Below are 144,179 nucleotides of genomic sequence, written 5' to 3'. Positions count from 1 at the left end.
ACCGAGTAAAAAGGGCCTAATCTCAGACACTACATGTCTCGGCCTTAGAAATACAAGATGGCAAAGCAACTATAATTTAATTGAAGCAGAAGAACCGAAGGAAGTGTCGGAAGAAGCTACTGTGGGCTCTACTAATAAATCAAAAGCCTCCCTGAAATATTTAGCCGACTCATTTTTGCACAGGACAGTAGCTCGGGAGAAAATTCTTCCATACACTGATGTAGTCAGATGGGTGGTTGAACAAATTCCAGTTTCAAATAGAACATTTTGCACAGTTGACGGAATAATTTTTGGTTCATTTCAGCCTGATGACTTAAGGAAGATGTATCATTTGCTTGAACCTAAAAAGAAATACAACAAAGCCTTTCTGGAGAAATTCGCAGCGGAAAACGAGACGGAATCAGCCCCAATTAGGCAATGGAGACAAAATCCCGCAAAACACAAACATGAATAATCGGGTAAGTATTCCGTGGATTCCATGTCATCTCCTTACTGTTACGCTGGGGCAATGATGTGTAGGATATGGGAAATGCATGATTTAGTAAAGTTTACTATCGAAATGGTTCCTTTAATGGAAGTGGCTGTTAATAGTTATGTCATGGATTGGGCGAATATATTGTCCGATAAATTAGCCTTTGCAATTCTTGATTTTAGATTCAATTCACGCAAAACCACCAGGACTATTCCCCCTTTCTATTACAGTGCTTATGTTATGGATATGGTTTGTTTTAATTCCGAATACCCGGTACTTGGGTGGAGATGGATGCCACAGGACCCTAAGCCAATCCACATTTATCATCAGATGTTATGGAAGGCACATTATAAAGACCACTTGTATCAAATCTGTAATGGTTTCATGTTGCCTATCTATTATGCCATTTTTGATAAGCCTGCCCCAAGGATTTCCTAGGAGGCAAAGATTGACTTGACTGCTATAGGAAATTGGTTCATGGAAGACAAGTTCACATATGTAAGGGTGTATGGTAGCCTCACAAGACCCCATGTTCTTCCATTGTATGTACCTGATAAGCTATTGGCGCGGGAGTTAGCTTACCAAATAACAACAACAAGAACATCCAAGACTCTTAGGACTTCTAAAAAGCAGTCATGGCCTATATTTCCTTTGAGATGCGGTGTTTATACTCTACATGATTACAAACATACTGAGAAGGAGACAGGAAAAATAAATATGCTCAATCTTGCAACCATCCCTAACAGGCAATTCGATCCACGGAAGGTTGCCTATAATGTGCTTGAACAAGCCAAACTTACAAAGTTCGATCATGAAAAAGATGAATTTGACGACCTATTTTCTTCAGCAGAATCATTGTCTCAGGTCAAAACATTGGCCAAGATGAAATATAATGATGAAGGACTGGTAGAATTCAATAGGCTCAGAGAACAGAGGTTGCAAACTCCGCATCTAGACTTATTGGCTACTACACCAACAGCTAAGTTGAAAAGTGTGCAACAAGAAATGCTTGTTGAGAATGCAACAAGATGATGGAGCTTAGTGGAAAGGAGTCGTCTTCACTAAGTGGGCCCGCAGGCAAATTATGGCGCAAGTTCTATTTTTGGATCCCAACAGGGATGATCACAGTAGGAGTGACCACAGCAGGGATGATCACAACAGGAGTGACCACAGTAGGAGTGATCACAGCAGGAGTGATCAAAGTCTATTTTTAGACTGGTTGTCAAAAATAGAAAAGTCAAATATTATTGTCTCATAATAATATTTGGACTATAAACTTGATCTTATTCTCTTGGAGCACTTCAGTTTGAGCTACAGAGGTGGCACATGCAGCTGTCAGAAGGAAGTACGCTTTCTTTGTGGGTCAGTTGAGTTGTTGCATGCATGACTTCATTTAGAACTCAATCAGTTGAGTTTGGTGGAGTTGATTGTAGAGTTGATGGAGTTGTGTTCAGTTTGACTTGGTTAAACTAGTTGTAATTAGTCTAACTGCAGATAGACTAATGATGAGTTGTTAAACTAATTAGTAATTCATAATGAAACTATAGAATACATCAGTTAACTCAGTTACATGTTAGTGCATGTTCAGTTCAGGAGGGACAGGTGTTAAAGGATCAGATTGCTATCAGTTGTGACTATAGTTGTGCATGATGATTTGCACAATCAAAGGGATTGAGTATGCCAATGAATTGGCCAATACCAATTATTATAGCCTCTGCTCACATCTTTCCCAGTGTGAATGATTCTTTGGAGGTTAAATACGAGTTTGGTAAACCATTCTCATTCATTCTCAGCAGGTATTATGCAATAGAGGTAGGCAAGCAGCGAAGGAGATTTGGACATCAGATCTGAGTTGTATTGTGTGTAACAGGTGGAGATAGTGTTGGATACTTGTGAGAAGTATTGTACTATGTATTGTTACATGTTCTCAATCAATATAATATATAGATAGTTGGGGTTTTCAGCGAGATGCTTTCCCCAGGAAAATACTGTGTTGATATGTGTGATTGATGCTTCTATGTGCGCATGTTATTGTTTCTGCTTCTGTAAATTGATGATCAACGTAGAGGAGGTTATGTATTATGCATGTTTTCCGCAATAGTGTATAATTAGGATAATCTCTGTTGAATAAGTGTCACATTATTCAAAATTTCTACATGGTATCGGAGCCCTTTGATTTCTAGGAAAAGTTCTACAGGATATTAAAGCGAGGATTGAACATCAGATCTACTATTCAGAAAGTGTTTACAATTTATTTCTTCAGGCAGAGTCTGTAATAGGGCCAGGTAGCCTCTGGATTCATCCTTCTTTTGGAAGGTGAGATATCCGGTATATGCCCATACAATCGATCTTTGTACAAGAAATACTTTGTTCTCACGAATTCTAGATCAGAAGCGGTTGAGTTTTGAGCTGGTGGAATTCGAATTTAATTCCAAAGCAAGAGATAAACTCAAAAACATTAAGTATGAGAATGGAGATAGTATGCCCCAGTATCTCACGAAGTTCACCCAATGCCGGGATGAGCTGGGAAGTGTGGGGGTGACTGTTGGATGAGGATGGTGAGTCTAGCACTCCTTGACCTTCCTAAGTGTTGGCATAGCTACCAGGACTCGGTGAATGGAAGGGAGAAATTGCCAGGATGGGAGAGACTTTGGTCGGATTTTGTGCAAGAGGAGATCAGACGGAGCACCAGAGACGGTTCTTCATCCATGCAGGATCAGGAGAACTGTGCCTTAGCGAGTAAGGCGAAGAAGGGGAAGGGGAAGGTTTCTCTTTCCGAATCCAGTTCTTCCAATGATGGGAAGAAGGTTGACAAGGCGAAGGTGATATTTTTTCGTTGTCATGAGTTGGGTCATTATGCTACTAATTGCCTAGAGAAGAATTCCAAGAAGGGATCCGGGGAAGGATTTGAAGGTGAGGCACTTGCTTCACAGTTTGAGTTGGATTTCACACTCTTCGCATGCATGGTTTCATCCATGGTGGAAGTGGTTGGTTTCTTGACAGTGGAGCTTCTTTCCACATGACTGGTGACAAAAGTTTGTTCAGTACTTTGGAGGAGAAAGATCTCCAGATACTCATAGCGATAAGTAATGATGAGAAGTATAGTGTCTCAGGTGTAGGCACGATTATTTTTTAGACGGAGCATGGAGCTCGCCTTACCTTGACCGATGTCAAGTATGTACCAGGACTGAGGAGAAACTTGGTGTCGATCGTGATGTTGGAAGACAGAGGCTATGATGTAGTCTTCAGTAAGGGAAAGGTTTTCCTTAAACACATCATCACTAGACAGGTGAAGCAGATTGGTTCACGGGTCAAGAACCTGTATGCTCTTGAGTTTCAAGATGCATGCAAAGCCTTGAGCAGTGAGGCAACTGATGGAGACTTGGTGGTTGAGAGGGAGGGTATATTACCTCTCAACATGTAGAGCCAGAATAAGTCTCAGACGATTGTGGAGGAGCCACGATTGGTGCAGCAGCTTCAGGAGGTTGTGGAGCAGCCACAACAAGGGAAGCTGAGAGGAGATCGAGTAGACACATCTACTCATGCAGAGACCTCCAGTAGGGGGAAACTTCGAGCCAGGTGGGCTGAGGGATCACATGCAGCCATACCTCCAGGTAGGAGGTGGGGAGATATAGAGTGATCGTCCCAAGGAGGAGGGGCAGGATCCTTGAGGTACCCAACCTCTTGGATGAGACCTTGCTACGAGAGCCCCGATGTGTAGCAGCAGGAATTGACTGATTGGGTAGAGACAGATGCGGATGGAGCGACAGAGAGAGCGACAGTGCAGGGAATTCCAGGACAGCGCATAGCTAGCAGGCTGCAGCGATGCGAGAGGCACAAGTGTTTTGTAGAGTGCTAGGTGGCACAGAGAGGTGTTCAATGGTGCGAGATGCATGGAGATGTTGCAGTAGTGCAGATGTCAGAGAGGGAGCACTTGTCAGCAGCAGATAGAGCTTCAGCATCAGAGGGTGTTTCTAGCCCAACAAGGAGGTCAGTTGGGAGGTGCAGTGTGGATGCAATGCTGGGAGATAGAACCAGCAGCAGCACGGATGCATTCAGAGATCAAAGTGACAGAGGCTAGAGCAATCAGATACTGAAGAGCACAGAGATGAAGAGTCTTCAGTCGACAGAGGCAATAGCAGTCAGATAATTTGATGACAAAGCAAGTGGACCGACCAGATGTGTTACATGGAGAACATTCCAGAGTTACAGGATCGGGTTTGAGAGGAAGCCTTTCTTGTTGAGAGGGAGTGTTGGAAAGTGTGCAACAAGAAATGCTTTTTGAGAATGCAACAAGATGATGGAGCTTAGTGGAAAGGAGTCGCCTTCACTAAGTGGGCCCGTAGGCAAATTATGGTGCAAGTTCTATTTTTGGATCCCAGCAAGGATGATCATAGGAGGAGTGACCACAGCAGGGATGATCACAACAGGAGTGACCACAGCAGGAGTGATCACAGCAGGAGTGACCACAGCAGAAGTGATCACAGCAGGAGTGATCAAAGTCTATTTTTAGACCGGTTGTCAAAAATAGAAAAGTCAAATATTATTGTCTCATAATAATATTTGGACTATAAACTTGATCTTATTCTCTTGGAGCACTTCAGTTTGAGCTACAGAGATGGCACATGCAGCTGTCAGAAGGAAGTACACTTTCTTTGTGGGTCAGTTGAGTTGTTTCATGCATGAATTCATTTAGAACTCAATCAGTTGAGTTTGGTGGAGTTGATTGTAGAGTTGATGGAGTTGTGTTCAGTTTGACTTGGTTAAACTAGTTGTAATTAGTCTAACTGCAGATAGACTAATGATGAGTTGTTAAACTAATTAGTAACTCTTAATGCAACTTTAGAATACATTATTTAACTCAGTTGCATGTCAGTGCATGTTCAGTTCAGGAGGGACAGGTGTTAGAGGATCAGATTGCTATTAGTTGTGACTATAGTTGTGCATGATGATTTGCACAATCAAAGGGATTGAGTATGCCAATGAATTGGCCAATACCAAGTATTATAGCCTCTGCTTACGTCTTTCCCAGTGTGAGTGATTCTTTGGAGGTTAAATACGAGTTTGGTAAACCATTCTCATTCATTCTCAACAGGTATTGTGCAGTAGAGGCAGGCAAGCAGCAGAGGAGATTTGGACATCAGATCTGAGTTGTATTGTGTGTAACAGGTGGAGATAGTGCTGGATACTTGTGAGAAGTATTGTACTATGTATTGTTACATGTTCTCAATCAATATAATATGTAGATAGTTGGGGTTTTAGCGAGATGATTTCCCCGGGAAAATACTGTGTTGATATGTGTGATTGATGCTTCTATGTGCGCATGTTATTGTTTCTGCTTCTGTAAATTGATGATCAATGTAGAGGAGGTTATGTATTATGCATGTTTTCCGCAATAGTGTATAATCGGGATAAACTCTATTGAATAAGTGTCATATTATTCAAAATTTCTACACTTACAAAGTTCGATCATGAAAAAGATGAATTTGACGACCTATTTTCTTCAGCAAAATCATTGTCTCAGGTCAAAACATTGGCCAAGATGAAAAATAATGATGAAGGACTGGTAGAATTCAATAGGCTTAGAGAATAGAGGTTGCAAACTCTGCCTCTGGACTTATTGGCTACTACACCAACAACTAATTCAAGCAAGCCTGAACAGAAAAATATTGACAAATCTCCTGCTACAGAGAAAATTCCTGAAAAAGGAAAAGAACCAAAACAGGAAACAGAGCAGGAGAAAGAGAAGAAGCAGGACAATGAAGCTATTGATCTAGAGGCTCAAATTGATCCCAAACTCCTAAAAGAGTGGCAACAATTTGACTCTATTCTAAGCAATCCCGAGACCTCACAAGTATTCGGCACACCTCAGGTAACAGTCAGTCAAGAAACAACAACAACTACGGTTCCAATTGAAGGGACCAGTGGCCTATCCATCAGCAAAGATGCAGAAATAATTCCTAAAGATCCATCCGATCAGATTGTTTTGCAGATAGAAGACATACCACCATTAGATGTCTTTTACAGTCCCAAACACAGGGCTGTGGTGAAAAGACAGAGGAAAAGGAGGAGACTTGATCAATCTTCCCTTTTACCAGACCAAACAGAGATGGCTAATGTGGTGTGGAAGGAGGAATTTAACCCTTCTGATGACCTTACAAAACTTTCTCAGTATGTTGGAGCTTATTCGGCAGCCACCATGGATAAAGCCTCGGAAGTAAGCAATCTACTTAAGGAAAGAGATCAAACAATTGTTTCATTGCAGTCACAGGTGTCCGAAGCACAGTAAAAAATAGAACAGTTAGAACAACAACTATCGATACAACAGCAGACAAACAATCAATTAAATGAGCAATTGCTCAAAGAGAAGTAGAGGATAGACTTGAGCACAGTACAAAAACAAAAGGAATTGTCCGAAGCATTGGCCAGATTGAAGGCGATGAATGAACAAATGAGCAAGACTAAGGATGAGCAAATCTCTCAACTATCACAAGAAGTAGAAAAGTTCAAGAATCTTCCTCAACTAGCAAAATTCAAAACCGAAGGTCTACAAATCAATAAGGAATTGATTACACAGCTAAAACTGCTATGTCATAACATTTCTCTGGTTGAGCCTCTTTGTGAGATTACTACATCAATAGTTGATATATCAGTCGATGCCATGCAGGATTTAGAACAGGCCGATGAGACCTTAACCAGCTTTCTTGCTTGGCAAGACACCAGTGAAGGACAAGCCACGAATCTTCCCAAAATTCTAGAGTCACACAAAGACATCCTTTTCCTAGAATGGCAGTCACAACTGATGAAAGCGGAGAGAGAAACCTCAAGATGTCGATTATCTACCAGTAATTTAATTGAATTGGTCAATGACACTCTTTATCTATCTAACATGATTTCACAGTGCAATCCAGGTAAATTGACGTCGGCCAAAGCCTTGGAACAAATATGCAATCAAGAATTGGAAAAAAATGGAAGACTAATTGCTAGCATCCAAAGTTTAACTTGGGATGCCTTTTGGTTTTTCTTAATTAAACCATACAGTCAGAGGGCTGCACTCAAATGTTTAACCGATGCCATCAGTTGCATGATTCCCGAGATCCATGATGCCACATATTCAGCCCAACTGCATTCTCATCTAAGCCGCCCTCCAGAATTGCAACCGATGCTTGCTATCTGCCAGCTCAAGCCGAAGGGAGATCATCCGAAACAATGAATCATGCTGCTGACTAAGAACAAGCCAATTTTGAGGAGATATTCATAATATAGTTGTACCAATTAATAGCATTTTTATTTTGTAATTAGTTAGCGTAATTAGTATTTATAGGCCCTTTCATGCATTTAGAAAGGGTCCTCAGTTTTTGTATAAACTCAAATCAGTAAGTCACGCTATTGTGCTTCTAATCTATTTTTTTATGAAGACTGCGCCAGTATTCTGAATTTTAATAAAGAAAGCTTCGATGACATGTGCACTATTGCCTTTTGTGGAAGTGTTTCTAAGTTAGAAGAAGGAATTTGAATGCGATTGATATCAGGAGTGATCCAAATAACATATGGTACTATTATCTATGCTCTTGTGTCATTCTTTTATGTGAATCGGCATTTGTTTAATCTTGCTATCATTGGATATATGTATGTGTTTTAACAGCAATCCTTGTACTTTTCACTATTGGATGTCTAAGGAATGTTATTCTTTCAATCATATTTATGTCTATGATATATATGAGGAATAGTGTAATAATTTTTGTTTGATTGATTTGTTCAACTATTTGAACTTAGTAATTATGATATGAATAAATATCTTTGTTTATCAATAGAGTCATCTATATGCCTGTTTGTGGATGAAGACCATCAAAAGTTACACTAAAAGCAGAAATTTCCCGGGATATGATAGTTGTTTATAATTTTACTTTTAGATTAAATCGTTCATCCATTACCATTAGATATCAGAGAATCAACCACTTATCCATATTATTTACCAATCATTGGGAAACTGGTCCCATTATTTCCAGTCGGAGCCACCACACCAAACGGAAAAGGAGCTGCCTTTAAGGTCCGGACCGGGTGGTTTTCCCCGATGTTTTTGTAGCGATTTTCGAGGCTTCAACATTTTTGGCGCTAGAAGGAGGGCATGAACTGTGAATGGCGAGTAAATCCAAACCTATAACCCATTCTGAGAGTAATTCTCCCTCCACATCACCTCGGGCCTCCCGTTTGCATGCTGGAACTCTAGTGTTCAAACGAGAAGAAGAGGATTCAACTACCACTACTCAAAGCCACCATACTTCGGAACGATTAAGTCCTGAGTCTCCTGAAGTTTAGTCTCTAATCCATAAACTTCAAGGATTTTCGATATCACCACAGAAATCTGAGGTATCTCAAGGCAGTGAGGCTTTGCAATTTAATCTACCTCACACTCTCACCAGACTTCAGAGCGGAAAGCTCGGTATTGAACATACTAAGTTGCCTTTACCTAAAAGGAAAAGGGCAAAAAAGAATACTGAAGGATCTGACAGTGAAACTTTCTCATCATCATCCTCCATCTCATCTTCTCCAGTGCGAAGTCAGCCATCCACTCCTCCATTACATATTGTTGTTCAACAGGGATCGACAACTTCAACATCCCAACCTATTCAATCCTCAATATCAATTCCTTCCCAAACATCTGGAATTTCATCAGCAATATCATCTGCTATTAGTTTTTCAATGGCTCAGAATCCATGGAATAGTCCTGGTGCGGTCACCATGCCTGCACCATTACACCCATTGCCTGATTCTCCTGAAAAATGGTTACCGAAATTTAATCCATATGTTGGAACACAAGCCGAAGAACATATTAATAATTTCATGTTATCAATTAATTCGAAAGGAGTGACAGAGGAAGATGTTGTCGTTAGGCTTTTCCCTTACACCTTACAAGGATCAGCTAGGTCTTGGTATTTTTCCCTACCCTCTAGATCCATTACTAGCTGGAACATTTTCCAAGAACAGTTTCTTACTAAGTATGGCGATGATAGATCTTTAGCAACATTAATTAATGATCTCTCGAATCTTAGGATAGAATCTAAAGAACCTATCAAGGAATTCAACTCGCGATTTAATAAACTACTGAATAAGGTTCCAACCGCCTCTAAACCAAGTGAGCAAATCAGAAGCGAATGGTATATAACATCCCTACCTTCAAATATAGCTATTTTCGTAGACAGGGCTGCAAAACCAACTTTATCTGAAAACATGAAAGAGGTACTTGCTATAGAGAAACACATTATTGCTTTAGAAAAGAAAGCTGCTCTTGAAGATAGGAAATCCAAAAAAGTTTCTTTCAAGGATGATTCAAAGAAGAAAACCCCTAAAGATCCATATGATGTGGAAGGTTTACAAAAAGTCCTCAAGACTATGTCAAATGAAATGGTCGAAATCAAGAAGCAAGTAGCTGAAACTTCAACAAAAAGACCATTTAGAAATTTTAAGAAACCTGAATCAAAACCACCAAATACTATATCCAATGCAGACTCAAACCTTGAAGAGGAAGAAGAAGATGAAGCAGTCTTGTCATCCACAGAACCTAAAGAGGAAGAGACTATTGAATGCCATGGGATGTGGGATTTTATTTTACCCAACTCCGATACAGAAAGTGAACAAGAAGCCTTTCCTGTGACTACCAGAAGTAAAGGTACTCCTGAACCTCTTCAGGCAACTTCGAAGAAAAGAAATGTAGGTACCACTACTAAAGAAAATGTTCCCATAAATAAAGTTGCACCAATACCATCCCAAAATCAGCCATCATCTTCAAATCTACCTTCAACATCTAAGACGTTAGTAGTTACAGATTCTATGGACTACAATATTATCGAAGATATGAAGAAAACTAAGGCAAATATTACCATGTTTGAACTTAGAAAACTCAAGCATCAACATAGATTACTTCTTAAGGAACTAAATGTTGTGCCTTCTTCACCTCTCCCTAATGCTGTATTGTCCAAAGCTGCTAATGATTCAGGCCAACCACCTTCTGGTAGAGTAGAAGCTACTAATGCAGTCTTAATTGAGGATAGATCAAATTCTCATACTCCTCCTTTCCTCTTAACCTATGAGATATATAATAGAAATCTACACAACTGTTTGATTGACTCGTGGGCTTCCTCTAATATAATGCCAGCTTCAGTTTGCTCAAAACTGAACATTGAACCCCAAAAGTCTGCAATTCATATTGTACAGTTGGATAGAACTAAGGTCTAGGTTTTAGGGGAAATCAACTCAGTGACTATTAGGTTATCAGCTGATCCTAGAGTGGTTCAAAGAATTGATATTTTGATTGCTGATATACCTGAATTCTATGGGTTGATTCTAAGTAGAGATTGGTCTGAAAAACTCCATGTTTATATTTCTACCGATTGGTCCCATATGTGGCTACCTTATAAAAGAAAGCCAAATCAAATCAAAATTGATCGAGAGAAACACATGACCCATACTGTTACTGAATTTGAACAAGAAAATCAACCAATAGCATCCAATAACAATATTTTGGGAAATTATTCATCTGAATCATTCATTGGCAGTTTCACTGCCCAAACATCTCATTTCCGAGTTAATAATTTCACATCTCAGATCGAAAACTTCTCACAAACAGATAGGTCAAGATGTGTTAATATTGCTAGGGAAACTATACATAAAATTGTTGATAATTCTTTATTTTGGTCACTATATTTTGACAAGTCTAAATCCAGTGAAGGTGCGGGAGCAGGATGTATTTTAGTTAGTCCTGAGGGAGAGAAAACTATGTTAGCATGCAGATTGGAATTTGAATGCACAAACAATACAGTTGAGTATGAGGCCTTGGTTCAAGGACTTTATAAAGTAATTGGTCTCAAGGTTCAATATTTGAAGGTGTTTGGTGATTCAGAAATTGTTATTAAACAGGTTAGAAATTCAATTCATTGCCTTTCTAGTCATCTCAAACACTATTAGTCTCTGGTTCAGGAACTCATATCTCAATTTTTGGCATTCAACATTTCTCCCATCCCTAGGTCTCAAAATTCAGCTGTAGACCTACTAGCTAATGTGGCCTCCAAACTCCTTCCATCCGAAGATTACAGCCCGGATAGATTTTCAGTAGAGTTAATTTTTAGACCATCAATTCCCGATAATGTCACTAATTGGTGAGTGTTCAATCATGATGAAGACATTTTAAACTTCTTGACTTCTGACAAGTCCTACGATGACCAAATCATTGATGAAAGTGATCATGACCTTCAAATGAAAGAAAGGCAAGAGGAAAACTCAATACCAAAACCAGTGGTCAAGCTTGAAGATCTTTATGATATTAAAGACAGGTTTAAATAGGTGACCAATTTAAAACTCCAGAGTTCCTCTTTAAGATTTGAATTGATAAACCTAGGTACTGAGGAAAACCCTCAAAACATCAATTTGGGACTAGGACTTTCTATAGAAGAAAGAACAACATTCATTAGACTGTTAACAAAGAACAAATATGTCTTCGCTTGGAAATATGATGATTTGAAAACATACGATGCATCAATCATTCAACATACTATTCCAATGTTTTCTGAACAAAAAAAAAATGCAACAGAAGTTAAGGAAGATTCATCCTAACCTAGAGAGTCAAGTAAAGGCTGAATTAAATAAACTCTTGAAGGCTAAGATAATTTTTCCTGTTAAGCATTCAAATTGGGTATCCAACATTGTGCCTGTTAAAAAGAAAAGTGGCGATATCAGGATTTGCATCAATTTCAGAAATCTTAATAAGGCAATCCAAAAGGATAACATCCCTTTACCTACCATGGAGCAAACACTCCATTCGGTAGCTGGTTCTGAACTAATGTCCTTTTTAGACGGTTTTTCAGGATATAACCAAATTCTGGTCCATCCTGATGACAGGCTTAAAACTACCCTCAGAACTAAGTGGGGAACTTATGCTTACCAAAAAATGCCTTTTGGACTTATCAATGTAGGAGCTACGTTTGAGAGAGCAATGGACATAGCATTCAAAGGATTGCTCAATAAATCAGTATTTGTCTATTTAGATGATATTACTGTATTTTCCAAGAAAAGGTCTAATCATTTACATGATTTAAAACAAATCTTTGAACGTTGTACAAGGTCTGGTATATCTCTTAATCCAAAGAAGTCACTTTTTGCTCTTAATCAATGAAAACTTTTAGGCTTTATTGTTTCAAAATATGGTATCTATATTGATCCAGATAGAATTAAAGAGATTTCAGAAATTCCATTCCCTCATAATAAAAAATCCATGCAGTCATTTTTGGGTCAAATTAACTTTGTTAAACGATTTGTTCTAGATTTTTCCCAGATTATTTTACCATTGCAAATGATGATTAAGAAAAATTTGGTGTCTAAATGGGGACCTGTAGAAAAAGAGGCAATTGATTCCATTAAACAATCAATAATTAACGCCCCTGCTTTAAGAAATCCCAATTTTTCAAGTCATTTCATACTATATACCCTTGCATCCGCTTCGTCTTATGCAGCAGTGTTGACTCAAATTAATGATCAAAACTTGGAAGCACCAATTTCGTTTTACAGCTCAAATCTTCAAGGTGCTGAACTAAATTATTTGAAAGTTGAAAAACAAGCCTTCGTTGTGTACAAAGCCATTAAACACTACAGGCCCTTTCTCTTTAAAGCTCACACAAAAGTTATAGTTCCTTTTTCAGCAGTAAGACAATTACTAGTTCAAAGGGAATTAGGATAAAAGAGAGCAAATTGGGTCACAACATTACAAGAATATGACTTAGAAATCAAGCCAGCAAAGATTGTCAAAGGCCAAGGTTTTTGCAAGTTGTTAGCAAGAGCATCCAACTTTCAAGAACCTGAAAGTACAGAGGATATTGAAGAAATCAATCAGATAAGTATCACGGATCCTGAATCACAATATGCAGATATGTTTTTCTATTTAAAAAATGGGTATGCTCCTCCTAATCTCTCATATAAAAACAAACGTGCCATTAGATTGAAAGGAAAAAACTTCATAATGGTAGATGATGTATTGTTTAGGCGAAATTATGATTCAATTTTATTAAGATGCTTAGAAAAACTTAAAGCACGAAAAGTTTTGCGGGAACTACATGATGGACCAGCAGGAGGAAATTTTGGAGCTGACGCAACAGATCACAAAATCATTCACGTTGGGTATTATTGCCCACCTTGTTCAGAGATACTCATGAATATGTAAGGAAATGCCAAAGTTGTCAAACATCTAGTGGAAGACAAAGAAAACCAGCTTTCCCTTTGCAACCAGTCAACCTTGAACAACCTTTTGAGCAATGGGGATTAAACATCATTGGGGAAATCATTCCACATTCATCTAAACAGCATAAGTATATCCTTACTGCCACTGATTACTTTACTAAGTGGGTTGAAGCAATTCCTTTGAAGACAACGAACTCTAAGGCAATTATGGAATTCATAGACCTGTTAGTGTCAGTCTTTCCAGCCTTCCTCCAATGATCAAATATGCTCTTACAAAGTGATTTTGGAGTGTCAAGGTCAAATTTTGTCATTTCAGTGAGTCTTCAAGCAAAATTTGATCACTATGCATTAGGTCTAGGGTTTGCCCAAATGTCAGTCCATGTCATCATTCAGCTGATCCTATCATCATTCATAGGGTTTTCATTATCATGTCAGTGTCGAATGAGTCATTTTACACCTTATTCATGCTTCAGTTGTGCCTAGGTAAGGTCATTTCCCTCTCCTAGGGTTTTGAAAGCTAATTTCTCTTGGACGGTCAAATCATCGGCAAAACTTATATCCTGATGTTCATACACCTTCCCCTATCCTTAAAGTACCTTACCAAATGCTTCCCATCCCTTAGATCCGCCAAATTCCTCATTTTTGCACAAACCCTAGTTTCTAGCTACAACCTGGCAATTTTCTAGGTTTGGCCTGTGTTTTTCCCTTTTGGACCCCTTCCCCTCACTCAACCTCTGATATTCCACTTTCCCCTACTTCCTAACATCCCTCCCCACTCCCAAAAATTTCCCCAAAAATTTAGAAGCCCCCTATCCCCTTCATTTCGCTTCATTTCGACAAACTTCCTTGTTTCACACATCGGGATAAGTTTCACTCAAATGATTTTTCAGAGCAATAAAAGATGAATTTTGGAAAACTAAGAGAGGTTTTTGTCCAAAACATTCCAAGGAAGAAAAACCTCCTTCACTTTTTACACAGGTGTTATGGTTTGAGAGAAATTTCAAGAATACCGTTGCCTCAGGAGAATCAAAGACACCTCTGAAGTGACCTTGGGAAAATCAAGTTTTCTCCTAGCTTGGTTGGCCAAATGATTTTCTTGATGGGTAAAATGATAACTAGACACAAAGATCCTTCCAATTAGATATCATGAGCTCAATTTGGGGTTGAGGAAGGCATTCAAAAGTTGACTGCAACAGCACTCTTCCTTCAGGCAGCCTCATTTGGCACTTTTTGACCAGTCTTGGGAGATTTGATTTTTTACAGGTCAAATCAACTCCAAATTGAAACATTCTAGTTGGGTTAGAAAGTATACTCAAAGAACTTTCCAACGAGCTATCCTGCACCTGATTCTGACACCGGGAAGTGCCTCAAACAGAGCTCTAAAGGGGCACGACCCATCAGGCAGACACAGGTGTTATGGTTTGAGAGAAATTTCAAGAATACCGTTGCCTCAGGAGAATCAAAGACACCTCTGAAGTGACCTTGGGAAAAACAAGTTTTCTCCTAGCTTGGTTGGCCAAATGATTTTCTTGATGGGTAAAATGATAATTAGACACAAAGATCTTTCCAATGAGCTATCATGAGCTCAATTTGGGGTTGAGGAAGGCATTCAAAAGTTGACTGCAACAGCACTCTTCCTTCAGGCAGCCTCATTTGGCACTTTTTGACCAGTCTTGGGAGATTTGATTTTTGACAGGTCAAATAAACTCCAAATTGAAAAATTCTAGTTGGGTTGGAAAGTAGACTCAAAGACCTTTCCAACGAGCTATCCTGCACCTGATTCTGACACCGGGAAGTGCCTCAAACAGAGCTCCAAACGGGCGTGACCCGTCAGGCAGGGGGGCGTGACCTGTCAGGCAGTTTTTTGCCAGATTGCACTGTACAGCCCAGAAAACGCAGATTTGACTCAGTTTGACTTTTTGGGGTTGAAAATGATTATCTTTGATGTAATTTTTGTAACTCTAAGACACTTTTACTCTTGTTTAACACTTCTAGAAGATTCATTCATGTAAAGGGTAAATATTTAATGAATGGATTGGTTTCCTAGCTTATAGAGGCAAGTTGTTTTGACTGCCTAGATTTTAGTGCTCAATTTAGAATTAGTTGAAACAGCTCCTAGAAGGATGAGCTCGACCCCTAGAGGCAAGGGAAGAGGTTGGCTTGCCTATATTATGTATTTTCTTAATCATTTTCAAAGGTTGGAAGGTTGGACTCTTGAGGGAGAAGCTATCATTGTATTATTCACTGTATCTCTGCAATTTTTGGCTAAGGAAGACCAGGGTTTTGCAGTCCTCTTTGGGATTCTTGTGGACTCATGTGTTGACGGTGTGTTTCTCAATGTACTTGTAAGCTTGTTATGTGATTCATTTCCTTTCTTTTACTTCTGCACATTAAACAAATGAAGTGTTAAAGTAAGAATTCATGCCTGCCATGCTCTGCTTTTAAGTTTGTTTAATTTCAATGTTTTCTACTGTCTAAAGAGAATTCAAAGTGATTGTTTGCTCTCTTTAGCTCCTCACCTTTCATTCCTGACCATCCACCTCAATCAAAAGCATCAATACTGTCTCCTACCTCACCCCAAAGAACCCCCTGCAGAAACTGTGTCCAATCCCCGCACCCAAAATTGCCATCCCCTCAATCTGCCACCAAAAACCCAAAAAACCCAAAATCAAACTCTTTGATCAGTTTACTAGCCTAATATCAGTGTTACCTTATTGGTCATCTCATCTATTGAAGATTTTATCGAGATAGACCGGAGAGAGCCTTCTCCTGCCCCGTAGGGCTAGCTACGAGGCTAAATGGTTTGATGTTGCCTTGAGGTTTACCTTTCTCAGCCTGAGGTGAAATTTCAAGCGCTAACAAGACCAATTCATTATTACCAGGTTTGGTGTCCCAAACGCTCTTATTTTTTATAATGCATCTTATTTCTCTGGAAATTCTATGTTTGAGTTCGCTATCAAAAGGGGATTTAAATTGAGGTATTCCGCAAATTACTACCCTCAGGGTAATGGTTTAGCAGAATCCACCAATAAAAACCTTATTAGAATTATTAAACGAATTATTGAGCAGAATCATAAAAACTGGCATAAATCTTTGATATTTGCACTATAGGCTGATAGAATAACACAAAAAACCTCCATAGGCACTTCTCCATTTAATCTAGTGTATGGAAAGGAAGCAGTCATACCAGAAAATTTAGTACTTCCATCTCTAGCTTTAGTGCAGTTTATTGAAGAAAGTCCCTCATCTTCTATTCAACTAAGACATGATCAAATTTTAAAATTAGAAGAAGAAAGGGAAAAGGCCAGGATTATACATGCAAAACATCAGAAAATTATCAAATCATCTTTTGATACAACTTCAACTAGTTCAAAGCAATTACAAGTTGGTGATCTAGTTTTGAAATGGGACAAAGCCCATGAGGATAAAGGAAAACACACTAAGTTCCAGAAAATGTGGCTCGGACCATTTCAAATCAATGAGAAGATAGGCCCTTCTACTTTCATATTGCAAGATCTATCAGGGAAGAGAGATTCTCTTCCTGTTAATGGCCTTATCTTGAAAAAATTCTTCAATTAAGGAGGTAACCCCTTCTCCCTTTGTAAATATTCAATTTTCAGCAAAATTTCTGTATATAGCTTATAGTTTTTTAGGATTTTAGAAAATAAAGTTGTAAGAAGCTTTCCATTGGTCTTTGCTATATTGAAAAAGTTTCTCAAAAGAAATAATTCTGATATTTGCTTTTAAAGATGGAAGTCTTAAACGAAAGGAGACTTTCTAGGAAATTAGGTAGATTTAGATTCTGAAACCCCATTTTATTTTTGTGAAATCTTCTCAAGATTTAGAATTACTATAAATCATTTTAATGTTTGTAAACAGCCTAAAAACGGTTATCAATACAAAATAGATACTGATTCAATCTTAGCATCTTCAACTCTTATCCTGTCATCCATCTTCTCTTAAGGAGAAAATTGTTCATCCCATACATCAAAGTTTATAATTACTCAGAGTGTAATTCTAAAATATGTATGATACAAAAGATAAGAGGTCTTATTACAAGCCTGCTTACCATGATCATAGGGAAATAGTTCAACTGACATTACCAATACTGCATATCAAAACAGGGTAATGACTTATAATAATAAGACAAGGGGTCTCATTACGAGCCAACCTGTTCAGTTAAATTACAACCAATGAATGGCATTGTCAAATAGCTGGCCACCAAACCAGGACAATGTCTTTTTATCTTACAAAAATAAGGAAAAAAAGAAAAAATGATACAAAAATATGAAAACATATTTTTGGATTCATTCTTTTTAATTATACTCTGAAATGGATGGGATAATGAACGATCAAATGGTTAAAAGGTATCCCTGTCGAGACTATAGACGTTTGCTGGCAGCAGAGGCTCTACCTATGACAGAGGAGTCATTATAAAGCTAAGCTGGAAAAGTTTTTGTTTTATCATTATCAACCAATTAAGGCTAATTTAAAACATAGAATGTATTTAATTGTAACACAAGAAGAAAATAGCATAAATAGTTATCATTACATGCGGAATTTAGGATTGCCTAGTTATATTAGAATTTTTCGCTCAGATAAGATTTTCAAATTAAGAAAGTTTAAGTATCTTAACATTTCTCAGAGATAATTGTTTCTCCCAGTGAATCGCCAATTGTTGTGTTGTACAACAACCCCCCATTTCATAAAAATTTTCTTTAAAAACATAATTTGAAATGGGTCCCTTTTAAACATAGATGTGTGAATAAATTGGTATTAACTCATTATTAGAAAAACCCTCATCAAAAGGTCTAATCATGATATATTCCAAAACAAACCTTTTGAACAACAACAAAAGAGGACTTTTAAATAATCATAAAGAGAAACATATATGAAAGACCCATTGAATCACTCCGATCTGAAAAGGGAAATCGCTATCGGATATAGGGAAAAGGAAAAGCACATTGTATATATAAATCACATCCCCCATTCCTCCGATGCGATAAAAGGTATCGCTATCAGCAATCGGCCATAGCAACCCCATACATGAATTGTGACACCTTCAAATCTCCCGATGCGATAAGGCGTATCGCCATCGGCGATCGACGATTTCGCAATGGCATAAGTAATATGACCCGAGCCCATTCCCGATTGCGATATATTAAATCAAGGCGCGTATTTCGAAACATATTAAAGATTGGCATGCATTATATCACCTTTGGTGATTGAACGATATTTTGGACTAGTATTAAAACCTTCCCGTTCACATCACCAATCATCAAATGCGATTATCCGCCAAAAATCTAAGCCACGCTTGAATCGATCATTCACCGTAGAAACATTATGATGGATATTTAAAAGTTACCTTATCATGATTGATAGGTGAAGCTGCCAATTAATGAAGCAGTTATGCCGAGATTTTCCACTTAGATTCTATCTGCGGTAGTTTCACTATAATCTTTGATTATTCGCTAATAGATATAACTCTTTCATATTGGCTCATGCTACCTATTTCCCGGTATCACGCTAGTTTCATTCCTTGTGCAGAATTCCGTCAAAATAACAAGTTTTAAGCAAATGGGAAAGAAATCCAAGAGATCCACAGCAGCAGTGGCCCCTATAGTAGCAGTCCAGCCCACCAGTGACCCAGGACCGAGTAAAAAGGGCCTAATCTCAGACACTACATGTCTCGGCCTTGGAAATACAAGTTGGCAAAGCATCTATAATTTAATTGAAGCAGAAGGACCAGAGGAAGTGTCGGAAGAAGCTACTGCGGGCTCAACTAATAAATCAGAAGCCTCCCTGAAAGATTTAGCCGACTCATTTTTGCATAGGATAGCAGCTAGGGAGAAAATTCTTCCATACATTGATTTAGTCAGATGGGTGGTTGAACAAATTCCAGTTTCAAATAGAACGTTTTGCACAGTTGACGGAAGAATTTTTGGTTCATTTCAGCCTGATGACTTAAGGAAGATGTATCATTTGCCTGAACCTGAAAATAAATACAACAAAGCCTTTGTGGAGAAATTCGCAACGAAAAACGAGATGGAATCAGCCCCAATTAGGCAATGGAGACAGAATCCCGCAAAACACAAACATGAATCATCGAGTAAATACTCTGTGGATTCCTTGTCATCTCCTTACTGTTACGCTGGGGAAATGATGTGTAGGATATGGGGAATGCATGATTCAGCAAAGTTTACTATCGAAATGGTTCCTTTAATGGAAGCGGTTGTTAATAGTTATGTCATGGATTGGGCGAATATATTGTCTGATAAATTAGCCTCTGCAATTCTTGATTTTAGATTCAATTCACGCAAAACCACCAGGACTATTCCCCCTTTCTATTACAGTGCTTATGTTATGGATATGCTTTGCTTTAATTCCGAATACCTGGTACTTGGGTGGAGATGGACGCCACAAGACCCTAAGCCAATCCACATTTATCATCAGATGTTATGGAAGGCGCATTATAAAGACCACTTGTATCAAATCTGTAATGGTTTCATGTTGCCTATCTATTATGCCATTTTTGATAAGCCTGCCCCAAGGATTTCCGAGGAGGCAGAGATTGACTTGACTGTTGTAGGGAATTGGTTCGGTGAAGACAAGTTCACATATGTAAGGGTGTATGGTAGCCTCACAAGACCCTATGTTTTTCCATTGTATGTACCTGATAAGCTGTTGGCGCGAGAGTTAGCTTGCCAAATAACAACAGCAGGAACATCCAAGACTCTTAGGACTTCTAAAAAGTAGTCATGGCCTATATTTCCTTTGAGATGTGGTGTTTATACTCTACATGGTTACAAACATGCTGAGAAGGAGATAGGAAAAGTAAATATGATCAATCTTGCAACCATCCCTAACAGGCAATTCGATCCACGGAAGGTTGCCTATAATGTGCTTGAACAATCCAAACTTACAAAGTTCGATCATCAAAAAGATGAATTTGACGACCTATTTTCTTCAACAAAATTATTGTCTCAGGTCAAAACATTGGCGAAGATGAAATATAATGATGAAGGACTGGTAGAATTCAATAGGCTCAGAGAACAGAGGTTGCAAACTCTGCCTCTGGACTTATTGGCTACTACACCAACAACTAAGTCAAGCGAGCCTAAATAGAAAATTATTGACAAATCTCCTGCTACAGAGAAAATTCCCGAAAAGGGAAAAGAGCCAGAACAGGAAACAAAGCAGGAGAAAGAGAAGAAGCAGGACAATGAAGTTATTGATCTAGAGGCTCAAATTGATCCCAAACTCCTCAAAGAGTGGCAAAAATTTGACTCTATTATAAGCAATCCCGAGACCTCACAAGTATTCGGCAGACCTTAGGTAACAGTCGGTTAAGAAACAACAACAACTACGGTTCCAATTGAAGGGACCAGCGGCCTATCCATCAACAAAGATGCAAAAATAATTCCTAAAGATCCATCCGATCATATTGTTTTGCAGATAGAAGGCATACCACCATTAGATGGCTTTTACAGTCCCAAACACAGGGTTGTGGTGAAAAGACAGAGGAAAATGAGGAGACTTGATCAATCTTCCCCTTTACCAGACCAAACAGAGATGGCTAATGTGGTGTGGAAGGAGGAATTTAACCCTTCCGATGACCTTACAAAACTTTCTCAGTATGTTGGAGCTTATTCGGCAGCCACCATGGATAAAGCCTCAAAAGTAAGCAATCTACTTAAGGAAAGAGATCAAAAAATTGTTTCATTGCAGTCATAGGTGTCTGAAGCACAGCGAAAAATAGAACAGTTAGAACAACAACTATCAATACAGCGGCAGACAAACAATCAATTAAATGAGCAATTGCTCAAAGAGAAGCAGAGGATAGACTTGAGCGCAGTACAAAAACAAAAGGAATTGTCCGAAGCATTGGCCAGATTGAAGGCGATGAATGAACAAATGAGCAAGACTAAGGATGAGCAAATCGCTCAACTATCACAAGAAGTAGAAAAGTTCAAGAGTCTTCCTCAACTAGCAGAATTCAGAACCGAAGCTCTACAAATCAATAAGGCATTGATTACACAGCTAAAATTGCTATGTCATAACATTTCTCTGGTTGAGCCTCTTTGTGAGATTACTACATCAATAGTTGATAAATTAGTCGATGCCAAGCAGGATTTAGAACAAGTCGATGAGACCTTAACCAACTTTCTTGCTTGGCAAGACACCAATGAAGGAAAAACCGTGAATCTTCCCAAAATTATAGAGTCACACAAAGACATCCTTTTCCTAGAATGGCAGTCACAACTGATGAAAGCGGAGAGAGAAACCTCAAGATGTCGATTATCTACCAGTAATTTAATTGAATTGGTCAATGACACTCTTTATCTATCTAACATGATTTCACAGTGCAATCCAGGTAAATTGACGTCGGCCAAAGCCTTGGAACAAACATGCAATCAAGAATTGGAAAAAAATGGAAGACTAATTGCTGGCATCCAAAGTTTAACTTCGGATGCCTTTTGGTTTTTCTTAATTAAACCATATAGTCAGAGAGCTGCACTCAAATGCTTAACCGATGCCATCAGTTGCATGATTCCCAAGATCCATGATGCCACATATTCAGCCCAACTGCATTCTTGTTTAAGCCGCCCTCCAGAATTGCAACCGATGCTTGCTATCTGCCAGCTCAAACCGAAGGGAGATCATCCGAAACAATGAATCATGATGCCGACTGAGAACAAGCCAATTTTGAGGAGATATTCATAATATAGTTGTACTAATTAATAGCATTTTTGTTTCATAATTAGTTAGCGTAATTAGTATTTATAGGCCCTTTCATGCATTTAGAAAGGGTCCTCAGTTTTTGTATAAACTCAAATCAGTAAGTCACACTATTGTGCTTCTGATCTATTTTTTTATGAAGACTGTACCAGTGTTCTGAATTTTAACAAAGAAAGCTTTGATGACATGTGCACTATTGCCTTTTGTGGAAGTGTTTCTAAGTTAGAAGAAGGAATTTGAATGCGATTGGTATCGGGAGTGATCCAAATAACATATGGTACTATTATCTATGCTCTTGTATCATTCTTTTATGTGAATCGGCATTTGTTTAATCTTGTTATCATTGGATATATGTATGTGTTTTAACAGCAATCCTTGTACTTTTCACTATTGGATGTCTAAGGAATGTTATTCTTTCAATCATATTTATGTCTATGATATATATGAGGAATAATGTAATAATGTTTGCTTGATTTCTTTATTCAACTATTTGAACTTAGTAATTATCATATGAATAAATATCTTTGTTTATCAATAGAGTCATCTATATGCCTGTTTGTGGATGAAGACCATCAAAAGTTACACTAAAAGCAGAAATTTCCCGGGATATGATAGTTGTTTATAATTTTACTTTTAGATTAAATCATTCATCCATTACCATTAGATATCAGAGAATCAACCACTTATCCATCTTATTTACCAATCATTGGGAAACTGGTCCCATTATTTCTAGTTGGAGCCACCACACCAAATGAAAAAGGAGCCGCCTTTAAGGTCCGGACTGGGTGATTTTCCCCGATGTTGTTGTAATGATTTTCGAGACTTCAACAGGTCCTCGTTGGGGTTAGTTGGGCAACCAACTTCCCAAGGTCGTAACTTGGTCATATTATCTTCGTTTGACGCGTATGATACCTCGTTGGAAATATCACTCTGAGGACTACAGTTGCTGACATGATTTCCATAATGAGCACTGGAGGAATTTTTCCAAAAAAAATGTCGTTTAGGGCCTCAAAATGGCTCCCAATGTTCAGGACCCGTAAAACTACCAAAAATAGTAAATTGTGCTACAATTAAGGAAAAAAAATTAAATCACCTCTTCAGGCTGACAATTAGTAAAATGGAGGACTACATAAACCCAATAGCTGAAGGATCTGTTAATTGGAGAAGTATTCAGAGTTCATATGTTGTCTCAGAAGCCACTTGGGACGATTGACAGCATAGTGCATATGAGATCAACACTAGACGTTGCTTTGCAATATGTCAAGTCAAATGGATTGCCACAGAGGTAAGGAACTTCCCTATATTTAATGGTATAGACTCAGTAAATTAATTTCTCAATAGGATTGATGCAACTGTTATTGAAGAGCATAAAATATTGTTACTAAATGTCACATTGCAAGTGACACCGGCATGATGGTAGGGAGTTCACCGCAAATACCTCCTAGATTGGGAGAAGATCAAGAAAGAAATGGAAGTAAGATTCAGACAAGCGAGGGAGTACCCTCAAGAATTTGCAAAGTACAGAGGGGACTTTGACCCGCGAAAACACTTGGAAAATTGTAAGGACAAATGGACCGGGAAGGAGTTTTGAAGAATTTATGCGTACATGGGTTCATACACACCTTGGACCTTTCCAAAAGCCTCGTATGTATAGGAATAAATAAGGAGGCAAACGAGAGATTGGGATAGCTTGGCTGATCAATTTTTCAGCAGCTTCTCTTTCTTAAACAACTATAGGAGGCTGACTGAGGCATTACAGGATGTCAAATGGATTTTGCTCACATCAGGTCAGCTAATGGACAGATGCATAGACTAAAGGACCTTACAAAATCTCTATGAGTCAGGGTATCCTAAGGCAATGGCCTGTGGAAAGGCGGATAGAGAACCAGATGAGGATAATCTGGAGGAGTTACGGCATTTGTCATTCCACGAAACTAAAGGGGAAAGGGGAATCAAGGATGGGCCTATAACCGATGCACCACACTTGCTTCTAGTGATGTTGCGGAAGCATAACATTAGGACGAATGACAAACCAAAGCTAGCCTCGATTGGAGACTATTGGGATGAACAAACTAAAAATATATATTTTTGACCTCTTGAGAGAATACGAGGATTTGTTTCCTTTCACTTTCAGAACTAAAAGGGATTAAGGGAGACCTAGGGGAGATTAAAATCGTACTAAAACCCGATGCAAATTCAGTGAAGCATCGACCTTAGAAGCTGAGCCCAAGAGTCAAAGAGAAAGTGAAGAAAGAGATAGACAAGATGCTAGAAGAAGGTCTTATTTTTCTTATGGACGAGGTAGTGTGGGTGAGTCTGATTGTAATAAAAAAAAAAAAAAAAAAAAGATGCTACAGAAATAAGGTTCTATGCGGACTACAATAGCTTTAACAATGTTTATGTGCATGACCCATTTCCCACACCATTCAACAATGAGGTTCTAGATAACGTAGCAGGGAACGAAGCATACTCCTTTATAGATGGATTTTCAGGCTATCACCAAGTTAGAATCACCAAGGAGGATAAGAAGAAAACTACCTTCACTACAGAATGGGGATCCTACACCTATCATGTTATGCCATTTGGTCTCAAGAATGCACCTGCAGTGTTCTCGAGAATTGTAATTGCAACCTTTAGGGATTACATCCACAGGTTCTTAGAGGTCTACATGGATGACTGGACGGTCTATATTCTGCTGAAGAAACATTCCAGTCTACTCAGGATAATGTTTAATCATTGTAGACAACTATAAATATCATTGAACTTGAAGAAATGTATATTTGTAGTCCCGTTTGGCACACTTTTGGGCCACATAGTGTGCAAAGAAGGAGTATGCATAGATCCTACCAAGGTTGCGGCGATAGTGAATATGGACCCACCCGCAAGTGTAAAACAACTCAAATCCACTTTGGGACATACCGGATACTACAGAAGATTTATCTGCAACTACGCCTCCATTACTACACCAATGGAGAAACTACTGAGGAAGGTTGAACGATTTATGTGGTCGGAGGAGTGTTAAGTTGCACTCAACATACTGAAAGAGAAGCTGGTAAGTGCACCGATTATGGTCCTCCCCAATTGGAACAAACATTTCCATGTCCACAAAGGTGAATCTGGTATTTCTTTGGGGGTTGTTCTGGCTTAGTCGAGGGAAGGGAGCCTCGACCACCCAATTTACTTTTTGATCCAAGTCCGTGTTGGGTCTTGAAAATGTCATTCATTTCCATTACACTTTCACTATTATGTCCATTATATCACCTCCATTTCACTAATATGTCACTACATTTATCCCACTTTCATTATCATTGGGCCACATTTATGTTTTTCCAAACTTTATTAATTCTTAGCCTTTTTAAGTGAATTTGTGGTTAAAATTAGAAAATAATGTGCACATGCTTATACCTAACAAGTGGGTTGAGATTATTGACATGTGTAGGTCAAAAGGAGGCTTCTAGAAGACCTTTATGTGGCACTCTAAGGCCAAATTCAAATTTGAGTGGAGAGAATCATGGGATCATGAGGATATGTGTCACATCTCCTAATTGTATTGAAACTCTAAGAAGACATGTGTCTTATCAGTTCCTATTTTGATTAGGACTCTAGAGGTAGAGGGAGAGGTTCATGGACTCTCATTAATGAGATGGCTTCTCATCTTTTTGTATAAATAGGAGATCTCTCTCCTTCATTTGGGGGCTTAGCTTTTTAGTTCTTAAGCTTGTAGCTTTTTCGTAGCTCTTTAGCTTGGAGCTTGTAGTCCTTCTTTGATGGCTTTGGAAAGCTTTGGAGGGCTTTGTTGTACTTTGTAATTTGAAGAATTTGAATAAAGCTTTGATGTTCTCAACATGGAAGGAGATGTGAAGTAGATGTCATGGAGCACATTAGAATGTAAGGTAGAGTAGATTTTGTTTTGTAGTTTTGCTTTGATTTCATTCAAGTATGTCATTTGATTGCTTTCAAGTTTGATAGATTATAGTTTTCATTCATGCAATTTTAATTCATGCAAGTGTGTTCAACTGGTTGATTGTAGATTAGGTTTATTTACATGTTTCTTGTATTTTCTTATTATATTAGTCTCTCATGCTATATGATGATATTTCCGGAGCCTTTAGCTTAACACCGTTTTAGAAGTTAATTAGCGAAATATTGTGATTATAGGTGAGATGATTGGCTTTGCTTTTCATTAATGTGCAATTAAATAGTTTAGATGTCATTTCTTTCATGCTATATGATGATATTTCTAGAGCCTTTAGCTTAACACCATTTTAGAAGTTAATTGGCAAAATATTGTGATTATAGGTGAGATGATTGGCTTTGCTTTTCATTAGTGTGCAATTAGATAGTTTAGATGTCATTTCTTTCATGCTATATGATGATATTTCCGGAGCCTTTAGCTTAACACCGTTTTAGAAGTTAATTGGCGAAATATTGTGATTATAGGTGAGATAATTGGCTTTGCTTTTCATTTTATTGCTTTCAAGTTTGATAGTTTAGATTTTCCATTCATGCAAGTGTGTTCAACCGGTTGATTGTAGATTTATCTAACTGTGTAATTTATGCTTGACAAAATATTCCAAGAAAGTAGTCTTCCTATTTTCCGATTGGTGAATTGGAGCATAGAGAACACAATAGATTAGTTTTTCTTTACATGTTCTTGCTTTTTGCTTAGTAGGATACTCATTACATAAGTTCATGTCTCATTGAGTCTTTTTAGTTCCTTAAGAAGAAAACTAGCGATATGTGAAGTTATGAATGGGATTTGATTTGTTTTTCTTTCTTTCTTTTCTTAGATATTTTGTCGCCTTAGATTAATCTAACTGTTCAAAGTTTTGATTTGTTTCATTTTCTCTTTTCTTTAGAAACTAGATTCTAACATAAGAAACAAAACCCCCCCAAAACAACATAAACTATAAAACAACGAAGTAATAAAAAGGTTAACTATGAACATATGGTGCACCACACTTCATCAGTTTACAATGCTCGGATTGATAATTTATGTAGAGCAATTCAGGACACTAAATTGACTAAACAGTCCGAGTGTGACAAAGGACCCTTCCAAGACCTTTTACTTTCATGATGTGTTAAATGGCATTTTTAAAAGAACATAAATGAATACATCTACATGTTGTAAAGAAGAAGAACATGACAATCATCAACACATGAAAACATAAGCCGTTGATAATGGAGTTAATCCAGGAGGGACTACTTCTCCAGGCCCCGGTGTCAAGATGGTGTAGGCCGCTGCATTAAGTATTGTCAATAGTGATGATGTACATAAGAGGTGATGTCACTATCATACAAGAAAAATGCCCTCACACAAGAGTGGCTCCATAGATGTTCCACTATAGGAACTCTCAATCAAAAGGAATCCTATCAGTATGACACAAACTCATGCATGATGATCAAGAGCATCCCACCAACATGGCATAAAATGGATCTCAATGCAAACATGCATGACAACAACATGAGTATCCCATCAACAAACAACAAAGGGATCTCAAAACCCAACATGACGAATCATGACAACAAGTACATCCGACAAATGATTCTGCATCACATCAAGTAGGAATCATGAAAACGAGTAAGAAACAAGATCCCACATCAAGCATCAAACAGGGATCTATGCAGCACAATGCATAGCAAAAGAAGTACATGAACACACTGCATATACCTCACATCCAAGGGCCATCTGAAAAAAGATGTCAAGCTGCTGAAGCGGTCGCACATCGAATCTCATGGAAATGGTTGCTCGCACATGAATGCTAACACTTGCACTCCACTTAGAAAAGTGGTTGAAAAATAGAATGAGAGGAAAATCTGAACACACCATCAGATTTTTGGCATCGAATAGTGCAAAATTGACTGTTAAATTTCTGAATTCAGAGAAAGTGGAAATCTGGGGCTTAAGGAATCTTTTAGATTCCCCCTAGATTCTTTAAATATTCCCTCCTCTAGGTCCTCTGCAAATCTGCTGCTAAGATCAGGAAATTGATTTCGCCATCGTGTTCATGTCGTCAAGAGGTGTAAGATTGACATAAAGTTTGTCCAATTTGGACATTGCAAAAAATTCACCCTCTTGGAAATTTTGCTCAGTGATGGTTCCACCTGCATTAAAAATTAATTAAAAATGAATATGCCTCATTTTCTATGCCCGCTCCTAGTTCCTCCATTTCCCTGGGCGCACTGTGAAAATGAGTGTTTATATTAAATCTCGGGCGGATTAACCCATGTGGGGTTGGTTGGCGCAATGGCAAGTAAGGAAAATAGTTGAGGAGGGGTGGGGGGATCAAAACCCTCCCTATTTTTATTACATTATAGTTTTAGGTTTAAACCGAAATGTATTTGAATGGGGGGTTAGGTCCGCATTGGGTGACCCGCCCCATACCTCCATATCCACAGTTGGCGCATTTAAGTTTTGTTGACTGTAGGTTTTGGGGGTCGTTGTAATGTATAACATGGTTTGGTGTTACATGGGTTGGCGCATTAAATGTTGATGTGCCATGGTTTGTTGTATGAAGGTTCATGGATTGGACCGCCCATGGTGCGGTTTAGCCACGTGACCGAGCAGGTTCGATTCTCGCTGGCCCATTACTATTTACAGCATATGGTAAGGGTGTGGGTCGGGTCCATTGGAGGTGGCCTGTGCCCACACCATATGTACATAGTGTAATATGGTTAACGGTGTGGGTTGGAGGGCTCGGCGGGGTGATGGCCGTCGAGCCATGTTTAATGTAATTTTTGGTTGAGGTTGCGGTTGGGCCGATGGGGGTCATGGCCCGTCGACCTTTTAACAATAAATTTTTTTATAGAGTTTTGGGGGTGGTGAGGGTGGTGGCTCGCCACCACAACATATATTTTATTTTATTTTATTAGAAATAGGGGAGATTTTCCAACTTTAGAAAATAAGTGATATTGGGCAAATTAACGAGGCCACAATTTCGACCGATTTCGGGAGCTAGGTTTCATGCCCCAAGGTCGGTCAAATTGTAGGACACTTAAACTTGGCCCACAACCCAATTTTGACGAGAAATTTGACTGGTTCATTCTCCCTCATACGAGCTTGGATTGACGAACCGTTCACATCACCGTGATCAAGACGACGAGATCTACGCTCTGGTCCTAGTTTGAAATCATTCTGATCACTTTGATTTTCGAGCTTCCATAAGCCCTCTTTGTCCTCTGTGTCTCTAGAGCCACCTAGATTAATCCTCCCCACTGAGGAGCTTTTGGTCCTCCAAAAGCATGAAAAACAATCTGAAACTTTTATGTACCTTGTCTGCATCACAAGCGTCCTGAAAGGTCTCGCTTCCATCTCCTTCACCTTTGTTCTTCAGAGCCTTAAGCGATGAGCCGACACCTGCCACCTCTGCAACTTGTAGTACATTGTTTTGCAAATTACATGCTTGACTTTCATGACCAACTAATGACCTAAGCATCCCACAGTTGCCACGAATTTATAACACATACTCGGTGGTCAAGTTTACATCAAAATGGATGCAACACTCCAGCTACGAAAACAAGGCCAACATATCATTGTTGCTTCAACAGGTGATGGAAAACACATCATCACTGCAACACATGATTTACAAAATAAGGCCAAACACTATTGTTTCTTTGACAAGTGATGCAAACACGACATCACTTTCATAGTTTATCATGCGACTCAACATAAGACCAGTCATCATTGTTGCCTAACAAGTGATGGAAAACACATCATCACTTTTACATTTTAAAATGCAATAAATGATTTACAAAAGCACGACCATGACATGCTAACATATCTAGAAACCATTTTTCACTTATCAATGTGAATGGGTCACCTCCTTGTGGTGGTTTTGTTGGTTGAACAACTACTTCACCTTGTCTTTAAGGTGCTGCTCTGGATGGAGCTTCCAACATGTGGCTCTTTGATGGCCATTTCTGTTGCAATGACTGCAATACATCTTCTTTCTCCAGATCTGTTTAACATGTTTCTTTACTTGCTATTGAGATGGCCTTTCACGCCTCATTTTTTGTGTGCTGCCATTCTTTTCCAACACTTAGAAGAAGTATGGTTATGTAATCCACAAAAGGTACATGTTTTTTGATGTCTTGATTTATGTCCATCATTAAAAACATGATTATAATGAACATTTGAATGTCGAGAGTGGTTATACCTTTCCTTGCCATCTCTAGTGTAAGTATGGTGATGAAGGCTTGCCTCAGCTCTTTCCCTGCAATGGGCACTACCATGGGATTTTGGGGATGTGTTCCTATCATTCTCTTTCCTCACAATTTCAATGATGTCTCAAAAGAATTTGACACCTTCAAGCATTCTCCCTTGGTGTATCTCAAGCCTACAAATTTAGGTCTCTGCACGATCTCCATTGGTTGAGTTATGCCTTGGTTATTAACACCAAGTTCTTTTTCCTCCTCGTGCCTCATTCTGGTAAGGAGCCTCATGTTTGTCCCTGTAATTGGGATCTCCACATCTCCAACAGAAATCATACTATGTGAAGATGAAACCGAAAGGAAATCAACATCTTTTACCTCCTCTGTCGATTTGGAAAGAACTGATGAGGGCTTTTCATCATCTGTTGTTGGTGGTTCACTAGCTATCTCGACACATTCCCCAACTTCCTTTCTGACATATCCAAGTCATGTTCGACAGGGTAATTCTTCTACTTTGACGGCGTTGATAATGCCTTGGCCATTAACGCCCAAGTCTTTTCCTTCATAGCCCATTCTCTTCAATGGTTTGGAGCCAATTCCTGTGGTATGATTTTCAAAACAGCGAAATCATCATCAAGAAACATACAAGAAGATGGAGAACTACTTTTCACCTCATATGGGTCACGCTATAGCTTTTCCAAGGCCTCGTCCTTAGCTTGCAGTTGTTGTAGCAAACTATGTTTCTCCTCTTTATCTTCATGTAGAAGCATCTTCAATTCAGTGTTATCTGTCTGAATACTTTGGTTGTTGTGCTTCAATCCTTCCAGTGCCTCTTCCGGGGCTTGCAACTGAAGCTACAATCACTCCTTTTCCTCTGTCTCTTTCTGTAGAATTTCATACATTATTTCCACCCTTTTGGAAATGTTGAGCATGGTCTCGTACATTGCTTTTTCATCCTCTGTTGCTGCACATTCCATTGTTCACGCTGCAATTCACATCCACGCAAATACTACTCTGGTACCACTTGATCCAATTCCGGGTGTGACAAAGGACCCTTCCAAGACCTTTTACTTTCGTGATGTGTTAAATTTCATTTTTAAAAGAAAATAAATGAATACATATGCATGTTGTAAAGAAGAGGAACATGACAATCATCAACACATGAAAACATAAGCCGTTGATAACGGAGTTCGTCCAGGAGGGACTACGTCTCTAGGCCCCGGTGTTAATATGGTGTAAGCTGCTGCATTAAGTCTTGTCAATAGTGGTGATGTACATAAGAGGTGATGTCGCTATCATACAAGGAAAATGCCCTCACGTAGGAGTGGCACCAAGAGATGTTCCGCTACAGGAACTCTCAGTCAAAAGGACTCCTATTAGTATGACACAAACTCATGCATGATGATCAAGAACATCCCGCCAACATGGCATAAAAGGGATCTCAATTCAAACATGCATGATGACAACATGAGTATCCCATCAAAATACAACAAAGGGATCTCAAAACACAACATGACGAATCATGACAACAAGTACATCCGACAAATTATTCTGCATCACATCAAGCAGGAATCATGAAAACGAGTAAGAAAAAAGATCCCACATCAAGCATCAAACGGGGATCTATGCATCACAACGCATAGCAAAAGAAGTACATGAACACATTGCATATACCTCACATCCAGGGGCCATCTGAAGAAATATGTCAAGCTGTTGAATTTGGTCGCACATCGAATCTCGCGGCGTCGAATTTCATGGAAATTGTTTCTCGCACATGAATGCTGACACTTACACTCCACTTAGAAAAGTGGCTGAAATATAGAATGATAAAATGGAAAATATAAACACACCATCAAATTTGTGGCATCGAATAGTGCAAAATCAACTGTCAAATTTCTGAATTCTGAGAAAGTGAAAATCTGGGGCTCAAGGAATCTTTTAGATTCTGCCTAGATTCTTCAAAGATTCCCTCCTCTGGGTCCTCTGAAAATTTGTTTCTTAGATCAGGAAACTGAATGCGCCATTGGGTTCGTGTCGCCGAGAGGTGTAAGATCGACATAAAGTTTGTCCAATTTTGACATTGCAAAAATTTCACCTTCTTGGAAATTTTGCTTAGTCATGGTTCCACCTGCATTAAAAATTATTAAAAAATGACTCTGCCTCATTTTCTGTGCCCGCTCCTAGTTCCTCCATCTCCCTGGGTGCACTGCGCAAATGAGTGTTTATATTAAATCCCGGGCAGATTAACCCATGTTGGGTTGGTTGGCGCAATGGCAAGTAAGGAAAATAGTTGAGGATGGATCGGGGGATCAAATCCCGACCCTCCCTATTTTTATTACATTATAGTTTTAGTTTTAAACCAAAATGTATTTGAATGGGGGGTCAGGTCTACATTGGGCGGCCCACCCCATACCTCTGTATCCATAATTGGTGCATTTAAGTTTTGTTGACTTTAGGTTTTAGGGGTCGTTGTAATGTATAACATGATTTGTCGTTACATGGGTTGGCGTATTAAATTTTGATGGGCCAAGGTTTGTTGTACAAAGGTTCATGGATTGGGTTTCCCATGGTGCGGACCGGCCACGTGGCCGGGCGGGTTCGATTTCCGCTGGCCCATTTCTATTTACAGCATATGGTAAGGGTGTGGGCCGAGTCCACTGGAGGTGGTCCGTGCCCACCCCATATATACATAGTGTAATATGGTTAACGGTGTGGTTTGGAGGGCTCGGCGGGGTGATGGTCGTCGAGCCATGTTTAATGTAATTTTTGGTTAAGGTTGCAGTTGGGCTAGCAGGGGTCATGGCCCATCGGCCTTTTAATAATAAATCTCTTTTATAGAGTTTTGGGGGTGGCGGGGGTGGTGGCCCACCACCACAACATATATATTTTTATTTTATTTTATTAGAAATAGGGGAGATTCTCCAACCTTTAGAAAATAAGGGATATTGGAAAAATTAACGAGGCCACAATTTCGACCGATTTTGGGAGGTAGGTTTCATGCCCCAGGGTCGGTCAAATTGTAGGACACTTAAACCTGGCCCACAACCCAACTTTGACCAGAACTTTGATTGGCTCGTTCTCCCTCATTCGAGCTTATATTGACGAACCGTTCGTACCACCATGATCAGGACGATGAGATCTACGCTCTGGTCCTGGTTCAAAATCATTCTGATCACTTTTATTTTCGAGCTTCCATAAGCCCTCTTTGTCTTGTGTGTCTCTAGAGCCACCTGGATCACTTTTCCATGAGGAATTTATCCATAACATAAAATAATTATACCAGAGTGGAGTGGGAGGCACTCACGATGGTATATTCACTCCAAAAATTTAGACACTATTTTCTTGGTGGCCCGTTTAAATTTTTCACTGACCATTCCACTTTGAAGTACTTGGTGAACAAACCTATGTTGGAGGGAATTTGAAGGTGGCTATTATTATTTCATGAATTTACTTTCAAGGTAATCATTAAGCATGACTGAATGAATGTGGGACTCGATCACCTCCCACGGTTGGAATCAGGGGAAAGTGGAGGACCCCTGGATGATTAGTTACTAGACACTAACCTATCACAGATTAAAGCGGTACCTAATTACCTAGAAGATATTGTAGCCTTCATAGCTACAAGAAAATGTTTGGATGAACACACAACTACAAAAAGGAGACATATGGTCGTTTGAGTGGCCGATTATCAATTAATTGCAGGGAAACTATTTAATTGGGCCTTAACCATGTGTTGTGCAGATGTGTCCTCCACCATGAGAGACACGATGTGCTATGGGAATGTCATTCAAGAGTTGTGGGTGGCCACGTTGGGGGAAAATCTACCACAAGGAAAGTGTTGCAAGTAGGACTATGGTGGCCAACAACTTTCAAAGACGCGAAAGAATATGCTAGAGGATGTGATGTGTGCCAAAGGGTTGTAAGGTCATCACATCAAGATGAACTACCATTGCAACTGGTATGTGAACTGCAGATATTTGAGAAATGGGAGGTCAATTTCATAGGTCCTATCAATCCATCAGCGCGTCACTCTCATGCTAGGTATGTAATCACTACAACAGAGCACCTCACCAGATGGGCCAAAGAATCACCTTTAAAGGACTGTACAATGGATATTGCCGCCAGATTCATGTTTGAGAACATCATATCCATCTTCGGGTGCCCCACGAGTCTCACTAGTGATCAGGGTACCCACTTCATAAATGAGATAGATGCTTTCTTACTTCAAAATTTCATGATACAACACCACAAAAGCAGTCTGTACCACCCGCATGCCAATGGTACCATAGAGGTCTTCAACAAGATATTAGAAAAGGTTTTTACTAAGATATGTTCAGCCAACCGAGATGATTGGGATGAGAGGGTGCCAGTGACCCTATGGGCATACAACACAAATTTCAAGAAACTACACAAGCATACACTTTTCCAACTTATGTATGGATGAGAAGTCGTAGTGCCAACTGAGTTCGTTATCCCAAGTCTTTTCATCGCCCAAGCCACTCAGATGACAAAGGAGGAATCACTTCAAAATTGACTAGATGAACTCTCGAAGCTTGATGAGGCAAGATTTATGGCAACATTCCACCAAATGGTTGAGAAGCAAAGGCAGAAGGCATGGCATGACCAACATATCAAGAGGAAATCATTCACAGTTGGCAGACATTTTCTGTTATATGACAAGAAGTTCCTGAAGTTTCCTGGGAAGTTACAAATGCACTGGTTAGGACCATTCATTGTTGTGGAGGTAAGGGAGTCTGGAGTTGTCAAGCTCACACAACTAGACGGGGTATTGCTACCATGTTGGGTGAACGATGCATGCCTAAAACACTTCCACACATCAAACAATGTTACTCAGAATTGATTGGATCTCCAAAAGGGGACCATAGGTAGGAAGAGTCAGTAGGAGTCATTTAGTTGCGGCATAATTCATCACATTAGTCATTTTCCTATTCTTTTCTTTTTCTCTGATAAGTATGTCCTTAACGTTTCCAAATAAGACTTCACTAAGTCAATCCCAGTTGTGGATGTCATTCCACCACACCGCAACTGTTTGTGGTTGGGGAGGAGTCACATGTATTAAGAGTCCTTTCTGTAATAATTAGACAATAATTATGTTGTTGACCTAAATTCTCATAAAATATTTCCCATTATAGAAATAATTAATTCCTAAACGTCTTCCATTATGATAACATAATTACCCATTAACTCCACCTTTTCTTTTTTAGAAATGTGTCGGCCAATTCAGGTCCAACTCAATCGATAGTAGGATTAACACATTCGAGTTTGCATAAGGAAATTTGTCGTAATAATTATTTATGGGGTCTCGCTAGAAATTTTGTATCGAGTTGGTCTACTTAATTTGCATGGAAATGTTGAATTCCTCAAAGTGTGAAGCCAAGGTGGTAGAGCCACTCCATTTGCATTCTGGTTCTCAGTGTTTTCGTTCAAGGATTAACTACCAGCCCCTAGTGATTTTAGTTTATTAGCGTCACTATAGTATGATGAAGGAAATCCTATTTGTTCTCAAGTTCGGGCTGGATGAAAGAATTGCAGTAAAATAATCACTCTATGGCAAGTATGAAAAGGCAACACTAGTTGATAATGATATTTTGGACTCATTCCAATTTCCAGCTATGGAGCACGAGGTCTACACAGATTCATTTAAAAAATAAGATGGCATGACAACAATCAAAGTCAAGGCCGACTTTAGAGGAATCCAACGGTCCACCCTATTGAATTTAAGGAGTTTTCCTATGTTTGGAATGACCCTAGCAGCGATGCAATGCACCGAATTATTGATCAATAGAATGCACGATGGGTTGCTCTAGCTCGACAAGGAGTACCCAATTCACATGGTTGACATTCAAAGGCTTATGAGTCTATCAACGATGGGAGATGCAGTTTCAACTACATTCTAGACAAATTTCAAGAGAGAAAAGAAGTCGGGGGATTCAGACTACTACACCAAGTATGGTACCCAGAGAGGAGGAAAGGGAGCACACATAGATCTGATCAACTCCCCAAAAATTAAGTTCGTCTACCACATTATTGTGGGGAAGTTGATGCATCACTTTTCCAAGAACGAGTGCACGCTGGATATGATTTCAGTCGCGAACCATTGTGCAACAAGTGCCCAGCTAAATTGGTGTGCTTTCCTCCTCCAGGAATTGTTCGAAGCATGTGAAGATGTCTACAAATGGTCCACCAATTTCATTTACGATTATCTTGTCATTGTCATTGGAATATGGAAATGGTGCCCACCAGAGGGCCGAGATTTAGCTCCAATCACATAAAACCAACCTTTGGCCCATTGATATGTTCCTTGGAGAACTTCAGGGGACCCAAGCAGCAAAGAGATAAACGAGGTTTTGTTTAGCGGTTGGTACATAAAGATGCTGACAATAATTAGAGTTGTGGAACAGATCCCCAAGTCCCTAATTAATGAGTATTCAACAGAGATTTGGTTTGGTGTTTTTCATGGGATCATCTAGATGAGGCCGCACTATGTTCACCCTCATACCTTCCAGATGCAGGCTTAGAAGTTTATGTTATCAACTGAAGCCTTCCCCACATAGGTCGAGTTATGGCCGGGAGTCACAGGGGAAATTCGAGAAAGAATTTACATATATTTCTTTGATGGGATGGTACCTCCACTCGTACTAGGGGAAACAGTTGCAGAGTCCAAAAAGTGAATGGATGAGCAAGAGCTACATTTGGTCATCAAACAACTGAAGAAGCACATGAGCTCCTTAAAGGAGACCATCACCAATATCGTCATATCAACATGTTCGGTTTCCAAATTTTATGAATCTCAAGTTTTAATACATTAAACCCCTTTTGTTATTTCCCCTCGTGTTGCTTCAATGCTAGTTGTAGGGCCCCATTCGCAATCCAAGCCCACCATCCCAAAAACTTGCAAAGAAAAAGTTACTAAACCTCCAATCGGGGCCAAGTAGAAGCCAACCCCTGCTAGCCACATTGTCGACCCCACCCTTGAAGACCCCAAATCCAACATTGCCTCACCCATCATCGAAGAGATTCCACCTTCCACTTTAGTTGCGTCGCCTAGCTCATGCAACCCATCCCCACACACTGCATCCACATCTGCCACCCTCTCAGACACCATACCCTTTGGGACACTACTAGGCACGAAGACAAACATGGAAGTTAATTCAATTATCTAGTCTATCACGACAGTCTCCAGTGGAGGAGTCGTCACCACTTCCATGATGTCATTATTACTAGAGTCAAGCGCACTACTGAATATGGGCATCATTACACAAACACTCACCACCACCACTAAGCCTGTCCCACTACCACTTCGTCTATTTCCTCTCATTACATCACTCCCCGTTCCCATCCAGACGACTCGTCCAATTGTTGAACCATCGCAGCAAGCTACCTCGCCTCATGGACACTCAGACAAGTCCGTCGCTAGTGGGAAGCCCCTACAAAATTGGTTCCCGGGTCCATCAACCATGCAGCAGAATGATCTTCAGGGCTCATCCTTAGCCTAACTGTTCAATTTTATTCAACAAGACACACAAAGGGCCGTAGAGATGCATAATGACCTAACTTTCAAACATGAACAGCAGCAACAACAAAATACTGCACTAACAGCTAAACGTGATCACCTTCGTTAGGACAAGCAACAACTCCAAAAGTAGGTTGAGCAGATCACCTCATGATTATAGGCACTGTGGTCATCCATGTCTGATGTGTAACCAATGCTCCAGAGGATTTCAAAGCCTACACACTATTCAAATGTTGCGACCATATTCAAACTGTGTGCAATGATTTAGTCACAACCAACCAAGAGCTTAGGTAAATCCTTGCCACGAGAAGGAGTGTATTGTCGGACCCTACCACGAGATATGCCAAAAAGATTGAGAAAAAGTTAACCGTTGCAGCCGCTCTCAAGGACTCCATTATCGAGGCCACGAATGATGCATACACCCTATTGCAGCAGGTTCACGACTAGTCGAAAGCTTGGCAAAGAAGAATCAGTTGGTCTACCCACTCTGAGACTGAGTTAACCATATCCTCACCGCTATCATGAACACGAAGGACAAAGAGCAAAGAAAGTAGTTCCAGGAAAAATTCACCACTCTAAAAGGTTGCATCCAATAGACCGAAGATGAGTCAGCCATGACAAAATAGATACTTCGGGATCTCGGGACCCTGGTTAAAGCACATGTAGAGACACTACAAGAGCTAAGTGAGGACATGGAAGTAAAATGGACTTCCTTACTAATGGCATGACCAACTCAACCAATTTCTAGCACAATGACTGAATTCCTCATGTAAGCAGTCGTGATCATAGAGACCTGGAAAGCAACGCTCAATAACTTTAATTAATTCCACCAGTAGACTATTGCAGTTGTGCTTGAATTAGGGCCTTCATTTAAAGAAACTGACCAAGAAGAAGCAGCAGCAGCACCAGAGGAAGCACCAGCAACAACACTAGCAGAAGCACCCATAATAGCACCGAAAAAAGCATCAACAAAACCAACGACGCCAAAGGAATATTGACTTGGGGACGAGCCGATGAATTGTGGTTAGGGCCTATTGGGGCCTTCATGTTTGTGATATTTTGTGGAGAAAGAGGCTAGTGAAAAGTGGTAGAAATGATCGTTGGGAAGTTGTGGAGCTGATAGCCAAGGAAAGATAAGAGACTGGCGAAAGAATGGTAGTTGCAGGGGGGGTGGTGGGAAGAAACAAAGACAACCAAGTGGGGAAGAGTAGGAGCAACCGAGGATGAAGATAAATGAGCAGGGGAAAAGGAACTAGAAATTTGGGTTGGATTGCAAGAAAATAAAGAAGAATATAAAAAGCAGAGAGGAGAACTGAGAAGGGGTTGGTTATGCTTGTTATGGGTAATATTATTCATCCTATGTTGCGAAGATATGAGAACATCTTTGTGATTATCTTTATATGAGTTTGTATCCCATCTGTAGGAGTTATGATGTTGAGGAACATGCCACGAGCTTGATGTAATGTACCTATTTTGATAGTAATGAAGAAGATTGTTATGGGATCATAATTTATTCATTCTGTGTTGTTATGGTTATTCAAAAATTTTAAATATTCACATGTTTATGTAGTCTTTATGTTAGAGCATGTATAGACTATTGTGATTCAGTTGCTTTGAATGTTAAGTTAATGTTCCTTGTTCTCTACCCCTTGACATGGTTTCCCTAATATCGGATTCCAACCCTGCTCTAACTTAGGTTGTTGCACACCTTAGGTGAGACTCCTTACCCTTCACGGGTAAGGTGAAAATGTCGGTGTTGTGCTAGACTACAGTGGAGCCTTGTTGGCCCCTATGCCCGAACCCAAGGTATTAACCCTATTTCTATTTTTGTGCCAACAAAAGGTAATGCAAAGAACAAAGGAAAATGGGACAAGAAGCGAGCAAGACCTCAAGGTACAGGTAATAAAGAGAATGCAGCGCCATCTAAGAAGTTCAATGCATCTGACATAGGATAGGGACTTCGATCTGAGGAGCAGAATAAGGATGAAGGTTGTAAGCCTTTACAATGTTGGACTTGTGGAGGAGATCATTGCATGAGAGATTTTCCATATCATCAAGGTGGTAGACTGCATATTTACAGTGCTAAGGAGGCATAGATAGTGAGATATGTTGGACAAAGTATTCCTAGGATCTATGCAGTGTTGGATAACAGGCAGCCAGATCACCAAGCATCTATTATCGAGATGGACAGTAAACTTTGTGTTCAAGTTATTTCTATTTTGATTGACCCTAGATCTAATTATAGTTATGTTAATCCTGACCAGGTGGATAAGTGTGGTTTGAAGAAGGAAGTACATGCAGAGTCTTGGTTAGTGTATTTTTTATTTTTGTGGAAAAACCTGTGAACAGTTTTGAAACCAACGTTTCGGACTAGCTTAGTGAGTCCATCATTAGGGCAATGAGATTTGTATTTGAGAAGAGAGAGCGTGAAATTACAGAGCTTATTAATAGTTATTGAAAAAGATTTTTGATGTCTTCTTTTGTAGTCGGCTTACAAATGATTAATTAATTAATAATTATTTTATTTATTTATTTAAATAAGTATTTATTTTATTTATTATTATTATTATTATTATTATTATATATATATATAATTTTGTTTTTGAAATCTATATTACTTGTCTAAGATCCTTAGCTATATGTTAATTGTTTTACTAGAATGCATATAATTTTAAAGATTAGTTTTGAATTTTTATGTTAACTAATTTATTACGTGATCTTGTTAAATTTTATTTAAAGGAGAGTTAGATAGGGAGCTAGCTACGATAGGTTATATTTATTTATTCACTAATTAAATAATTTTCTTTATTTATTTAGTTAGTTATTTATTTATTTATTTTTATTTTTATTTCATTTTATTTATTTATTTTATTTTTATAATGAATGTGTGTAAATCTTTGTTTATTGCTTTTTTATTTTATTTAATAGGGGTTTCCAGGTGTTACTTAACTTTAGTCCGTCCGCTCTATTCATGTTATTGGTTAGTGTAGTTGGCTACAGGTAAAAAGAAACAAATTCATCATTGGGTAAGAGCTTGTACATTTAATTTGAATGGTATGCCTACCTCAGCACATTTGAATGTAGTACCGTTAGGATCATAGAGTATGTTGTTGGTTATGGATTGGTTGTATCTTCATAAGACCAAGGTGAATTGTTGTGACAGGGCTATTGAGTGCTTAGATGACAATGGGGAACAAAGAGTCTTGCAGGGTAAGAAGAAATCAACATCAGTGAGAATGGTGACAACTATGCAGGCCAAGTGTAGGTGTAGGAAAGGGTGTGTGATATTTGCAGTGCATATTTTTAGTGACAAAGATAAGGAAGTTGAGGATGCGGATGTTTTGAGCAGGTAACCAGTTCTACAGCAGTTTCAGGATGTATTTCCCACAAATATTTCAAAATTTCCACCTCACATGGAAGTAGACTTTTCTATTTAGTTGGTATCAAGGGAAACACCAGCATCTAAGGCACCTTATAGGATGAGCACATCAAAATCGGTAGGTTTGAAGTTGCAGTTGAAGGAAATGCTTGACAAGGGATACATTAGGCCAAGTGTATTACAATGGGTTGCACTGGTATTGTTTGTGAAGCAGAAGGATGGTACTCTTAGATTGTGCATTGATTACAGGCAGTTGAAAAAAGTGACCATCAAGAATATGTATTGATGATTTGTTCGATCAGTTGAAGGGAGAAACAATGTTCGCAAATATTGATCTAAGATCTGGATATCATCAGGTGCGCCTTAAAGAAGATGACATTCACAAGACGACTTACCAGACTAGGTACGAACATTATGAGTTTTTTGTAGTTCCATTTAGTTTGAATAATGCTCCAACTACTTTTATGTGCTTGATGAATAGTGTGTTGTGTCCTTATTTGGACAAGTTTGTTATTGTGTTTATTGATGACATCTTGATATATTCTAAAAATGAAGAAGATCGTGTCGAACACTTAGCAGTAGTATTGAGATTATTGAGGGAGCATCAAGTGTATGCTAAGCTCAGCAAGTGAAATTTATTTCAGATTGAGGTACATTACTTGGGACATGTGGTTTCCAAGGAAGGCATAGCAATAGATCCAAAGAAGATAAGGGCTATCACAGAGTGGGAAGCTCCCATGAATGTGGATGAGGTAAGGTCCTTCATGGGGTTAGCAGGGTATTGCAGGAGGTTAATCTGGAACTTCTCACATATTGCTTATCCTATCACATCATTGCAAAAGAAAAGTAAGAAGTTTGAATGCACAGAGGAATGTGCAACCAATTTTGAGCAGCTAAAGAAGTTGTTGACACATGCTTGTGTTAAAGATCGTAGATCCAGACAAAGAGTTTGTGGTATGTACAAATGCTTGCAAGAGAGGACTAGGTGGAGTCCTTATGCAGTAAGGACAGGTGATATGTTATCAGTCACATAAATTAAATGAGCACATGCATAAGTATCCAACACATGATCTTTATTTGGCAACGATCATTCATGCATTGAAGATGTGGAGGCACTATCTTCTTGGCAGGTGATTTGTATTGATGAGCGATCACAGTGGATTGCAGTATCTATTTGACCAATCGAATCTGAATGCCAGGCAAACTAGATGGTTGGCCATGATCAGTGAGTTTGATTTTGAGATTAGGTATATTAAAGGTAAAGAGAACATGGTTGCAGATGCTCTTAGCAAGTGGATAGATCTACAAGATAGGATCTTGCAGGATGGTCAGCAAGATGTTAGGTATATGGAGTTGTTGTAGCGGCTGCAACACCCTCCAAAATTTGGCCTGCATCCAAATTTAGGAGCCTTCCTTGGTTTTTTCCCCTTTATGGTTGCAAACACTCATGCTCATCCCATGAGCTCTTGTCGATTCTTTACACCCTTTTTACTTGATCGACCACATGTCGTCTTTCAGCATGCTGATTGCTATATCATGCTTGTGATTTTGTTCTAGCGTCTTTTAAGTTTTTTCTTTGTGTGCATGAGTTGTTTTCACTCTATGAACATCAATCGCACTTACACACAAAGTTGTAAACATTGTCGTGCAAGTGTCGTCACGGTCATTTGAAGATCTATCTCAAGTGTCACACTTATCGCACTTAACCTTTGAGTCAATCTCACTAAGCATATGTTTGTCTTGTTGATTTGAGGTGTCTTGTCGTTGAGTCATGTTAAGTGTGTGATCACAATGTCATGTGTGCTCAAGTTCACTTGCTTTCACACTTAGTCATTCTTCCTAAAAATATGTCAACCGAGAAACCCTCCTTCAACCGGACCCCGATCTCAGTGACCTTTCACTACTACCCAGAACTGCATAGAGCTTGAGGTTGTCCTCCGAGCAACCTACATTGTGCAATTCCGGAAATGATCCCACTGACTGTCTCCCAGAATTGCGCAGAAGTTGTCCTAGAACCTGATTCAGTCTATGCTTCCGGCAAGATCACCCATCAAGCCTCCCTCTATTCAAATGGAAAAATTGACTTGAGTTGTGACCCAGGGCTGCAATGATCTCCAAAACTACACAGAACTTGTTGAACCTACCTTCCTGCAGAAACTTCGCAGACATATGCGATAGGCCTCTGCCGCCTGTCACTACATTGTCCCGAGAAATTGTGCAGATCTAACAGGAAGACCTTTTTCTAACTGGCTCTGATCTCCCTAAAAAAATTGTGCAATTTTTACTGTCACCTACCCTGCTTCCCCTCTCTACACTCAACCCAAAAAATGCGAAATTATGTTTGGGAGCCCCTGCTACCTATCCCGGGATGAGAATTGCGCAGTTTTGACCAGCAGCTCCTGTAGCCTGATCCTGTCCTCCTCTGGAAAATTGCATAGATTTTCTTGCCAGTGCCTCCTGCTGCCTGCTTTTTTTTCCCCGGAGAAACTGGGCAGATCCCAGCTGGATGACCTGCCTAGTGCTCCCATTGAAAATTGCACAAATTTGCCCAACAGTTCCCCGACACCCTGCCTGGTCTTCCTCCCAGAAACTACACAATTCTGCCTTACAGCTGGGTCCTACCTTGCAACTGCCACTGTTGTCCCAAACTGTGCAAATATGCCTCCCAGTGACATCTGCGTAGTTTTTCCCGACAATGCTCTGGATCTTCGCATCCCGGCCTGAGCTGTGCTCTGCACAATTTCAGTTCCTTGTCCCTCTCTTGGTCACTTGCACCGAAACAGAAGACAATGCATCATGTTATACTATGATATTTATGGATTTGATGTCGTCTCATCATGAGTGATTGCAGGAACATGTACATTAATGAAACATGGCGTGACAATGAATGGGATGGAGAAGGAGCACATGCTAGAAGACTTTCTCGTAGTTGAACGAATGCACGAAGCACATCGAGCAGCGAGTGAAAGGGACACATACACATGCACCATCAAGCAAAGACCAAGACCATTGAAGACCCCACACACTTTGCCATGTGGAGGTGAAGACATGTTACACTGAGAGCACACCATCACTCAACAACACAACAACTCAACACAGACACCATAGTCAGCCAGTACATGTCAACAGTGTCATGTCGAGTTGTGTCATGAGTTGTCTCGGCCACATCACTACTATGCATCATACTTGTTGTAATCAAATTTAATGTAATGTGAAAGTCTAAGAGAAGCACATATGAAGTTGAAGAGTCATGTTAGTTGAAAAGTCACGGGAAGTCAAACAATCATGAGGGAAGTCGAAGAGTCACAAGGGTCAGTTATTCCCCCTTGGCTATATATACCCCCTTATTGTATGAGCAAAGGAATTTTCATCTTGGCTCCTCCTACATAGCCTTGAGAGCTTGTAGTCTATTCTTTGAGGAGCGAGGAGTGGCTCTAATGTCCCACTACTGGGACTAGTGATGTATGGCGTACATATGTGTCTTGAAACTTTTTCTTAATTCAGAAGCTTGTCTCAGACCAACATGTTTTCACACATGTTTTGTATCTATTTGTAAGACTATTCTTTAAATGTTTGTAATGCATGTTTGCTTAACCTATACTAATATAATTGAACTACTTCAGTGATTTTATTACTCATATTGTTGAATATGTGTTGTATTGTTTATCGTTGCTTTCCCGTCCGTGTGGACTACTTCGTCGGACACTAGACATACCACCTTTCTGTTTTCTTGGTTTTAATGACCTGTCACCCCGTGTGGACTATTCTGATGGACGGTGTACATGTTTTCCCTTGAACTTTGGTTTTAACGATTGCCGCATCCGTTGTGGACTATTCCACTGGATGCTGGACAAACCCTTGTTGTTTTCGCATGTGTTTCTTCTTGGGTTGGGACTACTCCCTCTCATCAAGAGGCTCACTTCACTCTCCCCTTTTATAGTAAGAGAACCTAGACACGAGTTACATTATGCACTCACCAGGCACACGTACCTTGTTGTTTGAAGATACCAGCGTAACACTCTCATGTGCTGATAGCTAGAGCCAAGGCAGATCTTTAAGATAATGGAAATCAAGCCATCATACCAGATGGGACTCCTACACCAAATGGTGTGAGGTCTAGTTGGGACTTCATACCGGGGAGATCCCCTTTGTTGGCGGGTCTAGCACCGTCAACAAAATGGTGCTAGAAGGAGGGCCAGATGACAAGCTGAGCCCGTTGCATCTGGTTTGAATCTCTTATCTAAAATGGCTCATACACCAATCGTGCTCCCGGGGTGTTTCTCCAATTTTTCCCTTGATCAAATTTCACTCCCCGATGAGCTTCTCAATCACTTGTCCCAGTTAAAGTTTGATGGTGAGGACGAAACGTCCATATCCAAGCACATTTATGATTTTCTTCAAATTTTCCAACCTTATGAAATCGATAATGAAGAGTCTTCTTGTGTGCTTTTCTTCCTCACCCTTGAAGGTCGTGCTAATCAGTGGTGTCATACCTTGCCACCTGCTTCCGTCCATTCCCTTCTCCCTTTCCTCAAGGAGCTCCATCAAGCCTTCGGTAAGTATAACTACCAAGATGTTTGTGGAAGAATCAACCTATTAAGAATGGAGCCTAATGAATCAGTTGAGAAATTTTCTGATCGATTTCTTCACCTTTGCTATGAAATTCTGGAAGAATATTTGAACTAGGATTTCTTAAAACAAGAGTTCGAGCACTTGGTTCATGTCTCTTCATATGGTGAACCTGAACCTCCTGATTTTTCTACTTCCCCAACTCTTGCGGATCATGAGGCACCTCAAATTGTAGAGGAGGAGCCCAACACCCCGTTTGTTCCTTATCCTCCTCCTTTTTTGGTCCTGATGTGGGTGCCCCCTTGCGGTGATTGCAAAGTTGAGGAATTTGCACAGCATGTCCCCAGCCCATCTTCTCATCTGTCTCCTGCTTCCATGGAGGAAGTTCCAGAATGGCTCAAAGAGCTTATAGCTAAGACTCACTCCTACATTCTACAAGAGGAAATCACCGTTCACAACTCAAGTCTCGAAGTTGATCTACCTCTTTGCCATCCTCCATCATTCACAAGCCATGACTCCTTGTACCATGAATCGCTTGATCAATCTGTTTCACCAGCCAACTGTGCACATTCTCTTGATTCTCAAGCTGCTAGCTCAAATTGTGATCAAACGCAAGGTAGCCACATTACACCGGCAGAGGAGCAGAAATGTGAGGACACTATCAGTTCCCCCTCTCTCATTCAAAATTGTCCACATCAAAACAATGAAATTCCATTCTCTAACTATTCTTAATCTGCTAATCTCGGTGAAACATCTTGTACAATTAATCCTTTCAATCAACCCCCAGTCTTGGGTAGTCATCACTCCCATGCTTCCATATACCGTGATGAACACCCAAGCACATCATGTGATCTTCCATTTTATCATGAATACTCTAACTCAGATCTAGAATTTCCTCTGGTCAAAGAAGACGTTCATATCGAAACTTCCTCTTCACCTCACTCACCCGTGTGTCCTACCATTCACAATGCACCCACATGTGTCGAAGATACTCCATGTTCTCTTACTTCTTCATCCGATGAGTTATCTCCTCAATTGACACAAGGCAGTGAGGTTGTCCATGATGAAGTTGAAAACAATTTAATCACAAAGCGTACTTCCCATTCCTGTCATCTCTTCTCTTGCTTGAAGAAAACTCTTCAAGTCACCTTGCTGAAGCTAAAAAATATCGTGCAAACTTGTGATAGAGATGGCTGCTATCCTGAGAGAAATTTTGAAATCAACAACAACAATGATCTTCAAGCCATGCATGATCTGGTTCAAACTTTAAAATATGATTCTGCAATTCTGGAAAGTTCGGGACGTGCCAAGGAGTCGAGGCACTTCAATGTCTATTGATGGTTATGTCAGGACCTCACGACTCTAGTAAGCCTCCAGAACCTAATCAGATTTGGTTTCTCACGCACAATCCATCTATCTGCATGGTTGCACTCAATGTGAATTCACGTGTAAAAAATGTTGGTATTTTGGATGTGATCTCTCAAATTTTCAAAATTTCACTTATGGCTGAATTCACAAATCTATCATAGCGCATCCATCTTCATGCACATCTCTTGCATCAAACTTAGGGTGGGAATGTCCGTCCCTCATGAAATCATGGAATTATGAAGTTGATCATCTCAAATATTGTCTTTGCCTGCGATCATACTTATCGGATTTTCCATCTCATGATCAGCTCCTCAGTCTCCTTGTGAACCTTGTACTTCAAATATGCTCACTCATCACACCAACAATCCCCCTATGTGATGATGAGCACACAAGCTATCACGTGAATCAAGTTCCTTTCATTTCACCATGCCCCAACTGGTTTCATGCATTCACAATGCTGGCATCCCTTTTACATTCTTGTGATGACCATGATGCATGCACAATTTTTCACTAGTTGCAAGGGGGTGGTCCGTCATGTCTAGCTCACGACAAACTTGGTTCCATTGATCAGAGCATTCGCAAGATTGTTCAAATGAATTTGTCTTTGTTCATTTCAAACTGGGAATCTGATATTTTAACAAACTCATCTGATCATTTCCCCATCTCGGGTGACTGTCATGTAGCTTATCATTTTCCCAACTGTACATTCAATGGTAGTTACTTCATGCTCTCCAATCTTCATTGTTTAGCATCTTTCTCCTTAGATTTCTGTCAAGCGAGAAAGGCACTTCAGCCTGCGCTAATGGTTATGGTAGGTCCTCATTGTTTTGGCATAACTGATGAGAATGATCAGATAAGATTCCCATCGTGATCCCGTCTCTCCAATCAGAAAGTCATCTTTTCACAGGTCACGAGACCTTCCAAACAATGATTATAACTTTCATGATCCAATCACTCAATGGTTGGAACAATCTTACTTGGCGAGCCATGTTGCAGGCAACAAGCTTCAATCCTTCCTCGCGCTCGCTAAGAAGCTCGTTGCAGATGAACACACACTCACAAGAGGCTTTCGAGGTTTGTTGAATAATAGTATCCATCGAAAAGGTAAGCATGTGTATTGGGTGGTTGTGACACATTTTTTTGCTGACAAACAAGACCTTCATTTCCGTGTGCAAGATTTTCAAGCTTTTGTATTTTCTGTTGCACACTATTTGTTATCTGTTTTAATTGCTTGTATCTTTGTGGTTGCAAGTCGGGAACGACTATGGTGGCTTCACTAGAAATTTCATGTCACGTAATCCTGATTGTTTAGCTATTAGGATAGGAGTAGGATTAGCTGCATCTTAGTTTTCCTTCCTTGCACTCATCTTGCACTCATAGTCCATCATGGTTTTCTTATTTTCATTATGTTTGCTTTAGCCATTTTTATTTCTTGTCTTTTGGTTTTGTTTACTTGTTGTGTACTCATTTCCTTGTCTTGTTTTTCCCTTTCGTGTTGAGTTTTCCTTTTGTTTTCACTACGCACATAAGTGTTGTGCCTATACTGTGTTTTGGATTTTGAATAAGTATGTGGCTGAAGTACAGGAGTCTTGTGACACTATAGCACTTGGCCAATCCTATATCCATCTTCTTTGTGCTTGGCTGTAAATTTTGGCCGATGAAGCCTTGACGAAAAATATGATCTGTCTGTAAGGGAAGCTTTGGTCAAACCATGAACCTGTGTCGAAACTGGGAAACCCCATGCCTGTACTTAGTTGTTTGCTACGTGTGTTCAAACTTATCCAACTAGTAGAAACAAAGAAGGGGAAAAATCTAAACCAGCAAACATAAATCAAAGGTCTTACATGCTTCTCTGAAGGAACAACCTTTTCTGCTCTCAATAAGTCGAGATCCCTCTTCTGCCAAAAAAATAAATAAGTGCCTATGCACAGTCCTCTTTCAAAAAAATACAAAGGTGAAAGAAGAGAAAGGCTTCTTATATAGAGAGGTGAAGCAAGCAACTCCACCGGGGTATTGACCAGGCTCGCTAGCAGTGGAGAAATTCTTGTGTTCTGGCATGACTCCGTCGAGGTAATGTCCAGGCCTACTGGCAGTGGGAAAACGCTAGAGATGAAAACTTATACTCTACAAATCTTAAGCTCACGAACCAAACTACCCTTCCCGATTTTGAAACACTGTGATCTAGCTGAAAATTTTGTTGTGTTTGACTGAGGTGAACCATGTCTGTCCATGGGGTAAGTGGGGAAGCCAAAGTAACCTGGAAAATGAATCAATACTCCCTGAAAGGCCAAGGCCCTGTGCTGCAAATGAAACAAAATAGAGAAGTTGGTATTCAACCAGTGTGTCGCCAAGTGTTGTAGCGGCTGCAACACCCTCCAAAATTTTGGCCTGCATCCAAATTTCAGAGCCTTCCTTAGTTTCTTTTCCCCTTGATGGTTGCAAACACTCGAGCTCATCCCATGAGCACTTGTCGAGTCTTTACACCCTTTTTTCTTAATCAACCACTAGTCGTCTTTAAACATGTTGATTGTTATGTCATGCTTGCGAGTTTGTTCTGACATTTTTGAAGGTTTGTCTTTATGTGCATGAGTTTTTTTTGCTTTGTGAACATCGTTCACACTCACATAGAGTTGTAAACATTGTCGTGCAAATGTTTTCAGAGTCATTCAAAGATCTATCTCAAGTGTCACACTTGTCATGCTTAACCTTTGAGTTAGTCTCACTGAGCATATGTTTGTCTTTTCGGTTTGAGGTGTCTTTTCATCGAGTCGTGCTAAGTGTGTGATCACAATGTCATGTGTGCATAAGTTCACTTTCTTTCACAATTAGTCATTCTTCCTAAAAATCTGTCGACCGGGCAGCCCTCCTTCAATCGAACCCTGATCTCAGTGACCTTGCATTGTTGCCCAGAGTTGTGCAAAGCTTGAGGTTGTCTTCTTGGAAACCTTCACTGTGTGATTCCATAAATGAGCTAGCTAACTGTCTCCCAGAACTACACAGAAGTTGTCCCGAAACCCGATCCAGTTTGCGCTTCCTGCAAGATCACCCGTCAAGCCTCCTTTGGTACACCAGAAAAATTGACTTGATCTATGACCCAGGACTACACAGGTCTCCAAAATTGTGCAAAACTTGTCCAGCTTGCTTGCCTTGCACTGCCTACAAAAACTGCACAAACACATGGGAAAGGCCTTTGTTTCCTGTCACTGCACTGTCCCGGGAAATTGCGCAAATTTGACAAGCATGCCCCCTGCTGGCCTGCTCTGCTCTCCCTCAGACAATTGTGCAATTTTGACTATTGCCTTCCCTGCTTCCCCGCTCTGTACTCATCCCAGAAAATGCGTAGTTATGTCCAGGAGCCCCCGCTGCCTGTCCTGGGCTGAGAATTGCGCAATTTTGACCAGCAGCTCCTGTAGCCTGATCCTATCCTCCTCTGGAAAAATGAGCAGAATTTTCTGCCAGTGCCTCCTGCTACCTGCTATGTCTTCCTCGAAGAAACTGCGTAGATCCCAGTTGGATGACTTGTCGAGTGCTCCCTGTGAAAATGACGTAGATTTGCCCAACAATTCCCTAACACCTTGCTTGGTCTTCCTCCCGGAAACTGCTCAATTTTTCCTTCCAGCTGGGACCTGCCTTGCAACTGTCACTGTTGTCTCGGACTACGCAAATCTGCCTCCCAGTGACATCTGCGTAGTTTTTCCCGATAGTGCTCCGGAGCCTCGCATCTTGGCCTGAGATGTGCTCTGTGTAGTTTCAGTGCCTTGTCCCTCTCCCGGTCACCTGCACCGAAACAAAAAACAATGCATCATGTTAGACTGTGATATTTATGGGTTTGACGTCGTCTCGTCATGAGTGATTGCAAGAACAGAGACATTAATGAAACTTGGCGTGACGATGAATGAGATGTAGAATGAGCACATGCTAGAAGACTACTTGCAATTGAATGAATGCATGAAGCACATCAAGCAACGAGCGAAAGGGACACATACACATGCACCATTAAGCAAAGACCAAGACCATCGAAGACCCCACACACTTTTCCATGCGGAGGTGAAGACATGTTACACCAAGAGCACACCATCACTTAGCAGCACAACAACTCGACGCAGACACCACAGCCAGCTAGTAGATGTCAACAGTGTCATGTTGAGTTGTGTCACGAGTTGTTTCGGCCACATCACTATTATGGGCCACACTTGTTGTAATCAAATATAATGTAATGTGAAAGTCCAAGAGACGCACATATGAAGTTGAAGAGTCACGACAGTTGAAATCATAGGAAGTCAAACAGTCATGAGGGAGGTCAAAGAGTCACAAGGGTCATTTATTCCCCCTTGGTCATATATACTCCCTTATTGTATGAGCAAAGGACATTTCACCTTGGCTCCTGTTATGAAACCAGCTCAAGAAAAGATAGAAAAGATAGATCAACGCCTTAGAATTCAGCCTCTTCGAGGGGGAAACCTCCTTTACATTACATAAATGAACAATTCTTGGATGATTCAAATGACAAAACCTCCTTTCTATATATAGGAGTCTAAGGAGTCACAATATAATCCAGCCGACCTAACAATAATAATAAAAAACCACAAAAATAACAATAGAGGGATTCTATGGGGCACAGAGATAACAACATGGGGGTAATAGGGGCACAACAATATAAATAAGGGGTATAACTACAATAGTAATGGGGTAATCACTAGTATTATAGGGACCCAACATGCCCCTCTCCTTCAAAAAAGTGTTGTCCTCAATGCTTGAGTAGTTCTGGATACTTCTGCATAAAATTCTCATCCTCCCATGTGGAATCTTCAGCGGATAAGTTCTTCCACTTGATAAGATACTCTGAAATTGATCGATTTCGTAGCTGTCGAGTTCTTGTTTCTGTGACTGCTTCCGGTTCCAATATAATTTTTCCTTCCTCGTCAAGTTCTGGCAATATTGTTTGAACTGGGAGCTTGTCGCCTATAACCTTCTTTAAACATGAAACATGGAAAACTGGGTGCAATCGAGAAGCTGCAGGAAGCTCCAATTTGTATGCCATAGTACCAATCTTTTGCAACACCTTGTACGGACCATAATACTTTGGTGATAATTTATTATCCTTCTTAGCTTGCTTTAGGGACATTTGCTTATATGGTTGTAGCCGTAGGAATACCCAATCACCTACATCAAAACTTCTTTCACTGCGATGTTGATCTGCCTGTTGTTTCATTCTATTTTGTGCCAACACGAGGTTATCCTTTAAGAGTTGGAGGACTTGTTGTTGATGTTCGATGTGATGTTCCACTGCCTGAACCTTAGAATTTTCTCTTAAATATGATGTGATGGATGGTGGTTGATACCCATAAAGTGCCATAAATGGGGTCATTTTTGTTGCTGTATGGAAGGAAGTGTTATACCACCATTCAGCCAGAGGCAACCATTTGACCCATTGTGTCTGTTTATCAGATACAAAGCAACGAAGATATCCTTCCAAACATTTGTTTACTATCTCAGTTTGCCCATCAGATTGAGGATGATAAGATGAGCTATGAGCTAACTGAGTACCAAGACAAGAAAATAATTATGTCCAAAAATTTCCAGTGAAAATGGGATCTCTGTCACTTACAATAATCTTTGGGTTTCCATGTAGCTTTTGAATTGTTTCCATAAATGCAGTAGAAACTGTACTGGCTTTAAATGGATGTGATAATGCACAAAAGTGTGCATACTTGGTAAGTCTGTCAACTACCACCATGATGACACTCTTTCCCTCAGACTTGGGTAAACCTGTGATAAAATCCATTGAAACCTCCTCCCAACGTTGGCTTGGAATGGATAAAGGTTGTAATAGACCCGGTGTCTTAATTGTTTCAACTTTATTTTGTTGGCAAACCAAACATTCCGCCACAAACTTTTGAATATCTGATTTAAGGCCATCCCAAAAAAATTCCTTCTTAACCCTGTGGTAAGTTTTTAAAAATCCTGAGTGCCCTCCTAAGGGAGAAGTGTGCAATTCCATAAGAATCTTTTGTTTTAGCTGGGAATTCTTACAGAGGTATAAGCGATCTTTGTACCATAACGAATCATTTTGCCAGCTAAATGTATCAGACGTACTGGAATCTTGTTGTAGCTTTCGAATAAGTGCCCACACTTCTTCATCATTCTTCCATTCCTCCCTTGCTTCGTTTATCCAATCTGGTTGGATAATAGAAATGGAGCACAACAATGCTTCCACATCCTCATCCTTTCTTGAGAGTGCATCTGCCACCACATTTTGCTTCCCTTTTTTGTAGATGATTTCAAAGTCATAACCCAACATCTTTGTGACCCACTTTTGTTGCTCTTCAGAGGATAATCTTTGTTCTAAAAAGTATTTAAGGCTATCATGATCCGTTTTTACCTTGAAGTGTCTTCCCATTAGGTAGGGTCGCCATTTCTTAAGTGCATGGAGTATTGCCAACATTTCCTTCTCATAAATAGCTTTTCTTAAAAACTTTCCCTTGATTGGACGACTTTCAAAAGCAATGGGTCTTTCATCTTGCATTAGAACAACACCAATTCCATTTCCTGAAGCATCACATTCCACAATAAAGGTTTTTGTGAAGTCCGGTGTAGCTAAGACCGGTGCTTGGCACATTGCCTCTTTAAGATGTTCAAAGGCCTTTGTTGCTTCCGAAGTCCATGAAAATGCATCTTTCTTCAATAATGTTGTTAGAGGTGCTGCTATTCTCCCATAATTCTTAACAAACTTGCGATAATACCCTGTCAACCCAAGAAATCCTCGCAGATGCTTTATGGATGTGGGGATTTTCCATTCCTTAATGGCTTTAATTTTGCTAGGGTCTACCTTAACTCCTTCATGAGATACAATATGACCCAAATATTCCACCTCCTGGACTCCAAAGAAACATTTGGATCTTTTTGCATATAATTGTTTCTCCTCCAATAGTTGTAGCACCTTGTCAACATGTTCAACATGATCCTTCCAAGACTTGCTGTAGATTAGTATATCATCAAAAAATACTAACACAAATTTTCTAAGGAATGGTTTGAAAATTGAATTCATCAAACCTTGAAATGTTGAAGGTGCATTGGTAAGGCCAAAAGGCATGACCAAAAATTCATAATGACCCTCATGAGTTCTAAATGTCGTTTTCGGAATGTCTTCAATCTTCATTCTGATTTGATGATATCCCGAACGAAGATCCAACTTGGTGAAGTAAATTGATCCATGCAATTCATCCAGTAATTCATCAATGACAGGAATGGGGAACTTATCTTTAATAGTGAGCTTGTTGAGCTCCCTATAATCCGGACACATGCGCCATGATCCATCCTTCTTGTGCACCAATACTACTGGAGTAGAGAAAGAACTTTGACTTGGTTGAATTATACCAGCCTCTAGCATTTCTGCAACCATACGTTCAATTTCACTTTTTTGGACATAGGGATATCTGTACGGCCTGATGTTTGGAGGAACACTTCCTGGAATCAGATGAATAGCATGATCATGATCACGCATAGGTGGGAGACCTTTGGGAGTCTCAAATACCTTGGAATGATTGTCCAGGACTTTTTGGAGATCTGGAGAAATAGATGATTCCAATGTGGAAACATCTAGCGAACATAATTGTGCAATTACACCTCTTTGCTCCTTTTTTAGAAGCTTTGTCATACCATTAGAGCTGATTATCTTTCCTGGTTTCCCTGCAATACCCCTTAATTCAACTTCCTTTCCTTCCATAGAAAATTTGATGAAAAGTTCTTGAAAATTAAAAGCTATTGTACCCAAGGATTGTAGCCATTGGACTCCTAGTACAACATCAGCACCTCCCATTGGAATGGAAAGCATTGGGCTAGTCAATACATATTCTCCCATGGATAGCTTGATATTATGGCACCTTCCAGAGCAATTTATTGTTCCTCCATTTGCAATCATCACTTGACACTCTGGTGCTGGATATAGGAAGCAATTCAATTCTTTTGCTACCCTACAATGAATAAAATTGTGGGTGCTTCCTGAATCAATCAACACTATTACCTTTTTCTTCTTGATTTGTCCTTCTATCTTGATGGTTTGAGGAGTGGTAATTCCCACCAATGCATTACAAGATATGGTCGGATTTATTTGTTCTTCATCTAGGCTTTGTTCCTGGAGTATATCTTCTTCTTTTGACCTTTCTTGCTCCTTTTCTTCTTCCTCTTCACAATCTATGTAGAATAATTTCTTCTCAGCACACTTATGACCTTTAGTGTATTTGCTATCACAACTGTAACAAAGCCCTTTTGCTCTTTTTTCTTCCAATTGTTGTGGTGTCAACCTTATAGGTTGTGGAAGACTAGGGGCAACAACACTTCCATCTTTATAGTTGTGAGTGGTATGCTTCCTGGTTGCCATAATTTTGCTTTCCATTTTTCTTGCTAACCTGAATGCCTTCTCTAATGAATCAGGTTCCCAAAGGCGAACATCATGTTGGATATTATCCTTTAAAGACCCTATGAACACATCAATCCTATGCTCCTCTGGAATATCTTTTACCCTTATGTTCAATTTTTGGAACTCCTCAATGTGCTCCATTACTGAACCCTTTTGTTTGAGACTTATCAATTGGCTAAAAAAAGTGTTGCTTTTTGTATCTTCATAATGTGCTATCAATTCTTCCGTAAAAATTGCCCAAGTGATAAATTTTTTACGAGAGCAAAGCCATTGATACCATACAAACTGATTTGGTTCCAAATATACAGTTGCCATACGTACCTTTTGTGTGTTTTGCACATTATTGAGATCGAAGAACTGCTCCATCTGTAATATCCATGTGGCGGGATCCTTGCCATCAAACTTCCTCATATCGATTTTTGGAATATGGTGGGTCTTCGATCCAACATTAGAGTCTATGGAATCATGATTAACATTACTTTTGTTCACATCATGAGTTTCCTTTACAACCTTTTCACCATTAGTGAGTATTTCTTATAGAAAATTTATCAAATCTGTCTTCAAATCTGCCATGTATGTCTTCAAATCTGCCTTCAAATCAGCCATGTCTCTCTTCAAATTTGTCTTTGAATCATCCATCTTAGCTTCCATGCCCTTTATCTTATATTCCACGCCATTTATCTTAGATTCCACGCCATATCTTAGCTTCTGTTAGCTTTTGTGAGCGTGACATTTGTTGCATTTGTTCTTGTAATTTTGATATATCATGTGGCATTTCTTCCTCTTCTTCATGAGTCATGCTAGAGCTTTCAGGTTCCTTACTAGGTGTTTGCATTTTCTCTCCTCGAGACATCAGTTACCGATAATAATGCTTTACTATGCCCTTTGAATTCCGTTAAACCAAGCTCACGCAAAAATTTAAAAAAAACTACACACCTTTTTTCACTTTGTAGAAGCCTGATATCGAATCTGATGTATCTCTGTAATTTCGGATCATCCAGTTCTGAAATTGTGATCTGTAGTAGCCTTCTGCGTCCTCTTTCCAATGCCACAAGTCTGGCCTAAATTGGATTCTCCAAGGAAGAGTTATGTGAAATCTCCCACAGTGACTTGCTTCTAGACTAGTTCAGTAGAGCGAACTTGTACGACGTGCACGAGTCAATTTTTCAACCTTTGGATCTGAAACATGCAGAAAAGAAACTACAGTCCGTCCTCTTTCTGTAACTTCTTACGAAATTTCAATCCGATCCCCAGAGAGAAAGTTATGACGATTTTCCCCAGGTCACCTGTTTTGAATGCAATTCAAGAGTCTGCAAAAAGACCAAATTCCTCATATCATATCTCAACAAATATCGCGCGAAAAGCTCTGAAATTCGAACCCAAGGTTCAACGCGATTTCTTCTCAAATGGGTTTTTTTTGCGACTTCTGAAACGTCACAGAAAAAAGTTATAGCGAAAATGCCACGATGACCTATTTGAAGCTGCGAAACCCTAGAATCCAAAGCTCTGATACCAAATGTTATGAAACCAGCTCAAGAAAAGATAGAAAAGATAGGTCAACGCCTTAGAATTCAGCCTCTTCGAGGGGGAAACCTCCTTTCCATTACATAAATGAACAATTCTTGGATGATTCAAATGACAAAACCTCCTTTCTATATATAGGAGTCTAAGGAGTCACAATATAATCCAGCCGACCTAACAATAATAATATAAAACCACAAAAATAACAATAGAGGGATTCTATGGGGCACAGAAATAACAAAATGGGGGTAATAGGGGCACAAAAATATAAATAAGGGGTATAACTACAATAGTAATGGGGTAATCACTAGTATTATAGGGACCCAACAGCTCCTCCCATATAGCCTTGAGAGTTTGTAGTCTGTTGTTTGAGGAGCGAGGAGTGGCTCCAATGTCCCATTACTGGGACTAATGATGTATGGTGTACATATGTGTCTTGAAACTTTTGCTTAATTTAGAATTCTGTCTCAGGCTAACACGTTGTTATCACTAAAAATGCTGTTGTCAAAATTTTTTTTAGTCTAGCATAAAGTCAGGGTGTTTTCGCAACGCCAGAATTCTTTTAACAGTTTCGCAGCGCTAACTGTTTAGTGGTTTCGTAGCGCGCTACAAAACTGGGAATTTGTCCGAAACCATAATTCACACATATCACTTTTGTCTTCTATGGGTTCTGTGGGAATGTTTGGCGCAACATGTCACAGTGTAGGTTATTATCATCAATATACAAATAATACAGCTGTGTTTTTCATCTTCAAGGCTTTCTCTATAATCCCACTATATTGGTCAAAGTTCTGGTATCTAGTGGAGATCAATATCATAGCGTGCCTATTGTACAGAGTTCTGCTTTCTTTCAGAAATCTGCATCAAGTGGGAATCTTACAGGAAATGGCACAAGTATTTAGGACGTGAATCCAGCTTTTGGTTACTCAACATCCAACAGGATTTGCAGCAGCGGAAAATTCTTTATATGGGATTATACCTTCTTATTTGGGGGAAGGCTGCAAACCTACGGTTTATGCCAGAGTGCCTCTGTTATATCAACCATCATATGGCATTTGAGCTGTATGGGATGTTAGCTGGCAAGGTGAGTCCTACAACAGGGGAAAATGTAAAGCCAGCATATAGAGGTGATGAGGAATCCTCTCTCAGAAAAGTTGTGACCATCATCTATGAACTCATTGCAATGCCAAGGAACCTGAAAAGCATGTTTTTCATATTGTAACGGATAGATTGAATTTTGGGGCTATGAAGATGTGGTTTTTAGAAAACCCTCCAAGCAAAGCTACAATACATGTTGAAAATGTTGATGATTTCAAATGGCTAAATTCTTCCTATTGTCCAGTTCTAAGGCAGCTTGAATCTGTAGCAATGAAAGAAGATTATTTTAAGGCGGATCATCCAACTACTCTAGCAGTGGGTTTTTCCAATTTGAAGTATCGAAATCCAAAATACTTGTCTATGCTAAATCATCTTCGCTTTTATTTACCACAAGTTTACCCTAAGCTGGACAGCTATTACAAGGATTATGATTTTAAGCACACATTGCTTTCTCCCTCCCGGACAAATTGAAGCAAACTTGACTTTTGCCGTTAGCACTGAACTAACAGATGATATTGTTACAGATGTTTGTATTCAGACTTCATATGTTGACTCGAGGTCCTTAAATACTTCAAGTATAAGAAATGGGAGCACCCAAAAGAAGCTGATCAAGTTTTGGTTAAATATGAGGCCAGATTGGAGGACGGAACTGCTGTATCAAAAACAGTGAAAGGATGTCAAGAAACAAATCATTAAGTGGGCATTCAAGGCTTCGGCTGAGTTACTTAAAGAATGTTTTTGTCTTATTTCGTGTTTTCAAGAAGAGTGGACTTGGTGCAAAAAGTGGAGAACAGTACACGGCACCACTTGAGAAGGGTGATTTATCTCCTACAAAGAAAAATCCCTCCCCTGGTTACTCTGGTGACATTGAAGTGCAATCAGAAGATCAGTCAAAGCCAGTGGAGGGGATTGATGCAAATTTACATTTACTATCAAAAATATCATCGAAGATTTTAATTGATACAACTGGAGATAGTGCGCCACTTAAGAAATGGTTAGACATATTTCTGGATGACACTAGTTCAAACTCTTAAAGTGTGGTAGCTGAGGAGGACACAATTCACACACAGGTTGATGCTATGCCAGACACTCCAAGGATGCAATGTGAATCTGCATGTCTTCCATCTGTGGAAAGTGAGTTCCCAAAATTTCCAGTTAATATAAGCTTTTCTTAGTACAGAGTTCCAAATGGACGTATGGATGCATATTTTGAAGAAGAAAGAATGCTGGGGGAAATGTTGTCTGTGGCCTCACAGGACTATACTAATTCTAAAACATATCATACTTCCCTTGGAGATAGCTGTGCTGATATTTTGAATGGAGGTTATATAAAGGTCAAGAATCTAATACCTTCCATAGGGGAGCTGGAGAATCATGATTCTTGTTTATGGGAGGTCCCTAATCCATCGTTTGATCGTGAGGGAACTGGAATCCAGATATGCTCTCGTAGTCCAGTTTTGGAGAGTCATAAGCAAGGATTTTCATTTGAGGGTACAGCTGCAAGAGGAGTTTGTATGCAACTACACAAAACCAAGATCCTCGAGAAGGAAAAATTATGATATGGCCTACAGTTCATTCGTGAAGTATTTAAAAAAAAAAAACAAAGGTAGAGGTGGATCTTTCCAAGCCAATATTTGGGAACACCAGGTCTCAATTTGATTATTTGCAGTATGATGAGAAAGGCAATGTAAGGAATGCAGTTGAAGCCGCTTCGATGTTTGCTGGCTTTAAGATTGTCCCGAAACTAACTTTGACATGCAAAATCTGGGTAAAACAGAGACTGCATTTATTTCAAATAATGGACCTGTTGATGTCATTAATGTAATGGTGGATTTGTTTCTTTCTGGAATAAGTGTGAGCAGATTCATGAATCTTGTTTTGATATGCATTTTAGTAATGTAAATGACGGGGATTTATCAGCAATGTTTGAACGCTAGGGCAGAGAAGTAGTTAATCATGTTCAAGTTATTGTGGCGCCGTTATAGCTGCCAGATGTTCAAAGGTTGCCACACGCCAAATTGCGCATGCATGCATTGAATTTAAGAAAAGGGCATCTTGACACGGCAGGCTATGTCGAGTGATGGCAGTTGTTCGATAGTATGGTGAATCTATATTTCTGCTCGGCACTCTCCACGATTCACTTGTAGAACTTGGCAATCTTAAGCTTCAACGTTTGCCTCTTAAAAGCTTACATACCTTTTGGAAGGAACGAGTATTGGGACACGTTTCACTTAGCATATATTGCTGTACAGAAGCATTTTCGACATGGTTCATGGTATCATGAAACAGATGCGTTCTTGCAACTCTGTTATACAAGGGAAAACAACTTGTCTTCACACAAACGGATTCTTGATGAAATTGCTCAACGTTTACTTAGCAATTCTATGCTGTCAGCATCATGTGATAAACAATCTTTTGTGGTAAAGGTATCCATGTATGATGCGCTGAAGAAGCGGAGGTAAGAACAAGATGAAGGGCACTTGCTAGAAGCAGCAGAGGCATATAAGAAGGCTCTTGTAGTGGATCCTACATACAAGCTTACTGCGGAGTACTTGGCAATTGTTTTGACAGACCTTGGGACCAGTTTCAAACTTGTAGAAAATGTCCATGAAGGAATTCAGAAATACTCTGAAGCTCTAAAAGCAGATAGCTGCTATGTTGTTGCTTAGTATAATTTGGGGTGGTTTATTAAGAAATGAGCATATCGAGCCTAAATCTGGCTGAGGCATTGATAATGGATGGAAGAAAGAAGCTTTTGATATTGGCTAGCACCGATGGAGTTGTTAATTCCGCCTTGCTTTCTGGAGATCATGATGGCACCATGGATGGATCTAAGAAATACAGGGGACCCTCGGCATTTGAGCACCTGTTCTGTTGCTAAGAACATTGGTTGGTCAACATTTCAAGATGATGCCTGTGCATGAAGTAGAATTTTCTATGATAAGCATATTTCCGCTTTCGATTTGTTTTGATAGTAATGTCTTCATTGTATTTAAGCGCTAGCCAAAGGAAAATCTTGTCAATAATAACCTTAAGACTCCCATTTCAAAAGAGAAGGTTGGTAAATTTTATGGTGGAGTTAAGGTTGTAGAGGAAGGAAAAAAGGAAGCACGAACTTTTTGAAATAAGTTGATGAGCAGATTTTATGGTGATCCCAGATGTTTCTATTGTGTGGCTACAGTTGATTTTAGATGATCAAAAGGCCCGTTCAAGGAAAGTTTGAGCTCCCAATGTCACATTCATTGGTAGTCTAAGCATTCAATGTTGAAATTTTCCAACAGTCTCTTTCCATCTATATTTGACATTAGAGAATGGAATTTTTGAGAAAGGACACAGCCATCTATAATAGATGCTTCAAGAGATTAACGCACACCTTTTAAGAATGTTCCAGCAGTTCTTATGGGGAATGGGACTCATATGTGAGGGCTTTGTTCTATACCAATAGAAGGATCAAGACATTATTATTCACCTTCTGTGGACGGTCCAGTACGCAGTAAATTACCTTACATGGATGTTGTGGGAGGTTCCAAGAGTCCTTTAACAGAGGAGACAAGTTTTTTCTCAGGAGAAATATTTGTTGCAAGCAAACCTTTTCAAAACAATCAAGTGCTTAAGCCATGAACACTGATGATTATTTAGAAAACCAGAAAGGAAGAGTGTATTTTTTAAATCACACAGCAGTTTCGTAGCGCGCTACGAAACTGCTGTAGGTGATGATTTTAAAAGCGCAGAACAGCTAGTGTGATACTGTGAGCGGGAGTTAAGGAAGGGAAACACTTGTCTATCAATACCACTTACAGCACAATCAGAAACATGTCAGCATTCCATACCTGGGGTTATTAAAAGACTTGGGAACATGCTGCTACACTTTTGGAGAATGTTGGGAGGCAGAGACCGTTAAAATAGGAGCATATCTTTTGGTCAATTAATGAGCCATCAGCGCTTTCAAGCATCCAAAATCAGTATTCATTGTATCTGTAGCTCAGCGTTCTTAACTCAATCAGCAAAAGGACATGTGTCAGCATCCAAGAAGAATCATATTACGAGGAGAAAGGAATTAGTATTTAAGTTTGATTAGGACTTTATGTAATCATAACTCAGCACTTATGTAATTAATAAGTTAGTTATGCACTAGATAGGGATTGTCAATAGCCACCTTCGAGGCTCCCCTCATGCTGGAGGAGGAAGCTCGAGGTGATTTAGTTTGCTTGCCTATATATGGATCAAGGTAGGATGTAAAGGGGGTTGGACATTTTATAGAGAAACAGAGTTGTTTTGGGCCATTGTAAGACTTGTGACAGTAATAGTAAAACAGTATTGATTTCTTCTCAAGATTCTCGATGGATTATTGTGGTCAAATATAAGGATGGTGTTTTATATTTTATGTTCATTTGCAGCCTTGTTGTAACACAATCACTCAGAATTCATAATCTTATGCTCTGACTTCCTGTGTGTTTGGCAAGCTATGGTTTTGATGGAGTATGTTTGACACTTAATGCAAAGAGCCTTGACTTCTATGAAATGATTATGTTTTTCTTGTTTACTTAGTGTATGAGACTCCATAGCCCAATGAGAACCAGTTTGACATGAATCCAACCAGCTTTTGCTTTTATCAATGAATAAAGAGTTAGCCATCTATTGTAGTGAAGGATTTTATCTAGAGTTTGTGAGAGAGCCCTCTCTGATCAAAGAGGCTAATCTTTGATCTAAAGCTAGGTTGAAAGAGTTACATGAAATCTTGCTTGGTTGCAGCCCTCAGTAGTGATTTTGTGATAACATTTTGGTGCGTCTGCCGGGAGCTTAAGATTGAATTTCTGAAGGTAGCAGGAGTTCAAATGATTTTCAAGGCTGCAAAACTACCTTGGCGACTCCACACATCAAAGAATAAATTAGAAGGTGACTCCACTGCTAGAAGATCAGTAGCTTGATGAAGTTTCAAGATGGATTCCACTGCAAGAAAGAATGCCAGGTATGCTCCTATGAATCAGTCTCATATCCCTGGTTTTCCAAATCCTATGCCAAAGGTTGATTGGTTAGATGATCTTCCAATTTTCAAAGATGAAAAGAAGGATGATGCTGCTCTCCATTTGGTTAAGTTTCACATACATGTACGCAGTCTTAAGGTTCATTTCCCTGAAGATTGTCTCATGAGGATGTTTATGGCTACTTTAGAAGGAGAAGCATGGTCTTGGTATAAAAGTTTGGAAAATGGTTCATTATCTTCTCTTGCTGATTTCCATGATGAGTTCTGTGAAATGTATAAAGAATGTTATCCTTCTTTGTTGCTGCTCAAAGATTGCTGTAGGCATTCTTTGAATCTTATTCAGTACTTGGAGGATTGTTATGGTGATGATGAATTTACAGATGAAGAAATTTTAGAGGCTCTTCATAACAATGTTTTTCAGCACCAAGAAGAAGGTATAACACTCCATGAACCACCGCATGAAGAGCAGCAAGAGTTTACCTGTGAAAACCATGTTTTATCCTTAGATATTGATGTAGAGATGCAGCAGATTTGTCAGGCTTCAGATCATGATGAAGATGAAATTGATTGCACCCAGCAAGAAGAAATATTGGAGGAAATTTTCTATGACACTCAGACAGAGGAAAAGCTTGCTCAATTTTGTAATTCCTTGCAGCATCTTACTTCAAATAATAATCATAATAGTGAGGAAAATTCCATTGTTTGTTGGAATGATTCAGAAAGGCAGCTGGATAACTTGTCAAATAGAAAAGTGGATAGCACATTAGAGGGGTCTTGTGTGGTTGAGAATCAGTGGCCTAAAAGTGAAGAGTGTTATCATGATCATTATTTTCAGCAGCTTTCTATGACAGAACACAAGGAGAGAGTGCCACTTCCTTTCTCTTTCACGTTTAAGGAGCTATACAGGGTTGTTGAAGATCAGTTTGCACAACCTGAAGGTTACAAGAAGAATCAAGCTGTTCATGTGTTCTGGGATCCTGTAGCTGATTACATGGAAGAGTTTTACTCTCCAGTGTTTCAGTTTTCCTATGAAGATCAGAGACAATTTCAATGGCAGCGATCATTACACTATCACATTGGCTCTGAACTCCGGGACAGTCAAAGAAATCAAATATCAGATGAGGCAAATGATTGGCTGCATTGGAAGTTTCATATTGATTGAGCTGAGGGAAGTTTAAATTGTTAGGGTAGGTAGGTAGGTAATGGCAAATAAGCTCAAGGTCAACTGAGCATTTTTCAGTAGATATAGCTTTCATTCTCCTACAGTCATGCTTGTCAAGCAAATTTCAGTTTGTCAAAATGGATAAGGCACTGGAGCTGCATGTTCTTAGCGCACCACAAGGGCACACTATCCCAAGTGGAGCCAGTGTTATCACTAAAAATGCTGTTGTCAAAATTTTTTTTAGTCTAGCATAAAGTCAGGGTGTTTTCGCAGCGCCAGAATTCTTTTAACAGTTTCGCAGCGCTAACTGTTTAGTGGTTTCGTAGCGCGCTACAAAACTGGGAATTTGTCCGAAACCATAATTCACACATATCACTTTTGTCTTCTATGGGTTCTGTGGGAATGTTTGGCGCAACATGTCACAGTGCAGGTTATTATCATCAATATACAAATAATACAGCTGTGTTTTTCATCTTCAAGGCTTTCTCTATAATCCCACTATATTGGTCAAAGTTCTGGTATCTAGTGGAGATCAATATCATAGCGTGCCTATTGTACAGAGTTCTGCTTTCTTTCAGAAATCTGCATCAAGTGGGAATCTTACAGGAAATGGCACAAGTATTTAGGACGTGAATCCAGCTTTTGGTTACTCAACATCCAACAGGATTTGCAGCAGCGGAAAATTCTTTATATGGGATTATACCTTCTTATTTGGGGGAAGGCTGCAAACCTACGGTTTATGCCAGAGTGCCTCTGTTATATCTACCATCATATGGCATTTGAGCTGTATGGGATGTTAGCTGGCAAGGTGAGTCCTACAACAGGGGAAAATGTAAAGCCAGCATATAGAGGTGATGAGGAATCCTCTCTCAGAAAAGTTGTGACCATCATCTATGAACTCATTGCAATGCCAAGGAACCTGAAAAGCATGTTTTTCATCTTGTAACGGATAGATTGAATTTTGGGGCTATGAAGATGTGGTTTTTAGAAAACCCTCCAAGCAAAGCTACAATACATGTTGAAAATGTTGATGATTTCAAATGGCTAAATTCTTCCTATTGTCCAGTTCTAAGGCAGCTTGAATCTGTAGCAATGAAAGAAGATTATTTTAAGGCAGATCATCCAACTACTCTAGCAGCGGGTTTTTCCAATTTGAAGTATCGAAATCCAAAATACTTGTCTATGCTAAATCATCTTCGCTTTTATTTACCACAAGTTTACCCTAAGCTGGACAGCTATTACAAGGATTATGATTTTAAGCACACATTGCTTTCTCCCTCCCGGACAAATTGAAGCAAACTTGACTTTTGCCGTTGGCACTGAACTAACAGATGATATTGTTACAGATGTTTGTATTCAGACTTCATATGTTGACTCGGGGTCCTTAAATACTTCAAGTATAAGAAATGGGAGCACCCAAAAGAAGCTGATCAAGTTTTGGTTAAATATGAGGCCAGATTGGAGGACGGAACTGCTGTATCAAAAACAGTGAAAGGATGTCAAGAAACAAATCATTAAGTGGGCATTCAAGGCTCCGGCTGAGTTACTTAAAGAATGCTTTTGTCTTATGTCGTGTTTTCAAGAAGAGTGGACTTGGTGCAAAAAGTGGAGAACAGTACACGGCACCACTTGAGAAGGGTGATTTATCTCCTACAAAGAAAAATCCCTCCCCTGGTTACTCTGGTGACATTGAAGTGCAATCAGAAGATCAGTCAAAGCCAGTGGAGGGGATTGATGCAAATTTACATTTACTATCAAAAATATCATCGAAGATTTTAATTGATACAACTGGAGATAGTGCGCCACTTAAGAAATGGTTAGACATATTTCTGGATGACACTAGTTCAAACTCTTAAAGTGTGGTAGCTGAGGAGGACACAATTCACACACAGGTTGATGCTATGCCAGACACTCCAAGGATGCAATGTGAATCTGCATGTCTTCCATCTGTGGAAAGTGAGTTCCCAAAATTTCCAGTTAATATAAGCTTTTCTCAGTACAGAGTTCCAAATGGACGTATGGATGCATATTTTGAAGAAGAAAGAATGCTGGGGGAAATGTTGTCTGTGGCCTCACAGGACTATACTAATTCTAAAACATATCATACTTCCCTTGGAGATAGCTGTGCTGATATTTTGAATGGAGGTTATATAAAAGTCAAGAATCTAATACCTTCCATAGGGGAGCTGGAGAATCATGATTCTTGTTTATGGGAGGTCCCTAATCCATCGTTTGATCGTGAGGGAACTGGAATCCAGATATGCTCTCGTAGTCCAGTTTTGGAGAGTCATAAGCAAGGATTTTCATTTGAGGGTACAGCTGCAAGAGGAGTTTGTATGCAACTACACAAAACCAAGATCCTCGAGAAGGAAAAATTATGATATGGCCTACAGTTCATTCGTGAAGTATTTAAAAAAAAAAAACAAAGGTAGAGGTGGATCTTTCCAAGCCAATATTTGGGAACACCAGGTCTCAATTTGATTATTTGCAGTATGATGAGAAAGGCAATGTAAGGAATGCAGTTGAAGCCGCTTCGATGTTTGCTGGCTTTAAGATTGTCCCGAAACTAACTTTGACATGCAAAATCTGGGTAAAACAGAGACTGCATTTATTTCAAATAATGGACCTGTTGATGTCATTAATGTAATGGTGGATTTGTTTCTTTCTGGAATAAGTGTGAGCAGATTCATGAATCTTGTTTTGATATGCATTTTAGTAATGTAAATGACGGGGATTTATCAGCAATGTTTGAACGCTAGAGCAGAGAAGTAGTTAATCATGTTCAAGTTATTGTGGCGCCGTTATAGCTGCCAGATGTTCAAAGGTTGCCACACGCCAAATTGCGCATGCATGCATTGAATTTAAGAAAAGGGCATCTTGACACGGCAGGCTATGTCGAGTGATGGCAGTTGTTCGATAGTATGGTGAATCTATATGTCTGCTCGGCGCTCTCCACGATTCACTTGTAGAACTTGGCAATCTTAAGCTTCAACGTTTGCCTCTTAAAAGCTTACATACCTTTTGGAAGGAACGAGTATTGGGACACGTTTCACTTAGCATATATTGCTGTACAGAAGCATTTTCGACATGGTTCATGGTATCATGAAACAGATGCGTTCTTGCAACTCTGTTATACAAGGGAAAACAACTTGTCTTCACACAAACGGATTCTTGATGAAATTGCTCAACGTTTACTTAGCGATTCTATGCTGTCAGCATCATGTGATAAACAATCTTTTGTGGTAAAGGTATCCATGTATGATGCGCTGAAGAAGCGGAGGTAAGAACAAGATGAAGGGCACTTGCTAGAAGCAGCAGAGGCATATAAGAAGGCTCTTGTAGTGGATCCTACATACAAGCTTACTGCGGAGTACTTGGCAATTGTTTTGACAGACCTTGGGACCAGTTTCAAACTTGTAGAAAATGTCCATGAAGGAATTCAGAAATAATCTGAAGCTCTAAAAGCAGATAGCTGCTATGTTGTTGCTTAGTATAATTTGGGGTGGTTTATTAAGAAATGAGCATATCGAGCCTAAATCTGGCTGAGGCATTGATAATGGATGGAAGAAAGAAGCTTTTGATATTGGCTAACACCGATGGAGTTGTTAATTCCGCCTTGCTTTCTGGAGATCATGATGGCACCATGGATGGATCTAAGAAATACAGGGGACCCTCGGCATTTGAGCACCTGTTCTATTGCTAAGAACATTGGTTGGTCAACATTTCAAGATGATGCCTGTGCATGAAGTAGAATTTTCTATGATAAGCATATTTCCGCTTTCGATTTGTTTTGATAGTAATGTCTTCATTGTATTTAAGCGCTAGCCAAAGGAAAATCTTGTCAATAATAACCTTAAGACTCCCATTTCAAAAGAGAAGGTTGGTAAATTTTATGGTGGAGTTAAGGTTGTAGAGGAAGGAAAAAAGGAAGCACGAACTTTTTGAAATAAGTTGATGAGCAGATTTTATGGTGATCCCAGATGTTTCTATTGTGTGGCTACAGTTGATTTTAGATGATCAAAAGGCCCGTTCAAGGAAAGTTTGAGCTCCCAATGTCACATTCATTGGTAGTCTAAGCATTCAATGTTGAAATTTTCCAACAGTCTCTTTCCATCTATATTTGACATTAGAGAATGGAATTTTTGAGAAAGGACACAGCCATCTATAATAGATGCTTCAAGAGATTAACGCACACCTTTTAAGAATGTTCCAGCAGTTCTTATGGGGAATGGGACTCATATGTGAGGGCTTTGTTCTATACCAATAGAAGGATCAAGACATTATTATTCACCTTCTGTGGACGGTCCAGTACGCAGTAAATTACCTTACATGGATGTTGTGGGAGGTTCCAAGAGTCCTTTAACAGAGGAGACAAGCTTTTTCTCAGGAGAAATATTTGTTGCAAGCAAACCTTTTCAAAACAATCAAGTGCTTAAGCCATGAACACTGATGATTATTTAGAAAACCAGAAAGGAAGAGTGTATTTTTTAAATCACACAGCAGTTTTGTAGCGCGCTACGAAACTGCTGTAGGTGATGATTTTAAAAGCGCATAACAGCTAGTGTGATACTGTGAGTGGGAGTTAAGGAAGGGAAACACTTGTCTATCAATACCACTTACAGCACAATCAGAAACATGTCAGCATTCCATACCTGGGGTTATTAAAAGACTTGGGAACATGTTGCTACACTTTTGGAGAATGTTGGGAGGCAGAGACCGTTAAAATAGGAGCATATCTTTTGGTCAATTAATGAGCCATCAGCGCTTTCAAGCATCCAAAATCAGTATTCATTGTATCTGTAGCTCAGCCTTCTTAACTCAATCAGCAAAAGGACATGTGTCAGCATCCAAGAAGAATCATATTACGAGGAGAAAGGAATTAGTATTTAAGTTTGATTAGGACTTTATGTAATCATAACTCAGCACTTATGTAATTAATAAGTTAGTTATGCACTAGATAGGGATAGTCAATAGCCACCTTCGAGGCTCCCCTCATGCTGGAGGAGGAAGCTCGAGGTGATTTAGTTTGCTTGCCTATATATGGATCAAGGTAGGATGTAAAGGGGGTTGGACATTTTATAGAAAAACAGAGTTGTTTTGGGCCATTGTAAGACTTGTGACAGTAATAGTAAAACAGTATTGATTTCTTCTCAAGATTCTCGATGGATTATTGTGGTCAAATATAAGGATGGTGTTTTATATTTTATGTTCATTTGCAGCCTTGTTGTAACACAATCACTCAAAATTCATAATCTTATGCTCTGACTTCCTGTGTGTTTGGCAAGCTGTGGTTTTGATGGAGTATGTTTGACACTTAATGCAAAGAGCCTTGACTTCTATGAAATGATTATGTTTTTCTTGTTTACTTAGTGTATGAGACTCCATAGCCCAATGAGAACCAGTTTGACATGAATCCAACCAGCTTTTGCTTTTATCAATGAATAAAGAGTTAGCCATCTATTGTAGTGAAGGATTTTACCTAGAGTTTGTGAGAGAGCCCTCTCTGATCAAAGAGGCTAATCTTTGATCTAAAGCTAGGTTGAAAGAGTTACATGAAATCTTGCTTGGTTGCAACCCTCAGTAGTGATTTTGTGATAACACACGTTTTCACACATGTTTTATATCCGTTTGTAAGATTATTCTTTAAACGTTTGTAATGCATGTGTTGCTTAACCTGTACTAAGATAGTTGAACTACTTCAGTTATGTTAGTACTCATATTATTGAAGATGTGTTGTATTGTTTATCACTGTTGTCCCATCCGTGTGGACTACTCCTCTGGACACTAGACAAGCCATATTTCTATTTTCTTTGTTTTAACGTCTGTCACCCCCATGTGGATTATTCCGCTAGACAGTGTACGTGTTTTCCCTTGAAATTTGGTTTTAACGACTGCCACATCCACTGTGGACTATTACACTGGATGCTAAACAAAACCTTGTTGGTTTCGCGTGTGTTTCTTCTTGGATTGGGACTACTCTCTCTCATCAAGAGGCTCACTTCACTCTCCCCTTTTATAGTAAGAGAACCTAGACATGAGTTACATTATGTACTCACCAGGCACATGTACCTTATTGTTTGAAGATACAACGTAACACTCTCATGTGCTGATAGCTACAACCAAGGCATATCTTTAAGATAATGGCAACTGTTCCATCGTATCGGATGGGTCTCCTACACCAAATGGTGTGAGGTCTAGTTGGGACTTCATACTGGGGAGATACCCTTTGTTTGTGGGTCCAACACCATCAACAAGAGCTTAGACACAAATTTCATAAGAGTACAGGTAGTGGTACACGTATAGGTATAGGTACAGGTAGTGGTATAGCACCAATGCAGGTGCACAGGACGTGGACTATTGTCTCACTGTAGATGGATTGGTCAGATTTAGAGACATGATATATGTGCTAGACAACAATGAGCCTAAGAAGGTGATCTTGAGTGAGTTTTAGGCAAAACCATATTTAGGTCACCCAGGCTATCAGAAGACATTGATAATAATGAAGAAGTTTACTATTGGACAAATTTGAAGAAAGATGTGGCAGAGTTCGTGGCTAGGTGCTTAGATTTTCTGTAGGTGAAGGCAAAGTGTAAGAATCTAGGTGGACTACTACAGTCAATTTCGATTCTAGAGTGGAAATGGAGGTCATTTCCATGGACTTTATCACAATTTTACCAAGGACATGTAGAAAACATGATTCCATCATGGTTGTGGTGGATTAGCACACTTAATTCCAATGAGGTCTACATACCTAGCGAATGATGTAACACGAGTCTTCATCATAGATGTGGTGATATTGCATGGATTTCAACAGAAGATTGTGTCAAACAGGGATGTGAAGTTCACTTCCATGTTTTGGAAGGAGTTGTTTGCATGTTTAGGTACAGAGTTGGCCTCCAGTACAACTTATCATCCATAGACAGATGGATAGAGAGGGAGGGTCAACAGGATATTAGAGGACATGTTGAGGACGTATGTGATGCATCAATAATGAAAGTAAGAAGAATATCTTCCAGTAGTAGAGTTTGATTACAACAATGGATATTAGGAATCTTTGAGGATGAGTCTGTTTGAGGCATTGTATGGGCAGAGTTGCAATACTCCCATAAGTTTGAGTGATACAGTTAATAGGGTGTTGATTGGACCGGACATGTTGGCAGAAATGGAATAGGATATGTAGGTAATCAAGAAGAATATGAAATAAACACAGGATAAGTAGAAGAGCTATGCAAATTAGAACAAATCTTTTAAGGAGTTTCAGGTTGGGGAACATGTGTACTTGCGCATCAAGCCAAGAAGAAAAGAGATCCTTGAGGATTGGATCATGTGCTAAGTTGGCACCTCAATTTTGTGGACCTTTCAGGATTCTTGAGAGGATTGGGCCAGTAGCCTATCGACTTGCACTGCCTCTAACAGTGAAAGTACATGATGTTTTCCATGTGTCATTGCTTAAGAAGTATGTTAAATATGTTAATCATGTGATTGATTGGTTTGTATTGCAGGTGGAGTCAAAAGGAGAATTCTAGCCGGAACCTTAGTGCATTTTGCATAGAAATATTCTCATGCTCCGAAACTGAGCAATCGAGCAGGTTAAAGTGCAGTGGAAGCACTTTGGGCCTGATGAAGCTACATGGGAGATGATGGATCAGATGCAGGCTATGTATCCTTCTCTATTCGTTGGTTGAGAAAATGTTTAGTATATGTTTTGGTGTATGTATATATGTATATGGATGTAAATACGCCATGAGCTACGTTATAAAGCTCCAATAAGTGGTATGGGTGTCATGTCATTATGGTTGTCATGTTGTTATGTTGTCATGATGGTTTGTTTTCAACAGGTTGATCATTGTAAAATATCGCAACGAGCTAATTTATAAAGCTCCATGGGAAGTATGTTTTTCTTATAGCGATCTTGTTGGTTGTAGGTGTCGTTGAACACCGAGGATGGTGTTCCCCCAAGGGGGAGGGTTCTGTAACAACCCTGGTTAAAAATCCATGTAAAAACTAATAAAGGTAAAATAAGACCTTGGTCATGGGACATGTATTCCAAGCTGAATGTTGGACAAAAACACGGTGATGGAGATCGTTTGCGATTAATTAATGGCTATGGAAAGGAAAAATGACATTTATTGGCATTTATCTATGGAGATAATATAAATTAGGGGAAAAGTGAGGTGAAAGGTCACAGGTTGCATGTGAGGAGGAAAATGAAGGAAAATAATGGAAAATGAAGAAAATAGAGGCCTCATTAATAAAAAGGCTTCTGAGGACCAGTTCATGGCTTTTGTCAGTTCAATTTTGGAGCTCTCATTTTCTCTCTCTCTCTCATACTCTTGGATACTTAGATTTTTCTTGAAGCACTCTTGGAGTAGTGTGGCATGCTTGGAGTTTTTGAGCAAGAAGGCAAAGGAAGAATAGGAAAGCACAAGAGGACATCAGGATTAACAACTACATTAGGGTTTGCTTGTAGGTACCAAGTTACATGTATGTTTTCCTGATTAGTTTTGGCATGCATGACATATGCATGTGGTTTCTTGGTTATGATTTTTCATTGGCATGGAGGATTGCATGGATTGACAGTGGATTTGCCTAGCCTTTCCATTTCATGGACAACCATGGTGTTATGGGTTTTAATTTTTTAATTTGTTTTGGTTGGTTTTCTTGTGCCTTCGACTGTGGGATGAGTTACTAGTTCCTGGAAACCTTGGTTGAACAAACGCTCTAGAAGCCCTGTAACAACTTGGGTTGAGTTACTAGTCTCGAAAGCCTTGGTTGGACAAACACTCTGGAAGCCCTTGGTGGGTTGAGTTACTAGTCCCGGAAGCCTTGGTTGAAAAAATGCTCTGGAATCCCTAAAACATTTGTGGCTTGAGTTACTAGTCTTGGAAGCCCTTGTTGGAACAAATGATCTGGAGCCCTAGAAAACTTGGGTAGAGACCAATCTGGTGATGGTTAGTGATGTTCAACCATGAGGTGGAATCACTGGTTGAGGGTTGAGGTGGTTTGGGCTCTGGAAGCCTTGGATGTATTTGATTGATTTTTTTATGAGATCCCACATTCATGCTTGGAATATGGCACGGGGGTGACTGGCTAAAAGAAAGATTTGGTTCAGCCTAGTCTACAGTCGGGTGGTTCGTGGAATTCCCATACATGGTCGCTTATGTAATCATCAATAAGAGTTCTCTTTATCCTTGGTATTTTATGGGTAAATATACTTGTTTATAAGTAGCTTATATGGTTGTTATATACCCGATATCTCTGTTGGTTATATGCTAGTTATGAATGAGTTTTATGACAGTGAAAATGTATGGCTCTCGTCATATTTTGGTTAATCATTGAATGTACAATGAATACATGACTTAATAGATGGTAATGGAGTTATTGTGATGAGGCATCAATGCTTCTTAGTGATTCTTAGATAATTATGAGACCCGTATGTTCAGATCTATTGTTTAAACCCGTAAAATGCATATTTGTGACATATTTGATGAAATGTATGTCATGGCTAGTAAGGGTACAGTCAAGTCCTTGTTCAAGTAATTACATTTGTATCATTATTCTATTTTTATATTTCATTTCTAGAAGTGTCATGGGGTTCTGGGCAGTGACCTAAGCCCCGGGCCTAAAAAAGTGGTGCATAATTTAGAATCACAGGCACAAAACTGCTTAGGAAAGTACCTAGTCGTAGGCATACCCATGTTGTGGGAGAGACTGGAGGGTCCTAGTCGTACTCATGCCCATGTCATGGGAGAGACTAGGGGATTAATGTAGTAAAAAATTAGTTTGTCTCAAGGGCTAGTCACCTAGAAGGTTTGGTTGACTCCTAGGGGTTCTGCAATAGGTCTGCAAGGTCTGTGTTGTTGTGTTCCGTCGATTCCACTTCCTTAACTCACACATGGGGAGTTGAATCATATCATAGTAACTCTTCGTCACATGTTTACCCTAGTTGGTCGGTTGCTTGGGCAGATGTGGGAGGAAGGTGTTACAATTTGAAACAACAAAGAGCTAGTTTTTATGGGTCTATGTTCATATCTTGCTCATGAAGGAAGAAGATAGATTATATGGGCTTATGGGAAGATGTTATTGATGAAGGAAGAAGATAGTTAGGGAAATTCAAGAGTAAAAGGCAATAATTTACACAACTCTGATGTCTTACAAACTATTTCATGACTGGCGTTATGAGTCGACAACAATTATGGAATATAGATGGAATTGCAATGTGCAGAAGCAAAATATTTCCTATCCAAGCAAGCAAGAAAAAAACACAACTTATACTATGGACATATTTTCCTTGAGTGTAGGATAGGTTTGGAGGTAAGAGAGGAAGGGATTGGAAAGAGGAGGTATACATTTGGCTTGCTTGCTAGAAGGGTAGAAGTACACAGACTGTTAGATGGTCGTTAGATGACATAAAAGGCATTTTTGCATGGAATTTCAAGATAGGTCAGACCATGTTGAATTAGATATATGCAGATTGACACATTTAGCTTGTTCATCCTCTTCATTAGAATTTGGGTACAATTTTTGTTCAAAGGTTCAAGAATTACGCCTAGATGAAACCCTCCAAACATATCCTTCTGGCAATATTGGCAACAAGAAGTGCAAACCTTTATGAAAACAAATATATCATAGAAGACACGATTCTCTATAAAGGTTAGGCAACATAGAAGCACCACTTACAGGTGGAAAAACCAAAACAAGGAAGACAAATTTGTGACCAAGAAAGTCAAAATTTAGGGGTGGAAAGTACCAAGAGATATTTTTCTACCTATTCCCATCTAAAAAAAAGTATCCTACAAAATGCATTGCAAAAGTTGATGTTGAGCATGCAACAACACTTGTTTGAAATATTGCCACCCAAAAGAATTTCTGAGTTGAGAAGAAAGCATAACATAAAATGGTTAAGCAAAATGGAGAAGCAATAAGTTTTTTTTTTAAACAATCAAAAGGAAATCAAGGATAATATAATATTGTTGTGTTGCACACTACCCATCCAAACAACTAGGAAGACCTACAAGATTCTAGAGAAGATGAAGAGAAGCTCTTAAAGTTGGAAATCATGATATGAAGATTGTAGGAAAACATATGTAAAAGTAGAGAAGATATAAACAGTTGTATAGAAAGAAAGGAAAGCATCATTAGAAGGAGAACTATTTGAAGCATATGTAGAGGCTTTAGAAGAACCAAGGAAGAGATATCAATGAGGAATATATTTTGAGCGTGATTGGGGTGCAAACAAGCTAGAAAGTGAAAGTGAGGGTCAAGAAGAAGATTTTGCATAAACAAAAAAGAAGGCAACAAGTAATTTCATGAATGTAGTTAATTATTACATCTAGACTATGTTTCTATCCATTTGAGAACTCACCAGAGATTTTAGATTGTATAAAAACAAGCATATGTCAATACAACTCAAAAGAAGCCAAAAGCCTCCCTCCATACTACTGGAGCTAAGAAAAAGGAGGAGAAATGTCAATTCATCGATCAATAGTTATAAGAGTATAACGATTTCCTTTGTTTTTTTAGTGTGGTACTGGAAAGGTTGGTACATTCTAATAGTGATGCTGAGGCAAGGGTTGCTAATTTTTCAATGAAATTAGGAGTGGAAGAAGGTTTGGGGCATCTGGAAAAGAAGTCTAGATGGAAATAAGGCTAAATATACAAACAAATAGAGAATACTAATCAGTCTACCTAAATTTTTCCTTTCGAGGATATTACTAACAAGAAATGCAACCCTCTTCCAAGACAAATCTATCGCACAAGGCATGGTTAGTGTAGGCAACATAGTAGCACTACTTAAAGGTGGAAAAACCAAGAGAGGCAAGAGAGATTTTTCACACAAAGTTTGAATATCTAGTGGGTGGATACCACCAACACTCGTTTTTCTTCCTATTCTCATCCTCAAAAAAAAACACCCTACAAAATGCATTGCAAAAGTTGATGTTTAGCTTGTAGGAAAGCGTGTTTCAAATATTGATACCCACAAGAATCTTTAAGTTGAAAAGAAATCACAAGTTAAATTGTTTAAGCAAAGTAGAGGAGTAATAAGTTTTTAAAAATCCATCAAAAGCAATTGAGGATAATATATTCTTGTAGAATATATTATCCATCAAAACAAGTAGAAATGCCTACAAGATATCAAAGAAGATGAAGAGAATATGTCAAAGTTGCAAACCATGAACATGAAGAGAAGCTTTTTGAAAATCATGATATGAAGCATTAGCCAAAGATATGTAGGAGGTAACGAAGATACCATATATGACTATTTACAAATTCCTAATTTCGACAAGTCTCTGCAATCTATTGCAAATGTTAGATATTATATATGACTATTTAAGAAATCCTAGCTCGGAGTTAAAAATCATTTTATTATTGAATAGGAATCCTTTGGATATACAAAATATCTTTAAAATTGAAAATCGTATTGGTGGACCAATGTGGCTTCCCTCTAGCCCTCTGAAATCAAAGGTTTAAGAATCACATCTAGATGAAAGAGAATTCAGTCCTAGAAAGGGTGGGCTCACTTAAATACATTGACCTAGGCTATCTGCATGCAACATCCATCTAATTCCAGAGTTTAGAAGACAATATTTCCTTCGGAAATAAAAAGTTTTAGAATTAGGTTTAGATGAAAGAGAATTAGGTCTGGGTGTCAGGTGGAACATACGGTGACCAGATCAGAAGGGATTTGGATTAAACAAACCATGAGGCTGGGAAACCTATGTTGTATTGGACACAAGTAAGATATAAGATAAGATACACCAGTAAGTTGTAAACAATAATAATTGTCCATTATGAAACTCCCACAAAATAACTTACATGATGGAAGCTAGGTTGCTCACTAGAAGGCTACATTGGGTAGATTGTTGTGGTAGAGTGTGAAGGGAAATTAGTTATAGGAGTACAGAGATATAGGTGCTAGAGATGATTTTGAAGGCTAAACTTTTCGTAGAGAGCCATCTATCTTTGGGGCATATTGGTTGAAAAAATAGAGAATCAAGCCAAGTTTCACATCGTCAGGATAAATATTTAAAATATTTGACAAATTTGATTAAATCACATTGCAAAAACATTTACCTTGTGAATCAAAGATGGCATAAGTTTAGAAGTTATAAATAAAATGCAATAAAATAGTTTCCTTCGTGTTGAATAGGAGTCTAAGTGGATGTTTGACAACAAAAAGGGAATTATACAAATTCTACACAAACATTTCAATGACAAAAACAAAAACAATTATTGCAAGGCAGACAATTCAACACAAATATTAAATTGAAATGCTAAAAGGCATAGGTCCCAATACAAGCTCCCTAATAGCGTCTTTACTTGTAGAAGAAATCAAGTAGAAGAACACAATGTAATATTACTATTAGCAAGAATCTACAGTTTGAAATAAGCCATTACAAGAGAAGAAACACCTTGAAAATAGTTTAACCCTTCAAAGGCAATTTAGAGGATACTACACATTGGCGGTTGTGTCTGAAGAGCTATTTCGAGAACATTGGTGGTCATGCGTATATGCTCTTCATATTCAACCAAAACATTGATACTCCCGTAAGGAATATGATTACATTATATTGCCCTACAATATTGTTATACTAAAGTTTAAATAAGACAATAGGCTGTAACAATATCTAATTTATAGGTACTATGTCGAGAATGATACTCACACATATCGTGCTCAACCTCTTACTTTCAGGGCCTAGCAATCTGTTTTAGTTAAAGAAAATGAACAACTATGGAAAGTTAACCCGAATCTTGTAGTCTAACAATACTTGGGATGGACATGAACCCTAAGATGGGGATGGCTAAAAACACACTTGTCTTTTTGAGGCAACTATCCAAGTTTTCTAATTGAATTAATTTCAACATGAGCTCTTTTGAATTACCTTGCATGACTTGAAAGACAATTATGAATAAAACAATGAATAGATAATGAGTTCCCTATGCCACAACAAACACTTGTAGACCATTATAATGTTACGAACTTAAGTACCAAAGTCCTTTGCCAAAAGAACAATGAGAATGTTCTTGCCTCATATATGGGTTCACTACGAGACGAGGCATTCTTAAGAAATTTTCAAACTGGAGAGTATTGCTTGCAATTGCTCTTGATATTCAACCAGAACATTGATACTCTCATAAGGAATATTATTGCATTATATTGTCCTCCAATATTGGTATTCTAAAGTTGAAATAAGACAATAGGTTGTAACAATATTTAATTTATAGGTACTCTGTCGAGAATAATACTCATACATACCATGCCCAACCTCTTACTTTCAAGGCCTAACAATGTGTTTTAGTTAAAGAAAATGAACAACTATGGCAAGCTAACCAGAATCTTACAATATAGCATTACTTGGGATGGACATGAACCCCAAGATGGGGATGACTGAAAACACACATGTCATTTTGAGGCAGTTATCCAAATTTTCTGATTGAATTCTTTTCAATATGAGCACTTTTGAAGTACCTTGCAGGACTTGAAAGACAATTTTGAATAAATGAGTGAACAAAGAATGAGTGGCCTATGGCACAACAAACACTCGTAGACCATTATAATGTTATAATTTTTTCTCTCATGGGGCTGGTAATAGCCCTACCCATGATGATGATCAAACTACTTTTCCGGCTTCTAGGGAAATCCCTTGCCTTTCTTTAGCAATTGTTTATTTGATTATAACAATCTCTGCTAAGGATGTGGATGTGCAAAACCCCTGCAGCTCAATAAGTGCACCTTTTGAAACCCAAAAAACTTGATAAACTTTCCATTACAATGAAAAAGTTGCTATGAAACCTCTATAACTTAATAAGTTTCTATTGCAACTCTGAAACCCTAAACTCAAATGGAGGTTTCCTATTAACAAACATTTCCAAAGATTTTCTCAACCAAAATTGGGATTTCAGGATAATGACCATCGACAGTGGTATCCACATGGCAAAGGTTAAATGATGGTGGACACTGCGTTAATTGGCATATGTTCACGGTTTTGCTGACAATTGACATTACAAAGGGTGAGTAACATGTAATAACATGGTCAACTATTTGCATATTCAAAGTTGTAAAGAAGAAAGAGAATCTGTGTAAAAAAATCGTGAACAGATGGAAATTTGTGTAAAGTCTCAAGGTTTGGAAGGCAAACAACTTATGGCCTTCTAGCCTCCACACCATTCTGCAACGTCTCGACCATCATATAACCTCCATATGTGGATACTGGCATGTTCTGTCCATAGTGTATTAACACCACTATGGCAAAGATATTTGAAAAATGACAATGGATTCTTTGTTGAGCACCATGTAGTAGCTGATCGACATGGTGGACGATCTAGAGAAGTTGCTCAATGTTGAGAGTCGAGGAAAAAAGGTGAGGTGAAATAGGCTTGAGGAAAACACAAATGATTTGATTATTTGTAGGGCATTGGCAATGGGTAATAAACATTTTCATTGGTTGCAAACAAGCCTCATTTTGGCAACATTCCGAAGAGGAAGGGTAGGTTAAATCGTGCAAGGTTTCCAAGAAATGTGTTTCAGTTGAAAGAAAATGTGCCTCATGATAGGTGTTTTCCTATCAAGGCATTGCAGATGCAAGTGAATTTTACGGGACTGAGGCCTCCTTTGTCTTTCATTGTCGTGCGACTTATATGTGGTCATTTTTTTGGTTTTCTACTCCTTTAAAATTGGAAAGATTTCGGAAATTCTTATATAAATGCATCTTAAGATTGAAAACAATATTTGCATCAAAATTTTGGCACAGACAAGTTACTTGTTGCATTTCAAAAGCAAATCCTTGAGGTCTTTGAGGTTTGATGAAGCTGTATGTCCTTCAACTTCAAAGTTTTCCCGTTGAAATAGCAACATGTAAGAATGCACCCCTCTTCAGTGTATATTGGCACCTGCAAATCACAATGTAGGCAAAATTGAATGGAGAAACTAAACAAAGGCCATGCTTCCATGCCTATTCAATGCAATTCAATGTAGAAAACATGTAGCCTAGAGCTTGACAATAAATGAATTGAAAATTGAATGAATATCTAAGTGAATACTGAATGTGAGGTGATGGGCAAACAGATTGCATGCTTGTCACTTTAGATATAGGGAATGCCCATTAAATTCTCACTTCACTTCAGATACACGGAGGGTCAACTTGATCATGACAGAGGGAAGTGGGAAGGAAGACATGTAGACCTTGGGTTTCTATACGCTTTGCAAATTACTAATGACACGTAGTTGTATACATAGAATGACAAACTCTAGCTTAGTAAGCCGGCATATTGGTCAGCATTTCCTATAAAATAGAGAAATTAACAACACTATAAATGGGCATGGAGCAAGTGCAAGTGCCACAATTGGAATAAGGCAAGTAAGCATAAATGCATTATTGCTGTAGTATAGTAGTAAGAGTGCTCTTGAAAGTAGTTCATCAATACATTTGTACTCTCTTAAATCGAAGGAAGAATGGCTTTATAGGGGGGCAAGGAAGTCAATGTACCATTCACATTCGTAAGGTAACATTTGAGAGAAAGAATTTCACGAGATACAGATGTCAAGGTATTGAAAATCGATGTAACAATTTCATATGACAATCTATAATTAGCCACAAAATGACAAAAACCATGATCTCAAATTGACTAGGGTGAACAACTTTAGCCTAACTAGGGTAAACAACATTTGCACACTCCAAACCCGCAAAATAGACACCTATCAGTGCAGACACCTTTAACATCAATTTTCACCCAAACATAAAATTAATATATAAAAGTGTGGTTTGAGACAAATGCCACAATGAGAGAAAAATACTCGAAAAACTATGAATTAAGAATATTATATTTTTTATTTTTTATTTTGTTTTATTTGGTTTCATGTTAAATACCGGGTAATGGGCTGAAGAGCCTCTAGGCACAATTATGTTCTGAGTTTAAAGTCAAAACACGCGAGAAAAGCCCTAATTCTGATGGCCACAACTGCACTTTGGCCTTTGGCCTCTTCGATTCTTTGAGAAGCTTTGCAGAATTCATCCCAAATTGAAGAAGGCCCACTTCTGTTCAACTGTGACTTGGAATTCCAATTTATTGTTCGGCCCCGGATCTTGATGGAGCAGGAGGAGAAAACCGGAATTATTCAGTTCTTCAGCAAAATCTATGGCCTCGCATCACTCACCGGAATTATTCAGTTCTTCAGCAAAATCTATGGCCTCGCATCACTCACGCACCCACCTGAATATCAATTCCCAGCTTATAGTTACCGTGCCAAGGAACGGTGCGTTCGATCGACGCCACCATCGTGCCTTTTCGACCGTCTCCCTGAATCTGTTCTGCACGAAATTCTATCTCGCCTCTCAAATCCTGATCTCTGGATGGCCCGGCAAACGTGCGTTGCCTGGCACCGCATCATTTCCTTGTGCCCCGTCTTTCAACAGTTCTACGATGAGAGGAACCACCAATTTTGGATTGTTTTTACCAGCATTTCCCGGCCCAATCCCGAAGGCTTTCTCCTCTTCAACCCTAAGAATGCTGACCAGTGTTATTCTCTCTCTTTGCCTCAACATCTGCCCTCTCCCTTCAATACAGGTTGGCTTCTCCTGGGAGTATCCGAGGGTTTTATGCTTCTTGCAAGCAGAGAAGGAAGATTGGCCGTGGCCAATCCATTGAGAAGACGCCTCTGACTGCTGCCCAATCCAATGATCAGCTCGCACCGTTGTCTGGAACCGCGTTTGGAAGACCTATGGCAGCATGATCAGCTGCCGTCCATCAGTATCAACATAGTTGTAGAGCCGGACCTTCAAACATTTAAAGTGATGGTGTTGGGAGAAGTTGGAATCAAAGAGGTAGATGGTCTCGTCTACAGCTCCTCGACGGACGCATGGACCATAAGACGTTATCCTTTTATGAACCACAAATTATTCCGCAGCTTCTTTCATTCCACTGTACATGGAAACACAATTTACTGCGCCTCAATCTATCCCCTTAGTATAAACTGCTCCTCATTCTATCCGAAATGGCTGGTGAGATGTAACACAGAAACCCATAGGTATGACGATGACGAAATCCCGTCTATAGACTTCTCGGAAATAGGCAGCACCAGTTTCCGACGGGTGCAGACCATAGGAATACTGGGGTACAGGAACATAATATTTCTGTTAGGTATCTTGGCGGCAAGACATGGACTCACTGCAGTGGGACTGTGGGAGGCGAATTCAAGTGCTGGGCACTGGAAGCTTTTGACAACAACGCCTGTTGAATGGGTGAGCAAATATAGCTTAGATTTTTGGTCATATGAGATCGCATCGGCTTACGACGGAGATGAGAGAGTGAGCATCATTGCAAGGAATGGATCGATCAGAACGATAATGCTGGAATTGAATTTGGATACGAAAGAGTGGAAGATGTTGTCAGCTGGGATTGCAGAAAACAAGAATTCTTCAGCCATAACATCACGCGAGATGCAATCTCAGGGAAGAGATAAAGGTGTGCAGGCTTTTCACATGAAATTTAAGTTTCACACTGCCATATGGAAGCGTGACGCGAGATGCAATCTCAGGGAAGAGATAAAGGTGTGCAGGCTTTTCACATGAAATTTAAGTTTCACACTGCCATATGGAAGCGTGCACGGCACTGACTCTTGGCATAGTGGAACGAAAGGTCCAATCTTGGCACAGTGGAACGAAAGATCCAATTCATGTTTATGAATTTCACACTCACATTTTAATACTCCCGTTTTGCAAACGAGTAAAGTTTACTTTGTCAAAAGAGAATATGTTACGGATTGTAATGCCTCGGTAGGCATTTATTAAAATATGATTTCAGTACCAGAAATCTGTTTACATACGTTTGTCACTTATGTTGCAATTCGTTGAGGCAGATGATGTTTATAGTTTAAGGTATTTATGGACTTTCAGGGGTTTACTAAAATATGATTTCAGTACCAGAGATCTGTTTTCATATGTTTGTCATTTATATTGCATTTCACTCTTGAGCAGATGGTGTTTATAGTTTAAGGTATTTATGGACTTTAAGGGGTTTATTAAAATATGATTTCATTACCAGAGATCTGTTTTCATGCGTTGGTCACTTAAACTGCAATTCACCCATGCAGATGATATTTATAGTTTAAGGTATTTATGGACTTCAGTGAATCATCGTTTAAAAAATGATTAGTCTTTTAGATATATTTTGTATAGTAGTTTTAGAAAAAAAATTGTCTGCTGTAGCCCAACCTAGTTTTCAAGTTTTAGATGGTTTAATGCCCAAACCCATCTTAAAACATATGACTGATATATGTGTTAGTTTTGCATTTGTCTTTTGCACAAGTTATACAAGAAATATTTACAAGCACACACTTAGAAAAATAACACAATTATTTTTGGTTTAAGACCCTTGGAAAAACTCGCAAGGGGAAAACAAGTCTTCAAGGAGGATTTTATTTGCTCGAGAAATTTTTTACAACAAATTTACAACAAGAAATTTAATTTATATCTTCCCTTGAAGAAGCTGCCTCAGAAGTTCTCATTCAACTGGGCTTTTGAACTGATATTTTAAACTCACAGTCTGCCCCCCTCTAGCTGAAACTTTGACCTCTTATTCTGCTCCTTCAAAGCTGGAAATGGCCTCTGAACAGTGTACTGTTGCTGCTCTGAGACTTGAGTTTGCACCACAGGAAATGTTCACAATTGTAGCAACTTCTCCTTCCTTGACCACGCACTGAATAAAGCACAGTACTACACATTAACAACAAGTTTCTCCTTCCAGATCAGACCTGAAATACACTGATTATGCCTAGAAATACACTCAGGACAGGCCCAAAAATCATGCTGTACAGGGCTAAAAGACTTGGGTTTCATGCAGACATGTTGAAGAAGATTGATTGGCTGCCCCAATGTTGGTACTGACAGGGTTCAGACTGGAGGTATGCAAATAACTTGTAGCAAATGACTACTCTGTTTAAGGGCTAGTGTGACCCAGACGGGGTGCAATCCCCGGGTGATTCACTTATCATTTCAATGTCATGTCAACTAAGTTGCCAGCTTGGCTAATTTAACTTACTGTCCTCTCAATTCTATCTTTTATACATTCTCAATTCTATCTTTTTATACATTTAACGTTTATGGGAATGTTGGGCAATGTTACAATTTTTTACAACTTCCTTTTATGCGGGACATGTTATGTTGTTTTCACTGTACTGTATGCATGATGTATTGGGTTGAGGCTTCATTTGAAATTGAATTGAATGCTTTTTCTGTGGGGTCATTATAATTTTGAGCTCGAACGTTTTCTGTGTGGTCATAATGATTTTGAGCTGGAATGTTTTCTGTGCAGTCATTATGATTTTGAACTGGCAAAAAGGGTTTAGACGTACATTCGACCCATATCAAACTGGTTATAATTTTTTCCATTTAGCATAGTTCAAACTTCAGGCATTTATTATCTTCATTTCCAAAACAATTTTAGTGATAAGTAAAAAGTCATTAGTCTACAATATCATGTCCAAGTAGAAGAAAAGTAGATAAGGATCTCAAGGTAGAATCAACATGGGACATGAAATAATGATTTTAACATCATGGAGCTAGAATAGAACTTGAAAGATGTCCATGTTGGAACTGAATGGAAGGCTGAGCTGACCATTTGGGCTAATTTGATCTACAGGCCCCTCAATTATCTTTTTTATCCATTAAATTCTTATGGGTCTGTTGAGCCATATTACGATGCTTTCACAATTACCTTCTATGACATTGGATTAGAACTTGAAAGATGTCAATGTCGAAATTGAATGGAAGGTTCAGCTGCCCATTTCGGCAAATTTGACCTATTGGCCCCTCAATTATCTTTTATATCCGTTAAACTCTTATGGGTCTGTTGGGCCATGTTACAATGCTTCCATAATTACCTTCTATGACCTTAGTTATTAGTTATGCTATTTGGATAGTACAGTGTCTGAGTGGTTGAGAAGCGAAGGATCTGGGACATCGGAGAGCACCTATTGTCTAGATTACTTGCTTCATTCATTTGACACTTTCAACATACAGGGGCAAGAATGGAAAATGGGAGATGTCCTCTGAATTGAGTTGAAGGTTTAATTGGAGATTTTGATAAATTTCATCTGCTGATCTCTCAATTCTGTCTCTTAGCCCCTAGACCCTTATGGGTCTATTAGAACATTTTGTATTTCTTTTACAGTTTTGTTCTATGATCTTGTGCTTTAAGAATGTTGACCGACATGAAATGTCTGCAGAGAGTTAAGTGGCCTACACAAATTCAATATTCTAGCTCCAATATACAAGCATATGAATGGTGAGGTGGGTTTACATGCCTTCTGAGGTCTCAGCCTCAATTCCATGTAACAAGGAAATGTTGAAGTGCATGCTAGATAACACCAATTCAATATAATAAGGAAATGTGAAGTGCATGTTACATGTTATCAATTCTATTTCTGAAATGTCAAGTGTAAATTATATGTGGGTACTACCTGCAATATGTTAGTAGAAACCTAACCATGAAACCTGTTTCTGTTCTATTCTTGTCTGGGCATTACATCAGTACATTACTAATGATACCCATTGTTGTTGTTGCAGGGAATTCTATTAAGTGGGCAATTTCCCAGCCCCCAGATGGACAGTGTCACCAATGATAACATTATCGTGAATATATTGAACAGCCTGGATCAGCCTTTCTTATTATCTTGATTAGTCATTTGGGTTCTCTCTTGTGTATTGGCTTATTGAGATTCATGGGTTCTTTCGTGATTTCTAATGCATTGAGATCGTTAACACATTCTGGTACAGGCGTGGTATCCACCAAAGGAGGATTTTGTGGCAAGATGGAGTTTTAGGAACAAACAGACCTATACCACGAAAACAGAACTTTACATACAAGTTCTAGCCTCTAGGTGAAGGACCAAATAGGCAGCTAGTACTACTTTCCATCAATGTACATACACGAAGCAGCTGGGGGATTTGGAGGGCTAACTGTTGCCAGCAGGCTCCTCATCCCTGTTCTGTTCCCTGCTCCTATTGGTGATATCACTCTGCTCATAGTTGACTGGTACAAGACCAATCACACAGTAAGTTGTTAATCTATCTCGGAAACAAATACATCTTTTGAATTTGAAGAGATTGACCATGTTCAACTTCACTATGTCCACTAGAATGTTCTCTCACTGCATCAATCTCTGACCATTTTCTAGCTTTGTGCCAATCCTTGAGAGAACATTTGACATGGGCAGATTGCTGGGTAAACCTTATGTTCTCATTAATGGCCATGGGCCAGCAAGTGATGCACCACGAAAACAGAACTTTACATACAAGTTCTAGCCTCTAGGTGAAGGATCAAATAGGCAGCTAGTACTACTTTCCATCAATGTACATACACGAAGCAGCTGGGGGATTTGGAGGGCTAACTGTTGCCAGCAGGCTCCTCATCCCTGTTCTGTTCCCTGCTCCTATTGGTGATATCACTCTGCTCATAGTTGACTGGTACAAGACCAATCACACAGTAAGTTGTTAATCTATCTCGGAAACAAATACATATTTTGAATTTGAAGAGATTGACCATGTTCAACTTCACTATGTCCACTAGAATGTTCTCTCACTGCATCAATCTCTGACCATTTTCTAGCTTTGTGCCAATCCTTGAGAGAACATTTGACATGGGCAGATTGCTGGGTAAACCTTATGTTGTTCTCATTAATGGCCATGGGCCAGCAAGTGATGCAATAATCACAATGGATCAAGGTAGATTGCAATTCTCTATAGCAAGGCACACTGCTAGACTTTTTGTGGATGCGTCTACGTACCCAATGATCCACAAGATGCATTTTGTTTTGATTTTATCGGATGGCATATCTTGCCCGCTCAATTTGTTTACTTATATCTAAAATGAGCCGTCTATTTATCTATAGGAGAAACCTACCACCTCCGGATTTCAAATGTGGGATTGTCATCCTCTCTGAACTTCAGGATCCAGGGTCATAAATTGAAGCTTGTGGAGGTGGAAGGATATCACCCTGTTCAAAATGTCTATGATTCTCTTGACATCCATGTCAGCCAGACCTACTCTGTTCTGATCACTGCAAATCAGCCATCTCAGGACTATTACATGGTTGCATCTACTCGTTTTACTAGTTCTGTTCTCACTGGCATTGCCACTTTCCACTATAGCAATTCCCAGAAGAGGGTTTCTGGACCAATTCGAGGAGCCCCAACAGAGATTGTTTGTCTCTGAACCAGGCAAGATACGTCAGGTTTGGTTTTTTCCTTACTTTGGGTCTAGTATCATGTGTCTGGGGAGGTATATCTGTATATATATTACTGATAGATAGATTCATGAATATGCTTATTTCTTAGTGTTTTTAGCAATGTTGAGAAATATAGATAAAGGAATGATCATGGAAAGTGAGGATGGCCATGAAAATTTAATTTCCTAGAAGATTCACAGACAAACCAGGGGTGAATTCTAAAATATCCATCAACTGCAGGATTGGTGGGAGTTACATCCATATATGTACTCTTGTTCTCAAATTTGAATAGCAATTGTTGTGCAGATGGAAGTGGACAGCCAGTGCAGCTTGTCCCAATCCACAAGGATCTTACCATTATGGAAACATCACTGCAACTCTCGTCAAAATCTTCTCTGCTGCCACAGATGAGAAGAGTAATCACTGCAATGGCATGGGTGGAGCCCCAGTGGTGGTGTTGTTGGCTCATTAATATTATGTATATATGTGCATCTATATGTACATATATGTCTGTGTATGTTTCTAATTACCATGGGTATGCGTACCCAGCTCTTGGATCTTTTGAACCTATACCCATGTACCAGAAATGTACATGTACCCATATCCACTATACCCAGTAGTATGTTGTAGTCTGGAACTCATCCACGTACCCTGCCATAACTTGGGCAAATTTGGAGATGTACCCTAAAAGTTGTCTTAGTTAAAAGGCTCCAGTAAGGTTGCATTTACGGTATGTCCAACAAGGAACCCTAAGAAACCAAGTGTTATTCCCTTTTATACTTTTAAACCCTAACATCTGTGTGGAATCCCACATGTATTTGGCAATAAAAACAGTTATTTCAGACATTTTGCAGACAAGGGGACTGTAATTGAGACTGGACCACTCATCCAGTGGGAATACTGTGATATGTACTTTTGAGCTCGTTGTTTGGCATAGATCCATTGTCATTTTAGTCACCCGTTTGTGCTTTTACTTCCTCGTGCTCTGAGGATTTTGGTTGTAGGGCCTCGAGTGGGTGTTTTGAACAGAGGCATTGAGATGAGAATAGTAGCATGGCGCTGTAATGGGTATTGTGGCCTACCAGACTTTAAGGAATCAATAGTATGCCTGTGTTTCTTAATGGGTATTGCGATTGAATGATGTAATGAAAACCATAGAAAGAGATAAGGGGGATGCTGTTTTGGACAATGGAGAAGCTGCTGCTGCTCTTCTGGGTGTTATTGCTGATGCTTGCTCAGTATCCGGGTGAGTTCAAACTTGACTTTACTGATATTTTTGTGAGTAAATGTCTTTGCTTTGGGTTCCTTGCTCTATGTTTTAGCTAAACACAAAGAAAAGAACTATGGCATTGATCCCTGTCCACTGAACATTGCAATGATCACTGTCCACTGAGACTAACTATGCTTTCTGAGAACTTAACATAGAGAGTGTGTGTATAAGTTATTAGCAATGTATTCTCTGTAAATGTATATTTATGTCTACCCAAGAAACCTATGCAGAAATCACAACAAATCCAGCGTAGAAACTCTTATATACTATTATGAGCTAATTGTTTAGTTTACTGGATGAGTTCTCAAAACCAATCATATGTGGATGTGTGTTCTAAGTCAAAATGCCAAATTAGATTATTCAATAAGTTTTGTAGCTATTTTAAATCCCTTTTTTTGATTTAGTGATTTAATGGACTATTGCCTTCACCTCAAGGGCTGTCATTTATTGTGCACACACAAATGAAGATGACAGATAGACAACCAAGTCATTCACCATTCACTTTCAAGTGAAAAGAGGATGTAGGAAAGGAGCTGTTGTAAGAAGCTGTTATACTCATTATTGGCATTTATATGAAAAGTTGTAACCAAAGGATTCTTATTGTCTCTAATGTAGAGGCATAGGAAATGCATAAAAGGAATATAGATACATTGTGACAGAATATGCAAATTAGTAGCGTGAATGATTCCTGTTGTAACTAACGTAGAGGCATAGGAAATGCATAAAAGGAATATAGAGTGGACACGTTGTAATATATGGACGAACAGCTGAGACAGGGTTGCCCCTCAGTGGCAAATTTCATTATCTGTACCTACTGTAAATTTCATTGACTGCATTTATTGTGAAACATTCTCTCTATCCTCTGGATTTCGGCATTTATCCTGTTGTTTGTATGTATGTTCCTTTTTGCTTCTCATTTCCTGTCTGTAATGTATTAGGGGAATGTATATCTATGGTGTTTATTTTAGTACCAACAAGATCAATGGCTAACATGTTACACTAGCTGACAGGTGTCTACTACCAAGTTTCTACCTAGAGACACGTTCAATTTTTTTTGTCTTTTTGAAAGGTCCACTGTGATCCAAGAGTTGCATCACACATTATTACAATCTCCAGTTTCTTCTCTGTTTTGAAGCGATATAAAATATGCTACTCATGCTAATAATTTTCCTATTTGGTTTATTTCCATCAGTAATGACTTGGCTGAAAAGAATTTAGTTTTGGATATAACTTATCTTATTTTTGGCGCTATGTTGTTGGAGACAAGGCATCTCAGAAATATGTATTGTTCATCTTTTCATCTTTCAGAGGGTTTCTTTTGCATGGATTTTAAATGGGTTGAGCTGGTTTTTTAGCCTTCAACTTGGGTGGAATTGCTGCTCTTACATTTTCTTAGAGCTAACAAGAGGAAGCACTGTGGGAGTGTGCTATGGATGAGAAGGGGATGACCTTCCAACCCTAGATGAAGTAGCCCAACTGGTGAAGTCAATCGCTGTCAGAAACATAATAATTATGACTCCAATGCGCAGGTTGTAGTTTTATACATACAGAATTTTTTCTAAAATATTTGCATAAGAGAAGGACCCATTTTTTGTTAAACTAGGAGATAAGATGAATGTTTTTCATGTGTTCAGTTTTTTCAAGCGTTTGCCCACACTGGCATTGAGCGCATCATAGGGCTACCAATTCGGATTTGCTTGGTTATTTCACAGTACTAAAGCACGACAGTCACAAGGGTTACTAACAATCTATTGCCATGCTACACTGCCACCATGATAAAATATGTAACTGTAGGAGCAGAAGTGACGGAGAGCACAATTAATGTTACGTCCTTTGTCGTCCCTGCAATGCGTCGCAATGTACAGACAGCTCTAAAAAGAGCCGGACTCAACCAAAAAATCAAGGTCTCTAGCATCCATGCATCTAGTATACTTTCCAGATCATTTCCACCCTCTGCAGGGGCATTGGACAGTAATTATGCATTTTTCCATAGTCCCTTGTTGCAGTTTCTTGCTCAGACACAGTCTTCCTTTATGGTCAACGTTTACCCATACTATGTCCCTCGCAAGGTGACCCTGGACTACGCTTTATTCATACCTAACGACGGTGTCATTGACTCTAACACATATCTTGTATATACGAATATGTTTGATGCACAGCTCGTTGCTCTCTTCTTTGCTTTAGAAGCCCTTAACTTCAGATCACTTAGAGTAATGGTGACTGAAACAGGGTGGCCCTCCAAGGGAGGCCATAAAGAGCCCGCAGCAACTCCAGAAAAAACTTGCAACTCACAATGGAAATCTGATCAGACATGTTAGAAACGACACTGCAACTCTTTCGAGGCCTGCCCAGGAGATTGATACGTACATTTTTTCCCTCATTAACAAGAACCGAAAGCCAGGATTGGAGTCGGAACGAAACTGGGGACTCTTCTATCCTGATGAGACCAATGTAGATGTAAGTGGCACTGGGTTGCCCTATGTGGCTACTGGGGGAAACTTAACGCGTGTTGATGGAACCTCTTTGTGTGTAGCTTCTCCATCAGCCAAAGAAGTTGACTTGCATAAGGCTATGGATTGAGCTTGTGGTTCTGGTAATGTGGACTGTTAATTCAGCTGGCCAACATTTTTATGAGCCAGATAATCTTGCTTCCCATGCTTCGTATGCCTTCAACCGCTATTACCAGAAGAATGGAGCCTCATTTGTGGGTTGCAATTTTGGTGGAACTGACAATATAATCACCATATATCCAAGTCAGTTTTCATGGGTTTTGTTTATATTTCGTTTGATTCCTACATAATAGTTTAATATAGGATGTTGGAAAAGCAAAAGACTTAGCTGAACTCCAAGCAGAATATCTAAAGTGGGGCTCAAAAATTCTTGCATCTTACATTACAAAAATCTTCAACAACATCATACAACAAAGGCTCCCCACGGATTGGAAAACTCATCTGGCAATACCTCTTTTCAAAAGCGGTGACGTCAATAATCCTTCCAATTATAGGACCATCATGATAAACCCTTTGTTTGCAAAGCTATTTGGAAGCATGCTAGAAAACAAAATTAGCAAATGGGCAGAAGAAAGAGATAAGCGTGCTAAAGGGCAAACAGGTTTTAGACCTAAACATTCCATAGCTGATCATTTTATAACTTTAAGGCACATCATCGAAAATATGTGGGAGAAAAAGGAAGAAGTCTTCTGTTGCTTTGTCGATTTCAGAAAAGCGTTTGACTCGGTTCCTAGGGATAAGCTTTGGCGCAGAATGGAGGAACTTGGGGTTCCTAAACATTTAAGAGCAACCATGCATAGGCTGTATGAAGAGGTGAGAGTCAAAATTATAATTACAGCAAGTATTTCTGAAAGTTTTAGAAGCGATATCGGGGTCAAGCAAGGTTGCCCACTGTCTCCTACCCTTTACGGTTTACATATCGACAAGCTTGAAGAGTGGTTAAATTCACAGGGGGGTGATGGTATCTATTTGGGCAAGTTTGTTATAAGGCTTCTTTTGTATGCAGATGGCCTTATTCTTATTGCTAAATCGGCTCTTGATTTGCAAGAGCACTTACTATCCCTTGAGCATTTTTGTACAACTGTGGGGATGCAAGTTAATATCAGCAAAATGAAAGTAGTGGTCTTCTCTAAGAAAAGAAAACATAACCAGCATAAGTTTTACTTTGAAGGCAACATTCTGGAAGAAGTTGCGGACTACAAATACCTCAGAATTGACTTCAACAAAAATCTAAGCTGGAATGGTTGTAGAAAGAAAAGAACTTTGGGGGGTTGGAAAGCATATTATGCTTTTCAAAATAGGTGTAGAAAGGCCGAGTTATGGGACTGAAATGCCACTCAAACTCTTTTTGGGCTTCAAATGATTCCGGTAATTCTATATGGTTGTGAACTATGGGCCAACAGTACATCTGACATGCAATGGAGACAAATTGAGAAAATTCAGAAGCGTTTGATTACAAACCAATTTAAGATTAAAAGTGCAGTTCCTTACGATATCTTGCTAAGTGAAACAGGGACCGCTCCTATTGAAGCAATTGCTATGGTGCGAGTCATAAGGTATTTAAAAAAAATTGAGCAAATGGAAGAGGGTAGATGGCCTAAGGTTATCTTTAATGATAGATTGTGTAAGAGAAAAAAAACTTGGATGCAACAAAATAACAAATGGTTTAGTAAATGGGGTATTTGCTTGAACGTGTGTCCCATAAACAACAAAGAGATAAAAGTTTTTGTTATGGAAAAGTTCCACAAGCATATTTGGGACAAGGAGCTAGGAAGAAAAAAAAATTACTATATTGAAGTGTTTAATCCCACTCATAATCATCAACCAAAGGCATACATAGAGGCCAATATCTCTTAGAGAGCCAAAATTCTTATTGCTCAGTTAATGACTAATTCTCATCAACTATGTTGTGAAACAGGGCATTGGAAGAGGCCAAAGGAAATGTGGGAGAAAAGAGTATGCATTTTTTGTTCTTTTGGAAAAGTGGAAACAAAAAAACATTTCATTTTAGATTGTAAGGCTTTCAAAGACAACAATGAAAGTTATGCAGATACGTTGGCAGCTAGCTCTTGTGATAATCTATTTAGCGAGAGGTTTGTCGAGAATTTGGGAGCATTTATTTTGAAGCTTCACAGAAAAAGGGTCGAATACATCAAGCAAATGAAGAAGCACGCTGTCCCATAGGCTATCTTTAGCCTCGTGGACGTTAAAAATAATTTCTTTCTTTCTTTCTTTCATAATTGGACTACGCCTCTACATCTTGGAATCAATAACTGAGCTTCTATGCGTTTGAACTTTCATTGCTGGCAGGCTATGAATCTTGTGTGTATACAACATCTAGATAAAGTCGTAGATCTATTGTTCCCTGTTAGTTACCGATATTTTAAATTCTATGAGGTTGGATATGAGATTTATAAATTTCGATGCATCAATAATTGTAGAGATGATAACTTAATTTTTTTCTATGACCTTCACAGTTTATATATAGTATTCTACAACATCACTTTAGAAGAACTTTGAAGTTGTTTCACATAATTTTTATTAGGTGGATATAATTTTTGTTAGGTGGATATAATTTTTCTTGGATTAGAGTAGCGTATCATTATAGCTAGTTTACATTGCACCACTACATTAGTTGTTTGCTTGTTTCTCTCTTCCTTCATCACCATCCTTTAGCCTTTTGACTCATCATTTTTCCTTGACACCATTGTGCCCCCTCAGCACAGGGACTCCGTGGCCTTCACCCCTAGTTTCCTTTAGTCTATCATCTCACCCTTGCTATATTCACCACTTAGCATGTAGCATGTCTCTACCTTGCTACAACAATTTAATGTCATTTTCAAAATTGTTAAAATTAGTACTTGGGTTAATTAATTAATTAATTTTTTTAAATTTGGATTTTAGTGGTTTTACTTTGTTATAGTAAAATATATTGCCTATTTTTATTTATCTTTTTTTTTTTTTATTATATATCTTTAAAATGTTTTCAAGGAGACTATTAATATCCTCTTTCACACAATTATATATTACAAACAACCGCTTGTTATAGATAGCCTATTTCAAACAATGACTTGTTATTAGTCTAACTTTGTTGATAGTTTATTACAAACAACCTTTGTTATTTCAAGATAATAAGCCATGATAGTGAAAAAAAAGCACTCTACTTTCTTTTTACAACATACACCTTGTACTCTGTTCACCTTGTATTCTATTAGGTGTTTCCTCTCCCATTTTTTTTCCCAAGGAAAAACTGTAATTTTATCAATGAAAACAAAATCACATGTTGTAAGTGCTGTGATGCATTTCATCGGCAAGTCAAACATTGTTGATCAGAATTTCAATGAAAGCAAGTAATAATGTACAAAGGGGGAGATAATCATGCTTTTCTCTCTTTTTTCTTTTCAACCTTACGCCACTCCCCTTGAGTCGACATCGAAGATACCAGTGTAAGTGAAGTGTCAACCTTATGTCGAGGGTTGTCTTTATCAGAGTCTGAGTTGTCTGATGTATGTAGTCGTTTGGATCCACTGATATCCATTGTTTCTAGTATCTTTGTCGGTTGCGAGTCCATTAGATCTGGTGGATTTAATTCCTGTGCTTCTGGTTCTTTGTTTATCTGGTTGTTCTCGCTGGGTATGGGCTGTTCCACATCAACTTCCTCCTCATCAGAGAGTGGTGGGGAAATTGCCATCCCTTGGGTGGTTTCCCCCTTTTCTTCTTTCGTCAGGTATATTTTTTGGCTTTAGGGCACATATTTTGTAGATGTCTTGTTTGTCAGCAGATTTTGCATCTAAATGCTGTATTTTCATAATCTAATATCTGTTTGTGTCCCACTGTTTGTGCTTCAGTTGAATTCGGTTTGGCAAGCCTTTGTTGAGATCTACTTCCACACAAATTCGTGTGAATGTGAAAATTCTTTCCTCCCGTGTTTATGTGCTCATTTTAATGTAACGTCTAATAGTGTTACCCATACCTGCAAGGACTTGTTGGTTCCAGAGATGTAATGGGAAGTTGTGCAAACGAACCCAAACTGGCATCTTGGAAACAACCATTGTATTTGCATCAAATTTTGGAAACCATGGTGTGATGAAGAGACCCGTGGATCCCCAAAACCATGGTCCCTCTCAAAATATAATGTCTCAAGCCTATGTTGTGGGGAAATTTACAATGAAGAAACCCTTGGAACAGAGGTGACTTTCACAGTGTAGTCCAGTTTGTGAAAATCTAGTGGAAGAGCTCAACAGGTTCTGGCTAGAAACAGTTGAGTGGAAGAGCTCAATAGGTTCTGGCCAGGAACAGTGGAATTGACAGATTATAGCTTGTTTTTCAAAAGTATTGCAATGTTCATTTGTTTCTGGTATGTCTATGTTTAATTCTGGGGTATAATTCAGTTGCTCCACAATATATGCACTGGGTTCGGTTCTAGTTTGCTTTGGTGACGCTGTAGGTGTATTTTTCCCTTGGAGGATGTTTTTGAATGAAAGTCCTCCATTTTTGTGCTTATGATGTGTTTTTGTATTTTTTGTTGAGCTGCTCCCAATGCCTCTTCCTGTGTTTCACTGTAGTTTGCTGCATCGCCTCTTAGCCTCAAATTTAGTATTATGGTAGACACAGGCAATATATTGTAGTCCTTGAGGGGCTTGGGGCCTTGGAGTGCTCTGTCCCAAAAATTAGATGTTGTAATCTGACAGGATATCCAACATGATGGGAGATGAGATTCTTCAAATGCAACACACACTTTGTTGCATGTGCCCAAAACAGAAGAAACATCCCGAAAGGGGTTTTAATAAAAATTTGAAATCGAAGAGGATTTACTAGAGGTCCGGGTTCTGTTTCTATCTGAGGATGTCTAGTTTGAGCAACATCAAATGCACCGCACTGGATGAAAGTCTCTGTGTTCTCCTCCAGAGTTTTGTTACCCGGTATCTGCTGGTCGGTCTCCCTTTTATGATCAGTGAACCACCTAATAACAGGTATCTCGCCCAGCGCTGAAGACCAAGTTGGAAGCGTGTTAATGGGGAGCATTATTTTTGCCCCTACATATAGTCCATGAGGTAGATCCGGCCAGGGCACGGGAGTACCCTTGTTCTTGCCTCGCAGGTAGGGTGGGCGATCTTTGTAGCCGACGATTGCAGAGAGCCTCCCTCTGTATGGTTCGACTTCCCTCATGGCGACGCGCTTCTAATGTTCCCTTCGCCGATTCGCACCCTTGGTTGTTCCATGCCCCCTTGCATCGCCCTCAGTCACAGGCAGGCCATAGCTAAGGAGCGTTTCACAAATTTGGCGACGTTCAATTGCTTTGTGCCCAGGTAGATATACAAACCCTGAGCAATAATACAACCATGATTGTTCCCATCGAGATGGTTCCTCGAATGATTCCCAACCGGGAGATTGGATCTGTCGTCAACCTTGTGCTTCGACTTCCCTGCAGCCCAAGAAGTTGTCCACGGGATAGAGAATGGCATCGGCGCCCCAAACCCCATTGTTGAGTAGAGTAACCCTAACCCTGTATTCCATTTTTCCTTCTAACATGCTCTCTTTCAAGTCCATCATTTCTTTGTTTATCTCCTCCATACTTTTGATCCGGTTTCTCTGTTTCCTCCCCCATTTTGGAGGGTATGCTAGTTAATATGTATTATTTGTTTATCTCCTCCATACTTTTGATCCGGTTTCTCCGTTTCCTCCCCCATTTTGGAGGGTATGCTAGTTAATATGTATTATGAGGTATGCTAGTATATATATATATATATATTTTATATGTTATTTGTCTAATTTTTTTATTAAATAAATTAATATAAATATATAAATTTAAATTTAATATAAAATACAAATTTAATAATAATACAAATTTAGACTCATAAACATGTAAATTTGAATATTAATATTGTAATTTTAAGATATTTAATTTATAAAATTTAAATAATTTTTATTTGTTATTTATGATTGTTATTATTATATGTATTATTTTCATATGTGATGATGGTGTGGAAAGTGTTATTATATTATATTATTTATAAAATTAAAGAATTTGGAAATAAGATTATTTAGTTTATTTTCGTTTTTTAGATAGCATTATTAATATTTTTAAATTGAAATATAGTTTCCGCTTAAAATGTGTATTTTAAAAGAAAATGTTTTTCATCTTTTATTTTATTAGATTTGTAAACTATAAAAGTTATTTCAATTTGTATAATAATTTAGGTGTTATTTCCCTTTTTTCATGTTAGCCCAATTATACTTGTATAATAAGAGCACCTTATCACAATATTAATATCCATGAGTGGGACACGAAATTCTAAAATAAAAATATGGTATAACATATTGCTTTTATTTATTTTAAATGCTTCTAGAATTCTTGCTTTCCTTTCAAGTCTCTCTAGAAATATAACAACCCCAAAATTTAGAACTATACAAAATCATTAAGACAACAAATGCTTCAAATAAAATGTTCTTTTCCTCATAATTAGAACTCAACTTCCTTAAAGTAATTTTCAAGCCGATAAATAGTGATAAATAGTGTTTAAACCCCCAGTAATCCTTCTTTCAATAACACAATTACAATTCAACTTGTGATGGATGCTGATTCCAATATGCTTGTATGAAAGAACTTCTTCTAATTTTTAATTATTATAATCAAACTTAAAATGGGTGATTTCCTTGACTTGATAATCATTATCTCTCTTTTATTAGTACTCATAGCTATTCCATAGTTGTGGAAATTATCTTTTAGTAATTTAAAGATTCTTGTCAAGGTATGAAGACTTCCTTAAGAAAAGAATAATGTCATATGCATAATAGAGGAGGATGAAAATTAGATCTATATAAGTTTAATGTCATGAAACCTACTTTCTTTTGGAAATATTTTAACTTATTTACATAAATTTCAAAAGGGAGATTTCCTTAATAAAAGAATAGTGTCATATGCATAATAGAGGAGGATGAAAATTAGACCTATAAGGTTAATGTCGTGAAACCTACTTTCTTTTGAAAATATTTTAACTTATTTACATAAATTTCAAAAGAGAGACTTCCTTAATAAAAGAATAGTGTAATATGCATAATAGAGGAGGATGAAAATTAGATCTATAAGGTTAATATCATGAAACCTACTTTCTTTTGGAAATATTTTAACATATTTACATAAATTTCAAAAGGGATAGGGGGCATAGGCCGTCTTTCCTTGATCATTATAAAGCAACTGATTTTTGATTAACCTTTTAAATTTGGAAATGACTCTCTTGTAACTCTATGATTGTGACTATTAGTTTAATGAGGATTCCAATACTTTCCATTCTCTTTCAAAGTTTATTTTCAGGGTTTGTTTCAAAAGGTCTTTTTTTAGTTGTCAATAAAGAAACACAAGAAATTGTGTTATTTTTTCAAAATTATTCAACTATAATCTTAAGTGGCATTAAATGATCTAGAGGTGAATGATAACTTTAAAAACTAGACTATTCTTGAGTTATCTTATCAATCTTTTCTAGTTACAAGCTAATATTCTTTTTTAAAATTGTAACATATAAGTTGACCATAAGATAACCAATCACAGTGGTGACCGATCACAATGGTCATTGATTTAAGTTGATACCGTGAGTGAGGTCAATATCTCAATCAAGATCAAGGCCTTGATCAGGTCCTTTCAAATTCAATATCAAGCAGTTAATTAAGGTCCTTTCAAATTCCACCTTAAGCACTTGATCAAGTTCTATATAATCCCTAAATCAAGAGTTTTAAAGTTGGTATTTTTGCACTTTTTTAATAGATTTTTTTATATATATAGCTGGTAAAGGATAAAATCCCTTCATTTCTTCAATCCTCTATTCAATGATACAATTTTCCCTTTTCTATTTTCATGTTATATTTTTAATTAAACTTTTTAAAACTTATACATAAAAAAATATCATAATTATGAAGGGCACTAGAGAAAAATAAGTATTATACAAATTACATTTTCAAAAAATTATAAAATATGTGAAATATCGTTAGATGTTTATTCTTCAAAAATGTATTTCTAATTTTCAATTTTAAATACATAAAAGAAAAATATTTGTTGTGAACATAAAATATAAAAATTGTTATTCAAATATTAATTAAATGTTTTAGAAAAATAATTGAAAATATATTTTTCCAAAAAATAAAAATAAATAAGTTAAATTAAGTTTTATGTTGATTTTATTAGCATAATGCTTTTTTGAAAATTATATACTTAATATTAAAATATATCTTATTATCTCAGGAATAAAAATGGTTTATTATGTTTTCTACGAATTTACCAGAAACATATAATTAAAAAAAAATTAAACACATTGAATGACAATTTTTTTTCAAAAAAATCATTATTAAAATAGCACAATTACTAACAATTTGTTCTATTATACATCAAAATTCATAAAATATATATGAAGTTTAAATAACTAAATTTAAACAGTGTGTAAAGAGTCATATTTCCGTTGCCATATATCTCTACAAAGTATGAGATATATTTGTGAATTTACCTCCATACAAATCAACTAATAACAAAATAGACCTCAATATTTTATTTAATATGGATGCTTCTCAATGATATTTCACCCTTAATCCATTTGTTGCGGGTAGCCATTTTCGGTGAAGGCTAGCCAACGATTATTATTGCTTTCCATTATTATGTTTTTCCACTTTTGTAGTCTCAAAAATAAATTCCGATGACACACCTCTCATATAACATTGAAAAAATATGCACCTTTTCTTACAAACATCAATATATGCCACTTATCACCTATCGTAAGGCCATTTTCTTATATCTTGAATATTGGGGATCCCAAGGGTTTCTTGAGATTTTATCTACTACATATGTCCATACATTATTGCCCATATAAATACAAATAAAAGTAAGTGGTGAATCATTTAATTATTTAAATTGTTAACCAATTTTATATAAAAAGATAAATATTATATTTAATTGTAATATATAAACAATTTTATTTACGTTTGAAGTAACTTTTAAAACTATTTTTGTTTGGTTAAGTGTTTGTCTTTTTTGGACGTAAGGAAATAGGTTAATGACCCAAGACCTAAAGTATTTGGCAGGGGTGAAAGCTTGACCCCTAATAGACCACTAGTGGGAATTTATAGGTGACATGGTTTTTTTGAATAGTAGTGATGAGCCAACTTGCATTTGCAGATAACAACCATTGATGGTTGTCCCCATTGTTGGTTTGACAACTAAGTTATGATAGGTTTTCCCACTGTTAAAAAAAAATGAAGAGCAGCCCCATCAAAGACTCATTGATTCTCCATCCTTAGTGATGTGATACTTATGTATAAATGATCTCTCATTTTTAAATGGACTTTTTAGAAACTCTTTAACATTTTTTAATCATTGAGGTTTACCAAGAATTATAAAGTTTTATTCAAGGTAATAGAAATTAAAAATGTAAATATAGTTAAACAAATTATAATATTTTCATATTTAAAAATTAATAAATCATGTCATTACTTTTTCTCAGATTAGGATAAATAACTCAACGAGATTATTTCTATTAATGTGCAATCAAATTTTCCCACTGAGTGTAGAATAGACGATGATGTGTGTAATATTAAGTCATTTTGTGATGTGAAGGTCACCAGTTTGAAACTTCACGGGCAAAAAATATAGCCATGTTAAGGGCTAGTGTGGTCAAGGTCAGGTCCGACCCCCAGGTGATTTTGACGGTTTAGATGCCCTTGGGTTGCAGTTTCTCAAGCCATAGGTCAAGCTTGATGTAATCTCTGATGAACTTTGACGACAAAAAAAATGTGCAATCAAATTTATCTAATTAAGTTTATGCTTGTTTCATAATCAAAGAGTTTGTTCATCTTTGTATTCTCCTACTTCTAATAATTTACAATTTTATTTACAAGGACAAAATTGATGAAGGATTATGTCCAACATTCCCTCCTTAAGCCTAAGAGGAGTTTGTATGGCCAAGAATCACTCTAAAATTTTAAAATTTTTCTCCTCCAAGTGCTTCGGTGAAGATTTCCACAATTTGTTCATTTGTGGAAAAATGTCTCAAATTAATAGTCTTGGCCTCTACATGATATCAAATCAAATGATACTTTGTGTTGATGTGTTTGGTTCGATCATCAAACATGGGATTCTTGGCCAACTTGATTGTAGAAGTGTTGTCAACTAGAAGAGGAGTAGAATTGACTCGTTTCTACTGCAAATCTTCAAGTATTTTCTTGAGCCACACAATGTCCTTTGTCACTTCACCGACTGCCACATTTTATACCACTATTATGGAATCTACCAGAATTGATTGTTTGCATGACCTCTAGGAGAGAGTTTTTGATCCAAGCCTCATGAGATAGCATGAATTCAACATTATATTTTCTTTGTCTTTGTCAAATTCAAAATCAGAATATGCAATCAAGCTAAAGTCACCCACCTATGAATATTTGAGTCCAAAGTCTTGAGTTCCTTTCAAGTAATTTATCTCTTTTTGCAACAAACCAATGTCCTTCACAAAGCTTTTGCATAAATATTGAAAGAATCCAAACAACAAATGGAATATTTGATCTCATAACGGTGAGGTAGATAAGACTTTCCATAAGCTATTTGTACTCGGTTGCATCCTCAAATGCATTTACTTCTTTTAATGTGACCTTAAAATTTTGTTCCATTTTCATAGAAAGAGGATTGCATTTATCCATGCCAAACATATTCAACAATTCTCCAACGTAATTCTTCTAAGAGATAAATATGTACTTTTGATGTTGAGTCACTTCAATGCCTACATAGTAGTGAAGATATCTAAAATTTGTCATCTCAAAGCGCTTGTTCATTTTTTTTTGAATGGATGTAATAGAGCTTTCATTGCTCCATGTCATAAAAAAATCTTCTACATACACTACAAGATCTATACTAGTTTTTCCAATATTCTTGAACAAAAGAGTTGCATCATCAAGATTCAAGTGTTTGAAATTATCAAAATATGCTTAGTTAAATTTTCGTATTAGGCTCATTGTGCTTGTTTATGGTACATTTTTGGCTATATGAAGAGTTGATGAGTTTACATACTTTTTATTCTTGTCCTTTCATAAAGAAAACTTCCAACTAACACATGAAGACATTCTCTTTCAAGTATCCATTCAAAAAAACATTGACATAATTTTGATGAACTTTCCATCCATTTTGAGCCACCAAAGCAAAGAGAGTCTGAATAGTGGCCAATGTTTTCTATGGGGGAAATGGTTTCCTCATAACCAACAAATTATTTTTGTGCAAATCCTTTTTTAATGGGCCTTGCCTTGTGCTTTTCAAGTGATCCATCTGATTTGCACTTGTTCTTGTAGACCCACATGCTCCATTCTTTATGAGAGAATCATACTCCTAAAATGCTTCTTTCACTCATCATGAAAGTAGCTTCTTTGAATGATTTTTTTTCAAAGTTAGTAGATAAATTAAATTCACAATCTTATAAAATTGCCATACCATGATACATCAATTGAATCATAGTTATCTGCATCATCTTTGTTTTGTCTAGGGGAACTTACGGTTCCTATCTTTCTAACCTCATAAATATGAACACTTTCAAGCGCCTTGATGATCCATAAACTGTCGTGGATATTCCACTAGATAATTATTCACAATAGGTCTACTAACATATATTAGAAAACCAAAACTCTACACTATGAGGATTTATTTCTCCTTAGATTTATGAATTTGTTAATTATTGTTTATTGTGTATGCATGTAAATTATAATTATGTAGAAAATAGAGAACATTGAAATAAAAACTTACAAACCAAAATAAACACGAGATATATCCTAGGAAACCCTTTTGAGAGAAAACACAGTTGGAAGGTGAGGCCGCTTTATTCTCTTTCCCTGAATAGAAAATGGATTCAAGTACAAAGAAGTAAGGCTTATGGTTCTTGGGCTACTATAGAGCACAAATATTCTTTTTGTGCTCTCTCCCTATCCTTCTCGTCTACTTTGCTCATCTATGGAACATAATGCACTTAAAAATAATGAAACCTCTTTTCCTCCTAGTGGCCTAGTTATAACACAATTTGATAGCCTATTAGTGGTTAGGTTTGGCTCCTTCAAATCTTAACTAGAGTTACAATATGAACTCTTCTAGAGAATTTTTTATGAAATCTTCTAAAGAATTTTTCATCATGGTCACGTGGCTAGCCCCTTTTCAATGAATAATGGGGGTTGACATGACATACTCTCGAAATATGGTGGTCAAAAGGTCAACTTTCAAGTGGCATAATTTTTGCATATGAACTTTGATTTAATTGATTCTTGCACCATTGAAAATGTCTTTGTGTAGAATAGGAAAAAAAAATTGCCACCATAAAGGGGAAAAGTTCCCCCCCAAAAAATTCTGTTTGATGCCTCAAAAATCTTCTAGAAGGTTTCAGGCCCCAATTTGCCAAACTGGGTCCCACTAGTAAAGATGGTCCTCTGAGTTGATTACTCAATATTTTCCACTTTGAAAGCATCAATATGGATGAAAATAATATAATGATCTAATCTAGATAACTTCTCCCCATTTTGGGAGGCTGTTGGTCCCCAAAATATTCTACTAAATGAGTTGAGGAAATTTTTCCTCCACCTTCTCTCACGTGTACCATTTAGCCTTGTGGACTACCTATACCTGTTTATGATGATGTGAAAATATGCACAATGATATTAGGCTAGTGAGCCAGATGAATATAATGGTTATGCTGATGAGCTGAGTCACATTATGGGACATGTGTGCCCATGTAGGTATGATTGGATATATTTTGAGGCCATCATGTCCAAACATATATGTTGGCTTTGGCTAAATGCTCGGAGGGATAGGACTGTAATTAGATGTAATAGATGTACATATTTACAATAAAGTAATATAAAATAGACTGGCTACAAAGCCCACTCCATAGTAAAATTATGGGGTCATGCAACTCCATGACAACAAGGGTCAACGGTGTTGGATGACGTGTGTTGGTGATGAGGACAATTGAGGCCCATGTGGCTTCAAGGTGTGCCACTTGGCTAATAAATGCCATGCAACTATGGGAAATATATATTTTCCTAAGGCATCATTATAAGGGATTAATTCATTTATCACTTGGTGACTATCCTTTTGATGGTCATGGCCATGGGGAGGATGATGGTTTTGGACTTCGGTCCTGAGTGACCAACTGGGGAACCTTCAGCTTGGGTTTTAATATTAGCTGGGAGAAATTTTGGTTCATGCATGGAAGATGCCTAAATAATCCTGGATATTGAGTTGACACCTTGGTAGTTAGCCTAGAGGGTGCCTAGAGCCCTGGAGCATGACTATTGGGTTGGCATCTTGGCAGTTGATGTGGCATGGAGGGTGCCTGGAGCCTTGAAGCAACACGATTGTTCGTTTGACACCTTGACAATTATATCGAAGGATATCTGAATCCCTGGACCATGTTGGGTGTGGAGCTTGATTATCTTCTGTATTCAAAGGTATCGCCACGTTGGAACCTAGTTCGAAATGGCCTGAAAAATATTCGCTGCAAGGGGGCTCTAGGGGGGGCGGCTGCAACCTTTGGGGAGCCCCCCCCGGCGGGGGGCTGCCCCCGAAGCTAAGAATAGATGTAAAATTGCCTTGTAAAAGTATAGTAATTTCTAGTCAATGTGGGCCGTTCATTAGGCGGAGATCTGACGGTAGAAGTTATGTTTAATTTAGGGTTTTTTGCCCTAGAAGGAAACCCCTCACTATATATGATGGAATTGTATTGCGTCTATGTAGATCTGTATTCTGAGTGAGAAAGAGAGAGGAGATTGAGAGCGAAGAGGGTGTTACAACGGATCTGCTGTAGGTTGTATCTCTTCAGTTTGCTTGATAATATAAAAGGAAGGACTGGCTGTTTCTCCGTGGAAATAGCCCAAACTGGGTGAACCATGTATATCTGTGTCTCTCTTGTTTTATGCGTTTTCTGTGTTTATATTTCTGCAATATTTTATATGTTCCATCGCTCCATAATATAATTTTCTAACAGACTAGTGTGGCTGTTGGGTTTGCACCTTGGGTAGAGATGTATCGATTTGTGGCTTGGAGTGTTGAAAAATGCATCAAGAAATTCTCAATTTGGTTTTGCCTTGATTAAATTGAGAAAATTCGAATTTCCACATCAACAGACAAATTGGATGATGTTAAATTGTGTGACATGGCTTGTGTCACTCAGTTTACTCTGTAAATTCAAGTTGGAGGAGTTAGAGTTTAGTTCAGCGTGTGTGATTTCTAATTTCTAGCAATCAAGGTCAGTTATCTCAGGTTGTTTTAAGTTAAACTAGTTCCAACTTTTGGAGGAGCTAGCGGAAGGTCAGCTAAGCAGTGGGACTTCAGTCAAACTCAATGATAATCTAGTTAACTAATCAATCAATCCAAAATAGCTAGTGCATGCAGAGAATTCGAGTTACCTAGTTGAGGTGGAGATTCTAAGGCAGTGTAACATCAGTTATAGACTAGTTAATCTGGACTTGTGCAGGAACACAACAAAATACTGATATAAACATAAACACAAAGATGCAGTAGAAATAAAACTTCATTTCATTAATATCAAAGAACTAAAATATGCTTACATATAAAATGGAAACAAACTAGCTCGGGTGATGGTAGCTTATCTCTGAGAAGAGATGTGGCGACTACATGCCTTTGAACTGTGTTACATTGAGGTTCAAGGGCCTTTTTATTATTGAATAAAAAGGGAAAACCCTAAACAACCAAAACCCTAACCCTAAGAGATGAAACACTAAGAGTTTGCGGGCCTCGTTGGGTTAGTTGGTGATCTGAAAATGGAATGTACTTGTTTAAGGGTGCAAGGTATCCATTTCCAATAATTTCAACTGTGAGCTAGACACTCCAAATGACCTCTAAAAATGTATAAACTTCTTATTTCTTATACAAAGATAGACTGTAGGGGCATTCACCGGACATGTCACCTCTAAAAAGAGGATGAGTTCCAGAGGCTACCTGGCCCTCTAGAGGCTCTGCCTAAAGAAATAACAAAGTAAACACTTAGAAGTCTCTGACATACACATACTTGAAGTTTAAGGTCTTGCAGAATAAGACAAGTAACTTTCTGCAGCTGAATAGGTGATTATGTGTGTATGCAAGTTATATTTATTTGTTGTTTAATACTTTATATTAGTTTTGTTTAGCATATCATCTTCAGCAAATAAAGACATCAAAATGATAAAGCAGTTCACCCCCCCTCTGGGCTACATCTGCTGGACCAAGCCTCTCCAACTAGGCTTGTCCTCTTGTATTAAAATTGCTACAAAGGCTAATACAAGAATATGGGTGTTTCAAAGGACAGATCTGACTGTAAATACAGAATCAAATGCAATGGAAAAGCTTCAGTGAGACATCAGGTAATGCTTTGACTGCAGAGACTAGGGGAAGAAAAATGGAAAGAGGAAAGAGCCCAGGATATCGCATTAAGTCAAGGAAAGGCAGATCCAAGTCCAAATCTACGATAGTGTGCTGGAAATGCAGGAAGAAAGGACACCTGAAAAAAGATTGTAAGTCTCAGAAGGGAAAAGGAGGAGACGTGCATCAAGAAAACAATCATGAAGTGAAATTGGAAAGTGATGTGTTGCAAGATGCTTTGATTCTTTCTTTAGAAAATGTTATTGGTACATGGGTGGTAGATTCAGGGGCCTCATTCCATGCCATGCCTGATAGGAAACATTTTCATGTTTATGTTCAAGGAGATTTTGGACAGGTTCGTTTGGGTGATGATAAACCCTATAAAATTATTGGAATGGTTAAAGTTTTCATAAAACCATGGAATGGAAACCAATGTATATTGAAGGATGTAAGGCATGTTCAGGGACTGAAGAAAAATCTAATTTCAACAGGGAAGTTGGGAGGTGAAGGTTGTGTAACTACTTTTACAGATAAAACCTAGAAGGTCACTAAAGGAGCCCTGGTAATAGCAAAGGGAGAAAAGGTTGGTACATTGTATTTATCCAATGGTATTTCTAATTATGTTAATGCATTAACCTCTACAAGAGAAGATACATCATTGTGGCATCATAGGCTCGGGCACATGAGTGAGAAGGGGATGCAGATTCTTCACTTAAGAAATTTGTTGACAGGTTTTAATCATGTTGATTTGGAGTTCTGTGAGAATTGTGTTTATGGAAAATAGAAGAGAATCAGATTCCTCAGAGTTGCAAAATAAAAGAAGAGCGAAAAATTAGAACTTGTGCATACAGATGCATGGGAACCTGCTCAAGTATCATCTCTCGGTGGCACTCAATATTATGTTACTTTTATTGATGATGCAACTAGAAAAACCTGGATTTATTATATGCAAAATAAATCTGATGTATTTGATACTTTTAAGAAATCAAAAGCTTTGGTTGAAAATGAGACAGGAAAAAGGTTGAAGTGTCTCAGATCAAACAATGGAGGTGAATATTGCAGCAAAGAGTTTGATAAGTATTTTTCGGAGCATGGAATTCTCAGAGAGAAGAGAGTTCCAGGAACACCAAAAGAAAATGGTGTGTCATAAAGGATGAACAAGACAATCATGGAGCGTGCAAGGTGCATGATATTGCATGCATGATTGCCTTTACAATTTTGGGCAGATGATGAAGATATTGTTGTTTATCTAATAAACAGAGGGCCTTCAAGTTCCTTGGATGGAGGTATTCTAGAGGAGGCATGGAGAGGTAAAAAGGTAAACTACTCATTTTCAAATAATTTTGGTTGTGAAGCCTTTGTCCACATTAATAAAGAAAATAGAACAAAGCTTGAGGAAAAATCAAAGAAATGTACCTTTATTGGATATGGTGTTAATGATTTTCATTATTATTTATATGATTATGAAAATCACAAAATCATTAGGAGCAGAGATGTCATATTCAATGAAAAGGTTTTGTATAAGGATCAGATGCAGGAAAAGAAATAAGAAAAAGAAAAAAGAGAATACACAATGCTTCATGAGATCACAGAAAAAGTAAAGGTGCATGAAAATCATAATGATCAATAGCCAGAACAACAATAGCAACCACAACAGCAACAGGCACCTCAAACACCTGAAACTGGTGTTAGAAGATCTAACAGGATAAGTAGACCCCCTGAACCATACTCTCCTTCATTATATTATGTATTGTTGATTGATTCTGGTGAACCATGATGTTATGAAGAAGCAGTCCAGGTAGAAACCAGGAAGAAGTGGGAGTTATCCATGAAAGAAGAGATTGACTCCTTGGTACATAACCAGAATTGGGACTTAGTCAAGTTGCCTGCAGGTAAAACAAAATTGAAAAATAAATGGGTTTACAGGTTGAAGGAAGAATATGGAGGTAGAAAAAGGTATAAAGCTAGACTTGTGGTGAAGGGGCTTGCACAGAAAAAAGGTATAGACTTTGATGAGATATTTTCTCTTGTTGTTAAAATGACTTCAATCAAATCTATTTTAAGTCTAGCAGCAACAGAAGTTTTTCATCTTGAGTAGTTATATGTAAAGATGACCTTTCTCCATGGGGATTTGGAGGAAAAGATATATGTAGCAACCACAAGGATATGAGGGAATGAGAAACTAGTGTGTAGGTTGAAGAAGAGCTTGTATGGTTTAAAAAATGCTCCAAGGAAGTTGTATCTAAAAGTTGATAGGTTTATGTCTGAACAAGGTTATACTAGATGCCACTTTGATCATTGTGTTTATCTCAAAAGGAAAAATGATGGAAAATATATTATATTATTATTGTATGTAGATGACATGCTTATTGTAGGTTATAACATGCAGGAAATAAATGTGCTCAAAATAAAATTAACAAATTTATTTGCAATGAAGGATTTGGGTGCTGCACAACAAATCCTTGGTATGAGAATAAGTAGAGACAAGAAAAATCACAAATTAACATTGTCTCAAAGTGAGTACATACAAAAGGTGTTGAAAAGATTTAATATGCAGAATGCAAAACCAATTAGTATACCTTTGGCTAGCCATTTCAAACTAACTAAGGAGATGTGTCCCAAGACTCAGGAAGAGATGGATTATATGTCTAAAGTTCCATATTCATCAGTAGTTGGAAGCTTAACGTATGCAATGATCTGCACAAGGCCTGATATTTCACATGCAACGAGAATTGTAAGAAAGTACATGAACAGTCCAAGAAAAGAACAATGGATGGCAATGAAGTGGATTCTCAGGTATTTGAGAGGTACCACATATCAAGAATTATGCTTTGGTGGTTCAAACATTTCTCTACAGGGATATGTTGATGCAGATATGGTAGGTGATAGAGATAACAAGAGGAGAACCACGGGGTATGTGTTTACTGTAGGTGGAACAACTATTAGTTGGGTTTCAAAATTGCATAGTGTTGTTGCACTCTCAACAAGAGAAGCAGAGCATATTGCTGCTATAGAGGTTAGTAAAGAAATGATTTGGTTATAAAGGTTTCTAGATGAATTGGGTAAGAAGCAGGAGTTGGGCAGGTTATACAATGATAGTCAGAGTGCCATTCATCTTGCAAAGAACTCAGCATTTCATTCCAAGATTAAACATATAAAACTCAAGTACCATTTCATATGGTCAACATTGGAAGATGGATAGTTGAAGCTAGAAAAGATACACACTAGCCAAAATCTTGAAAATATGTTAACAAAAGTTGTACCCAGGGAGAAACTGAGATTATGCTTAGTTTCAATTGGTCTTCAAGTATGATGATGAATATGAGAAACACCTAGGTCCAAAGTGGAGTCATTGTCCGGCAAATGAAGCAGCAATGGAGTTGTTATAATCAGTCTCCAAGTGGGAGATTTTTGGGTGTGGAACCTAATTATATTCTTTATTCATAGGTATTTCCGCATTGGACCCAGTTCATAATGGGGTGACAATGCCGCCCATTTTTTTGTCGTTAAGGGGGTCCAAGGGGGGGTGACAACGATTTTTATGAGCCACCCCCCCTTGGCAGGGGTTCAAGGCCAGTGCTCTCGAAGCTAAAAATAGATGTAAAATTGCCTTATAAATATTGTAATTTCGTAGCCAATCTAAGTCGTTCATTAGGCAGATGATCTAATGGTAGAATTTATGTTTAATTTAGGGTTTTTTCCCTAGAATTCAACCCCTTGCTATATATGCGGGAATTGTATTGTGGCTATCTAGATGTGTATTCTAAGTGACAAAAAAGAGAGGATATTGTGTGAGAGAGAAGAGGAAATTACAGCGGATTTGTTGTAGATTGTATCTCTTCATTTTGCTGGATAATATAAACAAACGACTGGTTGTTTCTCCATGGACATAACCCAAATTGAGTGAACCACACATATTTGTGTCTCTCTTGTTTTATGTGTTTTCTGTGTTTATATTTTTGTAATATTTTATGTGTTCCATTTCTTTGTAATATATAATTTTCTAACATTATGCACATGGAAGAATAGGTGAATGAGTAACCATTTTAGGAAACTAAGATATTTTAGTTGTCTTGTTAACCTCCGAGTATGGGTCAACTCAAGGTGGATTTTCTCTCTAAAAATAGTTGATATACCTCTTACCATGTAATGTGGTGTATTTTTCAATGAAGCATGGAGTATCCTAAAACTCAGGACCAAATGAGTTTTCAAGTTCTTCTCCATCTAAGGTCTCAACCATTGGGGTTTTGTAAGCTCATTTCTAGGACACATACATGATATTCCTACAAATCCAATAAAAAAAGCATGCAACCATTATGAAAATTAACTCAATGCTAGATGTAGAGGAATTAGAAGCCTAGGATCAAGGCTAGCTTTTATATTTACCTATTCTTCTCACAAATTTTAAAACCAACACAAAGTAACAAGATTATGTGGTGAAAAGGGGAACTAGACTAACAACTTTGACCTGGGGAAATAATTGGAACACCACTACAACTAAAATTTCGCAATCTTGACCAAGATGATTTTGCATGGCTTTAAGGAGAAGTTTCTCTATGCTACATGGATTAACGCTAGGATTTCTAGGTGACAAAAACATATATTCATGTACCTATCCTCAAATATGGACAATATGGTCAAGTTTTAGTAAAAAAAAAAATAAGCTAAGATCAATGGTATGACCATGGGTATCAAACGTTATGGTGACAAAATACCCTAGGAAACTAAGGAAAACAAGTTAAGAGATATTAGGCTAGGAAGAGAGAGTTTCAAAGTTTTTATTCCTTAGGAAAACACACCAAAATCCAAAAATCAACTCATAGCTTCATGGTGCACACTTCTGGGGTCGAACCAACATAGAGATTCATGAGATAAGCCAACTGGGGGTCATGAGGCATTTCTTTTGCAACTTAGAACAATGTTGCGGATCGGGTCAACGATTCTTTTCCTTTTCCCTTTCACAAGTTGCACAATGTCATTCAAGCGCATGGGTATCTAGAGAGTGAGGGTCGAAGGAGTAAATCCCAACTTAGCCAAAATCCCACAAAAATTGCCCTCAATTGATTAAGACAAGAAGAAAGGAAGAAATTTAAAGTTAATAACCAATAGGTGGTCAATTAACCAGAAAAAGAAAGCGGAAGAGCGATGGCGGACGGAGCTGCTACGATCAGGCGCCTGTAGCATGGCCTGAACGGAGTTTTGGCGTAACGAGGCTGCAGGCCGGCATCGGTCCTGCAGCCATCCCTGACACCGTACCCCTTCGAGACTTGAGCCTGGGGTTTTATTTTATTTTTGTCCTTTGGTTTTTCCCCCATACCTTCGCAGGCTCTCCATTTACCCCTCCCTTTTTCACCCTGTTCTGGTTTACCCTTCATCGCCGATCGTTGCGAGGTCCTTGTCGCTACGCCCACAGCTATCGGCTGTCGCCCGTCGCTTTCCTCCCGCCTGTTTCACCCTGGATGGTTATCTGCTGCCCCTCTTTTCTCGCCCCTGAACGGCTCAACGACACTCCTTGCTGTCGGCGACGGTCCCCGACGGTTACCTGGTTCCGAGGTTACATTCTGTTTTAAGCAGCTGGCGAGATGGATCTTGACGAGGTGGACTACTCAGACTCTCCGCTGGCAGAAGGTTCCATCTGGCGCTCCACGTTCACGGCTTCTGGAGGTCTGTACAATGAAAGTCTATCCGCCAGTTTTGAGGATCTCACACAATCGACGGATCTGGCTCTCCCTGCCGTTCTACAGCCTGCTTAGCCCTCCTCTTGGGCTCCTTTCTTTGTTCCTTCTCCGGCATACCTAGGGTTTCTAGTGGAGTGCCTCCAATCCTCCCCTATCGACGCCGGCCCCTCAAATCTACAGGTTTCACAACCCTTTCCTCTGCTACCTGACACTCCCCTTGAAGCCCCCCCTCCTTCAGCTCCCCTCCCCCCTTCTGCTCCCCCTGCCTCATCTGGAAGCTACAACCCTATCCCCCCCCACTCGATCCCTCTCCCCCCCTCCAGTCGAAGCTCCTACTGGATCTATGGAATCTGCAAACCCTAGCCGTATGTCCTCCCGCCCGACGAAGAAACAACGATGCTTTAAATCCAGACCTGAGGACATCATTCTGAGGCTAGAAGAAGACATCTAGTGGGGAGACGCGATGGATTTAGCGGACAGAGTTCTTGTGGGGCACATCCGGGGCAGAAACTACTCAGCGAAAAAACTGAAGACCTGGGCAACAAAAATTTGGGGCCAATACCTGGCGGAAATCCCCTCTGTCCAAACATTCGTGCGAGGCTGGTTCGCGTTGAGGTTCGCAAGGGCTGACCACACGAGCTGGGTACTGTCATCCTTCTGGCACTTCGAAAAAGCACCAGTACTTCTTAAAAGATGGACGCCCCTCTTCGACCCGGAGACTGAACAAATCGGGGTCGGGCCTGTATGGGTAAGACTCCCGGGCTTGCCACTTCAGTACTGGTCCGAGGACATTTTCAGGAGAATTGGAAACTCGCTGGGCACCTTCATGGAATCGGACAAATCTTATATCGCGACGGGGATGATGGCATACGCCAGGATTCTAGTCCACCTAGACACGAGAGGAGGCCTGCAGGAACACATCACTATACAGTGGAAATCATTCTCGAGGAAGCAGAAGCTAGACTATGAAGGAATCCCTTATCAATGTAGGAGATGTCATCAAGTGGGTCACCTCTACAAGGATTGCCCCCTCCTCAAAAAGGCTCAGCAGGAATCCATAATGCAGGAACAACCCACTTCAGCGGGACCCCAAGCTCCTCCGGCCGCGGCAGCACCAAGGGCGGAACATATCAAGACCTCAGACACAGTGGAAGCGCCGCTTGCACCTCTGAAAAAAAAGCAGGGCAAAATCCCGATTAGGCCTCCATCTCCTCCACTGACGCGCTCAAGGGCAGCAAAGGGAGTCGTCTTTTCATCGGGTATGTCTCTTCCCCCAGTTGTCTCTGCATTGCATCTTGCTTCTTCTTGTTTATCTCTATCCTCCCACTTGCCCCCTCCGGTCTGGATTCCCGGCCCCTCATCCCCTTCGGCTCTTGACCTGGTGATGGGCTCCCGCCCGCCCTTTCCCCCCTCGAAATCTCACCATCTCTATGTGACCTGCCCTCTCCCACAGCCATCGACTTTCTTCACCTCCTGCCCCCTCTCCTCCGTCCAGTCCCGTCCCCTCCAATCGCCCTCTCCCTCGGTAAACTCCACTCCGAGGTACTCCACCCGCTCAACTGCAAAGCAGAAAGAGCCAGACGCCATAGGATTGGACACTGCCCCATCCATCCTCTCGCCCAAGCAGGGTAGAGGTCGACCCTCTAACATTCACAAGGCAAAAGAACAAGCTGGGGATGAAGTGATCCAGGGCAAACAACACACCATTGAAAGGGTTCTTAGAGCAAAGGACACCCTTCTCCCCCCCCCTCCATGAAGCTTTTGTCCTTCAATTGCAGAGGGATGGCCAGTCCCGAGAAAAAGCTGGCCCTGAAGCGACTCCTCCTTTCCGAGATGGTTGACATTATCTTCTTACAAGAAACCCTTTGCAAAGCGGAATCGGCCACTTCCATCCTCTGCTCTTGGATGCATGATTGTTCTTTCCATGCTATGATTGTTCTTTCCATGCAATTGGGTTCAAGAACCGTTCGATTAATCTGAAGAACATATGGGGTGGTGAGGGATTTTTGGGGGCGGATATTTACTCCAAGGAGCTGGAGGAAGAGCTAAGAATCATAAATGTTTATGGACCATGTCACAGCAGGGAACTTTATTGGCGAAAGCTCCTCAGATCCCACCTCCTCCTAAATGGGAATATAATTCTAGGGGGAGACCTAAACTCCTCTAAGGGTTTCTCATAATCCTGGGGACATATGGCACAGATTGACCCGCTCTCTGATTTCTTCGAGCAGCTGCTTGAGGTCCACCACTGGATCGACATCCCCTCGGCCAAGATTCAGTATACCTGGAGGAACAACCGGTCGGGCGACCAAAGCTTGGCCAGGAGACTGGATCACTTTATTATCAAGGAAGCCTTTCACAACAGTCACCCAAGATCCAGGCAATGGGTTGGCAGCGGAGGCATGTCGGATCATAGACCTATTTTTCTAGAAATTGGAGAAAAACAACAGAAGCAAAAAGCTCCCTTCAAGTTCAACTCCACTTGGCTCCGGGACCCCTCCTATATCAAGCTAATATCCGACTTCTGGAAATCACACCCAATCCCTGAGGAGGAGGATCCAGCCAATTGCTTTATAAAAAACCTCACTGAAATAAAGGGGCTATCCAGAGATTGGGCTCACAAAAAGAGGGAACAGGATGACTTAATAATCTCCCAAGCAGAGCAAGCAATTGCAGATCTTGATTCGCAGTCGGATGGAACTTTCAACTCCCCGGAACAGAAAGCCAAGTATGGAACCCTGATCAATCAGAGAACCCAAATCCTCAGAGACAGAGAGGCAAGCTGGAGATTAAGAAGCAGAGCAATCTGGATTAGGGAAGGGGATGATAACACAAAATTTTTCCACCGCTTTGCTAATGGTCGGAAATCGATCAACACTATCTGGGAGCTGCAAAATGACCGGGGACAACAAGTTCACAACTCCAGAGAACTAGCCTCATTAGCCACCTCACACTTCAGGAACATATATATGGCCCCGAGGGAAGCCAATCTGCTAGAGATCATGCGAGTTGCCGAGCTCTTCCCCAGGTTTGTGGATGACGAGGATGCTGAAGAACTCATCAAGGAGGTTTCATTAGGGGAGCTTGAAGCCACTATTCGAGGTTTCCAAAAAGACAAAAGCCCGGGACCTGACGGATGGACCATCGAATTCTACCTTGCTTTCTTTGATCTTCTGGGCCAGGACCTCCTCAAGGTTATTAACCATTGCAGCCACTCAGGAAAGATCCCCTCGGCCATCAAAGCCACTTTCATAGCCCTCATCCCCAAATCCGACAAGCCAGCCTCTTTCAATGACTTCAGGCCCATCTCGCTCTGTAACTGCCTATATAAGATCATGGCCAAAATCCTTGCAAATAGGCTTAAGCCCATCCTCTCGGCACATATTTCCCCTGAACAGTTCACTTTCCTTCAGCACCGCCAGATCCACGAAGCTATTGGCACCGCACAAGAACTCCTTCATTCGATGCACAGCAGGAGTCTGAAGGGCATGATCTTAAAGGTGGACCTCTCCAAAGCTTTCGACAGGGCAAGCCTGCTCTACATTCGAATGCTTCTTACACATCTGGGCTTCCCCTACTTGTTCATCAAAAGGATAATGAGCTGTATAACTGATGTGCCGTATAGCATCCTCCTTAATGGATCCCCCACTCCTTTCTTTACAGCAGAAAGAGGTCTCAGGCAGGGGTGCCCCCTATCTCCTTTACTTTTCCTGCTCATTATGGAAGGTCTAAGCCAATTGATAGGGACAGAACACAGGAGAGGCAGGATTATCGGTATAAAAATCACGGAAAATTGCTCTCTCACTCACCTACTGTTTGTAGATGATGTGCTCATTTTCTTAAATGGTAGCTTGGCCGACTCCTCGTCCTTGCAGTATGTTTTCGACCTCTTTCAGAAGGCTACAGGTATGATCATAAATATTCATAAATCCTCCCTCACAGAGATAGGTTGCACGCAACATGAAGTCTTTTACATTCGGCACCGGTTCCCCTTCCCACCACACCAGATGGAGGAAGGGTTGAAATATCTAGGATTCCGAATAAAACATGGGGGATACAAAATTGCTGACTGGACTTGGATTATTGCAAAGGTGGAAAAGAGATTAAATATATGGTACAACAGATACCTCACCAGGGCTGGAAGACTTACCCTCATAAAAGCAGTTCTGGAAGCAACCCCTGTATACTGGATGTCATTGGCCTGGATTCCAAGAGGAATCCTAGACAGACTACAAAATATCTGCTGCAGATTCTTATGGAAAGGGAACAAACAGGGAAGCCTCTTTGCATGGGTAAAATGGGATACTATAGCAAGACCAAAGAAATGGGGAGGATGGGGTATAAAAAGATTGGAGGTTTTTGCTAAAGCATTGGCAGCAAAGTTAGGATGGCAGCTCATTACCACACATAGCCTCTGGACAAAAGTGGTATATGAAAAATACATTGCCCCGGAAAACATATTCGGCTGGATCCGCAGGGAACACAGAGGGAGCGGAAGGCACTCCAATATATGGAAAGTTGTCCTCACTTCCCTCCCACTCATCCGGGAAGGTTTAACATGGAGGATACATCAGGGACATGCTGTACGCATAGGAACGGATCCTTGGATCGGGTGTGGCAACGCCCATCGTCTTCCAGCACCACTAATCGCCTATCTCCAGGATCTGGGTGTCTCCCACATAGCCCACATAGCAGACCATGCAAGCACCACACCTTTCCAGCAGGCCTGGAAGTCAGCACATGACCTCCACATTCCGGGACAGTGGCGGCATGACTGGGAGATTTTCACTGAAGCCCTCACTCAAGCACACATCAGGATAACGGAAGGAGAAGATGAGATTGTATGGGCACTCGCTAAAAATGGAACATATACCCCCAAGGAAGGTTACTTAAAGCTCATGCAAATTGCTCAGCCTGAAAATGTCCAGCCTTGGTGGAAAGCACTATGGAAACTCAAAGCGGCCCCCAGAACGCGTATGCTCATGTGGACCATACTGTTCAACAAAATTCCCACTGGCTCAAACTTAATGAGACGATCATTCCATGGACCCTTCTGGTGTCATCTATGCAGGAGCAATGAGGAAGACACCGAGCATTTATTTCTATCCTGCCCTATTGTCTCTGCTCAATGGTCCCTCATAACCTCATCCTCCCCATCTTTCAATCAATGGCAAGGACAGACCATTACAGAAGCCTGGCTGAATTGGCTAGAGAAACACAAAGGAAGAGACAGGAACTTACCACTCCTCATGTGCTGGGCTATCTGGACGGCTAGGAACCGAGCTATTTTTGACCATAGAGACCCCATCTGGCCTAACATCAGATCCCAGATCCTTGCCGATTTTGAATTACTCCCGGATGACCTCTCACAGCCCCCCCTAGAACCATCCTCCCTGAGCACATTGACAAATCTTTCCCATGGGCCTATTTCGACGGCTCGGCCCAAGCTGATGGCTGTGGCGGAGGAGCCCTCCTCTACCTCAGGGATGGTCATTGTTTCCATATACAGATGCACCTGGGAAGGGGCACAAATAACTATGCCAAACTGTCCACTGCCAAACACCTCATACATTTTGCTCTTGAAAAACGATGCACAAAGTTACAACTGTTTGGGGATTCCAAACTTGTCTGCAACTGGATAAATAGAACTTCACACTGCTCTGCTTTTTCTTTGAGTCACATTCTGGATGAGACACACAGGCTCATAGATTTATTTGAACATTTTGCTTGTCAACATATTTACAGGGAGCGCAACACAAGGGCGGACCTCCTATCAAAACAGGCAGCGCAAAGGCAAGAAGAAGACTGGCTGATACAGGAAGAGTTGGATGGACTCTTCTATCAACACTATCACAGACCTTTTGTCGATCCGCGCTCTCTCCGGAGGATACAGCCATGAGGTTGTTTTTATATTTACAAAACTATCTACAGTTTTTTCTTTTTTGATACTTTTTTGGCACACTGGAACCTCACAAAGCTAGAAGACAACAACTGTTGTTAACTATTGGAAATATTTTGAACTCATCACAGATCCATCAGACATATCTCTCTTATTTTGATGAATTGCAGATGTTATTTTTGTTTTTTTTTTCAACAGCATGTCTCCCTGCGTGGAGCACACTCTTGTTATTTTTGTATAAATTTTGTTTAAAAGACACATTTGAGAACTAAACTCCCTGTGTGGAGGAAAACTGCTAAGATTATCTAGACAAGGTTGTAGACAAAACTTTTTGCTACTATCTGATGGAGGCGACCAGCCTCATCATGCATATGCCTCGGCATCTACAGAATGTAATTTCTTTTATCTAATAGAAATTACGACTTTTTCTAAGGGAAAAAAAGGTGGTCAATTAACCATTCTTAAAATAACCATACAAGACAAAATTGGAGATGGATGGGCATGATCACTCATATACCTGAGTTGAGTTGGTTTAATCTAGCACTAACTAAGACAACTATGCTATGTTGCTCCACAAATGAAGCATTTTACCCTCTAGATATAAGCAATGTGGTAAAATAAGGAGGTATGGGGCATTTTTAAAGAGAAATGATAATATTTAGATGGATAATTTCCTTTTTTCTTTACCTTCACTATTAATTAAGTTAATGATACATGAGAAAAGCTCAGGAAAAAGTATCATGAGTGAGAAAAAAGCTTGATAAAATTTCCATGTCGCTAGCTTAAGGCTCAACAAAGTGATACGACATTGAGTTGCGACCCATAGGGATGTAGTAGGGTTGAGTTAATGCTTAGGAGGGTGATGTAGTGCTCCATTTTCCATAAATGGAGTGATGCAATGAGTTGACAAGGCTAGAGATGAGCTCAAGACTAAGTTTCTAATACTATAACACTGTTAAGACTCTATGATTTGATATGTCGTTGAGTAAATGCTTAGTGGGGTGACCTAGAATCCTAGGGAAGAGGAAAGTTGAGATTGAAGACCAAGCCTCTAGCTCTATGTCATTGTCAAGGGGGTGCTATAGCGCTCTACTAAGGCTTGACAAAATAATACACTGAGTGAAAGGTGCGAAAACGTAAATTCTAATTTAACATTAGATTCCATGTCACTGGGATGAGGTTCAGAGGGGGACTATAGTGCTCCACTAAGGCTTAGAAAAGTGACACATTAAATCCAAAAAAACCAAAATTTACAAGAAAACTCAAGTTAAACATCTTCCTTGAGTGGTATTTCACTAGGCTAAGGATTTGCTAGGGTGAATGTATCATTAAACTGACTATTAATACTCCCTTGTATCTTTAGACTAGGCCTTAGTCATCCATTGTATCAATGGGTTAAGAAACAATGATCCATTAGGGTTAAAGATATTCCCCAAAGGTGTAACAACCCTGGTGAAAATTCCATGTAAAAATATATAAATACCATGGATGATGGGACACGTATTCCAAATTGAATGGTAAGTAGGACATCCTAGTGGGTGTTCATTTGGTTGTATGTGAGGAGGAAAATGAAGCAAAATAATGAAAATTAGGAGAAAAGGAAGGTAAAAGGTCACATGTTATATGTGAGGAGGAAAATGAAGGAAAATAATTGAAAATGAAGAAAATAGAGGCCTCATTAATAAAAAGGCTTCTGAGGATCAGTTACCAAGCTTCTACCTTTTAGTTTGAACCTTTTGTCAGTCCAGTTTTGGAGCTCTCTCATTATTCTCTCTCTCTCATACTCTTGGAGACTTGGATTTTTCTTGGAGCACTCTTGGTGGGTGTGGAATACTTGGATTCTTGGAGCGAGAAGGCAAAGGAAGGGCAGGAAAGCGCAAGAAGGCATTGACATCAGCAGCTACATCAGATTTTCTTGCAGGTACTGAGTTCCATGTATGATTTCTTCACTATTTTGGCATGAATGGCACATGCATGTGGTTTCTTTGTTGTGATTTTTCATTGGCATGGAGGATTGCCTGGATCGATAGTGGATTGCCTAGCCTTTCCATTTCCTGGATAGCCATGGTGACTGTGGATTTAATTTCATTGTTTTGTTTTGGTTGGTTCTCATGTTTCCTTAGGGTGGGTTGAGTTACTATTCCTGGAAGCCTTGGTTGGACAAGCGCTCTAGAAGCCCTGTATAAGCTATGGGTTGAGTTACTATTTCTAGAAGCCTTGGTTGGAAAAACACTCTGGAAGCCCTGGAAGGCTTGGATGGAGACCAATCTGATGATGGTTTTTTTTTGTGATGTTCGGTCGCGAGGTGGAATCACTATTTGATGGGTTGAGGTGGATGGCCTCTGGAAGCCTTGGATGAGTTTTGATTGATGTGCTCTATGAGATCCCACATTCATGCTTTGAATATGGCATGAGGGTGAATGACTGAAGAGATATTTGGCTCACCCATTCTACGATTGGGTGGAACGTGGTAGTCCCATCTCTGGTTGGTTCATTACATTCATTAATGAGAAATTCATTCCCTTGATTCTCATGTGTAAAGGTACTGATGTATTTATGGATTTGATGGTTGATATTTTTATTGTATTTATGTTCCTATTATGTTGGTTATATGCACATTTTATGACAAGACCTATGTATGGCTCTCAGCATGTTTTTACTTGTATGTGAATGGATAATGTGTCTATGACTTAATGGAGGATAATGCAACAAATGGCATGAAGGAACAATGGTTCATAGTGATTCTCAGAATATGAGATCCCTACACTTATTTCTGTTATTTACACCTGTAGATTCCATATCAATGATATGTTTGACGAAACACATGTCATGGCTAATGGGGTTCTAGTTATGATCTTGTTTAGTTTATTGTTTTTTTATTCCATTTCCTTAAAGTCACCAAGGAGGTTTAATCTTATCCATAGTGGCCTCTCGTCGCATGTTTACCATGTATGGCTAGTTTCTTGGGTAGATATGGCAGGAGGGTGTTACAGATTGGTATTAGAGCATGGTTCAAACACTTGGATTGGATGGGCTCTATCATAGGTGAAATTAAGAACAAAGGTTTAAATTTTAGACCTTTCTTTCATATTTGTTATAAATTTTCTTCTATGGCATATTAGAAGTTGAAAATTTGTCCATATTGAAGGTAAATCCACTGATAATGTGGTCAAAATTTCAGATATTGGTTCACAATACTTTAGGAATTATGATCTAAGGAAGATGACCTTCCTAAATGCACCTTTAAACAGGTCATGTTGAAATTTCTGCAATAAATTATCTTCTGTAGGCTTTCAGAAGCTGAAAATTTTGTCACATTAAGGGGACATACCACTTATTATGTGGTAGAAATTTCAGATATTGGGTCGAAATATTTTAGGAGATATGAGTAGAGGGAGTCGAGCCTTCTGAATGCTCCTAAAATCAGGCCTCAAACAAGTCACGCTGACATTTTTGTTATAACTTTTCTTCTAGGAATTCTCAAGAGCTGAAATTTTTTCTACAGTGAGGGGAAATCCCACTGATATTGTGATAAAAATTTCAGACATTTATTCTCTATATTTGAGGATATATGACCAGTGGAATTCGAGCTTTCTGGATACTCCTAGAATTGTGCACCAAATAGGATTGTGTTGGTATTTTTGTTATAAATTTTCACTTATGAAATATCAGAAGTTGAAACTTGAACCATAGTGAGGGAACATACCACTGATCATATGGTTCAGTTTCCATAAATTTTACTACTACATTTTAGGATATATGCATTGAATCATTCACTATATTAGTTTACATGCAAAGTGTTTGAAGAAATGTTTAAATGATTCAATGATTAATTGCATACAAACTATTTGATAAAATGCCCCAATGAGTATGTTGTTTGTGGTTGGGGATAGTATTGATGTGTAATATTATTGTTGTAGTTGATATATTCTTACTTGTATGCAAATAGTTTTCTATATTAGTTTGCATGTATAGTGTTTGAAGAAATTCTTACATGCAAATGTAATAATATAGTAGTTGTTGGAAGAAAATGTAAAAGTACGGTAATTGTTTGAAGAAATGTTTTTTTTTTTGGATGGGATAGTATTGTAGTATGATAATATGGATGTAGTTGACCTATGCCTATTTTCATGCAAAGAATTTGAAGAGTTGCATGTAAGGAATTTGAAAGGTTGCATGCAAGGAATTTGAAAAGTTGCATTTAAGGAAATGGAAAAGTGGCATGTTCTTAGTTATTATGTGACAAGTGGAATAAGTGCAATGTTTTGACTTAATCTCATACAAAATGGATGAAAAATAAAAATCAATTTCTTTTCAAGTGTGGTTAAATTTAGTAGAGCTTTGGAGATCCCATTTCCATAATTGGACATTGGAGATTATGTCATTATAGTAGCTTCCTCCTTCTACCTTAGTGTGGACCATGGATAGTAAGGGGCTATGTTTATAGGTTGTCTGAATGCTTGATTAAGTGTGTGATATGCTTTTATGCTTATAAAATTGTATGAAGGAATGCTCTTGTTTTAATACTATTGTACTAACACAATATGTGTTGAGACAACTAATATGTACTTGTGTGCAAGTGGGTGCTAGTTTTAGTATTATGACTATGATTGTGAGTTGATTGCCGACTATGAAATGGTTGTTAGTATTGGTGAAGGATTATTTCAAATCAACAGACACGATGCCTTGATTTTTGGAACATGTGACTGACATGTGTGAGCAGTTGCAGGGCAACGTGTTCTATATTATCTTGACAAGGTAATAGTTGATTTGTTTATATAACTAACATCTTGGTGAATGTGATAGCACATAATAAGACTCAATTGCAGCAAGGTAAAAAGGTAAAATAAAGGAATTGGGCGAGAATTCCTTTGGCTATGTTTGGAAAATGCAATTCCAAATGAATGAGTGCTTTGCGTGAATACAAAAAGTTTCTTAACCATAATTTCGGCTGACATTATGTGGATATATGTTATATTCATGAATATGTATTTGACAGGTTGTTATCTCAAGGTTGATATTTGAGATAATATTGTAAAGGAATGAATAAAAGAATGAGTTAATGTTGTGTGATGTATGGAATCAAATGACAAAAGAGATCGTCATAGATCTTGAAGAAGGCTCGAGCTGAGCTTTCACTCATGAATCCTTGGAAGTACTGGGAAATCATGGGGGTTGAGTCATGGTGTTTTTTGGAAGTCTTATGCTTTCAGTGTCTTATGATTTTTTTATGCTTGATTTTTGATTTTGATTATGTATGGCTCATGGCCATGCCACTTTTTTTTTGGTGTTGTATTGTTGTTGGTTTTCCATTGACTTGCCCTTTATTGTTTCGAGTCTTGGGAATTGGTTGGGAAAAAGGAAAGTTAATGGAGCTCGAGGAGAGTTGTGTGGTACCCAATAGGTAATGCAAGTAATGCAAGACCCAGATGAAGCTCAGTGTATGAGTAAGCGCAGCGGAAGGTAAGACTATGACAATCATATTAGATTGGTTCAGTCCATTGGTGTAAATGGACAATGGCAGTATAGTCACGAGAAAAGTAACTAGAAAAGGTAAAGTAAATGGATCTAAGGCATCATATGCCTTGGTTATGTTGGGAATTATTGTTCTCAATATCGTGCATGTTGTGCATGAATAAAGGAAGTTCTCTTAACCTTGACCTTGATATCTGGTAATTATTTTATGATCATGATTATGTTGATGTTTATATGTGTATACATGTATGTATGTATGTCATATTTGACAGGGTGACCATGAATCATGATTACTTTATGTTGATATTTATATGTACATACGTATCTATGTATGGCGTTGACTGACGAGATCATTATTATTTTATGGTGTATTTATGTGTACATGTATCTATGTCACTGTCTGATAGGGTCATTAGGAATCATTCTTATGGAGGAATGATTGCTTATGCAAGCAAATGGCATGAAGACGTTCCTAGTCTCGCTAGGAATCAAGTGGAGTAGTATTCTTGACAAATATATGAGGTCAATGTCATGTGAATATGAATTAATATGCTTGTATTATGCCTATGTTTATGTTATGACAGGTAACGCTGAAGCATACACCAATGGAATGAAAGCGGCGAGGTTTGTGGCATGTTAAGACAAGCATGGATAAGACACGGGAAGCAAGGCTTCTTGGTAAGGACAATGTGGTTTTGGATGTGTGGTGCTACTATTGTGCATATACTATATATGTTGTACATATTTCATTTACGATGTGTGCACATGTGATGTTGAGTGTATATAGTGTGTGTACATGTTTTTTATGTAGTGTTATGTATAGGATGGTACAGATAGTGTTGTATGAATGTTACATATTCAATACTGGGTATAGATGGTGCTATGTACATGTTGGATATGCACTATTGTGTACATATTGTACTGTGTGCATGATGGATATGCGGTGTTGTGTGCATATGGTGCTATGTGCGTGTTGCATACGTAGTGTTGTGTACAGATGATGCTATGTACATGTTGGATATGTAGTGCTATGTCTAAGTGGTGTTGTGTGCATGTGGTACATTGGTACTATGTACATATGGTGTGGTGTGCATGATTGTACAAGTGGTGTCGTGGGCATGTGGTGTTGTGTACATGTTCTACAAGTGGCATTGTGTGCATGTTTTCTATGTATATGTCATGCATGTGGCACTGTGTACATGTGGTGTCTCGTACATGTCATGTGTGTGGTACTATGTACATGTGGTATTGTGTACATGTTGTACAATGGTGTAGTGTACGTGTGGTGTTGTGTACATGTTGTGCAGGTGGCGCTGTGTACATGTGATGTTGTGCACACGTTGTGTAGGTGGTGCGATGTACAGGTGGTACTATGTACACGTTGTACATATGGTATTGGTGCACGTGTGGTATTGTGTGCATGTCATACATGTTGTTTTGAGGGCATGTGGTACTATGTATGTGCATTGTGTAGTTGCATGTATTGTCTTATGCACTGGGTGTAGGAGTATGATTTGCGTTGTTCATCAGGTATAGGTGTATGAGTTGTGTTGTATATCGGGTGTATGTGTATTCATTTGTGGCGTCACATGTTGTGTAAGGATGATTGTCTTGTGATGTATATTGTGTAAGTATACGTACGTACACTGGGTGTTTGTGTATGTGTTGTACGTCAAGTATAGGTGCATGTGTTGCATGGCGTTGTATGGTGTGTGTGGTTGTATGTGTGTGATGCACACTATGTGTATGTGCACCTATTGGAGGACAAGGCACTGGGTGTTTGCTGGGTGTGGCAACCAATCCAGTGTGTGTACAAAAGAACAAAGGTAGAAGTAAGGATGATTGACAGAGGATAAGTATCAGTATTGTATTTCGGTTTTAGTATGCATGTGATTTATGATTCTAATATATGATGACTATAGGTGATCTATGATTCTGGTTTATGATGGTTACATTTGATTTATGATGTTGATCTATGATGGTTTTGTTTTGAGTTAAACATATGTGATATGTTTATACATGATGTTTTGATCAAACAGTTAGTTTGACTTGTTATGACAGGAAGTAAACAGGATTGAAAATGTACCTTATCAACGAGCTACCAGTGAGGTATGATTTGAAGTTATTTCAATTTATTTTGAATCTAATGGAAGTTATGTGCTTGGTATGAGAAGCACGTAAATTCCTAGTTGGGTGGTTAAAATCAACTGTAAGAATTGGCAGCAACAACAAAAGAAATTGGAACATGTAGCAGCATGTTGGTAAAGTATTCAGGAGTAAGGCCATTGTGGGACACTAGTACCTAATAGTGTCCATTGATTTCCATGAGCATGTTATGACTAGTATGATGTGTTGAGGCAGGGATATACCTTGGTTTTTGTATCTTCCGATGCAAGGAAGCCTTGCAAAGGGATGGACTGCTTGGGATGGGGGTGTCAGCTGAACTTGGAAGGTGAGTGACTGCACAGAAGTGATTAACCAGATTTCCCTAGGGACTGTGTAGCAGAGAAGGGAAGGTCGGGGATGGATATTTTTTGGTCGTTAGCATTGACAGATGGAATCAGATGCACATTAGGAGTGCTCCCTGGAAGAATGAGTCGGTAACTATCATTGAGAGGACAAGTGGCACAGGATTATAGCGTTGGACATTTGATGCAAATTTGACTTTGCAATGGATTTTGGACTTCCTGGGAAGGAGGTGCATCCTGGTATTACTTTGAGGGTGGAGGTGTGAGCCTTTGGATTCCCTTGTTGATTGATACGGGAATCATATCCTTTATTTTCTGGTTAAGAAAATGTGTATATCATTGTAAATATCGTAATGAGTTGTGTTATAAAGCTCCAATATGCAGTATGGTTTTTATCTCGTCATGTTGTCATGATGTTTTTCTTTTGAGCGGGTCATTCACTGTAAATACTGCAACGAGTTGTGTTATAAAGCTTCATGGGAAGTATGTTTTGCTTTCAGTAGCCATGTTGGTTATAGGTGTCATTGAACACTGAGGATAATGTTCCCCCAAGGAGGAGGGTTCTGTAACAGCCCTGGTGAAAATTCCATGTCAAAATATATAAATACCACGGATGATGGGACACATATTCCAAGCTAAATGGTGAGCAGGACATCCTAGTGGGTATTCATTTGGTTTTTTATGGTTAAGGAAATTGGAAAATGCAATGGCTAAGGCATTGAAGAGGAAAAAAGGTATTTTGGCACATTTATTTAGGAAAATAATGGAAATTAGGAGAAAAGGAGGTGAAAGGTCACGGATTGCATGTGAGGAGGAAAATGAAGGAAAATAATGGAAATTAGGAGAAAAGGAAGGTAAAAGGTCACAGGTTGCATGTGAGGAGGAAAATGAAGGAAAATAATGGAAAATGAATAAATAGAGGCCTCATTAATAAAAAGGCTTCTGAGGATCATTTGGCAAGATTCTTCCTTTTAGTGTGAACCTTTTTTTAATCCAGTTTTGGAGCTCTCTCATTATTCTCTCCCTCTCTCATACTCTTGGAGACTTAGAATTTTCTTGAAGCACTCTTGGTGGGTGTGGCATACTTGGATTCTTGGAGCAAGAAGGCAAAGGAAGAGCAAGAAAGCATAAGAAGGCATCACATCAATAGCTACATCAGATTTTCTTGCAGTTACCAAGTTGCATGTATTGTTTCTTCACTATTTTGGAATGCATGGTGTGGAGCACTGGAAAGGTATGTTTTTGACGAACAATTTAGTGACTTTTCAGTAACAATTGTAACCCTTTCTGCATAATGAACTTAAAGAAATAAATAATTTTAATAAAATGTGTGAGAATTAGTATGGAAAGCTTAATCGCTGATAATTGTTATTTTTCCATGCAGGAAAGGGTGGAAACGAAGGGCTGCCATTCGAAAGGAAAAGACAAAGGAAGAATAACTGCTGTCCCTTTAGAAGGGAACCAGATGCGAACGAGATCGAACAGATCGAAGCAGAACGACCCTGAAAAGAAAGAAGGATTATCAATTCGGTGGAACATGGGAAGAAAAGTAAAGGATTAACGGCTTGGCGAATCCCTCAGGATCTTTGATCCTGAGGGATCGCTGTTTTACTTATTTTTGCTACCTAGATACCTCCGCCGTTGCTTTTATAAAAAGGGACAACATCATTAAGCAAAGGGACCTTTTTTTCATATATGTAACTGTGAATTTCAGATTCAACTTTGATCATCGACTCTCACTAAGACTTGTTTTGTTGTACATTTGTTGATGCATTAATATAAAAGACTTGGTGTTCATTTCATCTCTGCGTCTGGAGTAATCTAAGGTGGTGTACCGTTGGAAGCTAAGGGCCCGGCTCTGAAGGACACTTGCTTTTGTATCATTATAATTTGGTTTCTGTGTGGTTTGTTTATCTTTATAGTTTGGTAATCTGACATGTTTTTCATATGCTATTCCATGCTCTGTTACGATTAATTCATTAATGGTTTCTGTCAAGAGATTTATGTAGTGACTCTGCATAGTATGAGTGAATCTTTTTAGAGTTGATTGCATGTTAACAATCTAAGCCAATTGTTTCTATTACAGAGCCTTCACATTGAATATTGCTGTAATGGATTCATTTGAAATCTCAATTATTGGAATCCGGAAGTAATGTTATTCTATTTGGAAGCATAGTCTTATTCGCGTTAATCATCAGATTGCTATATTAAGCGTGTTGTGTATCTATGGTTGATGATTGCTGTTCCATAATTCATTTGTGAATACTATTCCATAAAGTATAAACCATTGAAGTTGCTTTAAGAGAGGAGACTGCTATTTTATTACAGAGTGTGAGTTTGGTTAAATAGAACAAGTTTAGTTCGGACTCGCGAGGTTTAGTTCTATTTATTGCTGTTCCATTTCCTGTTTGTTGTTCCATTTCACTTTCCGCTGTTCCATTTACTTGCATTTGCTGTCTTGGTGTGAGAGAAGGTCTAAGGCTGTAGTGAGCCTCAGTAGTCGCTGCCTAGCTCCCAAACCTATGGTCCATGCTCTAATTTCCTTTCCATCAATTTCTAGAGGGATGGGTTATCGCTTCCGTACCCTTGACTGATAATCTGCTTTGTGTGATTCTATTCTTTTAGAGTAATTTTAGCATCCGTTTACTCTTGTATTTTCTAGACACTGTACTACTAAGCATTACTCCGACGAATAGCCTCGGATTGAGTTACTCTTTGCAATAACAAAGCGTTCCCGGATTGACTTATTAATGTGGCATAACTAGAGGTGAAAGAGACCCTTGTTACAGCTCTACATTTTGGCACCATTGCCAGGGACAAGAGTATAGTCGTTTGTCTTTTACAGAGTAGTGTACGAATCTGCTAGGGGAGAGTTGGATTTTAAAAACGGAAGGTAAGAACCTGCGTACGGAGCATGTAAAAGCCCTGCTCCACCGTCCGCTTTCCTGGAAGAATTGAGGGTTGAATAGAATTTGGTAGTTTATAGAGTGCATGACTAAGCAGAAAAAGCCAGAAAAAATTATCAAACCTCCGTTCAAACCCAAAAAAGCCAAAGGGCCGGTGACCCTTGGCCGAACAACCTTCATAGACGAAATCTATAAGAAAATTGAATCTCAGCCATCAGTAGGGTTCAGAAAAACCAATTCTAAACAACCTACTAGCTCCCTTCAGGCCGCAGGATCACCATCTGTAGCCTTCGCTGAGGTGCATAGTCAGACTGATGAACAGGATTTTCAAGAAATTGAAAATTCTATTCCAGAACGACTGCAGGAAGGGAATCTAAGCAATCTTTGTGAAGGAGAAGGGGAAACAGGAGAAGTTGAGGAGCCAAAATCTCCTCCTAGGATAATTCAGCCATTAAAAAGCCCAGATAAAGGAAGTGCTGCAAAAATCAGAGTTGAAAGGATTCAATCTCCTCAAGCAACAGGGACTCTCGTTATTCCAGACGAAGGAAGTGCTATTAAAACAATCCCTGTTAAGGTCGTTCCTTCTCCGCCTAAGAATACCCTCTTAGAAATCCCGGAAGGTTACTGGCACATATTCGATCCCATGGCACAGAATCAACCAAACACTCAAACTTCTACATTACAATATCCTATAGTGGATTCCGCAGCAAATGCTCCTATGAAAGCAATTCCCCTTCAACACATCCCTACATTTCACGGACTTACATCAGAGGACCCCGATGCATTCTTATTTGAATTTGATGTATTATGCAGGGGATATGATTACACCACTGACCCCCAGAAATTAAAGTTGTTCCCCTCCACTTTGAAAGGAGCAACTTTAAGATGGTTTATGGGTTTAGGTGGTGGGGTTATAAATAACTGGGAGTAAATGAAAGAATCTTTCCTAAAGAAATATCAAGATTACTGTAGGTCTAGAGAACTGAAAGATGAAATATTTCAGATGACAGCTAGACCAAATGAAACACTAGAAGAATATGTAGAACGTTTTCAGTATAATTTACAAAGATCTCCATATGCATCATTACCTCTGCCTGATAATGTGTTAAAAACAACATTGATTAGAGGCATGAAGGAACAATGGATTGAAACATTAAATATTATGGGAAAAGGGGATATTTATCAAGAAAATTTTGCTGACATCATTGATTTATGTATCAGGAGCTCGAGAGGTAGCACAAGGATAAAACCAACAGAATATGATCGGTTTGTCAGAGATAACAAAATATCAACAGAAGGAGTAACACGTGTAGAACTTGTAAATTTATTAGAAAATTTTAAAACTGATATCCTGGGGACATTGACTACACAACTTGATATTGTGCAGGCTAAACAGAAGCAGATAGAGGCAGAACAGAATTTGGCGATCTTCTGCCCCCAATGTAGAAGAAAACATAGCCACAAGGAATGCCCACTGGATGCAGTTCAAACATGTGCTATCTGTACAAAAGATCACCTTACTGAAAGTTGCCCCTCACTTCCTGGATTGAATGCAGTATATAAGGAAGCAGAAGAAGAGCCAGAATCAGCATACTTCGTTAACCAGCGTCGCCAATGGCAACCAAGGCAATCGGGTATGTTTTCAGACCCAACTTCTTCTTTTCAGCCTCCACAGTATAACGCTCAGCAATATAGTATGTGGCAAAACCAATCCCAATCCCCATTTCCGAATTGGTCATCACAACCATTTCCTTCTCCAAATCCATGGATGAATCAGCCAAGCCAATTTGGTTGGCCGAATTTTCCTTGCGCCCCACCTTATTGGCAGAATAACTCATATCCTCCACAATGGACCCCCCCTACTTCACAAAGTTCACCCTGGCAGACAAATTGGCCAAGATCGACATATTAGCCAACAGGAACTATTCTGCTCCCTCATCCGACTCTGCCAACTTTGCAACAAAATCCCCAGTCTAATCTGAGACCGCAACTCCCAGACCAACCCAATCCTAATCCTAATAATAGGCCGGTCCAATCCCTCCAAATTATAGAATCAGCAGAAATCGGACCTGAACTAAGGGAGTGCAATGATCTTCAGTTAAGATCTGGACGTATAATAGAAACCGAGGGAGATAAAACAATTCACATTGAAGATCAGTTACCAATAGAACAACCGTTACAACAAGAGGGTGCAAATAAGGAGCAAACTCATCATCAAGCAAATACACCCTCTCCTCCCTTCCCAGAACGATTAGTCATACCACGACCTGTACAATATCCAGACTTTGACATTCTGGGAGAGTTACAAAACCTGTACATAAGAATTCCTTTCCTCCAAGCCATTCAAGACATCCCTATATATGCAAAAACTATAAAAGAATTGTGCATAAAAAAACCAAGGAGGAATGTAACCACTAACCCAAGAGTCGAAGTAGTCGGTACTTTATCTGACCTATTATCAGGAACACCTATTAAATATGAAGATCCAGGAAATCCAATCGTAACTGTTCAAATCTATGGTCAGACTCTGACTAATGCTTTAGTTGATTTAGGAGCGGCAATTAATATTTTGACAACTTCTACTTGCCAAAAGCTCGGCATTACATCAGTAGAACCCACTTCTACTTTGTTAGAATTGGCTAACCGATCTGTAGTTCGACCAGAAGGAACTCTATACGATGTCATGGTCTCTATAGATTCTTGGGAATACCCAAATGATTTCCTGGTAATTAATCCAAAAACCAAACTGGATGGACACCCGTTAATTTTAGGCAGACCTTGGCTTGCTACTGCTGATGCTTACATTGGTTGCCAGCAGGGGAATATGACCATAACCAGAGGACCAGATATTAAAAATCTAGTTCTATACCCTCCAGCACAGCCAAGTCTTACAATGATAAAAACTAACCAGCACCCTGTATCATACCTTACTGACAATATCAGATCACCATTGACTATACAGAAGGCCCTAGACTTTAAAGAGCAAACAGAAGATGATGCCATCAATAACTTCGTTAGTCAAAATGAATCTAGACCTCATGCACAGTGTTTCATGATAGAAGCTGCATTCGATAGCGAACTAGAAGAAGATCCCTTGAAAGATACACATGACCAAACGATACCTGTGACTTCTGTCGCCAATAGTAAAGTAGTGGAAATTGAACCGGGAAAAACTCTAAATATCAATGCCAATCTTACACCGGACCAAGAAATAAAACTCATCCATCTGTTACGGAAGCATCAAGAAGCATTTGCGTGGGATTACCCTGATATGAAAGGGATTGACCCCCAATTGTGCACCCACCACATCTATATAGAAAAAGATGCAAGACTTGTCCGTCAACCGCAAAGAAGACTCAACCCTCATCTAAAAGATGTTGTAAAAGCAGAACTTCAGAAGCTTTTAGATGTTAATTTTATCTATCCCATTTCTGATAGTAAGTGGGTCTCTCCACTTGTGGTTGTACCCAAAAAGAATGGGAAATGGAGGATTTGCATGGATTATAGAGAGTTAAACAAAGCCACACAAAAATACCATTTTCCCCTCCCATTCATAGACCAAGTATTGGACACTTTAGCAGGAAAGAAATTCTTTTCTTTCCTGGATGGCTTCAGTGGATACAATCAAATTCAGATTGCCCCTGAAGACCAGGATAAAACTACCTTTACTTGTCCTTGGGGAACGTTCGCCTATAGAGTTCTACCCTTTGGCCTATGTAATGCTCCTGCCACATTCCAAAGGGCCATTCTTAGCATCTTTGCAGATTTAATAAATGATGGACTTGAAGTATACATGGATGATTTTACACCGTATGGAGATGATTTTGACCCAGCTTTGGACACCCTAGAGAAAGTCCTACAGCGTTGCATTGCTACCAGGCTTTGTTTAAGCCACGAAAAATGTTATATGATGATGACTGAAGGGCTCATTCTAGGAAATTTTGTCTCAGCAGCTGGCATTCAGGTAGATCCGGCCAAAATTCAAATTCTTTTGCTTATCCCCACCCCCACTACTCAGACAGAGGTACGCAGCTTTCTTGGATTTTCTGGGTATTATAGACGATTTATAGAACATTATTCACACATTGCTGCACCTCTATATGCACTAACTGGTAATGTTGATTTCATGTGGACAGAGAAATGCGACCGCGCTTTCCAGGAATTAAAGAAGCTTGTATCAACAGCTCCAGTCCTTCGAGGACCAAACTGGAATTTACCATTCCAAATCTCATCTGATGCCTCAGACACAACAATCGCTGCAGTCCTGGGGCAGGAGGAGGATAAAAAACCATATGCTATTTATTATATCAGCAAAAATTTATCCCCTGCTGAATTAAATTATACTGTCACTGAAAAAGAATTCCTCGCTGTAATACATGTTGTCAATAAGTTTAGACATTATATTATAGGCTATCCCGTTGTTTTATATACAGATCATTCTGCTATCAAATATTTAGCGAATAAGCCTGTTACAAATGCTAGAATAACGAGATGGTTGATCTTATTGCAGGAGTTTGATATCACAATCAAGGATAGACCCGGCTAGGAAAACCCTGTAGCTGATTTTCTCTCACGAATACCAAAATCAATTGAGGCAACAACAGTGGAAGACCAATTTCCGGATGAGCACCTGTTTGCTGTTGCTATTCAAACACCTTGGTATGCGGATGTTGCCAACTACCTTGCAATAGGTAAGCTACCAAAACACTTAACCCCTAATTAACGTAAGAATATTGTTCAGAAGAGTACTCGATTTTCGTGGATCGGGGGTTATTTGTTCCACACAGGGGCAGACATGCAAATTAGGAGGTGTATCCGAGAAGATGAAATTTTCGACATCTTAAAAGCTTGTCATAACGGACCATGTGGGGGACACTTTGCCGAGAAAAGAACAGCACATAAAGTATTGCAGACGGGATACTACTGGCCTACAATTTTTAAGGATTCGAAGAAATTCGTTCAAGCCTGTGACAGCTGCCAGCGAGCAGGACGACCTGGGCAAGCCGACGAAATGCCTCTGAGACCACAATTAGTCATTGAACCATTTGAACGATGGGCTCTTGATTTCGTTGGACCCATCAACCCATCATCAAATCAGAGAACATATATCTTGGTAGCCACAGAATATGTTACCAAATGGGTTGAGGCCGAAGCGTTGCCTAGAGCTACAGAAGATTCGGTAATATAGTTCCTGTTCCATTTGTTTGTACGATATGGCCTTCCGAGAGAAATAATTACAGATGGAGGACCACAATTTGCCGGAAACAAATTAGCTGCAACACTTAACAATTATCACGTCCAGCATAAAATTACTACCCCATATCACCCGCAGGCGAATGGGCAAGTAGAAAGTAGCAATAAGGTAATAGAATCGATTTTAACAAAAACCATTGCTTCACATAGGCGTGATTGGGCCGCCCGACTACCTGAAGCACTCTGGGCTTATAGAACCACCTGGAGAAGTACCACTGGTTATTCACCCTATCAATTAGTGTTTGGGAAACAACCTATTTTCCCCATAGAATTTGAAATCCAAACGCTACGAACTGCACAGGAAGTTGGCCTAGATTTAAGTGAGGCACAAATCAATCGACTACAGTAGATTAATGAATTGGACGAAATAAGGCTCTCTGCATTACAAAATACAACACTTATTCAGCAGCAGCGAGCTAAATGGCATGATGCACTTATCAAGAACAAAGTCTTTCATGAAGGAGACTGGGCTCTGTTATATGACTCTCGGTTTCAGGATTTTCCGGGGAAACTGCAAACTCGTTGGTTGGGGCCATACGAAATTCAGAAAGTACATGATAATGGGACCCTTACTCTCATCACAATCGATGGTTCTGGATATGCATTCAAGGTAAATGGCCACCGAGTTCGTCTCTATCGCAAGCCACTCACTCGGGAATCCTTCTGTCAGCAGCTACGTCAAGACACTGATATGGAAATTTTAGGAGAGGAAGTAAAATCTTCCTCACCTATAATTCAGTAAGGAATGCATTTTTTTATGACTTGTACATAATTTCTTGTATATACGTTTTCTTAACATTTCTTTGATCTTTCTTTTTAATTTTGATTCTTGCATTCAGCGTGTTTTTGCTGTTCCTTTTTCAAAAGGAACAACATTTGCTTGTTTTTGTGTTTCTGCTGTTCCTTTTCAAAAGGAACAACATTTGTGAGTTTTTTCTGTTCCTTTTCAAAAGGAACAACATTTGTGAGTTTTTGCTGTTCCTTTTCAAAAGGAACAACGTTTGTGAGTTTTTGTTGTTCCTTTTCAAAAGGAATAACATTTGTGAGTTTTTGCTGTTCCTTTTCAAAAGGAACAACGTTTGTGAGTTTTTGCTGTTCCTTTTCAAAAGGAATAGCGTTTGTGAGTTTTTTCTGTTCCTTTTCAAAAGGAACAACATTTGTGAGTTTTTTGTTGTTCCTTTTCAAAAGGAACAACATTCGTGAGTTTTTGCTGTTCCTTTTCAAAAGGAACAACATTCGTGAGTTTTTGCTGTTCCTTTTCAAAAGGAACAACATTTGTGAGTTTTTGCTGTTCCTTTTCAAAAGGAACAGCATTTGAAAGTTTCTGCCGCTTCTTTTTCAAAGGAGATAGCATTTATGATCTTCAGTTGTTCCGTCTCAAAGAACGACATCTCAACTATTTGTTTTGCATGGATTCTTCTCTCCTGTTCCTTTTTCAAAAAAACAACACCATAGCCATGTTTTTGCTCTCTGTGATGATTCATATTGAGGATGCTTTCAGTCATGTTTTCTCCAGTCTTTAAGATACAACTATGCACTTATGTAATGAACATAAATTACGACATGCCGAAGTCAGCAGACCATAAGATCGCTATCTTTATAGAGCCTAGTATTGATAAGAGGACAAGAGGAGGGACATACTTACTTCTCATCTCTGTTGTCATTGACTTATTCCTATTGTTTTGATTGGTTATCTTTATCATGGCGATTTCTCTAAAAATTTTCTCTGATTATTACTCAGGAATAAGAACAGAGGATTTATATCTTCCTGTTGGGATGATAAGACTTCTTCCACCATTCCCACTCTTAAGGAGTGCTGAACCACCCTTATGTGTAAATAAAGAAAAGAAAGTGCTTTGCAAAAGAGAAAAAAAGAGAAAAATGATAAATATGGATTGTTAATTGTCAAATGCAGGATAGGGGGTCTCATCAAGAGCCATCCTACCATGATCATCAGGTTGGAAGCAAAGTGGCATTCCCAGTATGGCCACCACACCAGGGATATGGTCCAAAAGGTACACTAAATAAACAGACCTTGGAACATGGGGTCTCATTACGAGCCGGCCTGTCCACGTTTCGCACCTTCCTTGTGAATAGCATTATGGCCACCTGGTTACCAAGCCAGCATAATGGCCTGCATTTTGACAAAAAGCTTTTATACACACAAAGGATCATGGTTCTGGGGGTGAAATAAACAACTCTGCCAAGGTTATGGACACCTGTCGGCAGCAGAGCTCTGTTAATGGTATCGAAGTCATAATGGTTACACCAACAGGGATGATATTAATACCTCTTTGTCTCTTCTATCCTATGAATAATTCATATTTTATTTCCCGATGAATATATCGCATGAACACTCATTACTACCAATCATGGCAAAGGAACTGACAATGACCTCTGGGGACTTCGTACGATTGAAAAACGTCCCATCCTCCGGCCTCGCATCATATTACGCAGGCTCTTATGTAAAACGCGATCCACCTTTTTGCCTCGATTTCGGTATTTCATTGTCTATCTAAAACATTGCGTAATTTTATATGCTGTTCTTTTATGACTGGTGACATGATGGCTGCTGCTCCTCTATTTGACGGCTGGGGCAGCCTATCACATCGCGGGGGGGAAGGTAATCTCATTACTCCATGAGTTACGTGTCAGCACACCATTCGGGGTAGATAATGTACGAAAGTATGGCATGGTTTGACGGTATGATAATTCTATTTTACGCAAAGTTGCCATCCACAATCCATTTTTGTTGCATACTCTGTTTTTTTTCGCGACGATCACCTTCCCTGCATCTCAGAACAGCACAGGCAGTTTCCGTTCCATTGGAAATCCTTAGTAGAACCATGGGAGGAAAGGCAGTCCGAAGCGAACCTCAGGAACTGACAGTCTCTGCTGCTGCCCGGGAGATCCTAGAAAAGGCTGGATGGCTGAATTATTTCAGTCGCTTACAAGAATCAAACGAGACAGTGGCATTGGAATTTCTTCAAAACTTGCAGGAGGACTACTCCATAGTAAGAGAAAGGCGGATAGCGGTCATTGATGATGTAATTGCAGAAGTCTCAGGACTACCAGCCACCGGACCTGTATGGACGCTGAGGAAAGAAAGACTACAAAAGATTATGGAGATTTTTCAGGATGAAGGCCAAAGCTTGACAGTGAAGGGGAAGGGAGTTCTGCCAGCAACGTTAGGAGAACCCTGGACCGAACTAGCAAGGATAGTACAGAGCTACATTACTTGCGAAGGAAGGAAGGACGTGGTAAGACCATGCCATCTTAAACTCTTAGCTGTTTTGAAAGAAAAATGTTCTGTAAATCTGCCTGCACTTTTAAATTCACTTTTGCATGATGCGGCCCGAAGCCTGAAAACGGCACAGCACGTAGAAGCAGTTGTTAGCCACCATGGATTGATTCGATTAATAGTGAGCCATAGTCTCACTCAACAACAGAGCAGCTGGGAGGAGCTCATTGCATTGATTGAGGGGGGATTGGCTGCACCATCCCCAAAACCTAAACATTCCTCTAGCACACCGGAACGATCAGAGAAACGCAGAGAAGTGGCAGCAGGAAAGCGTGTTGCTCCAAAACGTAAGCATTCTTCAAGTACACCGGAGCGACCAGAAAAACGCAGAGAAGTGATAGCAGAAAAACCTATTGCTTGTACACCTGAACAACCTGAGAAACCAAGAAAATCAGTCCGGCTAGCTCGAATACGAGGGAGGCTGGAAAAGATTCGGGAAAGCACCAGCCAACCAATTGAGATTATAGACGAACCTCCAGAACCAGAAGGAGGACCTTCCGAAGGAAATGCTGGACAATCTGGGGGCGAGACTGAGCAAGCCGGAGAAGGAGGTGAGGAGAGAGAAGTGCACTCCGAAGCTGAACACTCCAAGGCAGTCACTGAGCAGGACAATCGGGAGGAAGAAGTAGTACAGCCAGAAAGCAGCCCGCTGCGAGACCCTGTGGGCGAAGAAGAATTGGCCGCAATCCTGGCCAGTATGGGGGAATATGGCCAACCCTCCAGCCCAGCAGGTCCTCTCGATGGACCTCCAGAGGAAGACATACCTGAAAATTTACATGCAGAAAAGGAAGGAGAAGAAAACCCGCCCGTTCATGAGGAAGAAATAAGGGACACCAACCGGGAACAATCTGTTCTCGAGGCACCAGAAGAAACTCTAGATAGAGTAGGAGCAGATTTAAGGGCCAGTCGTAAACCCTCTGCTGAGGCAAGGGAAATCAAGAAATTAAGGACTAAACAGCAGAGGCTGCTGAACACTATAGCCCGGCTCCGGCAGCAAATTTGGATTCTAAAAGCTAGTCTGAGGATACGAAGGACCACAAGGAAAAGAAAGAGGACCACTGCAGCAAAATCCCGTAGAACAAGAAGACGAAGGACTTATAGCCGCCCTGTTGGTCGAAACCCGGCTGGAAGACCTGCTGCTGTTCCAAATGATGCTGAGGAACAAACTGCTGTTCCAATTGTCACTGAAGAACAGACTGTTGTTCCAAATGATGCTGAGGAACAAACTGTTGTTCCAATTGTCACTGAAGAACAGACTGCTGTTCCAATTGACAATGAGGAACAGACTGCTGTTCCAATTGATAATGAAGAACAGACTGCCGTTCCAATTGGGGCAGAGGGACAGGATGACGTTCCAATTGGGGCAGAGGGACAGGATGATGTTCCATTAACAGAGGAACCACAACAACCTTTCATTCGTGTTAAGAAAGAAAAGGAGAATAAGGAGATCCAAACAGAGGCACCACCCTCAGGGGTGATCCGGGTTCTGAACTCCAAACAGTATAACAAAAAGGTTCAGGTAAAACTCCCGGCCTCTACGGCCCTATGGAAAAAGGATCCAAAAACAAGAACCCTGCACAAGATGATGAAGCAAGCTTAGCAAGAAGCTGAATAGTTGAAGGAACAAACAGTCCCCCGGGAGAAATATGAAGAGTTGCAACAACAACTTTGGGATATTAGTCAGTCCGAGAGCCAGGCCTTCGAAGGCTGGCAAAAGGAGCAAGAAAAGGTTGCAAAGGTAACTCGTCGATTAGATATTGTTGTTAGACAGATGGACACTGTGTGTTCTTTGTATAATGACGTCCTGGCCTGTAGGACCCCTGCTAAAAACTATGCTTTATTTTTGCTTGAACGATATTTACGATTAAAGATAAAAGCTGTCAGGGCAGGTGCCCCTATACAAATCAATACTGTTAATGATTTCATAGATTGTTGCAAGCATTATGGAATTAAGGTTCAAAGATTATTATGTGAATTTTACTTGCATAACCTCGTGCTAGACCAGGAAACTGATTTAAATCCTGGCCCTTTTGTTGGGGACATCCAATTGCAAGCCTTCGTTTCATTCGGGGTTAATCAGCTAAAATGGCTCAGGGCTTATAACACTTTTCAGAGACAGGAAAATAGCCTAGACTTGTGGGTAAGAGCCGAGCCTAGAGACCCAGTACTGTTATGGAGAGCACATAGGAACCTTATGAGAACCCCGGGTGTTATGGAGACATTAGGACCCATGCACGAGGACCTAATCCGATAAAATCTGGAATATTTTCTGACCATTAAAGACCTCGCCATCGATACTGCAAAATTCCGATACCAGACTTCGAACCCAAACATCCAGATCAGGGAACCGTTCAAGTATGAAAATTTTGAGCTAGCTACCAGCCGATTGAACCTTTATGGCGAGCGTATCTTGCAAGCAGGGCCATCCTTGTTAGGGTATCGATTTCGTAGTCCAATTATTTGGCACCCTGCACCCGGATATCAGGCCTTGTATGAAATGCCTGAAGGTCAAACAAATCAGTTCTTTGATGATTTAGTTGCTCATCACGGCTGTAGGCCTCCACACGAGGTTCCCTCTCCAGCCTATTCTCTTACCGCCTTGCATGTCAACTATAATGTTTTCATGAGGGCATGAAACAGGGTAAGCAGGGGGGTGTGTGGAGCACTGGAAAGGTATGTTTTTGACGAACAATTTAGTGACTTTTCAGTAACAATTGTAACCCTTTCTGCATAATGAACTTAAAGAAATAAAGAATTTTAATAGAATGTGTGAGAATTAGTATGGAAAGCTTAATCGCTGATAATTGTTATTTTTCCATGCAGGAAAGGGTGGAAACGAAGGGCTGCCATTCGAAAGGAAAAGACAAAGGAAGAATAACTGTTGTCCCTTTAGAAGGGAACCGGATGCGAACGAGATCGAACAGATCGAAGCAGAACGACCCTGAAAAGAAAGAAGGATTATCAATTCGGCGGAACAGGGGAAGAAAAGTAAAGGATTAACGGCTTGGCGAATCCCTCAGGATCTTTGATCCTGAGGGATCGCTGTTTTGCTTATTTTTGCTACCTAGATACCTCTGTCGTTACTTTTATAAAAAGGGACAACATCGTTAAGCAAAGGGACCTTTTTTTCATATATGTAACTGTGAATTTCAGATTCAACTTTGATCATCGACTCTCACTAAGACTTGTTTTGCTGTACATTTGTTGATGCATTAATATAAAAGACTTGGTGTTCATTTCATCTCTGCGTCTGGAGTAATCTAAGGCGGTGTACCGTTGGAAGCTAAGGGCCCGGCTCCGAAGGACACTTGCTTTTGTATCATTATAATTTGGTTTCTGTGTGGTTTGTTTATCTTTATAGTTTGGTAATCTGACATGTTTTTCATATGCTATTCCATGCTCTGTTACGATTAATTCATTAATGGTTTCTGTCAAGAGATTTATGTAGTGACTCTGCATAGTATGAGTGAATCTTTTCAGAGTTGATTGCATGTTAACAATCTAAGCCAATTGTTTCTATTACAGAGCCTTCATATTGAATATTGTTGTATTGGATTCATTTGAAATCTCAATTATTGGAATCCGGAAGTAATGTTATTCTATTTGGAAGCATAGTCTTATTCGCGTTAATCATCAGATTGCTATATTAAGCGTGTTGTGTATCTATGGTTGATGATTGTTGTTCCATAATTCATTTGTGAATACTATTCCATAAAGTATAAACCATTGAAGTTGCTTTAAGAGAGGAGACTGCTATTTTATTACAGAGTGTGAGTTTGGTTGAATAGAACAAGTTTAGTTCGGACTCGCGAGGTTTAGTTCTATTTATTGTTGTTCCATTTACTGCTGTTCCATTTCAGATTTGTTGTTCCATTTCCTGTTTGCTGTTCCATTTCACTTTCTGCTGTTCCATTTACTTGCATTTGCTGTCTTGGTGTGAGAGAAGGTCTAAGGCTGTAGTGAGCCTCAGCAGTCGCTGCCTAGCTCCCAGACCTATGGTCCATGCTCTAATTTCCTTTCCATCAGTTTCTAGAGAGATGGATTATCGCTTCCGTACCCTTGACTGATAAGCTTCTTTGTGTGATTCTATTCTTTTAGAGTAATTTTAGCATCCGTTTACTCTTGTATTTTCTAGACACTGTACTACTAAGCATTACTCTGACGAATAGCCTCGGATTGAGTTACTCTTTGCAATAACAAAGCGTTCCCGGATTGACTTATTAATGTGGCATAACTAGAGGTGAAAGAGACCCTTGTTACAGCTCTACACATGGCACATGCATGTGGTTTCTTGGTTGTGATCTGTCATTGGCATGGAGGATTTCCTGGATCAATAGTGGATTGCCTAGCCTTGCCATTTCCTAGATAGCCATGGTGACTGTAGATTTAATTTCAATGTTTTGTTTTGGTTGGTTCTCCTGTTTCCTTAGGGTTGATTGAGTTACTATTCCTGGAAGCCTTGGTTGGACAAATGCTCTGGAAGCCCTGTATAAGTTGTGGGTTGAGTTACTAGTTCTAGAAACCTTGGAAAGCTTGGATGGAGACCAATCTGATGATGGTTATTTTGGTGATGTCCGACTACCAGGTGGAATCAATGTTTGATGGGTTGAGGTGGATGGTGTTTGGAAGCCCTAGATGAGTTTTGATTGATGTGCTCTATGAGATCCCATATTCATGCTTGGAATATGGAACGCGGGTGAATGGATGAAGAGAGATTTGGCTCAACCATTCTACAGTCGAATGGAACATGGTAGTCCCATCTCCAGTTGGTTCATTTCATTCATTAATGAGAAATCCATTCCCTTGATTTTCATGTGTAAAGGTACTGATGTATTTATGGATTTGATGGTTGATATGTTTATTATATTTTTGTTCCTATTATGTTGGTTATATGCACATTTTATGACAACAACTATGTATGGATATCAACATGTTTTTACTTATATGTGAATGGATAATGTGCCTATGACTTAATGGAGGATAATGCAACAAATGGCATGAGGGAACAATGGTTCATAGCTATTCTCAGATAAGTATGAGATCCCTACATTTAATTTTGTTATTTACACCTATAGGTTACATATCAACGATATGTTTGACGAAATTCCTATCATCGCTATGGGGTTTTGGTTATGATCTTGTTCATTTTATTGTTTTTTTATATTCCATTTCCTTAAAGTCACCAAGGAGGTTGAATCTTATCCATAGTGGTCTCTCATCGCTTGTTTACCCCAGCTGTCTAGTTGCTTGGGTAGATATGGGAGGAGGGTGTTACAAAGGGTCCCAACGTTCTCTGAGAGTTGATCATAGATAGAAAAAGGTTAATCAAGCTTGTAAGATGGATTAAGAGGCCTTTGATTAAGTGGGCCCCTCAAATTCATTCAAGCAACAAATTACTACGATGAATTGAAGGAGGCTTTTGTAGCTACTACAAAAATTAGGAATGCACTAGTAGGACTTTCGAATCTTTGAGCGCTACCCAGAATCGATTATGAATCTATTTTTTCTCAATGTTCCTATATAATTTATTGATTTTTCCATGAGGGTACCACTGCTTAGGATTATGGAATGTTGAGTTACATGATTTCTCTTTTATTGATTTTGCTTGTACCATTATGCAAAGCTAGAAAGGTATAAATTCCTACAATGGCCTACCTCTGCATTTTGGACTTTGATTCCATATATATAATGATAATTTAAATATGTTTTTTTTTATGTTTCCCTATTGCTAGTGAGCATCTATAGCCCTAACGGAGTCACCTTGAAATCACAAGAATTGCTTCACTACTAGCTAGCATACATAACCTTGACAAAGTTACCTTCATGTCCTAGCTACTTAGGAAACCATTATCAAGCCTTTAACTTTTTGTTCATTGATAGTTATTGATTTATTATACCTTTTCTTTTCTTATCGCGAAAAATTGGCTACAAGGTAGATGAGGGATCTTTAACAATAGCTATGATGATTCCGTATAGAAACTTTAAAGATTTATTGTTATTGATATATCTCCTTGGTATTGATGCTTAAGCTTAAGCCTTCAGATCATGATGAGGCCATAGTTAAGATATTTAAATATGCTTGAGGCCTCTCAACGAGTTCAGATATTGGGTCATTTTCCACACAACATTCTCCTTTTTCACAGAGTATTCCCCCCTTGGTAGTTATTGTATTATCCATAGGCAGAATAGTGAATATGATATTCATGAA

General features: G+C 39.1%; 1 protein-coding gene and 1 pseudogene across 2 annotated transcripts; both read left to right on the top strand.

The window, feature by feature from the left end:
* The first annotated feature begins 83,360 nt into the window (after nt 1–83,360).
* Nucleotides 83,361–112,744, top strand: LOC149159233 (glucan endo-1,3-beta-glucosidase 13-like; annotated as a pseudogene). Its single transcript, XR_016261254.1, has 8 exons — nt 83,361–83,498; nt 86,187–89,093; nt 90,514–90,646; nt 90,752–91,870; nt 93,938–93,965; nt 95,259–95,354; nt 112,117–112,220; nt 112,566–112,744. The product of XR_016261254.1 is annotated as a glucan endo-1,3-beta-glucosidase 13-like (transcript).
* LOC149159234 (protein SKU5 SIMILAR 14-like) lies at nt 86,971–88,319 on the top strand. The gene is made up of 4 exons (XM_089434236.1): nt 86,971–87,086; nt 87,229–87,344; nt 87,512–87,822; nt 88,140–88,319. The coding sequence occupies exons 1-4, from the start codon at nt 86,971–86,973 to the stop codon at nt 88,317–88,319; spliced, it is 723 nt and encodes a 240-aa protein (XP_089290362.1).
* Nucleotides 112,745–144,179: the final 31,435 nt, after the last annotated feature.

Source organism: Pinus tabuliformis, chromosome 5_2 (assembly GCF_031772625.1).
Source record: "Pinus tabuliformis cultivar Carrire ecotype Pingquan chromosome 5_2, CPIR1, whole genome shotgun sequence".
NCBI lineage: Eukaryota > Viridiplantae > Streptophyta > Pinopsida > Pinales > Pinaceae > Pinus > Pinus tabuliformis.
This window is presented reverse-complemented; position numbering and strand designations above follow the sequence as displayed.

Bases quoted from the DNA above. Each gene is read 5' to 3' on its own strand.
- LOC149159234 (XM_089434236.1), top strand. From the start codon at position 86,971: ATGTACATACACGAAGCAGCTGGGGGATTTGGAGGGCTAACTGTTGCC. The intron at 87,087-87,228 runs GTACAAGACCAA...ACCATTTTCTAG, and splicing joins ACTCTGCTCATAGTTGACTG to CTTTGTGCCAATCCTTGAGA. The intron at 87,345-87,511 runs GTAGATTGCAAT...ATTTATCTATAG, and splicing joins AATAATCACAATGGATCAAG to GAGAAACCTACCACCTCCGG.